This window comes from Plectropomus leopardus, chromosome 2, assembly GCF_026936395.1.
Source record: "Plectropomus leopardus strain MGB_pleo_1.0 chromosome 2, ASM2693639v1, whole genome shotgun sequence".
Classification (NCBI taxonomy): Eukaryota; Metazoa; Chordata; class Actinopteri; order Perciformes; family Serranidae; genus Plectropomus; species Plectropomus leopardus.
In genome coordinates, this window is record NC_142177.1 from 1,940,600 (window position 1) to 2,074,337 (window position 133,738).

The following is a 133,738-nucleotide window of genomic DNA, read 5'->3' on the forward strand; positions in this document are numbered from 1 at the left end:
ATCAAAAGGGCTCCATGGTAAATGGTGCTACATGGTTCAAGGGTAGTGCTAACATCATGAACAGGGTGACACCATAACCCAGTGAAAGTGGTATAATGGTTCATTGTATAACGTTTTTTCTGTCAGGTCTGAAGAACAATCTGTTATCCAACCCATTTGTAGAACAAGAAATCTATGATTAATTTACCGTTTCAGTCAGACTTCAAATTGGGGCACAGAGTAGGCACTTTAAAGCTTCATGCTTTTGTGCAATGCGTGTATTTTGTTTTTTTAGTGTAGAACAAGCTTGAAATCAACAAAAGGGATCAGGAGGAGGTCAAACACAGACTGTAACCTGGAGACAGTCTGATGTGCTGTAGAGGAGATGCACAAAAGATGGTATTGTCTGCATAGAAATGGACTGTAATAACATATGATTTGTTTTGGCTGTAACCGAATCATCAGGACAAATGGAAAGCTTATTGGACAAAACATTTTGATCAACAGCTTTTAAAGCCTTGAACAGATCTGCAGGGGGCAGCACATTGTTACCTTTAATCAAACTAGTTAACAGTGTCATATTCAACAGTTTCTGCAGTATGTTCTTCCTGTAATCTGGTCTAAAACCAGACTGCTGCAGCTGAAAAACATTATTATCCTCTGCAAAAGTAAGGCTGCAGGTTGACCAGTGACTTTACATTTTAACAGGAAAGCTTCAATAACATATCATACTGAGGGAATATTAGACAGAGTCACAGTTTCTTCTTCCACTGTGCCAACATTTAACTAGGAACTGGTAAATATTTTATTGGTACTTGATTCTTACAACAAAATTACACTGTAGATAACAGGCCCTATTATAAAGGTATGCCAAAGTTTTTGCCAATATTTATAATGGATATTGGCATTAAGTATAAACTAGCAATGACTGTTGGTGTTTGCCTTCAAAATCCTCACAGCTCACCATGAGTAGTATCAAAATATCCAACTATCCAGCAGAAATACAAACAAAACTGTGCTGAAAAACAAATCCATATTGAGACTGATGTACTGCCTGCATTTTAACATCCAAAAGAGCACTGAACCCATGTGTTCATTGGAACTCAGAAGGACCCTGTACGGGGAAATGGACCCTCAACGAGGACTTAGTATTGAGAGATTTAGATCCCAGGCCAAGTCGTTTCATATAGGCATCCTTAGAGGAGCAAACAGGGATTCACAGGGACTCAAATCAAAGCTGAACTGTGCGGCCAAACAGCACATGAACTGTGAGCCAAGACAGATTTTGTTGAGATAAAAACAATTTTCTGTGAGGAGATTAGAGAGGACAGTTAGTTGTGAAATGGTGCTTTTATTCAATGACATTAATAATAACAAAAAAGTCTTTTGTTTTTTTATTTAGCATAATAAAGGATGTGTAGAGTGAGCCAAACAATGTGGGCTGGCTTCCCTATAGTAGTCCATTAAAACTCATTAGAGCCGGGAACGAGACACATCAGAGATTTATAAAGCTTGCGTATGATGCTGAAAGAGGAAGAGAGCTGCTCTGACAGTAAACGGTTTGTGATGGTTGTAAAATTCCAGAGTGTACTTTCACCAATACAGCGAGAAGGTTAAAGGTATGGTGGTTTCTGAAATGTTTCGTTTTAGGGAATTGTTGAATTTTGTAGTGTTTTTGTTTTGAGAAATTTTTCTGAGTTTTCTGAAATGTTATTTTTGGGACACTTTTTGTCAGGAGATATCTTATTACATTTTGGGAAATGTGGTGTTTTAGGAAATGCAGTGTTTTGGGAAATGTATTTTTTTGTTTGGGGAAATGTTATTTTGATTTGGGAAATGTTGTAGTGCCTTTCAAAACATTGTAGTGGTGAAATTTTGTTTTATGAAATGTTGTTTTGTATGGGGAAATGTATTTTGTTCTGGGAAGTGTCATAGTGTCTTTGAAACATTGTAGTGTTTTAGGAAATGTTATGTTTGTTTTGTTTTCAAAGAATTCAAATTTACAAAAGTAATGTAGCACAAAGTGCTTTCCATAAAAACAGATAAATAAAAAAAGAATGCATGACCCCACACCAACCCCACAATCCATGCTCGAGGTTAGAAAATGTGTAAAGAAGGACTCAGTAAAAAGCAGGTACTAACAAACTTTTAGAACATATTGTGAAATTTTGTTTTGTTTGAGGAAATGTAAATTTGTTTTGGCAAATGTTATGGTGTTTTTTGAAATGCTGTAGTGTTTTGACCCTCAGAGCCACCGTAAAACGGCCCGCTCTTCTTTAGAGAAAGGCATTGCAGCTGATCCCAGGCGTCGTCATTTATTGTTTTCACCTCAGCTATAAATGGCACAATTTGCATTATGCTTGCTCAAATTGTTTTTGGGAAAAGTTAATGGCACCACCTGTAGACTGATATAAGAGGTCAAGAGGCGAGTGTCAGCCAGAGCTTGTAAAGTTTGACACAGTAAATCTTGTCAGAGGGGATAAACACTATCTCTCTGTGCAATGACAAGCCCTCTTTGTCTCTGAGAACAGGGAAGTCTCATGAAAACTTTATTGTTTATCTTCTTCTTCACCGCTTGTACCTAAAATTGAGAGAGGAAGAGATTGAGCAACACAGGAAAGGGTTAGGGCCAAACCGCTGCAATAAAAGTGATGTATGAGACGTCACTCAGTGATTGGCTCAATACATCACCCTCAAAACACACACGCACACACTCACTCTGCAGTGCCGTGAAGTACGTGGTTGAGTCCTGTCTGCCTGTAGGCTAATAGATGCAAGACAAAATAAGAACTTCGCAAATATAGGATGGAGCAATCCTTTATTGGACTGTATTAGCTCCACTGGAATATACACAGACACACCTGCTCTCATACACACACACACACACGGGCTGTTTTTCTGTTATGGAAGTGCTCTAAAGCTGGAGGCACAGGAGCATTAAGGTTGAGAATAAGCAGGTGGTAACTAACAGAGATGGCACCCTCTCTGATTGATGTGTCTACTGGTGCTCGCTGATGCTTGATGCCTCAGTGACGCTTAGAAACTTCTCAAAGTACCGAGGTCTGAAATCTGTGGCCTCGCTGCTGTGAAATAATATATGAATTACTTCTTTGATTCTGCTCTTTGTTCGGAATGAAATCTCTCATCAGATCAGACTTTGTAAAAATATAAAGATGCTGCCAGTGCAAGTTCTTATAGTTGTTTCAAAGGAGTGAAACACATTAACCCTTACATACTTTTCATTTCATTTTATACCTTCACAGGATGTTTCCAAATTTTGAACCACATTTCTATTTAGAATGTATAAATAGCATATGTGACGGGAGAGTAATTCTTCATTAATGTTCCAGAGAGCAGGGAGAGTGTATTTTTTTTAGGTTTTTCACCACCTGTTTATTCAGCTAATCTTCAACACATACCATCTCCTTTTTACCTTATACATGAAAACGTAAAAGCCACTATGATTAAAATATATTTTATTGAAAATAAAAAAATGTTAAGAAGATTCTGCAGCTGTGGAGTTTATTATACAGCCATTCCATCCATCAAACACTGTTCTCACTCCTACTCTATATCATAAAAAAGATCCCCATAACCACTATGTAATTATAACTATTAACTGAACATTAACCAACATTTAATCAACAATCAAAACAAAAAAGTAATTGGTAATTGCAAACTAGTTTTCTGATTTAAAACAATGGTAGGAAACTTTGTCTGAGTGACACCCCCCAGCCCAGACCCATAACCCACAAACCCACTGTTGAGAAACCACAATTCAGGCATAAACCTTTCTTTCACCTTCCACCTCTGATCAGTACATCTCAAGCTACGACAGCCCAAACCTGCTTGAAAAATTAAAGACAGTTCAATTCAATTCAATTCAAAAACACTTTATTCGTCCATGAGGGGCAATTTGTAAGGCACGCAGAGTAGTAAGGTAAAAAAAAAAAAACTATACATAATGACAATAACCTAAAAGACAAGAAATAAAAGGTAAACAATAATGTGGGGAAAAAAGTCAAAAAAGTCAGTCACGCATTGCACATTTCTCTAACTATAACCACTGACTTAAACTGTGGCTTCTGTTACAGTACGGGGTACTGGAAATGAGAGGAGGACCCAAGAGCAAACACAGACAAGATGAAATCTTACAACAATGATTTATTGTGATTTAAGAATGAATGAAGGGAGTGGGGGTTGGGGGAAGGGATCTGTGACTTGAGATGGCGAAGGAGGCAGGAGTGGCTGGAGGGATGGTGAAGCAAGGTAGGTCTGGAGGGAATGGTGGAGCTGGTGGAGTGGTGCTGGTCCGTGAAGGTGAGTGATGAGGTTCCCAACACAAAGGCAGTGGGGGCTGGATGGCGAGGCACTGGAGCTCAGTGGCGGCAGGTACTGAAAACAGGCAAAAAACACGATAAGCAAAAAAGTATTTTTTCGATTTCGAGAAACGCAGGAATCAATACTCATAAGAGTCGGCCGATATACCACTTGTGAGGTGGAAGACAATCTGGCACCGAACAGGGGAAAAGCCAAGGTATATATGCAGCAGAGCGTTGATTGCCAATGAGGAGCAGGTGAGGAAGCGTGCCGCGAGCTCCAGCACCCGGAAGGCACGCCCAGCCCCTGAAACACAGCAGAAGAGGAAGAGACACACCAAGCACACAGACACACAGTCACAAGCACTCCAAACAGCAAAAAAACCACCACAGCTTCAAGGATTAAGAGTTATAGCTTTTGAAAAACTTTAGATTTCGATTTAAAACCACATTAAATGGTAAGCCAAATGGAAAAGATTCCAGATTCCACTGTCCAATAGCATTTTACAACAAAGAAGCAGTGGACTTACCTGTAGGGAGAAGACACACCACAAAAGAGATTTTTATCTCCTACCAAAGGCCACATGGTTCCTGACACCTGGCCGGTCTTTTTACAAATGCCCCCAGGATCATGGTAGATTGTGGCAGTGAGAGCTACCGGACAGAGGAATTCCTCTCCACCCAACATAACAGCCACCTCAGGGATACCTGCCTCTTCCTTAACAAGGTCAGAGAAATGAGAACACAAGGACGTTGTATACTTTCATAGATGTAGAAAGTCTGTATACCAACATCGACCCTCAAATGGGATTAGAAGCTTTGAAAATGATGTTGGCAAAATACCCCAACCCATCCTGACCACATCAGGACATAGTGAAACTTCTCCAACTCAGTCTCATCACAAACAACTCTGTGTTTAATGGCATATACAGTCTGAGAAGCAAAGGGAAAGAAACGGGCAAAACATTTGCCCCAGCCTACCGATATTTACAGAATGCACCCCAAATCCACCAAACTTTCACTGCACTACTTTAGATAGCTGGATGACCTCTTTGATCTCATCAAATAGTGCCCGTCTGTCAGTGCTTCCAGCATATGGGCATGACGCATAAGCAACCACAAAACCGGAACAGTTTTTAGTTCTTAGACCAGCTAGCTTGCTGCTGTGCTAGCTTGTATCAAAGCTAACTACCTGGCTATGACACGCAAAGGAATTTCATTCTGTTACGTTCTGGTGTTACCCAACACTCAGGCGGACCTGAACTGGCCTAGGTGTTCTGCGCATGCTCCATAGTCCCTGGGCTGGTCTTTGACCCAGAAGTCAAACAGCATAAATTAGTAGAGGAAAGCCAGGGAGAACAAAAGAAGAAGAAGACAAAACATAACAAATGTAAAGCGTCCGAAATGTATAGTGCGGAAAAGTAATCCATGTTGTCACAGTTCAACATGCAACCCATTTGCTGCTTGCTAACTTGTTTGGTATGCGACATAATAGGCCAACCAGAAGAGGGTCCAATAGCATCAAACTGAAAGGGAGCATATCTCCACCTACTGTGGAGGAGTTAGACACGCTTCTGTCAATAAATGGATTCTCCCCCAGTGCTTGTATACTGGGACAAGGACAACAGTTCAATTAAATGACCTAATCAAGCTATAACTGTAGCTCCACTTAACTGTGAATGGAAACATACAGAGTGACAGGATTACGCATTACTTGTACAACTTTATGCACAGCACAGAAAAGGTTTTTGCTGAATATCCCTCGTAGCCGTCCTTTTCCTTAAAAAAAAAAAAACACCAGGACTTAATGAACGAAAATATTGATTATAACAGTAAATCCAGTAACATTTCTAGCATGCTGAGACCCACTGGCTGCTGGGAGGAAGAGGTTCTGAGTGTGGGAGGGGTTTGTGTACAGAGGGGTGGAGTGGTGACTCAGGGAAGAGACTTGAAGTCACCCATCCTGTTGGCCTTGCCCTTGAAGCTGACAGTGCTGTTGCCCCTGCACTTGAAGGTGTCAGATGCTTGTGTGTCAATGTGTGTGTGTACAAGCAGCATCGCTCGGATGGAGACACTTAGATGGCAGTCACCATGACAGGGTCAACAAGGAGGGAGAGCACTGACACTGACATCACTCGACCTCTGATGACCGCTCTATACACACACACACACACACACACACACACACACACACACACACACACACACACACAAAGATGTGTGCTTCTTGTTCAAACACATACAGACAAAGTTACGCAGGACCACAGTTAGCTGGTTTGTGGAAAGCAAATTATTTGAATTGGAGAGTGAATTGTGAGTTTTTATTTAGGACACAATTATTTAAAATTTCTTGACATCATATCATAGGATATAAGAACATTTTCAACAGAAAATATTTTGATTTTAATTGACTTTTTGTAAGTGATAAGTTTTTGACTACTGTATGCTGAAAAAGTTCATTTATCACTGGTGATGTGAATGCTGAGCCACAGTACAGTGTACCATCATTGTCAGGAGATGATTTGCAAGAAGGTGGGCTTGGGTTAAGGGTCCTGCTTAATTTACATAATTTAATTCCAGATATTTAAATTCTATTAAAGACTATTTGTTTCAAGCCTTCTGCTTGGTTGCACCTGAGACTCCTGGAGGCTAAAGAGGTTGTCACGGGTCAGTGGATTGCACCCGGTCGGCATACCTGAAAGGATGAAGCCATTTAGAGACTTACCCACCACACTGGGCTGCTTGTCAAGCTCCCATAGCAAGGAGGATGACCAGACACAATCATTGATAAAAACAAGTGAGGTAAGACATAATGAAGTTTGAAATGATTTATTGATTTGACTGCCTTTATACCATGGTCTGGGCGAATACTTGGTTCTAATCTGCTGCAGGGTGTCTAATATGTGCACATGTACTAACAGGAACCAAGAAAAGGGATCATATTTCTCCCGTTTTAGCTTCCTTGCATCGGCTCCCTGTAAAATCCAGAACTGAATTTAAAATCCTCCTCTTTACCTACAAAGCTCTGAATGTTGCAGGCCATAGTTCCCAATCAACCCTCAAGAGCACTGCACTCTGAAAACACAGGGTTACTTGTCAAGTCAAGTCAAGTCAAGTCAATTTTATTTATAAAGCAGCCCATTATCACAAAACACGGTTTGCCTCAGAGGGCTTTACAGCATACGACATCCCTCTGCCCTTAGACCCTCACATCGCCTAAGGAAAAACTCCTGAAAAAAGAACCCCTGTAACTGGGGGAAAATAATGGAAAACTCAGGAAGAGCGGCAGAGGATGATGAGGGATCCCTTTTCCAGGACGGACAGACGTGCAATAGATATTAATAAATCGTAAATAACAATTGAATTACAATAATGACAAAAAGGAAAGAGAAAGAAAGAGGGGAAGAGAGAGGGGAGAGAGGGGGAGAGATGCACAGCAATAATTTTAACAAACGCATGTGTTACACCACTCAGACGACAACGACGAGGTGTAGGAATAGTTCACTATTTATTCTTCACCAGCAGCACAGAAAACATGCAAGTCACGAGCACCGGGCACACACCTTCGACCAAACGGGGCTCCGTCTAACAACTGAAAACAAACTCTGCTTATTCTACTACTTCACTAGTAGTCATTCACCACTTACTATTTAACTCTGCCCCCTGCTGGCGAAAGTAATTATAACTTCTTACACAAAAGAACTAGAAATAAATGCATATTGCTGAATGAAATGTTACCTCAAATAATAGGGAATGCACTATACAAAAAAAAATATTTTTTTCCCAAGTGCTACAATCCTCCCCTGCTAAATAAATGTTGTCCTCAACATTAGCATTCATTAACAGTACAATTCTGGCCATTGAATATAATACCAGTACTTAACTCGTAACTGTAATATTAATGGTAACTAGGTCCAACATGTCACATAATGGCAATAGCTTTCTTCTGAAAGTTAGAAAGAAGTAAATGGTTGTAAGTGCATCTTAACAGGTTTTACCCTAAAAGTATATTACTATTGAACACTATGTGATCTCATCACACTCTACTCTTAAATAACACTACAGTGTCTAAACTTATGAATAGTCTAGTGCTTAGCAGTTGTAACAATAGTACAGTACTATCTTAATGCTCTGAAACAGAATTTGTCACTTCACTATACAACTCCATGGAGACTTCTGACTTATATCGACAAACATATACCAAATTTCCATTACATAAATTCAATGCCATAACTTAATCCAAACTGTCTGGATTATGACTGGAACCCTTTTTTTTTACCTAACCCACATGAATAACATTCTGAAAAATATAATCAACATTTTTTCTTGTTTAAACCAGATGAGTGTAAACAACAACAATTGAATCATAGTAGGTAATTCACACTTCCTCGTAATTTTTTCTCTTTTTTTCAGTCCTTATTGTCACATGACATCCATAATGGACAGTAACCACTCAGTTCATAGACAGTCCATGTTACTGTGTCCATTCTTCCCAGAATAATCTATAACAGTCCATAGTGACCTTATAACTGTTTTCAGTAGTATCCTGTGGGAACAAGGTAGGGATAAACCAGGTGTGTTCCAAACATCTGTGGAGGTAGCCAAGGCACACTGTATTGTCCATATACTGGCGTCAGTGTATTAACATACAGTGAGTTGGTGTGAAGCCCTACCACACGATGAGTAGGTTGGCCCTAATGAGTCATATGTCAATGTTTCTTTAGGTGTCTTTCTCTCTGTGACCTACGTGGCTGTGTTTCAGAAGACTCTGGCTCTCGAATGCTGGGCAAGTCTGCAGATTGAACAGTTTGTGTAAACTCTGGGCGTCATGTCCAGCTGTGACATTTCGGTAGCATCATCGTCCAAAAGCATTTGAGCCGGTCTCAATCCTGAACTCCTCAACTTCAGCATCATGTTCAGGCTGAGGTGCTGTTTCAGCAGTGACAGGAGGTGCAACATTTTGCTCTCTGGGCTGGTTGTGATGATGCCTCAATCTGTGAGCCCAGTAATGTTCCTCCTCATCTGAACTCTCTGATGTTTCATCTTGTCTATTCTCATTGTGTCTCTTTCTTTGTTGAACATCAGGGTTTGTCCTCTTACAGTGCTTGAGCTGGTTTCCTGAGTGGCAAGGCATTACATGGCATTAACATGTTACGATGAAGGATTCTGCCTCTCCCTGCGCCACGTTCAGGTTTCACCTCGTACACTGGGCTGTCTTTCCCCTTTTGAAATGACAATGTGTATTTGATCCTCCCAATATGAAGCACTTAATTTTTCCTGGTCCCCCACGCTCTGTCATATTTCTTACAAGGACTCTGTCACCTGGGGAAAGGACTGAACTTTGTCTCTTTTTGTCATAATATGTTTTTCCTCTTGCTGTAGTCTTTTTGATGGTTTTGGATGCAATGTCATATGCTTCCTTCATTTGCTGCTACCATTTTGAGCATATTCCTGGTGTGAGTTACATCCTTTCTCCTCATTTATTCCAAAGATCAAATCAATTGGCAAGCAGGGGGTTTCTGCAAAAGCAAGTAAAAGGAGAATATCCTGTTGCCTCACTGGTTGTGCAGTTGTAAGCATGTACAACTTTACTCACATAATCCTCCACTTTTCCTTTTTCTCTTCATCCAAGGTCCATTGGCATGGATAGCAAATGCGATTAAATCTTTCCATGGGTTCCCCTTGTGGATGATAAGGAGTTGTTTTTGAGTTGGTCATGCCAGTGTATCTTTGCAGCCGTCTGAATAACTGATTCTCAAATTCTTTGCCTTGATCATGGTGTATTTTAGCAGGAAAACCAAATTTGAGAGAAAAATCATTAAAGATTTTTTTCTGCTGCTGTTTTGCCTGATTTATTCTTGCGGGTTAGGTAGGCTTGGGTAGAACTTAGTGAAGTTGTCAATAACCACTAAGATATACTCATACCCTCCCCTGCTTTTTTCAAGGTGAAGATAGTCTATAGAAATCATTTCGAATGGTGCTGTTGCAGGTACATGGCACATTGGGGCTCTGCTATGCATGGCAGGTTTCTTTTAGATATTACATTTACAAACTTTGGTTATGAAAAAGTCAATATCTTTCTGCATCCCAGGCCAATAAAATCTCTGCCTAGCAAGGGTATAAACAGCTCTACCCCTAAATGTCCCATTTCACAATGAAGGTACTTGTACACAAGCTCTTTGTACTTTTCTGGGCACAATTTGAGTACATGTTGCTGTTTTGCGCTTCAACAGACCATCTTGAGAAACAAACAGTCTTTTCCATTCACGTAGCAGTTGCTTTGTGTTTTGCAGTGTCCATGTTCATGACTCTCCTGTCTGGTTTTTCCCAGATGTTTTCAGCTGAAGTATGCCCAGGATATGACAGGATCTTGCAGCTGTGCTTGTAGTAACTCTTGTTGTGTTACCTTTATGTCTGGCTGATCATGTGCAGCTAACTCCTGAACATATGGATTGCAGGTAATGGCTGAGAGCCATTCCACTTCATATTTTGTTTTTGTGTTTTCAACAGCGCTGAATATTGCACTCAAAACTTCAGGGGTGTACTGCTCTGTGCACTCACTCATATAAGAGTCCATACTCACAGGTGTACAGAGACAGAAATCTGCATCTGTATTTGTTTTCCTGGGCGGTACTTCAGGGTTATGTTGAAATCGGCAAGCTCAGACACCCAGCGATGTCGATCGCATTCAGTTTAGCTGTGCTCAAGACATAAGTAACAGGGTTGTTATCGCTGTATACTGTTACAGAAGGAGCATAAAACAAATAGTCTCTAAACCTGTCTGTGACAGCCCATTTGGCGCTAAAAACTCAAGCTTCCCTGAATGTAAGCGGTAGTTTTTTTCTGCTAGTGTCAATGTTAAATGAGCCATACCCAATAACTCTAAGTCTGCCTTCCCTGCCTCTGGTACAAAACTGCTCCCAGTCCTTGTTCTGAAGCATCAATATGAAGAATGAAGGATCCTCAAACCTCGGATCACGCCATCACAGGCGGGTTAGTCAGACATCAACTAGATAGTTCAGAGCTTTCAGTGAGTATCATTCCACACTATTTTTCTGGTGTGGGAGGTTATCCCTTAGCTGACCAGGTGGTGGGCTTTGACTCAGTACTTGAGATTACATTTTGTTGAGAGTAGGTCATAGAGACATTTTGCATGACGAGAGAAATCCTGCACATAACCGATAATACCCAGAAAACCCAGAAGTTTCGCAGCTCTTTAATGTTTGTGGGGGGTTTTGTCTTAAATCTTGTACAGCTGCTATTTCTTTGCCGTCCATCTTGCAACCTTCTGCTGAGATCACTTTGCCAACATAAGCATTACCTCATTTTGAACAGGTCACATTTGTCTGGTCTCAGCTTAATTCCCCAATCTTGTTGTCGTTTGAGGACAGCTCTCACATCCTCAACATGCTGTGTGAATGTTTTACTGTAGACTAAAACATCGTCTAAGTATGGAATGCATATTTTGTCTCTTGGGCCCTCAGGCTCTCTTCCATACTACGTTGAAAAGCTGATGGTGCGTTTGTGAGTCCAAATGGAATTCTGTTCCATTCATACAGCCCCATGGGGTAGTGAAGGCTGTGAATTTCCTTGAGTCCTCACTAACCTCCCCTGATGATAAACTTTGCCTTGGTCCAGTACGCTGAACCAAGCATTTCCACCAAGACCATCAAGTATCTCCTGTATGTCGTGGTATGGGGTGCCTATCTGGGACTGTCTTTTGTTGAGCCCCCTGTAGTCAATACAGAGCCTTGGGCTCCGTCTCTCTTTCTCACGCAAACCACTGCAGCTGCATATGGGGGAGGTGGATTGCGGATGAAGTCTTTGTTTAACAAGTCCTGGATGTGGTTTTGACCTCATCATACAATGGACGAGTATAGCATTGTATGTTTTGGCTACTGGGACCTCATCAGTTAGCTTAATGTCCATTTTAAGTTTTTGATGAAGCCTACATCATCTTTGTGTCTGGCAAATGCTCCTGATTCATCCCTGAGCATTTGTTTGACCACCGCCTGTTGTTCGATGGTCAAGTGGTCCAGGTTGACAGGTGGATCAAAATGTTTGTCTTGGGGATCACCTTCAGACGATCCCTTGGTAGAGCATGATGGGGCCTGAGAACTTTCTGCAACCACAGAGTTAACCATGTGTTCCTCTGGGTGCACCAGGTAACAGTCTGTTATTCTCTGAATGCTCCCTATCACAGTTTTACTTGGCATAGTGATGTCATGTTGCAGGTGTTTCTCACATAAATGTATTAACTTTACGCGAGGAGCAAAAGAAACATTTATGAGTTGACAGAGTGATTTTGAGTCCTTCGTCAATGACAAGTTCTCCCTCTGGTTCAAAAGAGCATTTCAGTTTTTCACTTTGAGGTCTGTTTGGACAGGGCAGGTAATACACTTTATTTGTCCCCTGGAACTACAGCGTGCGTCCTGTTGGGACAAGGTAAGTAACATTTTTCATTTGTAGTTCCCTGAATGAGCGTTTAGCAAAGCTTCTGCCTTTCCTGATCCTAGTTTCAGTGAATTTCTGAAGCAAGGCTATGCTTTCACTAGGCTGAACCTGGTTCTCTCTCCGTTTATTAGCATTTCCTCAATGGCATTAAACCCTATTATGGGCCTCTGCAGTATGTCCCTGCTCACTAGTACTGGAACTAGTATTTCATCAGACCTTGCCTGTTTGGATTTTGGATCACACAGACTGAAACTAACTGGGACCCAGCCCTGAAAGAGTTTCTGTGCACCGTTTGCAGCTCTTAAGTCCAGCAGTTCATCATCACTTAACAGGTCACTGATTGGATGGATTCTTGCATCAGGTAAGTTTGGGACTTCCATGTCTCCTCATAATGGACACTTGGGCTCCCGTGTCCCAAGGCTTGAGTCTTAACACTGTTCATTTGCACCAGACAAGACACTTTTTGCCTACTAGCTGTGCCACTCTCTTGTGTTTTGGACCAGGATTGTTTGGGTGAGAGGTTTGTCTCTTTTGAGTTTCACATTTGACTTTGAAGGTGCTGGGGGGTGATGAGTGGGCAGTTTTTCCTTTCCCCTTCACTGTGCACAAGTTTACAGGCTGTGTTTGAGGTTCAGCTTTGAGTCATTTTGGGACTTTAACTCTGAGGTCATGGCACGTCCCTCTGTCACAACCTCTTCAAGTTTCCCAACAACTTTTGACTGCCCTCCACTCTGCACCCTCTTGCCCAATGTGTGTCACTGCCACACTTAAAACAATGGCTACAGTCCTTTTGTCTTGCTGACATGCTACACATTGTCTCTTTGGTCTCTTAAAAGCATTGACTTGAGTTTTGGTTTTGATCGTCATCAACAGTTTTCTCCCACGCTGGACAGTTTGCACAAGGGGCAGCTACTTGACCTGTGAGCTCCCTAATTGCTGTGTTGCTCTCCTCCATTTTTGTAAATAGGGGTTATCTTTAATCGGTTTGTTAGGTTTGTAGAAACTTTGGTTGTTGAAGGGTCATTTTCATCACCACTTCTCTCCTGTGCTCAAACTTGCCCTGTGAGTTGCTTTAGTTGTAGCTTTAATCTTTTGAGCCCTTTCATTTTCCGTTGTATTGGGCGATCTGCATTTTTTGCAGAAACTCATCACTACTATTCTCATCCTGAAGATACATCCTCATCTCTATTCTTATGTTATCATTTGACAAGCCTGTCATTGATGGACTGAGAACATTGGCTATGAACTAGCTCTTTGTTATATTTCAGGCCAGACTGAACGCGTTCAGATGCAAACAGGACCCTTTGGCCTTGAGTCAAGAACTCGCACCAGAAAGTCAAGTGCACTTTCACCAGGCCCCTGTACAGCTTTGTCAGTTGTTGGTACAGTACAGTTGCATCCTTTTTCTGCATAGTGGGCTCTTAAGATTTGTCTGAGAGTGGCTAGGGGTGACTCTATTTCCCCTCTAAATAGCTCCTCAGTTTCAAGCCAGGATTAACAGCACGTATCACAGCCTCCATGATTTCCACTTCTGGATAGCCTTTCCTTATACCACTTCGATCTGGTGTTCAAGGCTGCTAAAGCTCAGAGTGTCTTTTGAGTTGACTCACCAATATGTCGTTTATCCTGAAGTCCTTTCTGAAGCCACTGGAAGGCCAGCAGTTGTTGCTAATGGAGTCTCTGCCTCTGCTTGGAGTTGCCTCATCCCGCGCCGTCTCCCGGACGACCTGTGTCTCAGCGATGGCGGTGTAAGAATCTCCTGCTGTCGTCCCGACACGGTTGAGCTAGGCGCGCCCGTCTCCTCCTCCTCGTCGGCAGCAGGTGAAGAGAAGAATGGCGCCCGCTCCAGCGTCGTCGGGGCCCGCTGGGTTCTCCATGAAGCGTCAGTCGTCGTTCAGTTCCAGAAGCACAGTCATGCCTTCGTCTTCCCTCTCCAAAAGCTCCTCACGTTCTAAAACTTTACTATGTGTAACCAGCGCCGCGGTAGTCTTGTCTTTAATGTCCTCAGAGTCTTTCAGCAATTTTACAATACTCACAGACTTCGGTGCAATTGTTTCACATTTAGTCCAAACAATTTAGTTTCTATTTCAGCAGAAACTCTTCTCGGTGCTCCGACATCTTGCATATCCGCGTTTTCAACCTGCGCCAACACTTGGAAAAACAACAAAAGCGGAACGGTGTCACTCTAGCTATACTTCAACTGTTACCTGTAGCTAGCGTTAGCTCGCAGATTGACTAAGCTGTTGGCGCACATATCCGACTTTACCGTGTTCTTCCAGAGTTGAAAAGTCCTCTGCCGTTAAGTAATATCCATCTTTATCTCGGTGGAACCTCCAAATTGTTACACCACTCAGGCGACAACTTGACGAGAGGTGTAGGAATAGTTCACTATTTATTCTTCACCAGCAGCACAGAAAACATGCAAGTCCACGAGCACCGGGCACACACCTTCGACCAAGCAGGGCTCCGTCAACAACTGAAAACAAACTCTGCTTATTCTACTACTTCACTAGTAGTCATTCACCACTTACTATTTAACTCTGCCCCCTGCTGGCGAAAGTAATTATAACTTCTTACACAAAAGAACTAGAAATAAATGCATATTGCTGAATGAAATGTTACCTCAAATAATAGGGAATGCACTATACAAAAAAAATATTTTTTTCCCAAGTGCTACACATGTCATATTACAATAGTGATAGGTGTAAAATTACTAAATGCACTCTATGACAGCATGTGATGTTATGTGCAAATATTGTGTGTGTTGATAAAAGTCCCATGCTTATATTGATAGTGGAGGTCGTGACTGATAATAACGTGCCAAACAAGATCGAGGCATTGCTGCAACCAGGACCCACAACACAGACAGCTTCAGACAGGACCGCTGCAATGGCTAAACCAAGACCACGATCAAGGCGAGCCGGAGGTGCAGTATCAATGCAGCCACAGCACAAGCACGACCAAAGGCAGGGTCACAGCTATCATCACAATCAGGCACAGCCAAGATTGCAGGCAGGATCTGGGAAAACTAGGAAACAAGTGAGCAGGAATGCAGTAAACAGACATGAGTGTTTGCAGATGGAGGAAGCAAGAGAAGAAAAAAGGAGCTTAGTGTATCCTAGATAGTCCCCCAGCAGATTAAACCTATGTCGGCCTAACTAGGGGCTGGTCCAGGCAACCTGTGCCAGCCCTAATTATAAGCTTTATCAAAGAGAAAAGTCTTAAGTCAACCCTTAAAGTAGGAAACAGTGTCTGCCTCCCTGGCCGAAATTGGAAGATGGTTCCATAAAAGAGCAGCGTGGTAAGTGAAGGCTCTGGCTCTCATCCTACTTTTGGAGACTTTGGGAACCACAAGAAACTCCACATTTTCAGAGCGCAGTGATCTTGAGGGTTGGTAGGGAACTATGAGCCGCAATAGATAGGATGGAGCCTGACCATTTAGAGCTTTGTAAGTAAGGAAGAGGATTTTAAATTCAATTCTGGATCTTACAGGGAGCCAGAGCAAAGAAGCTAAAACAGGAGAAATATGATATCTTTTCTTGGTTCCCGTACAGCAGCATTCGGCACCTTTTGGAGAGACCTAAGAGATTTGTTGGGGCAACCGGATAATAGGGAGTTACAGTAATCCAGCCTCGAAGTAACAAATACATGTACTAATTTTCACTGGTTCAAGTTAAGATAGATACCTGTTTACTACAAATACATGTCATTAAAAATATTAATACATGTCACTAAATTGATCATACCAGTACAGGGGGAGGGAGCCAGGGACCACCACCAGTATTGTGTGGATGCAAACACCACACACATTGTAGCTTACACTCACTGCAAAGCAAACAAAACACATGTGTAGCACTTGGGAAAAAAATCTTTTTTTTTGTATAGTGCATTCCCTATTATTTGAGGTAACATTTCATTCAGCAATATGCATTTATTTCTAGTTCTTTTGTGTAAGAAGCTATAATTACTTTCGCCAGCAGGGGGCAGAGTTAAATAGTAAGTGGTGAATGACTACTAGTGAAGTAGTAGAATAAGCAGAGTTTGTTTTCAGTTGTTAGACGGAGCCTCGTTTGGTCGAAGGTGTGTGCCCGGTGCTCGTGACTTGCATGTTTTCTGTGCTGCTGGTGAAGAATAAATAGTGAACTATTCCTACACCTCGTCGTTGTCGTCTGAGTGGTGTAACACATGCAGGTTTAAGAAACACTACAATCTAACAATACAGCCTATCCACACACACACACACACACACTCACACACACACACACACACACACGTCTAAATCCAAACAACAGACAGGGGTTAGAAAGATATAGCAGAATGGCATGTGATAGAAGGCCCATGAAAAGTGAAACCTCCACCCAGCGACCAACCACCTGTAGATATAAAGCCACCCAGCACCCTGTTACTTGGCAAGCAAAATAACAAAAAATATACACAATGCAGCCAGAAAAGCCTCCCAAAAAAATGTAAAAGAGATACTCTTATACCAGCAAAGACAAAAGTTGGTCTGCAACAAAATAAACAAAAGCCCCCTTTTGTAGTAAATACAATATTACCAATTTGAAATATTTACAAAAAGAAACACCCACAAGGAATATGTAAAGGTATTACCTTCAGTCATTTGAGCAAAACTAGGTCAGGAGGTTAGCATTATTTTCCTCATTCCTATTTTAAGAGGCATGCACTGTTAGCTACAATATACATAAAAAAACAAACAAAGCAATAAAAAACATCAAGGGTGGCATATCTCTAGGTTTACAAGCTGCGGTGCACAACACAATCATATGGTTTGCGGACATACACACATGCATACACGTTGCAATTATGAGAGAGCTAATGCTACCTGCAGCTAGCTGTGGTCTGACTGCAGACGACACCTACAGAGACACCAAGGGAAACACTGTTCAAACGCCATGTAAAAAAAAGTAATAACTACAGAGTGACCAAAAACGGATAACTTTCTTTACCTTGGACGCAAGAATCTCCTTCCACAGCAACACTACAGCAGGAACAGGCGAGGCTAAAGTGCCATCAAGCAAGACAAAACTCTTTACCGGGGCGACTAACCAGGAAGTCAACATGTATCACCTGTCTTCAATCTGAGTGATTATAAAGGTGGAGCAAACATACTACATTAGCTCCACCCATCACATACAGTTGCGTATCATCAGCATAACAATGGAAATTTACAGAGTGATTTCTAATTATGTTGCCTAGGGGAAGCATATATAAAGTGAAAAGGATTGGTCCAAGCACAGAACCTTGTGGCACGCCGAAGCTGATCTTAGTATCCACATAGGATTGATCATTGATGTAAACAAACTGGGAACGATCTAATGAGTATGATTTAAAGTCAATGGGGAAAAACAGTCCAAAAGAATTTCAGGCCATGCTGCCATATCCAAGCTACCTGTGTCTGAGGTCAGGTCGGTTAAGGGCAAGAGGTGATGGAATTTATCTCTAATAGTTATAATTTTGTCATTAAAGAAACTCATAAAGTCATCACTGCTGAGGGTCAAAGGAATACAAGGCTCTAAAGAGCTGTGACTCTGAGTCAGCCTAGCTACAGTGTTGAAAAGAAACCTGTGATTGTTTTTATTTTCCACAATAAGTTTGCTCTTTGTGGTCCCAAAGTCTCCAAATGTAGGATGGGAGCCAGAGCCTTCGGTTACCACGCTGCTCTTTTATAGAAACCATCTTCCAGGTTTGGTCACTACTCTACTTTTAAGGGTAGACTTATTACCTTCCTCTTTGATAAAGCTTATAATTATGGCTGGCTCAGGCTGCCAGCTCCTAGTTAGGCTGACATAGGTTTAATCTGCTGGGGGACTATCTAGGATACACTAAGCTCCTTTTTCCCTCTCTTGCTCCCTCCATCTGCAAATGCTCTTGTCTTTATACTGCATTACGCTAACCTGGATGCCTCTCCGGAGCATTCGTGGTCCCTTGTTTCATTGTTTTCCCGGATCTTGGCTGTGCCTGGATCGTGGTGATGGCTGTGGTGATGCTGTGACCCTGCCTTTGGCTGTGCTCATGCTATGGCTACACCTGCAGTTTGCCTTGATCATGGTCTTGGTTGTGCTGTTGCTGTGGTCCTGTCTGAGGCTGCGCCTGTGTCGTGAGCCCTGGTTGCGCAGATGCCATGATCCTGCCCAACGCAACCTTCTACTTCCATTATTATGCATCTTGCCTCCACTATTAATAAATGCATGGGACTCTTATCAACACCTACGATATTTTTACTTAACATTACGTTATCATAGAGTGCATTTAGTAATTTTAGGTCTAACGCTTTTGTGATATGATATGCTATTGTTACCATTATTGCTGTGCTTCTCTCCCCCTCTCACTTTCTCTCGCTCTTTCTCTTTCCTTTATGTCATTACTGTAATTTAATTGTTATTTATGACATCTATTGCACGTCTGTCCATCCTCCTCAGTCGCTCTTCCTGAGGTTTCTACCATTTTTTTACCCCATTACAGGGATTTTTTGGGGAGTTTTTCCTGAGACAACATGAGGGTCTAAGGGCAGAGGGATGTCATATGCTGTAAAGCCCTCTGAGGCAAACTGTGTTTTGTGATAATGAACTTTACAAATAAGACTGAATTGACATTGAATTAAAAAAGCCAATATAGCACACCTGCTAAGTAGTTCCAGTGACAGTGTCCATTTATCGCTCTAAATTAATACGTTGGCTACCATGTATTAATGTGTGCCTAACATAAGTGACCAGAGCAACAGAAACACAATCATGATGTAATGTTTGTTCATGAAGATCTTGATATTGATTTGGGGACCATGAGATTGCTGGATAGCAAGCTTGTCTTGTTGTTAAGCATACTGCCAAATTATATCTGGGCTACTGTTTGTTACGGACTTTGAGTCTTGCTAGCATAACGTTAGCTTTCGGCCCAGCAGGTTCTCATTCTAAATTCTTTAAATAGCACTGCTCTGTCAGTGCTTACAACATACAAGTGTGGCGCCAAAAGACACCTTCCGCTTCACCTGCAGCACGCACAGAAGGCATCAGATGATAATGTGGTCGGACAGAACCACTGGCGTTGGAATTGTACTCTGTCGGATGGTCAAAGGCAGCAGGCACATCCACATGCAACGCAGATGGACCGCATCGCTTGAGAATACAGCTGGACAGAATCAGCAGCATATGCTGGCAGACAGGCAGGTCCTGACAGAGCTGCATCATGTGACGAGCTTAGAGTGAGAACATGTGGTAGATACTGCCACTCTGACAGTGCTTTTGATGTAAGATTCCAATGCCAAAAGCCAACTTTTGCTTCTGTATGATTACCACTATGAGGTGAGAACACAGCCGGGTCGGCGGACAGATGGACGGCACTTGCTGTGTCTGCATGATATGCCACAGAACAACGTCAGGTTGAAACTCTGCCAGCACATAATATAATGTGTGCGAGGATGCCGGGCAGGAGGGGTGGTACAGACCCCAGACCTTCATGCGTACAATGTGCCTTACAATGTGGCTCCTTCCCCTAATCCTAACCATCCATAACAGCATGTGCATGTGTTGGCATTCTGGTATTGATTGCCATGTGGATGTGTTTTGTAAATAAAACCACATGCAGTGTCATCCCATCATGTGCTTATGTTCATATTATGTAGGCAGCATCCCAGAGCATAAATAACAGACACAGAGAGCGTAATGTGTAGATACGGAAGTCCACTGCAAAGCAGCAACATGTGATGACTTGGGATGAGAATGTGTTAGATGTTGCTGGGAAACCGAGCCATGGCCTTTAAAAAAAAACGAATATTTTGATTGCAAACCACACGGAAATCTAAATATATATACCTTTTTTTTCTTCGGCAAGTGACTTTGGTATGAGAGGGATAATGCCCTTCGAAGTATCCATAATCAGGAATTAATGGCCTCTGCGGTCGAACAGTTCATGCCTCCCAGTCGGCCTTTAATTCCTGATAATGGACACCTCGTCGGGCATTATCCCTTACTTATGAATCCTTTGACATCCAGATTCTTCCTCTGACTAAATGGGCAGTGGGAGCAGGGCAGCAGCAGGTTATCTGCAAAGGATATTTCCAAAGTAGCATGGCCTTGAGCTGAGGTAAAACAAAAATGTTGGTTTGAAAAATAACTTTCCAGAAAGTGCGTAGGTTTCATACAACTTTCAGGGGGAAAGTTGGAATCAGACTCTGGACAGCAAATTGCACCAACATACTGTGGGCCTAAAGCTTATGACACAGACAAGTGATACTTAATTTACGGAATAAAAATAGTTTAGAATTTACAATAACAAAAATCATACTGGGAATTGTTTTTAAGTGCCAGAGTGCAAAAAATAGCATTAAAATAGGCTGTTCATAAAAAATGTGCCAGTGGAGGATCCCCCACAATCCCCCTCTAAAGTCCTTGAAATGTCAATAAATCTTAGAAATTCCTTTAAATCCTAGAAATGTCCCAAAATCCCAGAAATGTCCTAAAATCCTTGAAATGTCTTAAAATCCAAATATGCTAAAATCCAAGAAACACGTCTGAGGCTGCTGCGACTGGCCTCTGACCTGTCATTTTGCAAAAGTGGCCCCCAAGCAAAACAAGTTAAGTATTCCCACCATACATGCATGTTTTGCATAAACAGTAGGAATAAGATAATAAGATATAAACATTTCAGCAACACTGTGAGTACAGTAAAGAGTATAACTTTAACTTAAAGCATTTTCAACTAGAAAATATTATCCCATTAGCAATGCTGAGTTATTTAATCAACTATATCATTATACTTGACTTAGTCAATATTGCCCGGCCTAAATACTTCTCATTATTACACTGTGTGTCCTTGTAGTCGTACTCTGACTGACTGGGCCCATGAAGAGCTTTCGAGTACACCCGCTGTAACATTAAGTTGAGGAATAAGAGTGGGCAGAATGTAAAATGTGATAGATAGCACTCTGTAAGAAGTTTCAGCCAACAGCAGGAACAGACACCATTATGGGTTATAGAGTGGAGTTATTGTCATGGTTATCATTTGAGACGTTAATGGTTTTATGTGGAGAGAGAGATGGCAAAGACATGTTAATGTCCTCTTCATTTTTAACCTTGACCTACCTATCGTGCTCCTTAGGTAACCACCACCACAGCCATGCACACACAAACGAATTCACACACACAGAGAAAAGATGAGATGTGCAGAGGAGGTCATTTATAATTAGTTACACAGCACGACAGAAGTCCTGCGCTGCCACGCACAATCAAAGACAGCTCACAGCATACAGCATCCACCGCATGTATAGCAATCAGTTTTCAAGGCAATCAAGTAATCACAGTTTTAATAATGCATCTCCCACCAGGGGACAGTGTAAAACAGTGTAGGCTGAATATTAGATAATGAGCAAAAACTGACTATAAGCAAGCCGTGATGCTCACATTGTACCTCTTTAACTCTCTGTTTCTTCTCGCAGCAGCAGCAGCAGCAGTGTGTGCGTTTTCAGCAGTGTAGCTGTCAGACAGTGTGACAGCTTTATTGCTGGATGCCAGTGGTGAGCAGGTTGCCACAGGAAGCCTGGAGAGAGCTGCAGGCCAATCCTCAACAGCAGCAGTCCTTACTGGAACTATGTACCTCTTTGTTCCCCCAACCAAGTCTTGGAAAACTTTGGTTTCCCGCTCTGTGGATGAGCCTGAGCTCAGGTGTTTGTGTCAGATAGAGAGCTCACAGCGGTTCACCTCTGGTCTCTATCTGCCATTCTGTCACTGTCGCACACCTGGACACGTGTGGTCAGATTTACTTCATTGGATAAACCTTTTAACTATGTAAATTGTATTAGCTGTGTGTAGACTGGTTGTACTACGCCCCTTACCCAGTGCATGCTGGGATGACCTTCAGCTTCATAAGGAGGGAACTGGATAGGTGGTGTCACAACAGGATCCCACATTACTTATGTGGAACTGAATCTACATGTGTATTTTGTAAAACTGTCTAATGAAAAACAATGATACAAGAAAACCTTAAGATCAGGAATAACATGACACACAGTACACTGACATAAATAAAAAACAATGACAGGATCAAGAAATAACACTAATGGATTAGAGACCTTACACTGGACAGCGATAACATACTGCACATTGTTCCCAGCCATCTTTTTAAAATATGATTATAACAAAAGTAGCAAAAAATAATATGAAATGATTAATTCATTTTGATAGTTGTTTTGTTCTTGTTTTTTTCTTACGTAGAATAAAAATATAATAAGATTCTCACTGAGTATTTTATAGAAAAAAGAAAAAGAAAACGGTTGTATTTTTGAGGTGGCATTCTGCATCACTTGCAAGAGCCAGTTCCCCTTAATATTCTTTATGGGCCCCACTCCCCACTCCACAGGGCCCAGTACAACTGCACTTCCTGCACTTTAATTTTTTACACCCCTGCTAATTGATATCTTACACAAGTAATTTCTGATAATTTACCCAATATATTCCATGGTTCACTCTTTTTATACAATAAAATACTGTACACTGACATCTCAATATAACTTTTCATGGGCTGAAAAGGACTGCAGGCTCAGGTTGATGTGAGGATAACTGACATTTATATCATGTTAATAATACACATATTATGATATTGTGTAAATAATCCAGCACTTCTTAAATAATTTCTGTTTCTTTCTGTTCTTGCTTTGTCTTTTTCCCCCTACACGATCTGGTTGCCTTATCACTATCACAATTTTTGTATGATTTTGTACAGTTATGAGTCTCTTTCCACCTGCCTATACTAACATGTTGATTGTGATTCATTAGCCCAAAGAAGAGACTACAGACTGTTTGATTAACTCTCATCCCTCCTCTTAAGGCCCTGACACTCCAAACTGAGGAGGATAGGATAGGATAGGATAGGGTAACATAGGATTTGCTTTATTAATCCACAAGGGGTCTGCCACAATCAACATAAAACATAAAAACACATGCAGCATGTAAACAAAAACACAGACATTATTGCTGCTCTCTTAATTTTTATCCAATACCCAATCTAGTATCAACACTTTATTGACTTTGTGTTTGCTTATGTATGCATTAAATAGTGAATAAAGGTTTTTAAGAAAAAATCATTGGTTGTTCTGGACCTATTTTCTTGATGAAGTTCCATTTAAATATACAATTCCTTCTGTGTTGAAAAATAGGCAGAGGTCCACCTTACCCAGTGGGTGTGTCCATTTAGAGAAACACTGACATCTATGTACCATAACTGTATTTTTGTCACGAAGTTCAGCATAAGTTCAATCAGGAAAGCTGTTTTAATGCGTCATTCATTCAAAGTTCTCTCTCTCTCTCTTATTTAATTCCTCCCACTTCTTCCAATCAGCTCATTATGGGTGTTTTTCAGTTAAACCAATCACATTTTGCCGTGATCTCTATCAGCCAGTTTTGTTGCTGCTGTCAAACTTCAAATCTGCTCTCTTCTCTGCTGCTGCCCGCTGTCACTTAGACAGAAACTCAGCGCTCTCCTCCACCCTGTTCACCTCCAGTCATTATATCCAGAGCCTGGGTCGAGCTCATCAACTGTCTGCTCCTCATCACAGCCAGATCCTTTGCACCCTCTTCATCATCCACCAGCAGCTGAATCTAGACTCTACAGAGGGGTTCCCTCTTGTGCTACAGCCTTGCCACCCAAGTTAAAATATATGACATCATGATCTAATCGCCAAAGACTGTTCACATTTGTCAGACTTTTGTGCCCATGTTAATAAATATTCTTGGACTCAGAATGTGGGTGGCATGGTGGCATCGTGGTTAGTGCTGTTGCCTCACAGCAAGAGGGTCCCTGGTTGGAAACCTGGTTGGAACAGGGCCTTTCTGTGCGGACTTTGCATGTTCTCCCCGTGTCTGCATGGGTTCTCTCCAGGGTCTCCGGCTTCCTCCCACATTCCAAAGACATGCAGGTCAGGTTGATTGGTTACTCTTAATTGCCCTTAGGTGTGACTGTGAGCGTGAGAGGTTATATGTGTCAGCCCTGCTTTGTCCGCCTGATGATAGCCCCGTAAATTATACCTACTCTACCTATTTGTTAGAAGTAACAACTGTACTTTAAAAAATTCAATAAAGATAAAATATAATAAAAATATACTCCACTGCACCATGTGCCTGTGTGAGCATTCATGCAACAAGGTCAGAGTTAGTGTGATTCATGTGAATGAGGGGTTTTGAGCTGCAATCAAATAATGCACTCTTCTTTCGAGTCCCTGTTTGTCAGAAGACACAAACTCATCAGTTGAGCATGGTCATTTTGTCAGGTTTTTTGGTCAGTTAAAAAAATTAAAACGGCAGCAGGGTGGTGCAGTGGTTAGCACCTCACAGCAAGAGAGGTCTGGGTCCAAACCAGCTTAAGCGACCTGTGTCAGCGTGGGTTTTCTCTGGGCTCTCCGACTTCCTTCCACAGTCCAAAGACATGCAGGTTCATAGGTAACTCAGAATTGACTCTAAACAAGCTAAAATGATCAACACATTCTCATCATAAATTCGTTACATGTTGCAGCTTTGTCAGTGGACTTCCATGTCCATGTTCATATTATATTTTAGCTATCCCATCCCCCACCACGGGTATATAATAACACCATGACCAGTTCTGTCCAGCTGCTCTCTGACGCCATCCCCTGGCATTTCATGTACACATCAAGGTGCTTTTTGGCATTGTGCACTTCATGACTTCACTTCAAAATCATTAAATACCACTGTTTTGTCACTACTTTCAGATACCGACACCAAAAGGCACCTTTTGCTTCAGCATGATACACCACTGGATGGCATCAGCTGAGAACGCAGCTGGACAGAACGAGTCGCAGTATTATGATATACTGGCAGACAGCCAGGCGACACCTGTCGCATGTGCATTATATGCGACAGGACAGCGTCAGGTTGAGATGCAGCCCATAACAGCATAATATATGATTATTTCAACCTGTTTTGAATATAACCTGACTGAACCTGATGGTGAAACAGGAAGGAGTAAAGTGTGTGCTTTGTGTTATCAAATAATGAAAGTGATTTTAGGAAATTCTTGAAACAACTTGATTTGCATTGAAAACAGGTTGGAAAATTTTGAGCTGCAGGAGTCAGCATGGAGACAGGCCTATCATTTCATCTGTGGACGAGTCTGTCAGTGTGAGTTGAGGGTGAAGAAATGGTGGAAATTCTTTCAGTGATGAAGAAGGTGTGCTGTTGTGCAAACTAGTGCACATTCGAAATGTGAAGGACCAATCAGATTGCTTGGTTAGAACTACTTGTTGTATTATATCAGAGCATCACATCCCTCCAAGTACACTCCCATCATCACAAAAAGTAGATGTTGCAAAAAATTATTAGCAGCCTATAAAACAATCACTGGCAAGGGCAAGGGTGTCATAAAAACATAGATTTAGTCAGTCAGTCATTTTCTGTAACCGCTTGTCCTCGTAAGGGTTGCGGGGGCTGAAACCAATCCCAGCTGTCATCGGGCGGAAGGTGGGGTACACCCTGGACAGTTCGCCAGACCATCGCAGGTCTATCACATATAACCTCTCACGCTCACAGTCACACCTCAGGGCAATTTAGAGTCACAAACCTGAGCTGCATGTCTTTGGACTGTGGGAGGAAGCCGGAGACCCTGGAGAGAACCCACGCAGACACAGGGAGAACATGCAAACTCCACACAGAAGGGCCCCGCCCGGACCAAACACCGTTCCAACCAGGATTCGAACCAGAGACCCCCTTGCTGTGAGGCAACAGTGCTAACCACAAAGCCACCGTGCTGCCCAACATAGATTTAAAGAAAGATAAAATTTAAAATAAATAATAAAATAAAATAAAACAAAATACAATGAAATTAAATTAAATACAATGAAATCAGAGTAAATTAAATTAAATAAATCTAACCAGACCGTGTTTTTCCATCTGACTGAGAGGTGATGACTCTATTTTACAAATCTTTGACTGAGTCCAGCAGTGAGTGTGTAGTAATGTAAGGGTCAAAAATAAAATTGTTAAATAACCGGAGTCTAGATATTAGCAAACATAATGGCCCTGACATCTGCAACCCCTTAAACAAAGAGTTAAAGCTGCTTTTATTTCAGCGCCTGGTGCAACCCATTCAAACATTTATTTTTAGTACTTGCAGAAAAATTGCTTAATTTGCTCTCAGTCACCAATTATCACCCTTTGTACATACCAAAAAGACAGTGTGTCTTATTATCAAATTATTTTAACCCATTCTACTTTCCAGTTTTAGCTGTTCTAAGTTCTTACTTAATGTTTCCTATTCTTCTTCTCACTAATTTCTTCCTAAATTGTATTTTCTGTGATATTTGCACTGATCTGATCTGTTGTGTCGTTTTTTCTTGCGCTGAAAGCCAAATGTGATACATTAACCCTTTGAAACCTGGAACATCAGTTTTCTTGTGCTCCATTCAGACACTTTTCAAAAGCTGTTTAACTCCTTGAAACCTTAGCAAATTGGTTTGATTTCTTTGAAAAAATAGCATGGTGGAGAACAGCAATGACCCACCTGGTGAGAAATATTCCACAAATTGCAAGAAAATGGTAAAAGGTCACAAGAATATGACCTGTAAATTGGGAAATGAATCAATAAATAAATATGGAAATTTTGCAGAAAATTATATTTATAATTATTCAAATTTTATATATTTAAAAACATATACATTAATATATATATATTTAATTTTCAGCACATTTCCAGGTCATTTCTGTCTTTCTTTCCTTTTGTTGTTGTTGCTGCTGACTTCAATTTTTTTTTAGCACTGCAGGAGCTGCAGCTGACGGATGACTGCTTCTGTGGACAGAGATGCTGAATGCAGCTCAGAGTCAGTGTGGATTGTAATTTACTATCTCAAGAAAAGAGACAGTCACATTTCCAACACATTCTCATCCCAACTCATTACATATTGCCGCTCTGTTAGTGACCTGTGTCGACTCATGACATTTTTGGTATCCTTCTGCATCAGCTGTTTATGCTCCAGGATGTTGTTACTGTGATGTCAACAAATGCACATGGTGGGATGAAGCAGCACAGTGCTTATTTTTACGCAACAGTGTGGACCATCACAATGGTTGGGATTAGGTAACAAATCACAGACGACTGGGTTTAGGCAAAAGAGGCACATGGTAAGGTGTAGAATCGTTCTCGTTCAGCTCCCTGTGCGCATTGCATGTAGACGCGCCCTGTGCCATCCGGCTGGCCGCCAAAGTATGATAACAATGCCAAAGGTTCTGTCCTAATATGTTTTCATCTGTTGCCGTCCAGCCGCATTCCTGTTTGACACAGAATGTGACTTTTGGCGTCACGCTTGTATGCAGAAAGCACTGACAGAGCAGCGCTGTTTGACGTGTTTGGAGTGCGAATAGGCTTACATTTCACAATAAAATATGATGTAAAGTGTCATCATAAATGCAGAATTTCTGTCAAGCAGCACTCATCAAAAGTGTTGAACACCCAACCATCAATCAGGTCGTAGTCAAGCTCAATATCTTCAGCACCCGGTTTCAGGAGCTTTGCAAATACAATGAATGAGCAGCAACCAGCAGCAGTGAAAAACCTGCCACCCCTCCTCTGCCAACAATAGCGTACACTGTAAAGACAAGTCAGAGGCTCCTCCTGGCTCTGATTGGTTGCTGCTGTTTAGGCACACTGGATTCTTGTATATGTCATTAGGAGCACTATAAGGAGGCAGAGGAGCATGATTTTTTTTTTTTTTACAGATTATCTGTCTCATGTACTTACTGTCATACTGTCTTATTGAACCTTTAACCCTTTGATATGTTCTGGAAATTTGTTTGCAGTTCGCAGGACATTTCTTTTCAAGTTGATCATTATGTTTTTCATAAGTTTTTGAAATAAATCAAATCCATTTCCTCACGTTTTAGAGATTTAATGCTAGTTAACAACATCTAAGCACAAGCACAAGGAGATCCAGGTGTTAAAGTGTTAAATGTAGTGCAGCTGTAACCTAAAATGGAAGCAATGAATGATGCATTTTGCAACATGAGCCACATGAACATGCCACTGCCTGTACCATCATTTATCATGAAATTAACGTGTCTAAAATGGTGTTACGGAGATAGATGATTAACCATTCAGGGTGCAGCATGAGGTGATTTACTGGGTCAAATATATGAGTGCCTGTAATTTAACAGCGTGTGGTCAGATCATCCAACGCTGTCACCTTGTGGCAAAAAGAAAAAACTGCACTAAGTGTGCATGTGGGAACGTAAAAAAGTCATCACTAGTGTGTGTGTGTGTGTGTGTGTGTGTGTGTGTGTGAGAGAGAGAGAGAGAGAGAGAGAGAGAAAGAAAGAGAGAGACTGAAAGAGAGAGAAGGGAGAGAGCAGATCTGTAATGATAATGCCTGGAAGAGCGCCAGCCATGCTGATTTAACCTTTCTCACAGGATCATACCAGGTGACAGAAGCTGTATTTAAAGCCTCAGCTCTGGTTAAATACGCTGTGATGTGGATATTCAGCCTCATATCTGTTCATCAGCAACATGCATTTGTAATTGTTTTGTCATTCATGTCTGCATACGTTCAGCTGAACTGCAGCAGCAGCAGCAGCTCAGCGCTCCTTATAGCAGCATATTTCAGTGGGGGTTTGTATGTGTGTCACAGAGCCTCCCTGTCCTCTCTTTCACCCCGAAAAAACAGAAATACTCCCTCTTCATCCTGCTCTTCCTCTCTCTGTACCCCCCGCCCCCCCATCTCCCTCCGCCTCCATCCGGCTTTGATCCGCCCCTGCAGCCACGCTGGAAAGATGACAGAGCGTAGAAAGAGAAAGTGGAGAGGGAGGGAGAGAAAAAGATGACAGCTCCTCAACAAGTGTGGAGAGAGAGAGAGAGAGAGAGAGAGAGAGAGAGAAAGAGAGTGAAGAAGGATAGAGGCAAAAGAAAGAGGAGAGAGCTATTCCGATGATGAGCTTCTCACCATGGGAGGGGGAGGAGACATATGCAGCATCAAGAGGCACTGGAGCTGCGTTAAGCATGCACACGCTCGCTGCACTCTTTTCACACACACACGCACAAACGCACACGCACACACACACACACACACACACACACACACACAGGTTTAACCGCTTTTGTTTACCCTCAGTCTGGTTTGTAGACAGTCTCCATCTGCCCTGGTTGACACAGATGCTGACTTGTAACACATACAGTGATAATCAGTCATAGAAAGGTAGATGTCCAGAGGCACACACACACACACACACACACACACACACACTTAATCCTTTGAAACCTGGATGGACATCAGTTTTCTTGTGCTGTCAGATGCCTTCCACGAGCGTTTACCCTTTGAAATCTGAGAAAATTGGTTTGATTTATTTTGACAACATGGAAAAATGTTGAAATGAGCAGCCTGATCAGAACATAATCACAGAAAAAAAAGTTGAAGAAAAATGTCCTGAAAACTATGTTTATAATTTATATTTAAAATTATGTTAAGGTCATTTCCTTGTTTGTTTTTCTTTTTTCCCCTTTCTTTTATTGTAGCTATTTTTTTGTGTGTGTGAATTGTTCTTGTAACTTTTACTTTTTTCTTGCTAGTTTTTGAGTCATCTCTTGTGAAGTTGTCCTTTTCATGCTCTTGAAAGGAATCCAGTCAAGTTGCTCTGGTTTTTTAAGGGTTAAAAGCTGACAATTATTTAAAGTTATTGTCAAAAAATCAAATAAAAAGCTCCTTACAATTACAGTATTTATTTAGTAAAGTGTGTGTCAAGCCTTATCTTCTTCCTTTGTACCAAAAAGTGTCATTGTTGTCCAAAAACTATTAAAAAATCACACTGTTGCACTGGGTGCTGTGTTCCTTCATTACTATGAATACACACAACTTAGTATATTATTTATTTTACTCAGACACACACCATCCCGCTGCTGCCGCAAAAACTCACTAGAGAACCAAATGTGGATTCATCCATCACTGAAAATAGTCCCCCAACAAATGTACTGTTTCCTGCTCTCACTAGCTCTAATCTGAGAGTTACCAGCTGTATTAGCAGATTACTTATGTGAAATTATATTTGAAAAGATTTGTATGGAGTTAGATTTGTCGCAATATTATATGTGTAAATAAACCAACAATCTGTATGTAAATGTGTAATCTGAAAATACAAAACACCTTCCACAAACACAGACGATAGAGTTGTAAACTTAAAAAAAATATTTTTCAAATATGGAACAGCACTGCAGATATACAAAAAAACATTAATGAAACTAATATCTGTCTCTAGATTAAATAAATGAAGACCATTTGTAGTAAAATTTTAAATTTCCTCTTTTAACACAGATAATATTGAAACAAATCTATTACGGAGATAGAGAAAAAGAGTAATTATAAATACATAAGTTAAACAAAAAAATGAATAAAAGTAGAGAGAGCAATAAAAACATCAACAAACAAAATAAAAAAATAATGGTAATATTACATTGTTACAGGAGTATTGCAATCAAGAAACAAAACAAATAACTGTTATAATACATCAAATTAATTTAACAATAAATGACAAGCATAGTTTTTCTCGGCAATAAAGAAATGTACTAGATTAAATAAAATAGATTCATTTCTAAAGTAATCAATGAAACAAGTGAATAAATAAAAGCAGGAAGAGTGGTGAAAACAAACGTCAAACAAAACAAATTTGGTAGTATTACAACGTCATAGGACAATTGCAATTGAGACAAATACAAAACAAATATCAGTTAACACATAAAATTAATGTACAAATAAATGCAGAATATAAACAAAAGCAAGAGTATTAAAATACAACAAAAAACATAATACATACACAAACGTATGGGCAATAGTACATGTTGTAGAATCACTGCAATTGAGACAAAACCCTAACAATACCCAAAAATAAATTGACAATTAAAACTTTGCTGCTTAAAAAACTGCTCTGTGTGTCTTTTCATTTTAGCTGTTAGCTCATCTCCACTACTGGTTTCAGGGAACATTCTTCCAGTGTGACTCTCTCCAGCTCCTCAGCCACATGCCGCCCAGCCTCTTACCACCTGTGCTGCAAGCCAAACAGCTTCCCAGCTTCAGTCACACCTCAACTTCTTCAACTCCAGCCTCTCACCACTAGCTTTGGCCTCACCTCAGTCTGCCTGCTTCTTCCACCTTCAAAAACTCTGCAAACAAACATAAACGCATACTATGCTGTGTTTAAAATAACTTAGTTGCCTTTTGGATTCATACAGGATATGAACTGCACTCTCACACATTGCCCACTCTCTTGCTCTTCATACTAGCAGTTGCTCTGAGCATCAAAAAATGATGCCGCCTTGTGTTTCATTCCGAAGCTAAATCTGCCTCAGGAGGCCGGTATCTGATGTCAGAGCATCTGTATTTGCAGTCCAATATTCACTTCCCGTCTGAAAGTGATTTGGATTTTTTTGACACCTTACCACGTGCCTTAATTGAGCTTTTACAAACCTTTCCTTTTTTTAAGAGCCTTTTAAAACTCTTTTTAATATTCATAGTCTTCATGAGCCTGTGCCCCTCATAACAGCACGAATGACAAAGCAGCACCATGTGACGAGTTGGTATGAAAAAAGTTGTCTAAAAGTTGTTGATATTTGATGAGTTGGGAATCAGATGGGTTTGTCCAGCTGCATAGATAACAGATAACAATCATTAAAAACAAAGCAGAGTACAGTGTCTGATGGGTCTCTGCTAGCAGGGGAAGCATTTTCTGGCACACAGTCACTATGAAAGACTATAGAAGGGAGTTTGGAAATTTAAAATCATAAATTCAACCCATGCATTTATTTAAAGGGAGGAAATGATCTGATAACAGCTCTGACATTGCCCCAAACCAAAATGCTATCCATGTGACTTGAATACAGGGTTGCTGCATAATTGCAAATCATGTATCCTCAATAATATTCCGTTATAATCCTGATAATAATCAGAAGCATCTTCTGAACACAGTGGTTCTCATAAGAGAACTCAAATCTTCCTGCTTCTCTTATTAACATGCATCTCATACCAGGACAGTCTCTAATTTAACTAGATTACGCTTAGCTCATTCAAATCATCTCTGCTACCCACATTTAAATTGGATTTCTCTTTACCTCACAACCTCATAATTGCTACTTGACACACTTTCATAATATTTATGTCTTCAGCTATTCGTCGTCAGCTATTTACAACTTACTTTGTTTGTTCCTCATCCATCCATATCCTGCACAACCTGCTGGCTGTCTGATTTGGTTTATAATTCAAATTTTCATTTTGGTCTGTTTGGCCAAAGAAATTTTGTAATATAATTCCATACAGTTGGAGACTTGCAGGAGACATTAAAAAAAATTAAAGTTTAAGTAGCAGCAAATATCCTGACTTAAACTACTTAGTACCTAATAAGTGTTAAGCTCCAAAAATACTAAATCCTAAACTTGACTGACTGTAAATATTGTTTGTTTGTTTCTTTGTTTGTTTGTTTGTTTGTTATGTTTGTTAATTATTGTCTGGTTTGGGTTTTTTTTATGTAGTACACTATGTTTAATGAAAATGCAATAAATCTAAATCTTTTAACACATTTACATATAAATTGGAGACAAGTTAAATTCCAGTGTTAAGGTTGTGATACATTTTTTTTCCTGCTGATGTGATATGAATTCATTTGAAGAGTTTTAAAGGATTTTTAGAGCTGCTACAGATCACATCTAGCCTTGAGTTTGAAAAACTCCCACACCCCTCCTCCTCCTCCTCCTCCTCTTCGCTCTTCCTCACTCTCTGCCAACGGGCATAAAAAGTGCCAGATTAACACACTGGCACACATAGACTACATTGGAAATGTTCATGCGTACAAAGCATCTGCTTGTGTGTGTGTGTGTGTGCGCACGCGCTCGTGCAATCATGATAATTGCCTGGATTTATGGGTGACAGGAACAGTTTACTGTGTCATTTGGACTTTCAGGGACAAGGGTTCACTTACCGGTGAATGTGACAGACAAAGAGCCCAGAAAGACACACACGTGAAAATGCCCACACACACACACGTGCACACACACATAAGCTGACTTGGATGCGTAGGAGTTTTGCAGCTTAGTGTTTGCATGTCGCAGTGATATCTCGTGTATTGAATGTGTGGGATGGAGGAGCGCTACATGCAAGGAGACAGATGCTGGAGTTCGCAATTACACTCACACAAACAAACACTGGCTCTGACACACACATGCACACACACACATATGCATGATGCCCAAAATCTGTCAAACACTGCAATGAAGCTGATATGCTCAGTGCTGCTGACTGTCCCACAGATGAACTCCTGCTACTGAGATTCACACTAAACCAAGGGGAGTCTGATCAAATACTCCAATTCCCTACTGTTACCTCCCCTTGCCTAAACGCACACACACACATGCACAGACACAAAAACAGAGTATGGGATGACGGTTGAATACTAATGTCAGACCTATTTACATTTCAAGCTGCACGACTGTCAGCACATCTCTGTTTGGGGAGAGAGTGGGGAATTGTCAAGAACACACAGTTCTCGCCTCGCTCTTAGTTTTATTCCAACCTTTAAACCCACAACATAATGTTGGGATACTATCGCATCAAGGGCTGGTAATGGAACTTGAGTCAAACTGGGGGAGCCACTGTTTCATCTTTCATTTTGTTTACAAATCCTGTATTTACACCGCTTTTCCTCCGAGAAACCAGCACGAGTCTCTTTTCATTCCATTTCCTTGGCTTGTGCGTCTCTTCAGACTGACCCACTAAAAGTCGTCAAAGGCTGCCGTGTGAATGGTGCAGCTTTTCAAAGTCTAGACCTATTCAGGTATTCTCATTAGCTGTCCTTCACACCACAAGAAAAGCTCAAGCAGTGCTCCGCTGAGTGGTTTCACCAAAGAATGAAATCAAATCAGAAAGCAGATGTGAATAGATGGTTATTTGGCAGGAATCAGTCTGAGCTCACATGGTCCTGTGAGACAACAACATCATGAGCTGCATCAGCTCAAACTGCTGATCCAGGCAGGTGGTCATGTGTTAAATCAGTTAGTTCATCCAAATATTTTTTTCAAAAAATGGTAGCACTCTACAGTATTAAGTCCACATCTATAATGTATTATGAAGGCTTTCATAGTGAATTATTATGCATTCATAATGCTTCATGACTGCACTCATAAACACACATATTGCTTATTGTTGCACTATATCAATAGTCATAAACCATTATAGATTTGACTTATAATTATTTATACTGTAAGTGGCAAGGGTCTTATGGATGTTCTTGACTAGTTATAAACTAGAGGTTGAATGATGAGGCTTATAATGCACTATAAATACTTATACACACATCAATAATCACATGTTGTAAGGACTCATAGTGTGCTGTAACAGTCCATGCAGCATCATGTACTGTATGTGTTAAGTAAAGTGAGGTACATATTTGGTACACATTTATGCAATTATAACAATTTATGCCTCATCATAATGAAGCATAAATTATAGATGTTTTCATAATTGAAAGTGTTACCAAAAAATTATTTGTTTTTGGAGACAAAATTCCAAGGAGAAGAGGAAACGATTAAAGCAACTTCTGACAAATAATAAGTCTGTGTTTTCTGAAGTAAAATGGTAAATAGTAAAGGGACTGCACTTGTATAGCTTTTCTAGTCTTCAGACCACTTTAACACTACATGTCACATTCGCCCATTCACACACACATCACGCACTGGTGGCCGAGGCTACTGTACAAGGTGCCACCTGCTACTCAGTAACCATTCATATGACACTCACACCCCAGTGACGCAGCATCAGGAACAGTTTGGTTGTCAGTGTCTTGCTCAAGGATACTTCCACATGTTGCCTGGAGGAGCCAGAGATCAAACCACTGACCTTTGGATTAGAGGATGACCCGCTTTACCTCTGAGCCCCAGCTACAAATGGTAAGTTGTAACTGTATGTGCAGCCCGTTCTCATTCCGAAGTTATCACATACCTCCACCTGATCAGTGCTTTCAGTGTAAGATCCCAACACAGAAAGCCACTTTTCGTGTCCACATGATACAACAGATGCCCGTCAGGCACCTTCTGTGGCAGCATGATACGCAGATGGGAGGGCGTCACTTGAGTACAAGCGAAAACTGTCACATGCATATGATACACAGCAGGATGTCGTCAGGTTGAAATGCTGCTGGTGAGATTGTAATATAGGAGTATGAGAGCATGTATAAGGTGAGCAGGACGGGTGGTGGATTTGTCCAACAAACCCCGGACTTTGATCTGAAATGTGATGTTTTACTCCTAATCCTCAAAATGTGCCTCCTTCCCCTAATCCTAATCATCCATGCCAGCATGTGCATTTGTTGACGTCCCAGCGTTTGTTGCTATGTGCTATTGTTGCCTAAACATAACCACTTGCAGTGTCATTCCACTACTGGAACATAAAGAGCAAATGCAAAATGATATCTAAAACATAATATGCTGATGTGGAAGTCCACTGCAAAGTGACAACGTGACAATTTGGGATGAGAACATGTTGGTATATCTACCACAGGGTGGACTTTACTATTAGGTAAGGTAGGCCATGCCCTCATCTAACAGGTTCCCCTTACAATTATAGATTTATTACGTTTACATGCAAAACATAAAATAATCACTGTTCTAACTCATATATGATGAAAAAAACCCATAGAAGGCCCTCAGAGCACCTCTTTTATCATTTCTGTGCTCCACAGTTGCTAAAGTCTTCCTGTGGCATCGGCTCACATGTTGTAGAGGATGGTAACACTTCAAATGAGCTTTGAAGAGGCTTGAGCCAATGTAAATACATTCGGTTGATCATACTTCAATACCTCTGCCCAAGTTAAATATTGAATATTTTTGCAGTTTTACATCAATAGTTTTATTGAAGTTAAAGATCTGACTGCCTCTATCACTGCCAATATAAACATCTCAAAGAGAGAAAGTGAAAATAAGACATAATGGAGGCTGTGCTGACCACAGGAAGAATGGCTGATGAAACTGCATCAACTGACGGGGATCCTAATAAATACAAATACATATCCAGCCCAATCTAATATTCTATGTAAGAATATGGCTTGTGTCTCTCTGTATTATGATTCCTTTCTTCATTTACCATGATTACACTGAAGGGTGTATCCTACAGGTCTCACAGCAGAAAGAAATACTGCTTGCTTTCATGAAAAAAAAAACACAGGTTAAAACAGAGCATCCTGCATTTGGTGTGAAATTGGAGAAGAAAATAAACATTTTATGTTTTTAGGTATTTATTAAAAGTATATGTATGTACTTGTACATGTATTTTGATATACTGTCATGATGTCCTAAATTTATATACTTGTGATCTTTGTTTGTGAGTCATGATTCTTATTAATTATATCATTTATTCATTTATTTATTGTGGGGTTTAAGAATAGAAAATATTGTATTTAACTTGTGTTTTCCAACAACCCTGATAATGGGCATGATACTGGCAACAACAAAAAAAACTCATCCTCAAAGACTGGAGGACACCAATCCTACCATGCTTTAGAAACTGGCTGCATGAAATTATTCAAGTTATGCACATGGAGAAGCTGTGATTCAATAATTCATGATTCAATTAATTGGGAAGAATCCTGGGTTCTTTCTTGCAACACCGTGACTCTCTATGTATATATGATCAGGACTTTCTTTCCTGTATTCTGTTTTTATTTTGTTTACACAGACCCTGGCTACAGCAGACAATATTTGCTGTTATGGTCCTGGGTCCTTTAATCACATGCTTATGATTAACTTCCTTTAGTTACCGGTAACTCTGTGTGTGTATGCCTGGGTTAGTGTGTTAAGTATGTGTGACTGTACTTTAAAGTTTTTGTGTCTTGATTTATGTGTGGTTTACGTCCTTACAATTTGCCTGTAAAAATATTATTTAATTAAAAGAAAACTTGTGTTTTCCATACACAAAATATGTGTCATTATGGTTCAATGAAAAACAGGTAAATTGTTTCCTATATGTAAATAACGTTTTTATTTCACATTTGTCACAATTTCGCGTGCAGTCATGTGTGTCCGTCAGACATTTCACATGTGCAAAGTGACGTGTGATTTATCAAAATGAGAAACATGCTTCACATATGATATATTCACAGGCATATGTGGTTTTCAGACATTTCACATATGGATGTGGTCTTTATGTAAAAAACATGTATTTCACATGTGTCTTAATGAAAGGATCAATGCTGGCACTGGGTCCTTGGTTCATGGAACATGAGGGATTGTGAAGTGAAAGTTGAATTGATTTTTTTTAACAGTACTGGTGTACTAATAATATTGATAACTATTTTATATGATATGATAATTTTATTTATTTGATTAACTGATAAATATTTAGTCTTTGAAAGACAAAAGAAAAGGTAAATAATTCCCACCAGAGTTTTTCTTGAGCCTGGGGCAATGTCTTCAGATTGCTAACTTTGTCAGACTAACAGTCCCAAACCCAACTGTCATTAACCCTTTTAACCTGGAGTGATATCACTTTTCTTGTGCTGCTTTCAGACACCTTTCCCAAGTATTTACCTTTGGAACCCTGAGCAAAATGAGGGTGATTTTTTTATTTTTTATTTATTTATTTTTTTTTTTTTTACATTTTTTCTCTTTTTTCTTTTCTTTTCTTTTCTTTTTTAAAGCTGATTTTCAGGTAATTTTCTTGTACTTCCCACTATTATTGTTTGCTGTTTTTTGGGTAATTTCTTTCTTTACTGCTCATTGTCTTTTTTAAAAAGTTTTTTAAAAGAAATCAAGGGTATTTTTTAATAATCCAAAAGGTTAATGACACGAAGGCAAACCCTCTACTGAGAATCTGAAATGTATTCATGTTGGCTTGCAGATTAATTTTCTTTAGGTTTACTACATGATCAGTCAACTTATAGTTTCAGTTCTAAATTAATTGTTAAATCATTCATTGCAATAATTGTTGCAGAAATGCAATCATTAACTTTCCTGTTCTAGCTGCACCTTTCCCACTACAATGAGTCAGAATGTCTGCTGTGAGAAAGGTCTGTGAATCTGCTTCTCTGAGAACAATAAAGAAACAGGAGTTTTCTGTGAGCAGGGTCATTAAGATTCAGGGAGCAAGATTTATTCACAAAGAAAAAGACAGGATGGACAAACTTTTGACAGGGAGGAAAACAAATTCAAGTGCAGCTCATCAAGCAGCCGTGTCAGACATTTGGACACCACTGCTGTGAGTTAACCACAAACTTCACTGCGAGCAGATTTCACTGGAACTGCTTTCTGCCAAAGAAATAGTACCTGTGAACAGTGACGGCGTGTTTGTGGATTCTCCTTCCTCCGCCTTTCTATGAACTGACCCTTTAACCTTTTGAAACCTGGATTGACATAATTTTTCTTATGCTGCATTCAGACGGCTTAAACAAGCTGTTTAACCCTTTGAACCCCAACAAAATTTGATGTGATTTTTTTTATGTGTAAGAAAAGGCTGAAAATAGTAAAAAGTGACAAGAAAAAGACTTTAAAAAATCAATTAGAAAAAAACTCTATGAAAAAAGAAAAATCCATTCATATTTATTCTAATTATATAAAAAATATGTTACAGAAGAATATGTATACATATAGTTTTTTCAATCTTTAGCAATTTTTGGTTCATTTCTTATTTGTCTTTTTATCTTTCCTTTTTTTTAATTGTCATGTATTAAAATTATGTTACAGGAAAAAACATATACATAGTTTGCCATGTTTTGTTTAGTTGCTCATTTCTTTCTCCACATGTTTTTGCAAGAAATCAAATCAATTTGCTGAGGTTTCAAAGGGTTAAATGGTGATGGTTGACAGTTTATTTGACAGAAGCAAACCAACAGGAGACTACAGGCAGGCTTTTGGTTGGTTTGACTGTGTGTAGCACTAATTCTACTCCTGCACGTGTTTACATAAATCAGTGAGTTGAGAGTGAAGTTAAGCAGCACAGCCTCCTCTCCATCTATCTCTCTCTCACTGCCTGTATTTCTTGCTCCACTTATCCACAGTGTTGCCTGCAGCTACTCATCTGAGAACAGAGCCGAGAAAATGAGGAAATCAGCTCCAAAGTGGAGGAGGATGATGTGTAAGAACAATCATTGTGCCAGGAGGCACGATAAGCCTTTGAATATCGGAGGCTCATTTATGGAACTTCTTAACCCTGTTGCTTTTTCTGTTTCTCTCTCAGAGCTTCAGTGGGCTGTTTGCAGACTGTCAAACAATGACTTCACCAACTGAGGGTGTCACAGCCAGGTCAAGAGACATTTTAATCAGACATTCACACACACAGAGACAGAGGTACTGAGTCAAACATTTGGCCAGCAGGCATCCACCACCAGTGGCTGACTAGAATTACTAATGTGCTCTGCTAGAAAGCACTAATCTAATTACAGTGCAGGCCAAACGCAGTCCTGTAGTGCCCTCTTTAGGAGGAGCAGGGCAGTGTGGCGAGGAGTTTTTTGAATTGGCATTCAACCTGTTTTATGTCACATATTTCTTTTATTAGTGTCTTATCTGCCCATACATTTGGCTGTTTTTTTATTTTAATTTTTATCTCTCTTCACCACATTTTATTTACTTGGGTAAATGGGTGTCTGACTTTTATTTTATTCTGTAAACCTTTTTATTTGGGGGGCACTTTGTGCTATATAAATAAAGATTATTTTCAATATTATTAACCCCCCAGCAGCATCTACCAGTCTCTGACATAATTCTTAAGCAGTCACTCAACCATGAATTTTTATGGGAGCAGTAGAACTTCACATTAACTTCATATGTTTATCTCATATTAACCTACTACCCCCACTGTATTATGTTCTGTCTAAAAACCAGTGGTTGATGTAAGATGATGTATGTCAGACTTGAGTAAAAGTACACATTTCTCACCAGAAAAGGACTTTGATAGAAGTTAAAGTCATCCTTAGAGTGTTAGATGAGTAGTATCTGATATTTACTGTACTTTATAATATAACCGTACTAAAGTACTGAAAGTAAATCTACAAGTAAATTCTGGTAATCTAAAAGCAAACGATCAGAAATTTAAGAATATGAAGTTTATTTCTTTGTAACACACACTACCTTAAAAAAGGAGCCAAAATGACACCTGAGGAAAATTAGGTTGTTTTTACAACTTTGAAACGTGCAGCAACATCACATTTCCTGTGCTGCTTTCAGACGCCTTTCACAAGTATTTAAACCTTTGACTTTGAGAAAATTGGTGCCATTTCTTTCAAAAAAACATCGAGGACAGGCAATGAGCAACTTGGTAAGAATTTTTTCATAAATTTCAAGATTTTAATAGAATTACAAAATTGAAAAAAGGAAAGGAAAATGTCAAGGGAAAAAAGAAAAAGAAAACCAGGGGAAACTATATCTAGAGCTAATTCTCTCTCATTTAAAAATACGTTACAGAAATATAATACTTCTACTAGGTTATTTCCTTTTTTAAGGTTGTAAAGGGTTAAGGGATAACATAACAAAATACAGTTTAAATAATAATAAAACATTCTATAGAACAAAAAAAGAAGAGTTCAAACATTCTATGCAGACAAAAAGGTAAAAATGAGAGGAGCGTCAATGTGTGTTTCAGTATTTTGTGTTTTCTTCTTAACTCTCTCATTAACCATCTCATGATGCTCAGATGTTTCTTGTGGCTCTTAGCAAGGGGCCCGATCCCCAGGTTGGAACCAGAACCACCCGACTGAACTACCTCACTCCATATCAAGAAGTTCAAACCTGATCAAACCAGTCAAAATGCTGCTCTAACATGGATGTAACAATGTGATCATGTCAGATATGAATATACTGTATATTTTTCTTTTTCAGCAGACGTTTATTTCTGATATTTTTTCTTCTGTGTGTAGGAATTGTACTTGTTATAGAGTATTTTTACATTGCTGTATTGGTAACATTACTGAAGTGAACGATTTCAAAGCTTTTTTTTTTTTTTAACACATATCACCTTCACCATATTTTGGCCTGGGACCTTGAGGGTTCTGGCCATTATCTTAGCTGTTCCTTGGACTGCACTCTTCTGGACTGAGATCTCAGAGGGTATTCCTGGTATTTGCTGGAGCCACTGTCCCAGTTTGGGGGTTACTGCCCTGAGTGCTCCAATCATCACTGGTACCCCTACTGCCTTCACCTTCCACACCTTGTCTAGCTCCTCTTTCAGCCCTTGGTATTTCTCAAGCTTCTCGTGTTCCCTCTTCCTGATGTTGCATTCGCTTAGGATTGCTACATCTATTACTACTGCCTTATTCTGCTGTTTATCAAACACTACCATGTCTGGTTGGTCAGCTATCGCCAGTTTGTCAGTCTGGATCTGGAAGTCCCACAGGATCTTGGCCCCGTCATTCTCAATCACATTTTGAGGAGTCTTCCATTTGGAGCTTGGGACATGAAGACCATACTCAGCACAGACGTTTCTGTACACGATGCCACCCACTTGGTTATGGCGCTCCATGTACGCTGTGCCTGCCTGCATCTTACACCCTGCTGTTACGTGCTGGACCATCTCAGGGGCCTCTTTGCACAGCCTGCCGGAGTCCTGCCTTTCTTTCTTTCAGGTAACTTTCTTGTAACTTAGCCATTTCTCTTGAAATTGGTCAGTGCCTTCTTTCCTTATTTTGGAAGGAAATCCAGCCAATCTGCTCAAGTTTTCTAATGGTGAAATGAGTTGTATTTGCAGGCCTTTCTCTGTGCTGCATTGCAGCTCAGCATATAACCACAGGGTGGCAGTGCTACACAGGTGAGGCTGGTGTGGCGCTGCCCCAACTGATCACATCTGGCTGCAACTCAACATTTCATCACACTATGTCAAAATTCTCACTCCTCAACAGCTGAATAGAGGTTTGATGGGATTTGAGTGAATAAAAAAAATGATTATCTTTGAATCCGATGAATGGACACTGTGTGATCTGAGTCTTCCGCTGCAGGTCAGTACTGTTTCCTGCTTGCAGGACAGTGAGTTTAATTATCAAACCCAGAGGTGAGATGTAAAGATGTACCTGAGCTTCATGTACATTTCTATTGTTGCAGGCTGAAGAATGCACAACTCGGACTAAAGAATGATCCAGAGGCAACCGTAAAGCCATGAAGACAGAGGCGAGAGTCACTTCCCTGGTTGCCATGACAACATACCTGCTCCTCACTCCAGCATCGTCCCTGAACACAGAGACAGGAGTCTGTCTGATGTGGGAGAGGCAAGAAAGAGAGACCAGCAGACAATCAATCAATCAATCAATCAATCAATCAATCAATCAATCAATCCTTTATTCCAGACTCAAGACAAAACATCAGATACAAAATAAATAAAATAACAGAGAGGACGAGACAATGCACACATTCTAACACTTTCTCATCGAATTACAACCAACTCCCAAAATCCTGACCTGTATCTGCACTTCTGACCAGGATGCAGCGGCGCGCCTTTCCAAATCCAACTTTACATAATTTCTAACAGTTTAGCACACACACACACACACACACACACACACACACACACACACACACACACACACACACATACATCATGATGGGAATAACTCACATTCCAACAAGCCCTCAGCACTACAATTTGACAGAACCTACTCAAACTCACCATGAGTGTGTGGACCTGAAATTCAATGAGCCTAAAACACAAAGGTTACTTCCACCCAGAGCCTCCAAACCCCAACTGGAATTTTCAACAAAATATTGTTTCAGTACGACTCAATATATATTGTAGCTATTTAAATTTTCTATCCACTGAGTATCTTTTCACTAGAATTTATAACTAGACTACTTGTTTGGAGACATTTACAATCTAAACAATTCAACCATATCTGACAATTTACTCCATGGGACTTGTGTGCCAGTGTGTGTGTGTGTGTGTGTGTGTGTGTGTGTGTGTGTGTGTGTGTGTGTGTGTGACCCTTAAAAGAGAGCTGAACACTTTGAACTAAATGGAGTGAAATAAATCACATTAAATCAATCATTTACTTTCAAAACAGGCAGCTTTTATTTTGCAGAAATGGGTCACCATCCAAATATCTCACTGATCTTCTGGGCTTGACGGACTTTGAAAATTTAGCAGCTTGCTCTTTAGAATTGTGGCCACTTTCCATATTGTCAAGTTCTGCAACTGTCAACTTTTGTCTGGTGTCTTTGAGTATTGTAAAAAGTGCTCTACAAATAAAATGTATTATCATTATTATCATTATTAGTAAAAAGGACAAAGGTGTTAGCATCAAAGTATACTTAAAATATCTACATTCTCATGTAGAATCACAACATGTTTCAGAATGGCATCTATTATATAACTGGATTTAAATCATACTGTTGATTGTATGCATTACTTTATCCCTGTGATGCCTGAGAAAAATTGACTTGATATCTTTCAAAAAATGCTGGAGGGCAACCAGCAACTGAAATGGCCTAAAAGTTTTTTATCTGCAAATAAGTCCAAAAAAAGGACAGTTAAAAAAAAAGACCTCAAAAAGGCATTGCTGAAGAAAAAGAAATATATGTTTTCTTTTTTTCTGTAAGATTATTTTAAATTTAAAATGAAGTGAATTATAAATATAGTTTTCTGAACATTTTTTCTTCGATTTTTTGGATAATTATCGAATAATCCCCTTCCCCCACCCCCAGCTAATTTTCAGGTCATTTTTGCAGTTTGCAGGACATTTTCTTGCCGAGTTGCTTTATATGTTTTTTTCCTGTGGTTTTGTAAGAAATCAAACCAGTCTTCTCAGGTTTTGGAGGTTGAAATGCTAGTGAAGACTACTGATGTCAGTCCAGCTATTAAAGGATTAATGATGAATCCGGTAGAGTTAGGATTAATTTTATCTACTTTACAAATCTATAATATTATATTAAATGCTAATAAATAACATGTTTATTGTATTTTGTATGGATTATCTGTAACTGCAAAGTAACAAGTGACCAAAGCTTTAAGATAAATGCAATGAAAAGTAATATATTTGTCTCTTAAGACTGAAGCAAAAAAAAATTAAATGCTTTTTTTAATGAACTGTTAAACATTATTTACCCCTAAAAACTTGTTTTTTAAGTTTTCAAGATGAACTGTGAATTGTGATATTTCAATATTAATATATATTATAATAACATTACAGAAGACTTCACAGTTGCTAGAATTGGAAAAATAGTTAAATATATGTATTTATGTTAACAGTGGTGTGCATTTATTCAAGAACAAGAGTGAATGGAAAGACAGATGATATGGCTTTTTATTAATAGTTGGCTTATTGAAACATATATAGGCCTATGGCCTACATATTTAGTTATGGGGCTATTTATTAAAAATTCAGGGCTAAACCCTCGCATGAGCAGTCTTTATAACTCCTTTGTTGCAGTGAACAGTATGGTACGACTCCATTCAGAGACTAGTAATACAGTTTCATCCATATGAGTACTGTATAGTTACTGCCTTGAGTCTGTTGTCTTCAACTTTTGAGGAAGTTTAGAAACAAGCTGCAGGTTCATCCAGCTTGTTTAATGAGCTAACAGAGTGATTCTGACCAATGGGAGATCAGGAGGCATTTGTGTAAACCAATGCGCACTCGTGTTCCTGCAAGTGACTCATATTTAGCAGGTCATCATATCTACAATAACTTGTTGAATATTTGTCAGATTCTGACAGAAAAAGCATGTTGCATAACAGAAGTCAGAAGCAAAAGTGCATCAAAAGTGGATCAACGGTCTTCTTTCTTAGCCTGTCGCATCTGTAGCTCATTTGACTGTGCAGCATGGTGACTATTCCATGTATCAGGAAAAGTAAACTTTGACACAATAGAGAATTTGCGTTCTCGAACAATTTACAGAATCTTTCACTTTATATCACTTATATCACTTTATAAATATCACCCCCTTTAATACAGTATGCAGAAGAAAAAAAAATAAAAATAATAAAACACAGAGTCAATTATTCACCTCAAACAATATGTCCTGAGACAACTTTTTTACAGGCGCTACTGGCAAAATGGGACACCTTCAATGCTAAAATGGGACAACTTATATTACGATATAAAAGCCAGAGAAACTGAAGATGAGAAGTAATTTAAAAATGTATTGTCTTCAAATAACTAATATAATAACCCTTTACAACACCTTTCACCCTTTTTTGCAATGTATTTTTAAGTAAATTCCATGCTTGAGATAGCAGTTGTAGCTTTGGTACTCACCCTGCCTCTGACTGTTCTCGATACTCCAAAACTGTCCCTGTCATCCTGTCTTCAGTCCACTGGTTGTACTTCTTCTCTTGCCTTATCCTTGCTGATGCTTCTCTTTTCCTGTCTTTACTTGTTCCCTTCCCTTTGTCTGCCATTGCCTCTGAAATGTAAATAAATTTTGGTGTTTTTAAACAATGTATATTGTTATTTGTTTACTTATTTAACTAGTTATTTAAAACATTTCTATGTGTAATATTTATTAACAGTGCTATATATCTCAGTACTGCACTCTAAGAATTATGCCTTTCTCCTTTGTAGGGTAGAATAGCTAGCTAGAGCTTTTTGAAGTAGGCTAGGCTTGCTAAAACATGACAATGCTAGCCTTTCTTCACTTAGTTCCAGCAAGCTAGCTGACATATTTAGAAAAAAATATATCTGATAAAATTTATAAAAAATGATTTATCTGAATATAGCAAGTGTTTTATGATCCTCAAAAAACAGCTTCACAAGTTTTAGGTCAGAATGCTAAGTCATGCCAATTACTATTGTGATTCTTGTATCAGGTGCCACTGCATGCCTTATATATATATATATATATATATATATATATATATATATATATATATATATATGTATATGTATATGTTATCCATGTTGGTTGGTAGGCCAACAGTTTTATCCAACTGAGCTCCTGACATCATAAACAATGCAATCTACTCACTAGTATCAGCTGGTTAAACTCTTCCTTCTCTTGACACAGGTGTGCGTGCTGCATTTTATTTTGTAATTTTTTTTTTTTTCAAGAAAAATACAAATGGTTGCATGTGTAATTCTTTAAAATACTGTATATGAACTGTAGGTTAATCACGTATAAAACAGTGATTAAACATATGGCTGGAAGTATTTTATGTGTGTTCATGGAAAGAGAGAACAGTTTTAATGTGTTATTTACACACAGGATAATTAAGACGTCTCTTTTACTGTCACAGAAAATCAAAGAGTCATCATTTTGAGAAGCATTGTACTGCACAGTACCATTTATTGATTTTTAAGTTAATAGACGTAATCCAGTACGCCTTCTATATACAATCAGCATTGGCACCTGGGTCAAATGACTCAGCAGTGTCATGTATTTATCACCTCCGGCCCTGATCGGCATTGATACAACAACCAGGTGAAAGTGCTTATTTCACCTCTGCAAGATGCAAAGAAGCACTGCCATTAATTACTGCCCGTCTCCATCTGAGCAGTGCTAAAACAATCCAATCCAAATTAGTCTGCACCAAGTTTGAAAGAGCTACTGAATAAGTAACAGACATATAAAGAGAAGTAAGCACTGTAAAATTTTCAGACCTCTGTCCATGCTGCTTTCTACTGTTTAACTGTTAAACGGATACACTAAAATACACACGCACAAAAGGCACACTCTTCTCTTGCAGAGCCATGTACACAGCTCTGCTCTAATGGCAATGGAAGAGCAGTCTATAGGCTATTTTTAGTTTACCTGTGTTTAAAAAACCTATGTGTGTGCACTAATTTGGGTGGGAAAGGGGTATTAAACTATGGGGTGCAGCAGTTTGGGTATTAAATTATTTTGTTTAATCGTGAGAGGAAATTTGGCATTATGAGTAATTCTCATCACAGTCTGAATATATAATATATAATACCTAACTGTATAAACTTACTAAAATAAACTGTGTAATCTTAATCTGAAGGGTTTTCCAGCTGTAATGCTATAGGTGTAACTGTGTTCTACCTGCATCTCCTGCTGCAGCAGTCTGCCAGGTACAGACAGAGGAAGGTTAGGCTCTGTATCAGCAGCACCCCAGTCACCCTGATTCCTAAAATATATCACATTCTATCATTATATTTACATGATGTTTGTGCACGTTGTAACCTATAATTGCAATGTTGCTTTATGGTCTTGTGGGAGCCACACTGAATTCACTGTTTGCATCCAACCTGAGGGCCTCTTTTTGTTTTCTTAACAGATCTAATTCAACCGAGCCTGCTAACGGAGGCGGGGGACTGTACGCTAAAAGTGCTCTGACGTGCAGTTCAAATATCCAATACAAAGGACAATCGTCGTTCAAACCAGCCAATAGGAGGAACAGAGCGCCGAGCTGCTCCTCTCAGGGATCCGTAGGGGCGGGGCTTGTCCTCGAGGACCCACCCCTCAAGGCCGCGGGGTTTGGTTGCACACAGGCTGCAGTTTCAGTTTGTTTTATTCACCATTTTGAGTAGCTGAAGGTAAAAAATTAAGAATATTTGCATTTGGAGGACAAGTCGCTGCCGTACTTTTATTTTCACGCGCTAGCTCGGACGGCGGAGTTGTGCGCCAACCTCGCGCCCCCTCGGTGTTTTGCAGAGCGGGAATCTATATTTCTTTTTTTCCCTGTGCTTTTTCTTCTCCCCCCTTTGTTACATCCTTAACCTCTACAGTATTCCTGCAAAATGTCAAGACCAGTGAGGTAGGTGTGCTAAATGTGTCCTCCGCTCTTCCTAACTTAATAACGACACCGTGCTGCCAGCCGTCGCACATAACATGCACGTCTCCACCATGCTGTGTTTTCTGAGCTGGGAATGTGTTTATTTCATGAAAAAATAATGGCAGCGGGTTGCGTGTGTGCTTCCCTTCTTGTGTGTGCACCCTCTTTTTCTAACATGGATCCCAGCGGTGTGGACTGTTCGCCATGTCTTGTGGAGAGGCTCGCAGGCAGCCCGCCGCTGTGTCGTGTCTGCCAGGCTTTAGACAGACCCATGATGTGCATTTTTGGCTGTATGTAGGCCAGGCGGAAAATTAGACGGTGTGATTTAACCAGCGACGTTTTACGGCTCACTTCAGCCAGGCCTGATAATATTTTCCCTCTCTAACTAAGAATGAGAATATGGCTACCCATTCATATAGGGGAGGCTCTGAAACGCTAACACCCCCCTACCAAAGGAGGAGGTGGTGTTCGGCCTCGGGATTTGATCTTGTTGCCGCGCAGACTAGGCACGTCGATGCTGTAGTCTGCTAATATCGCATTTCAATTTATTTAAAGCATTTATGTCCGTTCTCAACGACACGAAATGTTTTTTTTAGTCATCGAGAATATCTTGGTAGGAGGAATAACGGAGAGCAGACGTACATTTTCAGCGCTGGCAGTAAATTAGCACTGCTGGCTGATGTCACAGGGAGGCGGAGAACTACAACAGTCGCCACACCCCCCAGTGCCAGATCCCCACCGTGATTCCAGCGCACGAGCTCTCTTCAGACCATTTTCATCCAAATCAAAACGTCCTTCAACTCCATTAGAAGTCATTTTATTGCCATCAAATCTAATTTAAAGTAGATTTTTGAAGTCTCGCGGTTTCTGAGATCTAAACAGTATTAGTTATTCAGAGCTGTTTGAGAGGTGAGAGACTTTATTGGCACACATCCATAAACATCCATTTCTTTCAAATATCTAAAACAAACGAACAGAAAAGATCCAAATGAAACAAAATGGCAAAAACTAAAGGAGAAGGAGGAGGTAAACTTATTAACACCTTAGGCCTACATAGAGGTAAAAGATTTCACTGGTTCAGGGGCTAAAAAAAAGAACAATGAAGGAGAATTGAAAATTGATTCATCTGGAATCAGACAAGCCTTTAGGGGCTGTATGAAATTAGATGCGATTCATGCATACATTTAAAAAGCAACCCTAAAACTTCAAGTAATAGCTATTATTTGCTTACATCACTGAGGTCAACAGGCTTATATTTTGGACAGGTATCTGCATGGGATGGGCTTTTAATTCCCTTTTCATAAAACTTATTCAGCAAAGAGGAAAATACAATCAAATAGTTTATTTAACCGTACGAGACCTTGGCAAAATGGCAAAAAAAGAGACAAAAATACTAAGCAATAAAGGACCTAAAAATGCTTAATAATAATTCTGTAAAAACATTTTTTTTTATAATGTACTTTTTATTGGCATTTAGCATGACACACCATCTCTTACATTGGTTTCAAAAGCTTTGTACAACCTTTGTATGTGTCTAAAATGCCACATTTTTAGAAATTATAACAAAAATATAAAAGGAACAGTAAGAAATGTATAACACGTAGGGAGTGATCTGTTCTTTACCATGAAAAACATTTTTTTAAAATAAATACTCATAAATACAGTTTACTTGACATTTTCCTTCGCTTTTTAAAAAAATGGTTTTCGATATCTACTAATCTCCCTTTTGCGTCTTTCTTGTGTACTATGCCACTAATACAGTCTTTGTGCTCATGGTTTCAGTAAAATTAACTGAATGATTGAATTGTAGAGAATCTTACCAAGCTAACTATGTGAGTAGTATGTCCATATTGAAAAAAGCTTTAACATATATACATATTTGATCTGAGCAGCTAAATAACATTCATACATCCAAAGAACTTCGACAGAAATTAACTGCATGGCAACCAGATCCAGAGACAGGCCTTTATTTGTCAAAATGTGTCGCTACTTCGGGCTGGTAAAAGAGACTTGATGTTTAATTGGGACTAGACTTATATTTGAAGTTTTGTGGCAATTTATTTTTTGGGAATTTCACTTGTATAATAAGTGATCTGATATTTTAAACTAATAAAACCACATCAGAAGCAGCATCATTTATTCTTACCAAAACTGAGTGAATCACTTCTGCTCACACACCAGCAGCAGTCTTTGAAGTCTGTTTTTTTCTTCGTTCAACTTTTATTAATATTTGTTACATCTGTGTCACTTTCTTTGGAAGAAAAAATGCTTCCCTAAAGTGTCAAGCCATAAGATTCAACTCATGCCTAGTTAATTTAACTGTGCAGATTAGGGATGTCAGCAGTTAATCGGTTAGCTGCAGAGGACATTTTTGACCATTTACACACATCAGTCTATTGTAGTGGTGGGCGATATGACTGTAAAATCGGATGACAATATTTCAGGGTATTGCAATAATGACATTCTAGACAATATGATTCTAACAGCATTGCAACAAAATAAGTGATATAGTTATATATGTCAACATAAATAATAATAACTTTATTAAGAACAGAGAAAGAGGTCCACAGTGCACTACACAAAATCAAACAAGTCTGTGTACAAAGATACAATAGATACAATAAATACAACAGAGAGAAATGCATAATACCACATTATGCAAGTTCATAGGAAAAGTATTTCATCTATAAAATAGTTTGCCTTTAAATAATCGGTAAAAACTACACAGAAGTGATCTCTCAGTACTTTAGTTTGTAAACATAAAAATAGCTTATACGCTGCTTTTACATAGAGATGGCGCTATAGGGCCACAACAACAAAGTCCCTTCTTTATGCCATTTTTGCATTTTTTTACACAGAACCAAACAACAGCAGCATCATTCTGCTCCAGTGTGTGATGACAGGCTGCTCTCTGCATCCCGCAACCAAAAGAAGCTTGACAGGCGTGACATGCGTCTGCAGTGCTTTCTAAATAATAACCGTGACGTAATATGTCCATAACAATCATGTAGCATCCGTTATGACGGCTGATTTCGTCCTCTAGGGTAAGGAGCTCCTGGACCTCATTGTTTTCCTAGTTACTGGACATTTATGACCGCTGTTCTTCTTCTTTATATTAGCTGAAATTGCTGAAAACTGCTTTATAAATCTTCCACAGTGTGTCACACACATAAGCACGTCATCAAAATGTCACACCCATGCCGCTCATGGTTACGTCTTCTGGCTTTACGCTTACACAGACCTCGTTACCGCGCTGTTCCTACCTCTTGGCCGGGCTCAGAGTCAAGACCACTCTGTCTCCCCATTTCCGTGATCGGACATTATAACCAGAATGGCGAGGCGGTATAACAGGGTGATATTCCTGCTTTGAACAGCCATTGTAAAAGCAGTTTTAGTAAGATTTAGATTCTGTATAAAGTGCAAATAGTACAACAAAATAAAACCGACAAAAAAACGTTAACATCTAAACTGTCTGACAAGGCTGTTCATCAAACATTCAGGATGCCCAGGCCACTGATCCCATGTGATGGAAGCAACTTAACTTTCAGCCATGCTTGTTGTTGCTGTATGTAATGGTATGATGCCACTATTTCAAAGTCAAAATATTTTCATTATCACAATATGAATATTTCTATCATATTAAAAATTATACTGGTATTATATCAGAAGATATGATATGGCACGCCCCTATTCTGTTTGTTAATTGTGCTACTCTTCGGTGTACTGCTCTGCGCACCAGTAAGGTCTGCTGGAAGCTAGATAGCTAGCAGCCATAGCATTATTAGCTTTAGCTTTGCTGACTATGTTATCATTTTTAGCTCTTTTAGTGCAGTTAACAGTGTCAGCACACCTAGTGGTGCTAATATAGTTAATTATGCTAAAGGGTTTGTGCAGCTCGAAATGAAGCAGCTTATCCACTAGGGAGACCGGAGGGTGGGCAAATATTTCTGGAGCAACATGTTTCACCACTGGGATGGCAATACTGGCCGTAATCGCCGAATGTGCAGCGCTGCTAGCTGCCTAATGTTGGCTCCCACCAGAGCAGGGTGATGCACAGTGAATAGTGGTGGAGGAGCCAGTAGAGACCGTAGGCTGAGAAGTGGGCATGATAACGCGACTGTCAGGATAACAGTTAAGCTGACAGAAAAAAAAGTTCAGACATTTACATCACAAAACATTATAATTTCACCACCTCTAAATAGATGCAGCTTACTGAGGCAATGGAGTGCTGGGCTAAAAGGAAAAGCCTCTTGTATCTTGTCGTTTTTTTCCCCTTCAAATTACAAGTTAACCTTAGAGCCTACTTAAAACACACAAATTGCCATGTATACAAATGTCAAAATCAAGCTTTAAAAATATTATGTGTAAATATTATTTTCTGCTTTCATTGAGTTAATTTTTTAACCAACATCAGTCCTAATCATAAAAATCAACTATTCATTAATTTTCAGAATTTTAACCCTTTAAATGCCAGGTTTTTGTCATGATGCCGCTATGTTTTTAGATGGGGGAAAAGTATTACTTTCAATATACTTGCAAAATAGATTTTTTAAATTATCACATCCTGGGATATGTGATTAGCAGCAACATTGATTTTTATACATAATTATGTTTTTGTGCAGTATGAAATACTCATATCGCTGTGCACACAAGATGCACTTTTCAAAATCAGGCTATAAATAATGTTATACACTAATATGATTTTCGATATTTTTTTTAACTAACATCAGTGCTATACATAAATATCAAATATTCAGTCATTATTGTTGTTATTGTTAGCCCTTAAAATGCCTTTTTTGTCATGATGCCACTATGTTTTATCTGGAAAAAAACCTCACAAAAAATTGATTATTTTCAAAATACATCGTGCAAAGTAATTTTTTTTTTTTTGCCAAGGCCAGCCTGGGATATGTCAGTTATTAGAAGCAACATTTATTGTGACAGTGCACCTAATGGTAATAGCATGTATTTTCTCCACATATCAAATATGGTAAAAATGATGCCATCAGTTGTGAAATCGTAAAAAAAATTCCAAGCTAAAAGCCCAGAATGACCCCTAGAAATAACACAGTGCATGTTTTTATGCTTTGATGGCTGTGGGATCAAAAATGTCAGTTTGAATAGATTTCAGTGGTACATTTTTTGCACTTAACATTATGAATCTAACAATTTTGTTTCCGCAGTGTATTTTAGACTTACTGTAGGAGCAAAGCTGGAAATCCACAGATTAAACAAAATACACAGTATTGCCAAAATTTATGCCATATGCACGAACATTGCCAAAATTATTGAAAAGCGTGTAAAAAGCACCAAACAGTCCCCAGGGGTAAATCAGTGCCGGCCTATCGAGGGCAAAATTAACAGAAATTGACACCCCCCATGCAGATTTCATTTTGCTCCAGAGTAAGTTTGTGGTTACTGAGTGAATCATTGTAGTGCACAAGGAAAACAGGATGGCTGGACTTTGATTATCTCCACAAACACTAAAGTAGCTTTAAAAAGACTCATCATCTGCTGCATAAAGGCCTGATTGTTCACACGTGTTTACTGTCTGCCACGACACACATGATTTTAGCTTCAGGCACTTCAGACAACAGCAGAGCGAGAAAAAAACCGTGGCCCAGTCATTCATCTCAATGAGAGCCAATGCTACATGGGCACAGAGGACAGGCCCTGAAAAAGATTAACCCAGCTCACCTTTTGCCAAAATGTAACATGACGCTTACCGACAATGCACTACATTACTACGTCAGTCAAACAAGTGTAGATAACTTTGTAACATGAAAGGTCTCACAAGTCTTCCACTGACCTCGCAATCATTGTGAGTGTGGATTTTGCAAACTCTTAACACATTGCGTGAGAAACCAATGTGTATTGTTGAGCGTCCAATTTTTCCTCAAATTGGTGGATGTGTCGCTAAAAGTGACCTTTCTGGATCAAAATTAATCATCTCACCTGTACCTGAACCTGTGCGGTCCCTTGCCTTTTTTATGCATTGCAGTTTTTGATCCGAATGACAGACGACTTTTGAACTTAAAATAGTAATTCAATTCAACTCAATTTTGGTCGGCCATTTTTTAAATTTTCTATAGTGCTTGGAACAGCTGTTTAAATGTTTTCAGAGAGGTCACGAGAATGGCTGAGTGATCACTGCCATGTTTGCTTAATTACACTCCACTCAAAATAACTGTTTCCTGCCCATCACACTGCCTGTATATAAGTTGACAGTTGACAAGTTCTTGCATACTCTGACTAGTAAAAGCACCAAGACTGTGCATCTTCACTGGTCTCACGATTTGATTCAATAACGACTGTCAGGTGAATGATTTGATTCCATGATGCATCACAATGCATTGCAACCTAAATATTCTATATTAATGGACATGGCTACTTTTTTACCAATAATACAGGCAGTGAGATAAATGTGAGCTTCCCTCTATATTTCTTTATAGATTTCTTTATAAATCAAATTGAAATGTTACAATTCCAAAAACAAAACTAATGCTTGTGCAGACTAACCACCGCTTCTAACAGCTGTCTTCTGCTCTAAGAAGGGAAACTGAATGTCCTGAATGTGGCAAACATCACAAACATCAGTTGAGTCTAAACACCGCAGACAACAGGAGTATTTACAACAATAAATAGTTAAATGGCATCAGAATTTTAATTAGTTTATAGAGTGTGGTGTACTTCTTAAAAGAAAATATTTTAATGTTAACATAAATGTCTAAATATTAAATTCATGGTTGCTACCAGGATGTAATTCATCTTAGAAACGATGTATTTCAACACCCCTAAAAAGCACAAGGCAACCAAACTGGCAAACTAGCAATAACTTTTAAGGGCAAACTATGCACTGTGGCAACAACGTGCATATTTTTTCCCCCCGTCAACAAGTTGATTGACCAGTGGAAGAGTAGGTATAATTTCAGTAGACGAAGATTTTTTTTGGTAAACTACAGCCCTAACTGTGACAACATGCAGTCTATATTGGTAAGAAGTTATGTAAACAAATAGTCAGTGCTTGCCATTAACAGCGGTCATGATTAAAAATGAGAAAATATAGTGATAACCGAAAAAAAGACACATATACCCATCACAAGTTAAAATAGCTTGCAGTCATTTACTCATTCAAGCCCAAATATTAACTCCTTTGACCAGATGTTGTACTTATCAGGGCATGGTGACAGTATTTTCAATTTTGGCATTTCTTACCTTTTTCAAACGTTTTTACAACGCAGAGACAGTTTATCAATCAAATAACTGACAGATGAAATTATGATGGTAATAATAAATTTTAGCCCTGTGAGTTATGATGAAGTGATATGTTACAATGCCACTGAGTAGAATGACAAATATCTATTTATTTATTTATTTTAACCCAACCTCCTACAACTCTGCCTGGTATCCTTAAATATTCTGCCCCAGGATTGTGCAACCACAGCTGCTACTATGAGGTCAAACCTTTTTCCAGAGTTTGGATTGTGTGGGGCATGAAACAATCTATTTAAAAGTTAAGATAGCCAATCTGTAGAATATCTGTGTTTCTGTCAGCACTGCCTCCCCTAGCAAGTGTGAGTGGAACAGTGATACATGAAATCAAATATGATATCAAAAAATGTTAAAACAAATAACTATCAGGCCTTATAAATACTTTTTTTCTGTGTTTATGAGCTGATGCATTTAACTTTAAATAGGGATGCATGATGTATTCTAGCACGTCATCGGTATTGGCAGATATTGACTTTATATTTTTATATTTGTAATCAAGTAACTATTGTATTGTTCTTTCGCTACTTATACCTCTTGTACCTCATAGCTGCCGTAACATTGTGAATTTTCCCACTGTGGGATTAATAAAGGATTATTTTATCTTATCTTATCTTAAAATGAAATATTGGAGCATGCTTACTTTATGCCAATATGGCAAACCAATATGTGTGTTTGGTTTTTTGACAAACTAAACACCTAAAGAACATCAACCCGGTGTTTAAGTATTTTTCTTATTTTGCACAATGAATGCAGTGTTTCCCATACATATATTCTCCCTGGACAACCCGCCCAGGTAAATTGAGACCCACCCAGGAAGATAAAATCTGAATTCCACTGTTTTTTCCAATCAACGATGTAATTTTACAGCGCATACAGACCATCCGCCCTCCAGCCCCACCAGTGTTTCTGATTGAATACAAAGACTATGGCGGGACAAATTAGACTATGGCGGGCCGCCATAGTCTAATTTGTCCCGCCATAGTCTTTGTGGAGCTGTGCTGTTAATTAAGAGCCGTATTAAAAAACACCGTTGAGTTATTTGTAGCGCAGTAGCAGCAGAGACGCGCAGCCGAATGTCAGGCGCATTAAAAGTGAAACTGAACCGTTCATTCTGCTCGTCCTAAAACTGTCTTTCACTCACAAAAATCTGCAAATACCTCCTCGCATCTATCGATCTAGCTCATCAACAGATCAATTATCCGCCAGAGGAGTGACATTCAGCTGCGAAGGGCATAAAAAAAACACCGCCTGCTGCGCTGCATTCATGGACCCGCAAAACCGTCGGATATTAGAGAGACACCACAGACACAAAATATTTTAGCTAATTTATTTGCACTTGTTTCATTTCAGCTCAGAGCGGCCCAATGTAAATGATCATTTCTGCAGGTTTACGTGTTAGTTACACAACAGAGAATAAAAGAAAAAGAACAGATTACTACTAAATTACAGCAAATAACAGCAACAAAATTTAATAATGTACTACTAATTAATAAGTTCAAAAGAGAGAATGAAGTATTGAAGAATTGTGGAAAAGGTTTTGTAAATAATGTTTTTTTTAAATCATGAAATAAGCACGTGACCTGTTTTGACCCTTTCCCTTAAACAATCAATATTGAGAATCTTTAAGAACCAGAATTTATTCAGCAGAATCTGAGTTGTTGAAATCCAAATGATACCTAACCCAATTCCAAAACTGAGAATGATTCATAACCCAAAAGGTAAACTATGAAAGGACTGATGACTATGAAGACTGATTCACACATCATCCCATCCACAGTTTGGTGACTCACTCTGAGGGAGCTGGTTGGAAGAAGTAGTATGTTGCTCCCTCCGATAGTCCTGCGATGTGAATGGGGATGTGTGGAAGGCTTGGTGGGTGTGTCACTGGCTGCTGTTGCACATGTCTGAGGCTTTTATTGTGGTGAGTGTGGGTGTGTGTCCTCACTGTAATCTAAGAACAGTGGAAACTGTTTGTATGGATCAAAAGCTTTGGACTGAATCATTCCTATACAAATGCTGTTTAAACATTTTGCTCACAGTATTAAAGTAGTCCGTTTACAGTGTTCATTTTTTGTCTTTGCACACATCATAACATATGGGGAAAAAGGAAACATTACACTTAAAAAAAACCCACTAACCTTTAGGGCCTGTTCTGAGCATTTAACGTGTTTTTCATTCTTCATTTTTTGATAATTTTGGCTGTGTTTATGCATGAACTTTGGCAAGATAGTATATTTTGTTTGATCTTGGAATTTCCAGCTCAACTCCAACAATAAGTCTAAAATATACTATGTAAACAAATTTGTTACATTCATACTGTTTCTTTTATTGTTATCTTATTAATATATTTTTTTAAAACTATTTTTCAGGTAGTTTTCTTGTACATTTTTTAAAAAAAATTTTGCTGTTTTTTTTTCCTGTCATTTCTTCTTTTGTTGCTCATTGCCCTCTTCCCATATTTTTTAAAAAGAAATCAAGCTAATTTGCTCAGGTTTCATAGGGTCAAAGTTTGTACGTGTGTGTGCTGTATGGAAAGCACTCTAAGTTGTGTTTGAAAGATATTCACGAGTAGGATGAGGGATGATTTCTGTGTGGTTTTAACCTTCCCCAGCACTGCTTCTGAAAGGTGTGTTACCTGAACTATAGTTGGCTGCTGTCACCTGAGGCTTCCCTCACACACTCAGCCAAATGAGCTTGGAAACTGTAGAAGCAGACCAGTGTCCTGTTCAGTGCCCCAGCTGGAGGCTGTGTGTGACCTCTCAAACCAAATGAGAGAGTTCAGACATCCATATGCAGCTGTTTGTTGCTGCCCCCCTCCTCTCCAGCAACCAGCATCTAATATCAGGCGAGGACAGTGAAGAAACTCTGTCCTGTGTAAACGTAATGTAACCAAGCCCCCAGGAAGTGCACAAGGCTCTGATACAAAGTTTACATAGTAGCCACAAGTGGAGTTACACCCACCTGGTCCATCATGTGATGCTCATGGACCCAAAAAGACTTTTCCCATTGACTTACATCGAGAAAAGAGGCGTCTATAACGCACTGGATAGTTTTTTGTCAGTGTTGAAACCCCCGTTGAACAATTTGTTTCACCATCTAGATTGATAGCATCCAGTTCAATCACATTTGGAAAGTCTAAAGGAGTAGAAAGATTACAATTTTTAGACTGTCATTCAAGCTAGCGAAGCGCTAAACTGGAAGTCTGTCGCTCTGCTGGTGAAAGTTGCCCGCTCAGACCTATGCGGCCACTGTAAGTCTCTAGTGTGCATGCGTCATGGGCCCGTAGATCTGGATATTGAATGGAGCTTTTTTTGCTTCATGCGCCAATGAGTAGCTCCCTTAGGAATGAACGAGGCCCTGCCTCCATGCTGTATCCAGACTTTTTTAATATCCATGAATATAACACAGTGTGTTTACTTCTTCACAGGAACAGGAAGGTGGTGAACTACTCACAATTCAACGAGTCTGATGATGCAGGTAAGCTGTTTCAATAGCCTATGTGTGGTAGTAAAAGTTTGCAATTTGGATAAAATCCATACTTTTCTATGATATTTAACATCATATTGTTGTATATTGTAATACAATACATCTACTGGAAAATCTATTCTGAATGCATTTGACAAAGAGACAATAATTTCTGCTTTTGACTCATTCGAGCCTGAATCACAGTGCAGGAGTGTTGCCATTGCACATAATTTTAACAATTCCCCACAAATCTAGCCATTATAATAGGAGACATTCATGCACATATATATAGCGAGTGACATCTGATAAAATTCAGCCTGTGAGCAATACAGCCAATATGCTGCATCAGACGGACCGATTCCGCCCCCTGGACAAAACACCTGGCGCTGTCTCTCTATGAGGCTATGAGCCCCCTCTGCTGTTGCAGCATCTCACGGTTACATATACAGACAAGTTTTAACGATGTCACCGGAACCCAAATAGACAAGTTCAAACAGCAGTGCCGTGATGTCAGCATTAACGACATTAATCTTAAGGCTCCTCAAGGAAAGATTTCAGGCTAACTGGCTCATAAAATATTTGTGGCCTGAAATTAACTACAGTGAAGTGAGCGGCTCAGTTTGTAAAATGTTTTGTGCTGAGCCCTTTACCAGCCGATGTCATAAAAAGTCAGATGGTGTTTGTCATACAGCAGGGAGATGAGAGACTGAGGGAGTCACCAAAAGAAAAACTAAATCTCTTTCCACCACTGATAGAGTTTTCCCATATTTAAGTAAAAGCAGCAATATTACAGTATAAAAACACTTTGGTATAACTGAAGTCCTGCTTTTAGAATCTTACTTTGGTAAAAGTACAAAGATAATAGCACCAAAATCTACTCATAGAACAAAAGTAAAAGTACTTGCGCCGAAAGGTCCATTTCAGAGTATTACAGAGGCTATTGTATTTCTGAATTACATAGATTAAATTTAAATTTCTGAATTAATATTATTGATACATTAAACTAACATCACTCTAATTTTTCAGCTGGTAAAGGTGGAGTTTAATATATATATACTGGATAGCTTGTGGACTTCACCAAGGGATCAATAAAAGTTTATCTTAATCTGAAACTCACAAGTAGTAAAAGAAGTATTTGCTGTGTTACTGAAAGCTAGCGATGCATGCGATGAAATATTAAAATCTTGTCTTTTCTCTGTAGATGAGGAGTATGGTGAGAACAAGCCTAAGAAGGTGCGCGCACCCCCTCGTGAGCCCAAGCACAAGCGCTCAAAGAACTCACAGGATGACAGGTGAGCCCTCAGTGTACATGTATAAGTGCTGTGACCTTGTTGAAAAATGTGTTAATAATATGGCTTTCTTCTTGAAGGCATGACACATTTATTTATGTTTCACTAATGTGCTGTCTATCAATCTGGTGCCATGTACGCTTTAAACACTTCAACACTCAGTGTGTTTGCATGCACAGTTTGGTGGAGCTGCGGTTATAGCTGTCAGTGTCCCAGTATGCATGCACTGGTGGAGAATCCATTTTTTGATGAAGTATATCCGACTTTGCCACGGCAGGTGAAAATATGCCCCCTCTCAGCTAGTTGCAATAAATGTATATTATTCATACAGTCAAAGATATAGACCGCATCACAATAATAACTGTTTATCTGCATAACTGTGGGGAAGAAAACCACTGCGTCACGTACATATAATCAAACAGTGCTGAGCAAACTCTGCCTTCAATGATTAGCTAAAAGCTGACTAAAACAGTATCAGGTTCATCAGTATCAGGTTAAGTGTAGCCTACACTTTATTAAGAATATTTTCACCACTTAACCTTGCTGTAAGACAGCCCTTTATGACAGGGATTTGATTTCTTATATCACCGTTATGATCAATCTACTGCTGCCTTCATCAGCTGTTGTGGAAGGTTAAAAGGAGCAAATATTAAAATATAGTGTACACTAAACTGCTAATGGTTTCTTTAAGTGGTTAAAATATGTTTTGCTGCGGCCCTGTCCACAGCAGGACATCGCTTAGCTTTTGTGTCAGTGTCAAGGGACTGTACTTTATTTATCAGAGGAGGGGGGGTAGCTGGGGTGTGACTTTATTTAAAACAAATATTACCATTTTAATTTGTATGTCCCTTACCTAAGCCAAAATCAAAAACACAAGTCCATCCTCAGTGCTTACATTTAAAAAATGGATGTGTAGTCCTATTTTAGTTGTACTTACATGTTAACTTGTATTTAAAAATCCAGTTTTAGTTGCACTGACACAGTAATTCCACTCCACATGCTGTATGATGCAGAGAGCAGCAGAACCTGGCGTTCAGGATAACACTAGCTTGTGTATGAGCAAGGAGGATGTAATCAACCAGAGGCAGTAAGTCACAGTCAGCACCAAGACAGCAGGATATAGCGGGGCAGGTGCAACAAGGCTGAGGGGGTGTAGGTCTGGGCAGAGGGCAGCTTTTATGAGGCAGAAAGAAGAGAAAATGGGAAGTTGATCAAATACATGTTTAGTCAGGGAGACAGCCAGGTGTGCTACAGCAGTGTTTGAGGCAGAGCAGGACTGGTGGTAGAGCCGGAGGAGTGTAGAGCGACAGAAACTCAGCTGGAGGAAACTGTGGGGGAGGGGGAGAGCTGCAATCATTGTGCATGTGGCCAGTTGAGTTACCTCTGTAAAATCTTTTTTTTTTTTTTTTTTTTTATCCTGGGCCTGGGTCGTTGTGTTTTCGTCTTTCAACACAATTTTATAACGTTTATAGTGCACTCATAGGAATGAACAGGGCCCTGCCTCCATGGCTTTATTCAGACATCACTATAATACATCGGTGGGATATACTGAATAGTCTATGGAGGAGCCACACTGCTGTGGTCGTGCTTGGCCATGGCCAACCGGTGATGGTCTCCTTCGCTTATGCTTGCTTCACTCTACACAACTGGTCCTGGGAGTCTGCTTGCTGACAGTTTTTGGGTTTGTGTTCAGCTAAAGGCTGAAGTCACTATAAGTAAGCACTATATATAGTGCCTAAAATAATGTGATAAACAATATTTTTGTAATTTTTAGATCATTTTATGCAACAGATAATGATAATAGCATAATAACGCACGTAAGGAGAAATGAATTTTTTTTTTAAGAATATTAAGACATTGGAGTTGAAATATATATTTTTAAAAACATCAAAGCCTGTTAATATATTTAATGTATATAAGAAAATACATATAAAAGTATAGTGTCCTTATAGGAGTAGCGCAAAGTTATTCTGTTTGAGACCGCATTAGACAAAACAAAACCAAGTAATGCCTCCCCGTGAACAAGGTACAAGGTAGATTTATTAGCCTTTTTTTTAAACCAAAGTTTAAAAAATGAAATTAAAATTTGTCCTTGATCCTGCTACATCTTTGGAGTTGAAGGATGAGTTGATTAAAATCACCAGCTGCTATGAAAATTCTGTCTGGTTGCTTGGGCATGTTGCTGCTGGTGGAGGCATACAATTCCTGCAGTGCAATATTTGATTTTGCTTCGGAATCTTGTGTCCTGTTGGCTCTAAACAAGGTCCACCAATCCGGTGCAGCAGTTTGATCTGGGATGTTAGGGGCTCTGTGAAGATGTGAGCAGAGCAGTCTCTGGTTTCCTGTATGTCAGTGAGCATCAACCACATCTCATCCACTTTATTCTCCTGCAACTGGACATTAGCCAGAAGAAGGCTTGGTAGAGGAATAGCTCTCAGTCCAAGTCGGGTCAGCCTCGCCCTGATGCCGGCTCTCATCCCTCTTTTTGTACAGCACTTTCAGTGTCATTTCTCTCCCTTGGTTGACTGGCCGCTCGGCGTATGCTGTCAGTGGGGATCCTCTGCTGCATGCAGTCCAAAGCTTAAACAACTTTTCCCAATGTTGATAAGTGCTTGTCTATCTTAGAAAAGTTGTGCCTCAGTAGAGGGGGGCATGGAGTCGAAAAAATAGAAAAATATACCAAAAAAGTAGCAAGGATTTGAGGAGCTACTGGTGGCTACCGGGGGATGGACGGCCAGTGAGTTGGGCGGTGTGCTGGTGGATTTACAGATTTAAAGTGCCAGGGTTTGGCAAGCTAATAACTACTGGGACTGTGACTTTTCCACTCCAAAAGTTCAGTTGTAGACTACCACTAATCTAATGTTAGGCTGAGTCTTCTTAAAATTGTGTTTTATTTTTCTTTGAACTCACACAAGTAGGCAAGTAGTAGATATTATCTGGATCAAGACACTTGAATTGACAAGTGTAAATGTGTACCAACTCTGAGAGGATTGAGCTTGTAGATGTCCTCGTCAAAATTAGAGATTAGTGACTTTAGAAAGATCAGAACAAAAACAAAAGTGTTACTTTGAGCTTTTTGCGATGGAGCTTTTTGGTGGGAAGTTCTAATCAATTCTTGGTATCCATTCTCTATTGCTTGTTTGAGTTTTTATTTTACAAAGGAGATGCAGATAAAAATCTGTGCCATTCTCATGATCTCCCTGGGTACCCTTCCTCCTGTTGATAACACTTTGTTTTTCCTAATCTTTGTTGCAGTGAGGAGTCTGATGACAAGCTCTCTAAACCCAAAAATGATTCAGCAGGTAAGTCTATTGTATGATTTACATGAGAAGCTTCCCTCAAGCACCACAGCTGGAATTTGATTAATGGAACATTGGAGAGGCAGCTCACTGACTTCTCTTTGCATTGCTGCTGCAGATGACTTTGGCAGCGATGAGGAAGACAATGACTTCGGAGAGGAGGAGGATGAAGACGGAGGAAGCGACTATGAAGAAAAAAAAGGCAAAAAGGGAAAGAAAGCCAAGGTGGAGAAGCCCAGTAAGAGGGGGCCCAAGAGAAAACGGGCTGCAGGTAAACACCCAGTTTGTTTTCTACATATTGACGTGATCTTTCAAACAAAGGAGGTGAAAAGCTATTTTTGAATTTATAGAGCGTATGCTGCTTTCTATCTCTGTCTTGCTTTTAAACATGGCACGTGAGATGTCGTGTGCTGTATGTCATGTTCATAAACATGTTTATAGGAATTCATCAAATCCAACACTTGATTAAAATATGACACAACGGCAACACAATGTAAGTCAAATATTTTACTATATATATTATATTTTAATTAAAACTGTTTTTTAAAGCAGAATAACAAGCAAATACATTTAATACTGTTAATACAACACAGTATATATCTTTGTATATGTGATAATTTTTTTGTCAAATAAACACATTAACAAAGTTCTGTTTGCCCTAACTAATGAGAAAAAGATCAAATGTAAAGGTGACATCCCAATTAAGAATGTAAAAAAAAAAACCTGGCTCTATGGGCTGGGCTAATTCATCAACATCATTTCCATGTTTCAGCTAACGTTATTAATTGGCAGGTTTATATTTTCTGTGTACTTTAATGGCCATGAAAAAAACGGCTTCAACTCATGTTACTGACCGCTGTTATAGTGCGTGATGGCTGATAGAGTCTGTGAACAGTTTCAGTTACTTTCCTTGCCCCTAACTGATGCAAAAATACATTTGCCAGGATCATCTAAACTGCATATTACTCGAGTGATGAAATAATGCCATGTCAGAACCATTTTAAGTTTAAAGTCAAGTACTTAAGAATAGATACTGCTTATCAAGCTCAGGGGCAGTTCTGCTTTGGTATATAAAGTGATCAAACTAATCTCTGTGATGCAGGAATGCTTTTGAGTTTGAGGTCCAATATTTTCTGATCAAATAACTGACAAATAGGGTCTATGATAATAATAATAATTATTGTTATTATAATAACACAGCAGTGTGGAGATTGGACTGATTTTAAAATATTGCTTTTATCATTGTTTTTAAGAGAAGATGAACTAAAAAAATTTTTGATACTTTTTTCGGGTTAAATTAATTGTTTTATTAAACAAGCAATATATGATCAATATGATATATATCATATTGATATATATATATATATATCAATATGATCTTTAGAATAATCAATAAATTAGTTGTTATATTAGTTGACTAATTGAAAGAATAATCGCGAAATGTTTTGGAATAAGTATCGATAGGTGCAGCCCTACCTGGCCAATGGTTAACAACCCGTTGCCAATACAAAAAAAGAATCAAAAAATGTTCTGCCATGTCAGTGCTTATCATTACAGAAAACTATGAAGGGTTTGGACAAACTTTATATATATTAGATATGACTGAATCTAATAAAAGATGTCAAATTCAGTTGTTTTAACTTTGGCTTTATTTGCAGCTGGATGAGTTATTGTAGCTGTGAGATCCACTGATCCAGGAGGTCTCTGAAGGCCAGACAGAAAAGCAGCTGTAGTATTGATGCCGTATTGATCTTTAGACATGTGAAGATCTAAAATAACTAGTGCTGGGTGGTAGACAGGCAGCGCTGCATGGTGCCTCTTAGATGTGCTCTGAGTGTATTCATCCCACATTCCAGCTGATAGTTCATGGTTTACCTGTTTGCCTCCAGCATATCTCAATACTGTGACGTTCTGCTCTGATTTATTATGGAGTCAAATGTATAATTGATGCGCCTGATAATGCCTGTTAATATCATCTCATCTTTTGTGATCAATTGATCAACTTGTCATCAGTGTTTTGCAGGCTAGATGTTGTGTTGATTTTTTGTGGCCGTTGTCAGCATTCAGCTCTGTGTTTCACATCTTGCATAAGAAGAGAATATACCCAGCTGAAACAAGACAGAGATGCATATCTTTAGTAGTTGCAGTGTGTATAGGTAGCTGTCTGGGGAAATTGAATGTTGTGCAGTTTCCTGATCAGATGAGTGAAAAATAAATGTGATGTTAACTGTATCACTGAAGCTAAGCTTCTCCAGTTGTCTGCCCCTTCCCCATTAACTGTTGAACAGGGCTGGTGAGACAAATTTTACATACTTGAAGCAATAGAAGTTAACTCTTGAGTCTGTAATGTCATACACAACCCAGTGTTACTAACGTAAAATATCTCTGGAATGCTGCATGTAAAACAAATACTTTGCTTATTGTTTTTTGGCTAAAAGCTACCCACTGAGGTGTGATTGTATCCCTTTCAGAAGCTTTTAAATCCAGCCTTTAAGTGCTCTGTCTTTTTTCAAAATTTGAAACTGAATGTCTGCTGCATTCATCCATTTTTTGTGTTGAGAATAGAGTTGTTGTTGTGAGTCTTCCATTAGCCATCAATGATGACTTGATCTGGATTTGTTGACAAATCAGACGCTGTGCTCATGACTTATCGAACAATCAGAAACTGTGTTCCTAATTTAATGAACAATCAGAGGCTGTGTTCCTGACTTATCAACCAATCAGAGGCTGTGTTCCTGACCTATAAACTAATCAGAGGCTGTGTTCCTGACCTATAAACTAATCAGAGGCTGTGTTTCTGACCCATAAACTAATCAGAGGCTGTGTTCCTGACCTATAAACTAATCAGAGGCTGTGTTTCTGACCTATAAACTAATCAGAGGCTGTGTTCCTGACCTATAAACTAATCAGAGGCTGTGTTTCTGACCTATAAACTAATCAGAGGCTGTGTTCCTGACCTATAAACTAATCAGAGGCTGTGTTTCTGACCTATAAACTAATCAGAGGCTGTGTTCCTGACCTATAAACTAATCAGAGGCTGTGTTCCTGACCTATAAACTAATCAGAGGCTGTGTTTCTGACCCATAAACTAATCAGAGGCTGTGTTCCTGACCTATAAACTAATCAGAGGCTGTGTTCCTGACTTATCAACTAATCAGAGGCTGTGTTCCTGACTTATCAACCAATCAGAGGCTGTGTTCCTGACTTATCAACTAATCAGAGGCTGTGTTCCTAATTTAATGACCAATCAGAGGCTGTGTTCCTGACTTATCAACCAATCAGAGGCTGTGTTCCTGACTTATCAACTTATCAGAGGCTGTGTTCCTGACCTATAAACTAATCAGAGGCTGTGTTCCTGACTTATCAACCAATCAGAGGCTGTGTTCCTGACTTATCAATTAATCAGAGGCTGTGTTCCTGACCTATAAACTAATCAGAGGCTGTGTTTCTGACCTATAAACTAATCAGCGGCTGTGTTCCTGACCTATAAACTAATCAGAGGCTGTGTTTCTGACCTATAAACTAATCAGAGGCTGTGTTCCTGACCTATAAACTAATCAGAGGCTGTGTTCCTGACCTATAAACTAATCAGAGGCTGTGTTTCTGACCCATAAACTAATCAGAGGCTGTGTTCCTGACCTATAAACTAATCAGAGGCTGTGTTCCTGACTTATCAACCAATCAGAGGCTGTGTTCCTGACTTATCAACTAATCAGAGGCTGTGTTCCTAATTTAATGAACAGTCAGAGGCTGTGTTCCTGACTTATCAACCAATCAGAGGCTGTGTTCCTGACCTATAAACTAATCAGAGGCTGTGTTTCTGACCTATAAACTAATCAGAGGCTGTGTTCCTGACCTATAAACTAATCAGAGGCTGTGTTTCTGACCCATAAACTAATCAGAGGCTGTGTTCCTGACCTATAAACTAATCAGAGGCTGTGTTCCTGACTTATCAACCAATCAGAGGCTGTGTTTCTGACCTATAAACTAATCAGAGGCTGTGTTCCTGACCTATAAACTAATCAGAGGCTGTGTTTCTGACCTATAAACTAATCAGAGGCTGTGTTTCTGACCCATAAACTAATCAGAGGCTGTGTTCCTGACCTATAAACTAATCAGAGGCTGTGTTCCTGACTTATCAACCAATCAGAGGCTGTGTTCCTGACCTATAAACTAATCAGAGGCTGTGTTCCTGAATCACTGACTAATCAGAGGCTGTGTTCCCGACTTAATGATTGTTACTTTGTGTGTTGTTTGCGTAGATGACAGCGATGATGACAGGGAAGTGAGTAGAAAGCGTACAGTGCGCCAGGCGGCCTCTAAGGCTGTGTCCAAACAGAGGGAGATCCTGCTGGGTGATGGAGGCAGCGAGGATGAGGAGCACGAAGACCAGGAGGAACCCTATATGGACCGTATGTACAACCCTACTGTACACTAATAGAGCAACATGTCTTTACCTGGAGGCCATACATGTACCATCAGCAGACTGTAACACATCAGAGCGGTGAAGGTCTGTGTTGTGTCTGTATGAAGCAGGACGACACTGTGAGCTACGTGGAGCTAATGTTTGCAGGTTCCTAAAGAAGATTAACTGAAGCCCTGAAATGTCTGTCACATTAATTTGATATGCTTTAGAGCAGTGGTCCCAACCTGTGGGTCAGGACCCCCAAAGAGGTCCCTTAAAAAATCTGAAGGGTCCCCAGATTATTTTAGGCATATGAAAGACAAACATATTTAGTAACACAATACACAACATTTCTTTTTTCACTTTTCTTTTGAAAAACTGCATACTGCTGTACAGCAACAACTATATGATCTCAGGTCTACATAATAAGCCTGCTGGTGAGCAGCTAAAAGCTGACAAAGCTGTACGAAAGCTCATAAAGCACAGCTCCATGACGACACTATTAACGCTCTATAGGAAATCCAGCCAGACACATAACAAACTCGCTTGATTTTATTTGAAATTACTCTTAACCCTTTAAAACCAGAGCAAATTGTTTGATTTCTTTTAAAAACATGAGAAGGCAGTTAGCCAGTAGAAGAAATTACCCCAAAATTAGCAAGAAATCAGTAAAAAGTACAAGAAAACTACCTGAAAACTTGTAAAAACAAGACAGACAAACAGACAAAACAACAAAAAAAACATAAGGAAAGGACCTGGAGAAAGTGTTTGAAAAAATTATAAAAATTCTAATGTTATAAAATTATAATTTTAAACTTGTAATTATGATGACTATAAATAAAGTTTTTTCCCTAGCTTTTTTCTTTTTTCCCTGGAATTTTTCCCTAGCTTTTTTAAAATAATTGTCTAAATCTACAAATTTCTTGCAAATTGTGGAACATTTATCACCAATTTGCTTGCTGCCTTTTTCCCATGTCTTTGAAAGAAATCGCACAAATGTGCTCAGAGTTCAAAGTTTAAATGCTTGTGAAAGGTGTCTGAAAGCAGTGCAAGAAAAGTGATGATGCTCCAGGTGACAAAGGGTTAATTCTACCTGGCGCTTAAATTTCTGTAAACCTCTAGGCATTATGTATGTCAGGGGTGTCCAAACTATGCACTTTATATATATATATATATGTATGAGATATAAGATATAAGATAAATTAAGTAGCTACTGTCATATAATTAAGTTGAATACGGTTAAAATATTATTTTTATAATTAAATGAATCAAAGGGGGACCCATGATACTCTTATTTTGAAGGACATGGCTCATCTCATGCCTAAGTGTTGATGTATTTGCTGTGGACTTGAAGCTTCCGGTCAACAGTTGGATGTTAGCAGACAGTTCAACAGATACCGCGGCGCCTTTAACTGTGAGGATTTATTCACTGTGAGCAAACAGCTCTTCAGTAAATATTACTAATATTTGCAAAGCACAGTAGTGCTCCATGGTTGCAAAATGTGACATAATACTAAAGCCAAAAGCCCTGCTTTGTGTGTGTCTGTGAGAGGCAGAGCCGCAGGAGAAAGCGGGAGAATTAAAATGCCAGTGGCTTATAAAAATGACATGACAATTTATACTCCATGTTTGTAGTAAAGTCATTTTATATATGATGTGATGTATATGATGTTGCTTCCCTCGATGACCAAAACAAGATAATCAAGATAAAACAATTTTGAGCGGCATGAGTTTAACGAGGTTGCTCCCGTTATGGCTTTTATTTTGTAAATCAAGTGCACCCTTTCCTAGTGCTTGGCCCGTCCCCCAAAGTCCAAACAGAAGTGAGGAGAGCTGAGTGACAGTGAGGCTGCAGAGAGAGGAGCAGACAGTATTACATGAAACACGACTGTGTGATGTGTCAACAGTTAAGGCTGGGTTTTTTTTTAAAGATTTTTGGGGGCGCTTTTATTGCCTTTAATGGACAGGACAGTTTAGGCGTGAAAGGGGGAGAGAGAGGGGGCGACATGCAGCAAAGGGTCGAGGCCGGAATGGAACCGGCGGCCGCTGCAGCGAGGATACAACCTCTGTATATGGGGCGCCGCTCTATCCACTGAGCCACCACTCGCCCCAGTTGAAGCTGTTTGTCAGAGAATAAATGCTACGACTCCTCAAGACTTGAGGCACGTTCCCATGGCTAGCTCGCCAGCTGGTGATTAAAGTGACAGAGGTTAGCCCCGAACTTAGCAAGCTAAGTTAGCCTCCCACTGGAAACAGACCAGGCTACCTTAAGGTGGACTGTGAAGGTGGACCAGCTTTTCTCCCAGCTGCTTCTGAACAGATAATGGAGAAATGTCTGTTTGCCGAGTCTCTCCTGAGTGAGTTAAACAATCAATGATCCCAACTTAAAACTTATTTTGCTGCTATTGATACAGTAGCTGTTATGTATTGTTAAATTATATTAGCTGGGTTAGGTTTCATTATTATGTGAATGTGAACAAACCACAATAATGTGCAAGATGTGTTACAGTTGTGGCTGCACCACTAAGCTTTCATTGTTTTTCAGTTCACTTGTATTTAAAGTTAAAGGACATCCAGGGTTAAAAATGAACACCAGAGTTAATGTTCAATAACTGCATGATGTTCTGGAGGCCAGTGAGTGATTACGTTAAATAATCGTGATTTCACTATCAATCGAAATAGTGGGGATTATTATTTTTGCCATAATCGAGCAGCCCTGCCTCTGCTGTCAATCGTATGATTACAGCTGTTACAGGAAGTTGTAGTTAGTTCCTCAGCAGTGTCACAGTGCTTCAAACAGCTGGACAGCAGAACATCTGGGTTCTAAAGATCCCTGTGTGTCCCATTTGTGTGCAGCCGACGAGTCCGGCAGCGATGAGGACTTCATGGTGGAGGATGATGATGACAGTGACTATGGTCGCTCCAAGAAGAGAGGCAAGAAGGTGATTCGACGGGGACGGACGGACAAGAAGGAGAAGAAGAGCCCCAAGCCCCGACTAAAGGCCACAGGTGAGGCGTCAAATCAGACTTCACAGATAAAAACCCTGCAGCTGTCAGTCTGCTGCTATATTTTAGATGACCTTTGATTCTGTCAGAATCTCAGTTGTTTTCTTTATTCATATCATGTCAATCATTGAAGCCTAATAGCTTAGTTGTTCTGAATCATGACCTCCAGCAACGGATGAGGTCGCCTGTGAAAAATAAGTGGTGCAAGCTAAGCAGTTACTCTGATGTGTCAGAGACATATTTAATCAACACGTCATTTATTCTGCGGCTCATCTCATTTTCATGTTTTCTCTCTGGGTTATGAACAATAATTAGGCTGCCACCAGACTGTTTCATCCCTCTCAGCACACAGACAGTACAGATCTCACTGAAATGTTTCCCTTATTATAAAATGAAGTTGACTGTTGAAAGTTGACTCAAATGAATACTAAAGAGATATGAACCAGATTCAAATGAGGAAAACACTATGCAGCTCCAAACTCAGTCACAGGAATAACAAACCAACACACACCTGATCAGTTTGCTTTAACTCACTTAAATCATTGAACATACATTTTTAAAAGCATACATTATTTCTGTGCAGTTTCTCCTGATAGTGGTACTCTTTAAAATGAAAAATGTCAGATTTTGTGAAGAAAGCAACATTACTTGTTTATGACTAGAAACACAGTTAAGGACTTGCAACCTGACTGTGAACTTTAAAACAAAGACTTGAGACATTTGACTTGCAAAACAATCACTTGTTCCCTCCTCCAATATTCAGTAATGCGATATGAGATAATGCGACAGCAGGCATAAAGGGTATCCTGCTCAAGATCTGATGCTTACATTAATGTTTTGACGAGATGTTGATTGATATGAAGCTGCAGCCAGGATACAGTTCACTTTTTTAACATTAACAGTAAATTGAAAACTCTTTCCCTCAGTGGAAACAAAGCTTTGATTTACTTTCATGTCACAGATAAGACACAATTAATAGTGAAGACAAAGAAGTCAATGGCATTTAAAGTCTTCTGTGTAATCTCTGCTAGCTTGCTTGGGTAATTTACACAGTAATAAATTACAAAGGCATGTGCTAATGATGTTAGCATGTTGTATTTGTTGAGAGAATGAGTCTAGTATAAGGCAAGTACTCTGTGAACCATGTGAGTTGTAATGAGGCCATCTGTGTAATTATGGCTGAAATTGTCGCTATTAATCCATGTTTAGTGTGTGTTTTAGCTTTATTTTGAGTCAGTCAGACTTTACAGCACTTCACAGAAACCCACCAGTAGAGAGAGAGAGTTTTCACTACAGATTTGATCAAAGCTTGAGCAATATTTTTAAAATGTTGGTAAAACACAATTGTGCGAAGACTGTGTTTCCACTGAGTGATTTTCTGCCACTTCTGCTCTGGCAATAACATTCCAAGTAGCATCGTGATGGATGTTCAAAACATTAGCAGCTTTATTTCTATTGCAGCCACCACACTAGCCGTCATTATTTCCAATCCAAGGCCACGTAGGGGTGTGAAATATGGTAAGGCAAGCTCCTTATATGTGGGAGCGGCCACATATGAGGGACTTCTTATAGTCCACGATTTCACAGACGAATTGTGGATTCAAAACTTCCAGGTGATCCGCTCAACTTTTAAAGAGCTATGCAGTTTTCATTGCAGTTTTTTGTTATGGCTTAATTGAATTGCCTGAAATACCACCTCATGCGAGTATAAAAACTTTTTAGCGATTAATTATTTTTTTCGAAATTGACATCTTTCCATCAGGCCTATTTTATATTCGCAATTTGAGGGTTAATGGAAACCCACCTGCTGACTAGTGTTTTGGAGGTGTAACTGCAGAGTGACACATACACAACACTGCACAGTAGAAATGCTGAAGCACACATAACCTGAAACACCCGAGTATGTGTGTCTTTCACAGCACAGGCTCCATGCTGAGCTGCTGCAGGACTGTAAATCCCCTTCAAAGCTCACTAATTAATACATAATATCTTGTTTCTTCTGTGCACAGACATTGGCAATGTTAGTTTTAGAGAGTGTTTCATAGTGAAAATACTTTTTGACATGCAACAGCTTATCTGCCCAGCACTTGCGTGCAGCTTCTCCACTTGTTGCCTGGCAAAACAATTACGACACGACTCAGTGAATTCTACAGAAGCCCGAAGCGGCCATACATTCATACTTTTTTCCCTCTGTTTTCCCTGAGATAGCAGGATAATTTCTCAAGATCTCGAGATACCGAAAGTGTGTTTTCCTGAGATAATGACATTCATTTTAGATCTCAACTCAAAAATAATGTGATGACTAACAGACCTGCCCCCCCTTCACAGTGACCCCCAGTCCAATGAAAGGAAAGGGGAAGGGGCGCCCGAGCGCCAAGGCCCTGGAGAAGAGCTCACCCAAAGAGGAGGAAGAGGAGGAGCCCGAGAGCCCCCTGGAGGAAGAAGAGGAGGAGGTAGAGAAGAAAGAGACCTCCCCCGCCCCCAAGACGACAAAGGAGGCTGCAGGAGGAGAGGAGGAGGAAGAAGATGAAGAGGAGGAGGATGGCTCGGAAGAGGAGGCGCCCTCTGGAGAAGACTAGAAGATGGTACCCGCTGAAGCCCATCCTCCATGTCTCTTTCTCTGTCTCTTCTCAAACTTTTGTTTTCTTTTGTTGCTCTGCGTTAGAGGTTTTTTTTTTTTGTTTGTTTTTTTGTTTCTTTTTTGTTTTTTGTTTCTTCTCCTGGCGGCCTGGCTCAATGGTTTGGACTTGGTGTGCATTTTCTTGTTTTGCTTCTCCCCTCTCTCAAACTAAGACATTGTGCTCATGTGATCATGTGGTGTATGTGAGGAGTCCCAGCATTCAGCCTTACCCACCCTCCAGTCTGCATCATCCACGCTCTGCATTTTAGTGTGAAAATCCACTTTCTGCCTTTTAAAGAGCTCCGTCCTGAGTGAGAACAAACTGATTGACTTTGTTTTTGTGTGTTTCTTCCCCCTGGGGCTATCACGGACCTGACGTGACTGGCCACATACTTTTTCTACTTAACTGATATGTGCTGTTACTGGGAGCGTTGTTTAGTATCAGTTGGTAAAGCGCTGTATTTACAAAGCGACGCTGAGTCAACATGCGCAGGGCTGAGGCCCTCACCCTCTCTTTGGTACTTAGTGCTTTTAAACAGCGTGTTTTAACAGGGCAGCGATAGTTAGTGAGTTGTTTTAAAATTCTTCAGACTGTCCTTTGAGTTAAAGCTGCAGTCAGTGATTCTCATACCTACACACTTTATGTTAAACCGGGAATATATCCTCAAGTTCCACGAGCTGTCTGTTGGTGTGAGAGCTGAAAGAAGTCCAGTATTCACACACAGCCCTGCTATAACACTACTCCAGCCAATCAGCAGCAGAGGACGGAGGACACGCCTCCCTCTGGGTGTAAACAGAGTGGGAGGAGAGGAACCATTAATGTGGCACATGACAGGAGCAGTGTATTTGTTTGGATGTTGAATTCAGATATTCAGTCTTTCTTCAGAATTGCTGACTCCACCTTTGAAGCAGTTTATTTTAATTTAAAGCTCCAGTGTGTGAGATTTAGGGGCATTTATTGTCAGAAATGGAAAATCATTTGATAAGTCTGTTTTCTTTCATGTATAATCAGCTGAAAATAGCAATGAATGTGTTCTCTTTACCTTAGAGTGGGCCGTTTGTATCTACATAGGGAGCAGGTCCTCCTTTATGGAGATTGCCATGTTTCTACAGTAGCCCAGAACAGACAAACCAAACCCTGGTGACAAATAGGGACATTTGTGTTTTTGCATCGGCCACTGTAGTAAGAAGCCCGACTACAATGACCAGCCCTGGAGTTCCACTGTTTGTAACGTGAAAGTGCTTCAGTGTTTTTACTGGTTTAAATCACTTGGTCTGTTTGTTTTAGAGAAGAGGAGACCTCTGTGGATAATTCAGCTTCCAGTGAAAACCTCCTGAGCGTCTGGATCTTACGTTGTCGGAGAAAAAAGGTGACTTCACATGTTAAACTACGTCAGAAAAACATGGATCTTAGAGTTAAAACTGCATTATTTGGTGTTAGATCGGTTTAAATCACCAGGTGCGTTTGTTTTTGAGAGAAAGAGACCTCTGCAGACAATTCGTCTCACTGTAAAAACCTCCTGAATGTCTGGATCAGAGAAAGGTGAGCACACATTAAGTTGTGAGAGAAAAGGGCTGAGCATGTTTTGGGCAGCAGCCCGTCACCGATATGCCAAACCAAGGCAGATGTTGACTGATTTTGTGTCATGAAAGTGCTTTATTCGTTGTTTCTAGCTGTTTGAATGGTCTGGTTTGTTTGTTTTGGAGAGGAGGAGACCTCTGTGGATAATTCAGCTCCCGATAAAAAACACCTGAATAATGAAAATGAAGCAGTTCTAGCTGGGACAAGTTTTAGATGCTTGTAATCTGCAAATCACCGTGAGACTCCACAAAATCCCCCTTAATTTTACACACAACACCTTCAATGTTTTAACACACACACACTGTGCTTGTGCCGGTGCCCTGATTTTTTGCCGTGTGGCTGCTGCTTCGTACATCAGTTTGAACTGTTAGCGGTGTGTTCTGCAGAATGCCAGACTGCCACGGTCACACCTCAGCCAGCATGTGTGTGTTTTTATGTATTTGTTCTGTTGTATGCTTGTTGGGGTACTTCCTGTACGAGGGTCTGGCTTCTCTCTCTGCAGCCCGTCTGCTGCCTCTGTTAAACGGTTTCTATTGTGTGTTGGGCTTTCTAACACACACCACGCTACGTGAAGCAACCCCGCCCCGTTCAGTACACATGACCCCGCCCTCCGCATGGCTGCAACCGCTTCTCAGCTTTCAACCCCTTGTGCCAGGCACCCCTAAATCTTTTTGTTTTGTTTTTGTTTTTAAGAAATGCAAGAAGAGATGTTTCCTTTTTTCTTTTGGAAGTTAAAAGAAAATGAATGTTGTTTTTTCTCCTGTTGGTTCATTGTTCTAATTCTCTATTCAGATTTTTTTTGTAATGTTTGTTTTTTAAGAAAAGAAATAAAATGTATCTTGATTTTAAAGAAAAAAAGTTGACCCTATCCAATCTGTTCTGCCCGATGGTTACACCAGCCATCTTCCCTTCTATTTACTCCTGTCCTCCCACCCCCCACCCCCCCCCAGTCCCATCAGCTTAATGGTTACTGTTGGTATCCATTTCTTCTCAGAGCGTTTTGTCCACCCATTAGTATTTCACTGGCAGACACATTTTTGGATTCAGAATTCTACAGCACTGAGGCTCTGAAAAAAGATTGCGATGAAGCGGGCAGCTCAGTGTATATCCGGCATTTGTTTGTCTATTAATGCCTTAATTTCCATTGAGTTGAGTTTCAGAAGTGGCTCTAATAATGTTGTTGGAGGCCTGAGAATGTAATATGTCCTCATGTTTTAGGTCAAATTAGGCTTAGAACAAGTCAACAATCTGTATGATCAGCAGACCATCCAAAGCCATAAACGATCTCAAAACTAGTGACTCAGAGATCAGGTGCAGCACTTGTGAGATTGTCCTTTTTTCAATAAGTAGTGTTTTGATGTCAAAGCAAAAAAAAGCAAAAAAAAAAGAGAAAAAGCTGCTATTGTGATCTTGGGAACGTAAATGTATTATTAGGCAGGAGAAATTAGGATCGGTCCCAAGGCTGCAATAGAATCAGTCCTGGACGTGTACAGGACACACTGGAACCTGGTCCTGGTTCAGAAGCACATTCAATAGTTTTACAACTGTCCTTAGCAGGTTAGTGTGTTTTTCTACGTACAGGTCCTGAATTGGCACCCAATCCTTCCAGTCATTTTAAGGCGATTGGACATGACGAAGGAAGTCAAAGCGATCTGAAGCTCAGAGCTGTCAGCAGTAGGAGCAGATTCTGTCCTGTAGTTCACAGCGCTGAGGGCTCATCATCCCACAGGAGGCACATGGCAGAAGGCTGTGAATTTCTCCTCTTTCATCCATTCTGAGATTTCTTCTGTTGTAATGTTTTTGATGTTTTTTTTCTATCTTCCTTCAGTTGTACTGGCAATGTTAATGTAAGCCAAGTTGTGATTCCTACAGGAGACCAAGTGGAGAAGCTTTTGTCAGTGGGGGGGGCTGAACTGTTGAATCTTTTGCATGTTGTGGAAAAAGTGCGAAGCGATGATGATGACGATGACGATGCTGGCTATGGCAATATTGTGGTCTTACAAAAAAAGTATTAACAACGACGATGTTGATAATGTTTTGGTTTCCCAGCTTCTAATAAAGGCAACCTACTTTTTATAAGGATTTAACTACTTGTTTTGTGACGTTGAGCTCTGTGTAATATGGCTTTGGTTTTCTTTTGATCTGCAATATTCTGTGTGTGCCACTCAGTGGCGTTGTGTGCATCTACAGCATGCTGTGTTCACATGCAGAATTCTGATCTGCACACACTGCTGACATTTTACAGCCGTTTAGTACCAATGCAGCTCTGTGATCCGTTAGAGGAATGTTTTAGGTAACAAAAACAGCAAAACAATCACCTCATATATATATATATATATATATATATATATATATATATATATATGTATATATATATATATATATATATATATATATATATATCATTTTGGCGATTTGTTATTTAGAACTAATGGACCTGCAAATCTGCTGGCTTCAGCAGGAGATCCAAATAAATAATGGAAATGATAAGATATCCTGTAAAAAGCATAGACTGTATATAAAGATGGACAACACCCCTGTTTACCCCAACTATGCTGAAGAGAAGTTAAATATCTGAGATATGGATGCTGCATCTTGTGAGGGTGATGTCATTGAGAGCCGGAGCTTGCACGGTAGCAATATCCATGGTGGGAGAGTTCCTGCCAAAACACCCGTCCGACTAATCGTGAGCCGCTCCATTGAATGCAAGCGCACGCGTTGGCTATCACAGCTGTGAAAAGCGGAAAAGCCCCCTTTTGTATAATTGAACAACTAACAAACACTTGAACAAACATCAGGGTGATGAGAGCTGCCTTCAGTGACAGAAACCATCTTTGGGAAAAATGTATTTGGCGTGTGCTTTGGGTTTTTAGTTCGGTCCATTCACTAACATGGAGGGGTGGGCTTTAAGTCCTATACTGCAGTCAGACACTGAAGATTGAAAACTATTGGGGAGCTGTCATTTTGTCTATCTTTATATACAGTCTGTGGCAAAAAGAAATTGTTTTATCTTAAGAACGTTTGTGTCGAAAAATGGAAATTTTGAAACCATTCAACTTGTCTTTTTAAATTCAGTCTCCTTGAACATTTAAAGCCTAACTGACGCTAACTTTTGAAACTGAAAACAAATAGTTTCTTATAACAGTGAAGAAAGAAAGACAAATATAAAAGTAAAGTTAGGTGAAAAGCTTTGTATAAAGCCTTTTGTTGATGTCACTTGAGTCAGCGTCACTTGAGTTAGGATCCGAAGAGTCAACCAAATCGGCAGCATTACATTTCTGTAAATCATTTCTTCATTACATTTGTATGTTATTATGTAGCAACCATGTAGTTAATGTGGTAAGGCCCAAAAATCACTTGGCTGTGGTTAGAAGAAGTTTAGGTTTTGGCCCAAAATACTTGGTTTTGGGGGCACAAGAAGTTGCAAATAACCCCATGTTTGTTCCCTAAAAACCAGCTGGAGACATAGCGGTGACTTGCTAAAAAACAACCAGTTTCGAGGCATCTTTCCAAAAATGTTGATATGATTTGTATAACATGCAAATGTAACATAATCACATTTTGCAGAAATGTACAGTGCAAACATTTTCTCCTGGCACTTGACCGGGCTGAAAATCACAAGTTTGATAAGTAAAAAAATCTGGAGGGTGAGTCAGAGAGGAGTGGGTTAACAGACCTCTGTAGTCCTAACCTCTAACAGAACTGTCAGCGGCCAAGTTGCATTGTGGGTAATGTAGGTACCAGATCAAGGAATAAGATTGCGTTCAATAAGAAACACAGTTTCTCTGGTTCTCTATTGACTTGGATCCTTTTTTTACTGTCCACCATGAGTCCAGCAATGTGACAGCAGTGCAGTGTTAAAGGATCATTTGTGCTTGAGGACTGTGGTTAAGTAAGTAAGAGTACCAATATCACACTCTGAAAGTACTCTGTTACAAGTAAAAGTCCTGCACTGAAAATGTTTCTCAAGTAAAAGTAAGTAAGTATGATCAGAAAAATGTACTCTAAGTATTAAGAGTAAAAATGGCAGAGGGGCAAAATAAAACACCGCCCAAAAAATCTCAAATTGTTTGAAAAAACAAAGAAAAGAAAAAGATTTAAATGTTCGTCAAAATAGTTGGCAATTCATTTTCTATCAGCTGGCTTATTGATTAATCAGCTAATTGTTTTATCTGTACCTGTATAAATGGTTTAATCATTTAATTTGTAAATAAAACAAAACTAAACACATTTAATAAACTCTTCTCATGTTTATGGTTCTTATGGCGCGCTTTAATATAAAAAAAATCTTAATTTAATGTGATTTTCTAATTTCATTTAGTTAAGTTTTTAACCAACATTAGTCCTAATCAGAAATATTACTTTGAATGCCAGGTTTTTGTCATAATGCCATCATGTTTTTAGATTAAAAAAAAAACACTCAAAAATTGAATTATTTTCTATATACTGCAATTTATTTATTTACTTTTTTAATGATCACAGCCTGGGATATGTAAGCAGCAACATTGATTGTGACAGTGCACTTTCACAAACCCCTATATTGACAAATGATGTCTTCAAGGTCCATTGGAAATTTGAAAACCAAACAATTTTTTTTTTTTTTTTTTTTTTTTTACAGTTTCTGGCTGTAATAAATGTTTTCCTTTTTGATGATTTTCTTTAAGAATCACACACATATAATTTAAAAAAAAAAAAATGCAAATATATATATATATATATATATATATATATATATATATATATATATATATATATATATAAAGAAAACAAGCTTGCTGTCTTTGAAAATAATCAGTAAAATCCTATCATTTACACTTGCATGCCCCTTACCTAAAACCCCCCAAAAAAACCACAAGTCCCTTCCCAATGCTTAAAAAATTATTTGACATGCCCTCTTTTTGCACCACCCCCTCCCCGCTGACAAATGATGACAGTCCCTAACTATTATTTAAATATTCTGTCCAAATCTTGCTCTTAATTCATTATTTTTTAAATATTATATATTTTCAAAAGCAATTTTATACTCTGGAGACCTCAGCAAGCTTAAAATCTCCAAACATACCTGGAAACATAATTATACTCTTATTAACAGTAACAGCTAAAATTATGTTGTTCAACTGGACTCATAGAATATGTCTGTCACACTAGACATCACTAGTTTATGATAAAAAATAAAATATTGGCACTATTTAAATTCAAAGAGTGATCTTTTTGGAGACTGCGAGCCATCTCTGCCATATTTCAGCCTTCCTGTAGGAGGAGCTGATGATTCGCTGTGACTTCAGTCCTCTTCCTCCAAGAGATCAGATTAAAATAAATAAATGTATAAATGCAAACATGTAGTTCCCATTCACACATTCCCACATCCTCACACACATTCAAACACTTCTTTATCTCTCTTTCATTCTCAGAGAAAGAGCCTTTTGTCTTTTTCAGTTTGAGGTAGAAGCAGCTAACTGCCCGGCTGTCTTCTTGTTTTCCTTATGAAAATTAATTTGCTGTTGTCACATAACAGGAATTTTTTTTTGCAGCAAGGCATCTGACAACAATAAAACACATCAAGACAGTGGAACACAGTTAAAAGTGTGAATATTATACAGACAATACAACAAGCAATGATTAAAAAACTACAACAAGTTAGAAAGAAATCAGTTTAAGTGCTGGGCTCTGTAGGAAAGCAGTAGGTGGTGTGTGTTGTATTTGTACAAAGTGTGTGCATAATTGTCAAATGGGATATCAAATTAAAGCTGCACTGAAAAATCAAACCTTGAGGATCAAACAACTTGATTGTCTTATTGTATCTTGTGATTCAACATCTGATTTCAGAAATTTGATTTCAACCTTATTTTAAACATTTTGAGTTTTTTTCCCCAACATTTCGACTTTATTCTCATAATTTTGATGAGAATAATGTTTTCTTGATGTGCATAGTGAAAATAAATCTTCCTCCTCTCAAAAATATTTCTCATGTCTGGCCTTAATCCTCCTCTGTTGATCTCAGATCTTCTTTTCACTGCTGTCCAAATTGACAAAACATCAAATTATGCAAATTATCTTAACTGTCAACAAATCAACCTTTGATTGATGAGATGAAAAGTATCAAGAACTTATTTTTACTGTGTTGTAACAGCATGAACAATTAACACGCCCTTCACAGTATGCAGGTTTCCATCACATATTTACAGTATGTAAAACTTAAGCGATATTTTCGAAATTTCGATAAAGCACAGTTGTGAGTTTCCACTCAGTGATGTTCTGCGACTTCTCCTCTGTTGATAACAAGAAGCATGGTGATGGATGTTCAAAACATTAGCAGCTTTATTTCTATTGCAGCCACCACACTAGCTGTCATTATTACCAATCCAAGGCCACGTAGGCGTGTTATGGAGCCCCTTATACGTGGGAGCGGCCACATATGAGGGATTTCTGGGAGCTGATGGTACACGATTTTACAGAGGAATTGTGGATTCAAAACTTCCAGATGATCCACTCAACTTTTGAAGAGTTACGTGATGCAATAACAGCTCTTGTAGCTCTTGTGCAATCGAGGCCCACGCCTGTGTTGTGGGCATGTCAGTGTCTAAGGGCAGAGGGATGTCGTAAGCCCTCTGAGGCAAACTGTGTTTTGTGATAATGGGCTTTATAAATAAAATTGACCTGAATTGCTGTATCATGCCCGAGGGAGCCAGTTCCTACTGAAAACCTCATAGCCACAGCATCATGTGACCTAGAAAAGCCCCAAAAAAGGTTTTCCATTGCAGTTTTGCGAAATTTAGCTTTTTGGAATCACATGAAATACCACCTCAAGTAAGTGTGAAAACTTTTTTGCAATAATTTTGCGTTATGTGAGGGTTAATGGAAATCCGCCTACTGACATGTCTGTGTGTGGCAGTAATAATCTGATATTCTTCACCCTGCAGTGGTGGTGTCACTGTGTGAAGCCCTCTGTGCTTCCTTTTCTACAACTTGTTTATTTTGGCTCCTCAGCACATTTTATCACTGGTGCATTCACACCTCACTTTGAATGTTGGACACACACGCGGAGCTAAGTGATATTTTCGGCCACCCCAGGACAGAAAAATGTCCTGAAACCAGCCAGCAACATGTTCATCATGCTCAAAACAACAAAGAAAGTAAATCTGATTTTAGTCATCACCATCTGCTGTTGAGTCCAACACAGTCAGGGCTGTTTACAACACTGCACTCTCACTTTATTCAGACATTCTGGTACAAAAACATCTTTTCTTCAGTCTGGTTATAATGCTCTCTGCACACAAAAGATTTTAGTAACGAAAAAGGGCAAAACTGTACTGGTATGGATTTTATTTGTTTTTTCATCTATCTTCCCTGTATTTTTTGCTGTGTTTTTTTCTGCTGCTGCTGTGTGTGTGTGTGTGTGTGTGTGTATCAGAAGCTGGGCATGGCTTCCTGCTGCTGGAGCTCTGCATGCACACCTGTTGCTCATTCCATCATCAACTGCAGCTTTAAAACCTGCTCTCTCTCTTCATGCTGCTGTTAGCTAACTTCCAGAGTAGTTTTCAGCGAACATTCTTCTAGTCCTATTCTCCAGTGTTTTTGGTTCATGACAATTCTTCTCTGTTTCCTGTGCCTCTCTCCTCTGAGCTCCAGCTCCTCAGCCATACGCCGCCCAGCTTCTCACCACCAGAGCCGTAAGCTACACAGCTTCCCAACCTCAGCCTCACTTCAACTACGTCACCTCCAGCCTCTCTCCACCAGCCTCGGCCTCACTTCAGTCCGCCTGATTCATCCACCTTCAAAAACTCTGAAATAAACTCCTTTTTACCCCTCCTCCCCTTGTCTTGTGGTCTTGCTCTTGGGTCCCATCACAAAAAGGTTCTCTAGGGTTTATGACAGCTTTATGGGTGGAGTGTGCCTTTGCATTGTAGGATTTTTAGAAACTCTTATAGTTGTGAATAGTTGTGGAGCTGTTGTGTATAATACACCTGCCCAGTAAAAGAATGTTGTGTGGTGAAATAAGGAATCTACAGTACAAGATCTGAATGAAGAAGGAACAACTGTTCTATAGGCTGCACTTGTGTGCAGGAACATTATCCAATGGGGGATTCATGTAAATAAAATGTTAAGTCTCCTGTGTTTATTTTTTTTATTTATCTAACCAGGTTGGTCCCATTGAGATTAAAAATCTATTTTTCAAGGGAGACCAAGCCAAGACAGTCAGCAGCAAAAACACAAAGTGGCAGACAGAAGGTGGGTTTCCATTAACCCTCATATTGTGTAAATTGTCATTGTGAATATAAAATACACCTGATGTAAACACGTTCAAATTGAAAAAAAAAACACTTGCATGAGGTATTTCATGCAATAGAAAAAAGCCACATTTTGCAAAAACTGCAATCAAAACACTTCATTGGTTTTTATGGCTCATATGATGCTATGGCTATGTGCCTTTCAGTAGGAACTGGCTCCCTCATGATGCAGCAGGTGCTACAAGAGCTAGAATTGCATCACATAACTCTTCAAAAGTTTAGCAGATCATCCAGAAGTTTTAAATCCACAATTCCTCTGTGAAATCGTGGACTATCACCTCCCAGAAATACCTCATACGTGGCTGCTCACACGTATAAGGGGCTTGCCTTTCCATTATCACGCCATAACACGCCTATGGTTGCTATGATGATGGCAGCGCATGTAGATGCAGCAATCTGAAACTGCTCAAATTCTTGCTACTTTTTTTGCTAGATTTTTCTATTTTTCTACACCATATTCCCTTCTAATGAAGCACAACTTTTCTTCGATAGAGAAGCACTCATCAACATTGTGAAAAGATGTGTGGAGCTTGGACTGAATGCAACAGACCGTGAGAGGATCCCCACCAATGGCATATGCCAAGCAGCCAGTCAGACCAGAGGGCCGAGACAAAAAGAGGGAGGAGAGCCGGCATCAGTGCAAGGCTGACCCGTCTTGGACTGAGAACTGTTCCTCTACCAAGCCTTCTTCTGGCTAATGTCTGGTCACAGGAGAATAAAGTGGATGAGATGTGATTGAAGCTCACTGTTAGTATGTATTTTTAGGATTATGCATCCTCCAAAGTTAGTTTAAGAGTCTATGTCTACCTCAAGTAAAGAGCTACCCATATATAGTGAAGTCTTAGTGCCTGCAAGTTGACCATAGATACCTGAGATGGACCAGTGCCAACAAATTTAGTAACAAACACATTCCTCACTTCTCAGAAGAACCTTAGTTCCTGAGATGTTAGAATTTGATCCCAACCATCTACGTCATAACAACTGCATAAATACCACTTATGTCACACAGTCTTTTCTCTGTTTGTTGTCGAATGGCCACTTGCATGTTTCCCTCATTCCTGTGTCGACCCGAGTGCTCATATTAAATGATTCCTGATTAAAGCTTTACCTGGTGTCTCTGCTCCTCAGTTCCAGCACAGAATGTCATCCTATCTTTTTGGCGTTGTCGGCACGACAGTGTCTGCTTTTTGAGGTGAGTATATTTTATTATCCGTTTTTGGTTATTCACTCACCTGACAAACACACCGTAACGAACCCGTTTTGACATGATATCTGTGGCTAATATTCCACTTTGTGTTGTGGTACGGAGTACCATAAATGAGAGGAGGACCCAAGAGCAAACACAGACAAGGGGTTAAATCATACAAAAATAATTTTAATGTGCATAGGGAATGAATGAAGGGAATGGTTTTGAGGGAATGAGTCCAGTGGCTGAGATGGCGGAGGAGACTGGAGTGGCGAAGTAGGTGGTGAGGGCTGGAGAAGCTGGAGGGTATGGTGGGGCTGGTGAAGCGGTGCAGATCTGTGCAGGTGTGAGGTTCCAAACACAAAGGCGGTGGGGGATGGGTGGCTAGGTGCTGGAGCTCTGAGGCGGCAGGTACTGAAACAAGCATAGAAACTGAAACAAGCATAGAAACAAGAAATAAAATTTCTTGTTCCTAAACACAGAACAAGGAGACGACACACCAAGAACACAGACACACAGTAACAAGCACTCCCAGACAGCACAAAACCACCACACTTTGATTATATGGACTGATCTAAATTGCTTTGATTTGAAGAATTGTTATACACTAAAATTTAAGCCATTTTCCTTTACTAAAGAGTTACTATTTACCAAAGTTGCTAACCATCAAATAAGTAGGCCTACTTGAACTTTTAATAATCATGAATTTATATTGTGTGGAAAGGGGGACGCCCCAAGAGGCGGTGTTAGAAAGGCAAACGCTAAAACGGTGTTATAGGAAGGAAGGTAGACCGCAGGGTGGCCCCTGTCCTGTAAGCACGCGTCAAATAAAAAACGGTGAGTTTCTAGGAAGGAAGGTTGACCGCGGGACGGCCCCTGTCCTGTTACCACGCGTTAATTGTTGTTGATTTTGTTGTATTGTTATTATTATATAAGCTATAGATGGAGTGCCTGTTGTGGACTGATTGGGCAATAATTGAATCATTAACTTCAGGCAACCAAGCTTACGTCCTGATCAGACTGTGTTGATAGGAGCTCCGGAGAGTCGCGCCGACCTCTGTGTACTTGCCCTGCGAGGGGCTGCTCGTGGCTGGGCTGCTACTACCAGGGCTCCCCAGGATGAATTTCCAACGTTTTTCCCTCCTCCTCACCACCACCAGCCACCATCCACCACAAAGTGGTGCGAGGTGATACCCCCAGGTTGTGGTGGGATCGAGGCGGGGGTACCTCCCCGCTGCCATCACCCCGGCCACCAGCAGCCATCGCCAGGCAAGTACACAGAGGTCTGTGTGGCTCTCCGCTGTCCTTTCGACTTTGTTTTCGAAATTTCGACTTTAATCTCGAAATTGTATTTCAACTTTATTCTCAAAATTTTGACATTTTTTCTCAAATTTTTGACTTTATTCTTGAAATTTCAACTTTATTCTTGTCATTTCAACTTTAATCTCGATTTGCCCAAAATTATTTTCTCCATCATAAATGGCCCTAATCAGCTTCCGTAAAATTAGAGATCACTGAGAGGGAAGATCCCTTTTTTGTATCAATGTTTTAAATGGCTTAGATCAAGAAGCAGCTTATACCTTTAAATTATCCGCATTTAAGCCCTAATGCCTTATTGAAAAAAGTAAGAGAGTTAGATGCTGTAGAACTTTTTACACAAAGCGATCCTAAAAAGCAGGCGCTCCAAGTGACTGAAGAACGATTTGTAGCCTTCCAGCAAATCCCAGCCTGGGAAGACCCCCTGCATATGGACAAATTCCTAACCAATTTCCTAATAGTGGAAGAAGCTTTATTCGTGGAAGGAGGGGTAACAGACTGCGAGGCAAGACAGACATATGCCATTATTGTCTCAGACCTGGCCATTGGGCTAGAGACTGTAATTTCAGAAAGCAAGAGGAATTCCAAACACAGGGGGAAGCAATGCAACCTCATATTTACGGTTCCCCTTAACCTGGGAATAGGATAACCTCACAAACAAATGCTTTTCCCTATGGACAGCGGCAGACAGTAACTGAGTCAAACCAATGACAATTTCCTTCTGAGAACAGACCAATAAACTCAATGTGGGGAAAATAGGACAACCGACAGTGGGGACTGGATGGTTATTGTAAAGTTATAGTCACTGCTCCACAATTTCATATTTCTAATAAACCTTCAGAAATACCACAACTAAGTCTACAAGTATCAGGGAAATGTTCATGTTTAAGAGAAAAAGATTTTAAATGTCCCTTGAGTAAACAATCCATCCAGTCTGTCGGTATCAGTGGTGTCCCACAAACTGAGCCATTGTCTGCTCCATTACAGGTTGACTTAGATGAAATAATACTTCAACATCCATTTGTAGTGAGTTCCACTGTTCCTATATCTTTATTAGGACATGATTTATTGAGTAATCTCAATGCAACCATTTCATGTTCACCTGAAGGCATTGAAGTTCATATTCCTTATAATGCAGTGCAACTATTATTTTCTCATAGTATGAAATTATCCTATCAGTCTATGTCTATTGTACTTGACATTGATTTTGTTTCTAGTTTATTTACCATGGAGGGAATTAAGAAAATAGCATCTTGTCAAGCGGCTGTCACTGCTAAAATTTTGAATATGAAACCTGTAGATCCACCCTTTTCAGATCATCAAATTGATCATGAAAAAATGCAAGAAATCCCGCAGTGTTTATTTGTGTCACCACATGGGCTTTTACTCTTGTGGAAAGATACAACTGACAAAGTTGAATTTTTCATAATGTACGTACAGATTTCATGGATGTTAACCATTTGTTGAAATCTTGCCTTGAAAACCTTGAGAAAGTCCCAGATAATGAGGATCAAAACAAAAATTATATTGTCTGGTCACATGGATTTGAGCCGACACATTTTTTTATTAAAACTTTGTCAAATTTTTGTAAACCTCAGATTTGCATAGAAGCTAAGGATGTGGTGTTAAAACCTCCTTCTATATTAGCCTTAGTCCTTTCAGAGTTATGCGTATTGCACGCGAATCATGTTGGGCTATTGAATATTCCTCCATATTAAGCCAAAATAAATCCTAACAAATATCCTGTATATGATAAACAATATCCGTAGTCAAAAGAAAAAGAAGAAAGAATAGAGCCAGTAATTAAAAGCCAAGGTGTGATCGCTAAAAGGAGATCACAAAATAATACACCTATAAATCCAATTTTGAAACCAGGAACTATAAATTTCGCTTAACGCAAGACTTACGAAAAGTTAATGAAGCTGTTATTCCTATGGCTCCAGTAGTGCCGGATACAAATTCAATTCTCACTGCTCTTCCGGCAGACTCCAAGTTTTATACAGTAGTAGATATATATTTAGCGTATTTTTCCATCCCAGTACATGCAAATACACAAGGTTTATTTGCATTCACATATAAAAACGAACAATATGTTTGGCTCCGCCTCCCACAAGGTTTTGTTGATTCATCTGGCTCAATTGATCTTACCTGATGTATCAACACTATTGCAGTATGTGGATGGCATTCTGGTGGCATCCCCAATTGAGTCGAACTGCATCAAAGACTCGCTTGCTCTCCTGACACACTTAGCCCTGGGTGGACACAGAGCCTCTCTTGCCAAATTCCAGTTCTGCCAGCCGTCTGTCTACTACTTGGGATATGTATTGAAATATGGGTGCTGATATTTGTCACCTGAACGTGTGGAAGTCATCAGAAAGATGGAAAGACCACAGACAAAAACTGAACTGTTACCCTTTCTGGGTCTTGTGAACTGCTGTCGAGCATGGTTGGCTGACTATGAGACATACAACTCTGTTTTGTGAAAGGCCACTCTTAAGGATGCCCCTGATGATGGCCGATGGGACGAGGAGATGAGACAAGCCTTCCGTCACATCAAATACCTCCTCTGTACCGCTCCAGCTCTGGGCTTGCCTGATTATAAGCTGCCTTTTCATCTCTATGTTGCTGAAAATGGACTTTTTGCCTCTTCTGTTTTGGCACAGATGCACGGTGATAGATCTAGACCAGTTGCATATTACTCTAAAACTTTACTATTGATGGTTCAAGGCATGGTTCCAAGAGCAGTAGCTGCTGCTGCCATTATGGTCGAGAAATCACAAACCATTGTGCTGGTTCACCCACTGACACTTATATGTCACACATATGTCACATGCAGTAAACATTATTTTGCGAAATATTACTACTCAACATATGACATCACAGCGACCACTACTGACCTTATTACATCCAGTATAAGGACAGATTTACAACAAATTCATCAAGAGGATAACAATCTTGTTTTGTATTGTGACGGATCCTCCATGCATCCAGATGATAAGACTACCTTATCGGGATATGCTATTGTTAATGACCAAAATTGCTGCACAGAAGCTTAGAAATTACTAGTGTCATCAGCACAAGCAGCTGAATTAATAGCATTGACAAGACCCTGTATACTTGCAAAGGATAAAACAGTGACAATACAGATTAAAAATATGCTTTCTGGGGGCGCTAGCGAGCCAAGTATGGAGTAGGACGCTCTTCTCAGAGCTCCTGCAGGATTGACAATATTTCTTAATAAAACAGCTATCTTTCCCAGAGAACCAGCCTTAAAGTTTACATAGATTTCAACCATCAGGTAAACTGCCGAATTATGTAAGTCTTGCCGACCCAAATGGCGGAAAAGCTTCGACAATACAGGTTTGGTGGTAATGATTCAAGGTCTGCAAGAACCACGTGACAGAGTACAAAGACCCCAGCGAGGCCGAACCTGCCCTCTGCCCTCCCAGACCAGAAGTTCAGGTTTGACTGCTGAAGAAATTAAATCGGATATCTTATCATCTCTAAGAGGAGAGATGTCTAAAATAATAAGAGAGGAACTTAAAAGTGCACTGGCAGAGAATTTCAACATACTGAAGTCGGAGCTATAGGCTGTGCAGGCCGAAATAGCTAAAAATGCTACCACAACACGGTCAGAAATAGACCACATGATCACGGACATTCAGGACATGAATGGCAGATTATCTACATGGTCTGACGAAGTGGTGTCACCACAGTCCTTGGTAGCTGACCTCCAGAGCCATGTGGTAACTTTGAAAGACCGCTGTGAAAATATGGAGGGTAGAATGACTCGGGGAATATCCGTATTACAGGCATTGATGAGAGCCCTGGCTCCAGCTCACCTGACACGGTCTCTAAAGTTAAAAAGAGAAGCCTGCAGATGGACCGAAACATAAAGATTGACCGCTCACACCGCACCCTCGGTCCCAGGAAGCCTAGAGAACGAGAAAAACCATGAGTGATCATTGCCAAGTTACATTATGATGACGACGCGGCAGAGATCCTGAGGAGGGGATGGTAGGGAGTTTGCTACAGTTTGCTCTTCCCAGCAAGGCTCAGGATTTCACACATTGATGAGGAAAAAGAATTTTTGGATGCCAGGAAAGCTATGGATTATGTCCAGAAATACGTCATCCCATCCATGGAGCCTGAAATCTTTGTGTATTCTTATACCTGAATAACAACAGAGAATTATGGCAGGTACCAAATGGCGTTAAAGCACTGATAGGCTGTTACTTATCCTGATAGGCTGTTACCTATCCATTTACCTTCAAATGTTATGGGATGTATGAATATGATCAGAGGAGTATCTATATTTCATCCTAAACCTACTTAATTCAAAATTGACCCTTTTCAGGGCATAAGTTACGTTCTATGGCATTTTCCTTTTCAGCACTCCCTTTTATTTTATATCAGTGCATTTGTGTATTTTATTATTATTTTTTATTAATATCCCTAATCTGATTCTGTGTGTTCTATAGTGGACTATCTCACCATGAATGGCTGCTATATTTTTGATACTTATAGAAGACCCTGCAGGGGTCTGACCTACTATCTTCTCTATTTGACCCCGAGCATAGTCTAACAAGCAGATTGTGCACAGTGCTGCTTGTTCTTTTGAGGCTAGTGGCTAAGGACCAGGTCCCACCATTTTGTTTATTAATGCAAACAAAATATTGTATTACAAGTTTCTGTGTTCTTTATGTTCTGATCCCTGTGTTCCTTTGGGATCCTGCGTTAAACATAAAAACAACAAGGCAGATAGCTCTCTTTTCAACTCAGATTATTGTTTTAGCAAAAACATTGGCATGCAGCTGTGTTAAGCACTATGTCTTCAGCCTCCCCTCAGGGTCTCATAACCACCTTCTCTACCTTGGATCTCCTTTAAAAAAAAAAAAATCACAGCAGAACCAGGTCTTCAATTCTGCTATCCATTCTGCCTCCCCTCTCTCAGCCTTAAGCATTGAAGGATCAAGGTCTACATTGTTTATTTTGAGTAATGGACACACTAAATATTATAAGTTATAATGTGAAGAGTCTTCACAGTCTTGTAAAAAGAAAGAAAATCCTACAGTACTTAAACAAGCAAATTTTAAACAGCATTTCTACAAGAGACCCATTTATCTGATGTAGAACATGAAAAAATTGAAAAAGTCATGGGCAGATGAAGTTTATTATTCATCTCAAAGATTGGGGAGAAAGAGTGGGGTATCTATACCTATACACAGACAAATTAACTCAAATAGACATACTTCCTACTAAAGGACTGATTTTTCTCACCCCCAGAAAAGAGCTACATAGGATAACAGATGTTGAGATACAGCCAATCACTATATCTGACCATGCACCTGTCAAATTAAAGTGGGATATAGGTCATAGACCAACTTCCAAACTATGGAGACTTAACGCATCACTCATGAATGACAAAGAATGTATCTCTTTTGTTAATGCAGAGCTCAAGGAATATCTAGATATTAACTCATTGCCTGAAACATCACCACACATTATAAAGGACTGCGCTAAAGCATACGTCAGGGGCCAGATTATTTCATTTACATGTGCTAGGAGAAGAAAGAGGGGGGCTAAACAGTGAGAATTGGAAGCAAGAATGAAGGAGCTAGAACATGAACACAAAAGATGTGCATCAACCAACCTCCTAAAAGATTCAAATGCAACTCAAAGAGACCTCAATAGTTTATTGTTAGACAAGACTGAGGGAACTTTAAGATTTACAAATCAAAGGTATTATGAATATGGAAACCGTTCAAGCAGACTACTAGCATTTAGACTAAGAAAACAGCAGTCATCAAATATGGTACAGAAAATTAAATCACAGAGCACCATGGCCACAAAACCAGACAAAATAGCAGAAGTGTTTACAGACTTCTACAAGGGCTTATGTAGGAATACAGACACCTGCTCTGACAATGACAAACTTGAACAATTTCTTAATCACATAAAACTTAGTGAATTGTCAAGATCAGCAACTGAGAAGCTGGATGAGCCAATTAAGGAATGGGAGATAAAGCAGGTAATTTCAACACTGAGAAGCAACAAAAGCCCAGGACCAGATGGCTATATTAATGAGTTATATAAAACATTTAAAGATATGGTATCCCCCCTCTTACTAAAAGCATATCACCATGCATTACAGTTGAAAACTCTGGCACCATCCCGGACAGAGGCAACAATTGTTGTAATTCACAAAGACGGCAAAGATCCCACGGATTGCCAGTCCTACAGACCGATACAGTTGCTAAATAGTGATCTGCACATATTAACTGCAATATTAGCTAAACGAGTAAATCAGATAATTACTGAAATTGTCCACCCTGACCAAACTGGGCTCATATCCGGAAGATATTATGGAGATAATTTACGACAACTACTAAATATAATATCTCATCAAAAAAATGTAAAATTAGAATCATTGTTTATTTCCTTAGATGCCCAAAAGGCCTTTGACCACGTGTCATAGCAATACCTAATTCAAACATTAAGACGATTTCGATTCGGCCCTAACTTTATTAACTGGATACAAACCCTCTATTCATCTCCACAGGCTGCTGTGAAAGTGAACAGCTATAGATCAGAGAGGTTTGCATTGGAACACGGTTGCCAACAAGGATGTTCCTTATTGCCCTTGCTGTTTGCCCTGTGTATAGAGCCATTGAGCCATCTTATCAGAGATGATGACTTCATAAAAGGAATTGTAATTGCGGATGATGTATTGCTATATTTGACAGAGCCTACATTAACAATGCCACATTTAAAGGAGCTTATTACTAAATTTGGAAATTATTCTGGATATAAGGTTAATGTAGACAAAATAGAGGCTATGGACATAAATAATAGAATACATGAACATGATTCAAAATCCGGTTAGAAACATCAACATATACCCCCCACCTGAGCCGGTTCATTCTGAGTCCACATCCCTGTCTTCTGGCGCCTCTTACAATTGTGTTCATGATGTGGACTAAACAACATTCATCATTTACATACATACATATATGACATGATGATGTCTGATTTATCGCTAATCTTATGTTTTGACTATCCTAGGAGGTTGCTGCTCCATATACAAAGAATCTGAAGGAACAATTCCCATCCCCTTATCTTTAGTTTGGGAAGGTATAGGTGCAAGAGGGAGGTCTGGGTTTTTCAAATTAAAATGGGTCTCTGTTCCTCGGAATTTAGCAGAGGAAGAGAAATCCAACCGCGCCTTAAGAGAGGATGGGACAAACCTGATGATTCCGTGTGATGGAGCCAGCACCCACACATTATTGTCAACAATGATCATTTACTCATATCTGTGATACTCAGGGATGATGTTATTGATGGTTGACAGTTACAATATACTATTTGGAGTCTCTCTTGTTGTTGTTTATTGCAAGGTCAAGATACCATGTGTCAAATATGGCATAATTTTAAGATAGGATATTCCAACACGTTCCTAACTACGCCGCCGGTTCTGTCCAACCGCATTCTCTTCGGATGCCATCCAACCGTGTTTCAGCTGGTGGCTTTTGGTGTCATGCTCATACACCAAAAGCACTGACAGAGTGGCGCTATTTGACAAGTTCGGGGTGACAAGGGGCTGCACATTCCCAAGGTCAGTAATAAATGTATGAACTTCTTTTAGTGTAGTTGGAAAAATTCATTGATGGTAAAATCTCACAGTGTACAGGAACTATGTTCATATATAAAATGAGTTTGTTTTTCTGGTAACAGCAATGAGAGGGAGAGATGTCCTGCTGTGTACTGTTGCTAAGAAACCACATCAGAGTCTTTCCCTGCCTGTGTGCTGCAGCAGTCTGCAGCTTCCTCCATATGCTCTGTTGGGCTTCTGTGGAGGATTGTTTACAGACAGCATGTCACAACTGACTGACACTAATTACCCAATACAAGACAACCTTTAAAACTAAGCCTTTGCAGTCAGGTGTCCCACATGTTTGGTGCTATAATGTTATTTTTTGTTCTTCATCTTTATTGAATGACTTACAATAAAGATACAATTTTAAAATGAATTTTTTTTCACCCCGTCCAACAATTATTCCCCTTCTGACGCCAGATTATCTCCCCATCTTAAAAATGACCTGTCAAAGTTTACAATGTATATCTGTCAGATTTGTCTGTAGACAAGACACCAATATGACCAAGGACACCCGAATAGTGTGCTGATGTAAGTCTGTCTCAGTTAAGTTACCTGGCAACAAGGACGGGAAGCAGCCCAGGAATTCACTTTCAAATAGGCCCAATTCAATCAATCATTTACGTTACATTACATTGTATTGTTTGTATTTGGCTAATATGTAACCTGATGAAAGTTATAATCCTAGGTTTTCTTCCCCATGTTTGTGTGTATTAAAGCAAACCATCAAAGTTGAGTGATACGTGAAGACTTAAGAGTCCAAATATTATCAATCTGCAGGCTGGCAGGCAGCAGTTTCAAGACTGAAGATCCTTCATTTTTTGCAACAGCGCCACCCAGTGAATTGGATGAACGCAAAATACAGCAGGATACTTTAAAGGTTTATTCCACCAAAATATTACATTATAAATATACTAAACAATTACCTGCAAGGTTTATTTCAACCAAATACCAAATACTTTGAATAGCATAGCTTGCTCTAATAGGTTCCTACTTTCTGCATTGCAGTTCAACTTGGTTGCTAAGAGTTGCATGCAAGACAATCTGTAAACAGCTTAAGTTGATCATTATCAGGTAAATCATAGTCCTGTTTGGCCAGATATTTGAAAGGTTGGAGAGACAAGACACTGGGGGCAGATTTAAGATTTTTATATACATATATACAAATACATACACACATATATAAAGCTTAAAGCTCCAGTGCAGAACATTTACATATGTTGTCCCAGGTAGCCAACATCATCACAGTTTTATTTAAACCTGCAGTGCAGACCTTTTAAATATAAATGCATGTATCTTTCATTTAGACCCTTGCCAATCAAGTTTACACAATGCTGATTAAGCCCATCACAGACAAGGGACTCTCGATTTCTCAGTATACCGGAGTAGTGTGTGTAGACATTGTCCTGCTGGTGCACCAGTGAGGCATTGTCCACATCAAATCTGTCATATAAAGCATAATGCTCTGCTGGTACTCACTGTCTAGGACCAGTATCTTAAAATTCAGCCAAGATAGTGACACCTTCAGCTTTCCCTCTTTGGCTTGTGTAATGTTGTCTGGAGTTGGTGCACGTAACCATCCTTCAAAAGATTTGAAAGGCAACATCTGTGGTTCTCTCAGATTCATGTGTGTGCCAGTCCACGTGCAAAGTCATATAGAGAGAGAAGGAGGTCTGAGAAGTCACAAGGGCTTTCTGCTGAACGGTTAAATTTAACCGTCTACGATACCACACAGACACATAATCACAACCCAACCACATGACAGCAATGAAACAGATTGTAAAAAGACAACTTCTGACATGCCACTAAAAAGGTTTCTACCCTGAGTTCATATTAAATCACAGCAAAACCTTACCAATAACAGTATCTCCCACATCTACTATGTAAAATTGAGTTTACCTGACGCAGCCTCATTCTTTTGGAAAATCTTGTTGTACGCCTCTTGTTGCAGTCTCTGGAGGAGGTCAGTGCATTATGCAGATGAATGAAAGTTGGTGGAACTGCAAATGGGTTGTTTTGTTGACCTTTATCAAAAGGCAAGAAATATGTCAATACATCCAAGAGTAGAAAGGGAAGTGACATCTTGATAAATGGAAACATGTTATGGTTCTATTTCTGTGTTAGTTTGTCACAATTCTGCAGTCATTGGAAAAGGTGCAACATGTTTACTAAATGCTTGTTAATCTTGTCTTGCATTACTTGTTACAAATCCTCAGCCAATCATTTCCATTGAAAGTGCCTCCAGAAAACATTCAAGTCCTCTGGAGGTTGTGGAAGGTCACTTACTAAACATATAATGTTGAAACATTACACAAGAAGTCAATTCCGAAAGTAATCCAATCTGCAATTAACTCATTGAGTGCCATTGACGTATATATACGTCATTGAAAAGCCAACGCTTGATTGCCATTGATGTATATACAGTATACGTCAAAGTGTGTTTTCAGCAGCTGGCACAAGGGGGCGCTCTCACGCTCCCTGTGTGTAATTCTGGGGCTGCTGGGATTCATAGTTGTAGTACAAGACGGTAAATCAATGCATGAAGTGGAGTAACTGGGATCAGAGAGCAGAATGATCTGTACGGAGGTGATTCAAAACTACAGCAACGAAGCTACATCTATTCAATATTGGCATAAAATGCCCCCCAAAAAACGGAGAGGGTCAAGTGGAGAGGGTCAAGTGGGGTCAGTGGAAAGCATTTACTTTGAAAAAATTACAGTGTTCAAAGCAGGCCCAGTCGCCCGAATACTGCAGGTAGGAATAATGGAATAGGATTCCGGTTCTATTTTGTGGGTTTTCTCTCTCTGAACTGGGGCCATGATTTGTTGCATTGTGCTGTACTTTATATATTTATTTTACAATAAAAACAATAAAATAACATTTGTAATACCATTTTAAGATGTCTTTTATGTCATTGAATGCAAAATTATAACATTCAAATCACTGTTTTGTCTGACAGACTCCCTTTCACAAAAATGTGAAATGTTTCTACAGCCTTCTAGAAACAAAGTGGAAATTTTTGATGAAACTAGCCTCCATTCAACTTCAGATAAATCAAGAATGGAACAAGGTGCAAATATACGTTTTTTCCATGACGAAAAAGAGAGAGTTTCGTTTTTCATTTGAGCTATTCTGTATTTTGAGAGTCTTTGTACAAAATATTCTGTGGGTCTTGGAAACCTCCCTTCATAAGGAGGTCCATGATTACCACAGGTGGATGATCGTCAGAGGTTATACAAAAATAGTGGTAATCGTGTGCTGTTAGAGCCTCAAAGTGGAGATAACCATGGAGAACTGTATCACCTGAAGGGAACTGTACACCTGTGGTCAACTCCAAATACTCAACCACTCTGCTCACTGCAGTATGGACCTAAGGGAGGAAAGTAACAATGTAAAACCAAATGTTACTGTAGCAATTCAGTTGTACATTTAACCAGTAAAAAGTTTTAGAAAAAGTTATACTTCAATTACAGTCATATCAAACATTACCTGACTGTCTCTGTCCTGTTACTATGCTCTGGAATTCCACCTACTCAGTGCTACGGACTTTTTTGAATAGTTCATGTTCTGTCTGAAATAAGTGCCATTTAGCAATGTACTTGTGTGGGCATGATCTCTCTGTCTTCTCGCAAGAACAGTGCCATGTAATCTTTTTGGTGTCATACAACACCATGACTTTACCCAATTTACTATAAAAGGACACTGTGGGTTCATAAATGGTTATGCACTTCTTAGACTGAGGGGTTCCGATTTTTGTGTACACAGAGAGAGGTATATTAGTGCCTTTGGCAAGGTTTTGTCTTTTTTTTATTTTTGTCTTTGCCAAACCACTTGCTGGTAAGCATCTCTGTAAGCTTTTCCTCATGAGTTACAGGAGATGAGGAATAGGATGTACAGTATGGTATTGATCTCAGGTGTATCAATCAATCAATCAAATCTTTATTTGTATGGCACTTTTCATACAAAGAGTAACACAAAGTGCCTCACAGAGATTAAAAACAATAACAGAAATGAAAAACATCAATGAAAATCAAGAAAAATACAGACAGCCTGACCCTCCCACCCCCACATATACGTACGCAACAACACACACACAATCATGTAGATATTCCCACACATATTCGCAAAGGCACCCGAACATCCACCCTTACCACCCACACACACGCACACATACACCAACACACACCAATTGTTACTAAAGATGAATTAATACGATAGTATGAATTAAAAGTATGAATTAATACGATTTGATTCCACTCCTCGATGTCAACTCCATGTTTACCTGGCACTCAGTAGATTCAAAGGCAACAGGTTGAATCTACTGAGTGCTGCACCTGTTGCAATGGCGATGGTGGTGCTTGCTGCAGCTGCGATGGTGGTGGTGCTCACTTCAGCTGCGATGGTAATGGTGCTCATTGCAGCTGCAATGGTGGTGCTCACTTGCTGTGATGGTGGTGGTACGTGCTGCACCTGCTGCAATGGCAATTGCAATGCTCGCTGCAGCTGCGATGGCAGTGGTACTCACTGCAGCTGTGATGGTGGTGGTGCTTGCTGCAGCTGCGATGGGGGTGCTGCTCACTACAGCTGCGATGGTGGTGGTGCTGGCTGCAGCTGCGATGGAGCTGCTTGAGGAAGATGGGATCGTGAGCGTTATGGGAGGGTGGTTCTCCTTGTACAGAGAAAGGTGTTTATTAATGTCTGTTCTATGTGACAGTATTAACCAAAAGTGGATGCAGTGGAAAGGCAATTCTGGTCAACACTGTAACCCACATCTGTGAATGTTACACCCTAAAATAAAGCATAAAACTGTCGTATTATTATTTTACAATATCATTTGAAAGTATGAATACACAACATCTGAACTGTATATTTGGTCATCTCCATTGTAACTCCATTTGCATTTCCCAGAGAATGTTGGCCAACTTTCCTTCATGGAGAACTGCCTGGTTGAAATAGCTCTCCAAGTGGGTTCTGACCCCCTGCTCAACTTTGTTGGGTGAAACAAAGTTAAGACATAGAGAGGTCAGTGGAACTCCTGGCAGCATGTGCTGCATCTTTTTCATTCAGGCGAGGATTTCCCTTCTTGGATTGTAATATGCATCTACAAAAAGACACTACAAATAGACTAATTGGTCAAATTGAACACTTTGAGATAATTCCACAGACATTAGTAAGGCAATCTAAGTCCAACACAATGAGTAATTTTGAACATGAAAAGATAGAATAACTCAAGCACATTGGTAGTCTTGCTTTTTCACTTTTATGTGGAAATATACAAATGTTGAAGTCCACAGGGCACATAAACTGTTTGACATCTACAGGGTGGATTCCATTTCTCTAATTTCACTCATGCCAGGTTTTAGTAAAGACAGGAGCAAGGAAGAAAGGAGTGAAATTAGAGAAAAGGAGTCCACCCATAGTCTATGAGGATTTCACACAGGGGAAAACCATTGCCTAATAGGGATGCACCTCCCCCTTCACTTTTAATCATTTTTTGTATATATTCCAATTGTGGTTACACATTTACAAATTGAATCAATGTGTTTTATTAATAAGAATAAACTGAGTTTAAAAATGTCTTTCTAAAATTAAAGGACACTGTACAATATAAAATACTAGTTAGGAAAAAACAAAGAGAACCATAAAAATTAGAGAAAATGGCTAATGTTAAGAATAACTGTTTGAATAACATCAAGCATTTACACAGTGACATTAAGACAGTTTAGGCTGCAAGCTGATAACTTAAGACAGATCATGACATGCTTTTATCTTTGGAAATTGATGTACTGGATAGAATTAACCTAATTAAGATTATAGTTACTAAATGAACAATAAATATGGTTGGGCTTGGCAAAATGAAGCTATGTTTTCATTTAACAACTTTAAACTAATGTTGGGCTAACAGTTGGCTTTGCAGGGCAGCAAGCTAGGGTTAACAAATAGGCTAATGTAAGTTAAAGTTTATGCTGATGTTAGTGCCTTTAATACTGGCATTGTCATAATTAGCTTAACAGTAACGTTTCACAGTGCCATGCGCCTAGATATTGTTCATTTAGCTGTTTAATTCCCCAATATTTGTGTCTCATTTTAAACAAATTAAACTTCACTCATATTCAGTACTTACGCTCTGTTCACTGTCCATCTTCAATATCTTCAACATGTCACGAGTGAATACAGAGCCCATATCCTAAAGCCAAACAATGCGCATGTATGGAAAAACGAGGGTCCTAGATCTGCAGTCCTGAAACAACGGTACTGAAAGTGTTGCCCAAATGCCTGCAGATAGACCCATCTCCAAAGCCCCAGTGCTGCTGTACTGTATATCAGCACTCATGAATACCTCTCGACCAATCAAATTGCTTGGTTGACACAAACTATTAAAAAATGTTGTTGAAAATTTCACACTTATCTTAGAATTTGTTTTTTTTTTTTAAATTTATGTCAAATCTAACATATTTTTTTTTCTAGAAGACCTGATAGACCTGATAAAACAAAAACAAAGTGATTATTGAAATCACACGTGTACACATTTTATTACAGAATCAAATGTTAGGTAAGTATCAATAAAATTGGCATAAATGTTTTGTAGTTACGCGCACATGTGTGTGTGTGTGTGTGTGTGTGTGAGAGAGAGAGAGAGAGAGAGTGTGTGTGATTTTTGAATTTTTTCTATCATATTCCCATTGGAAATAAACACAGTTACACACACTGGGGTGTGGTTGTGTGTCTCTGCTGAGCCAGCAGAGGGCTCCTTTGTACTACAGATTAGTACCAACATCAGACTGGAGATATTTCTCAAAGCACCCTCCTGCTTAAAAAGTCAACTGTGGTATTTGTCACATAAATAATAGAAGTTCTCCAAAGAACAAGATGTGAGGATATTGTTTGCTTTGGGCAGTTACAGTAATAATGGTGTAATTTTTTTTTTTTTACTGCTACTTTCTCTACAACCTTAGAATGCAGTTATTCTGGTGTCTATTCTATATTTCAAGGAGAGTTAAGGATATAATTATTTTTATTAGACACATTTAGATCTTTTATAGTCTTCCATGTGTTCCATACAGGACTTAACTGTCAGCACCTGGAATACACTTACGTCAACCTTTCAAAGTGTCAAAATTCAATGCTTTTAAGTATATGAGCTCACCTCATGAATGTTCACCTGGTAGTTCCCTCATTGGACCATTTTGACTGAGTAGATTTTGTAAAAAGCTGCTACTCCTCAAGAAACACGAGGAGGTTATTTCATGTAATGCGCTATCGCTGGTTGCTGAAAAAGCATTTGATGGGTTGAATGGCCATATTTATTTTAAGCATTAGAAAGATATGGCTTTGGTCCTATATGTATGCAGTGGATTAGAGTACTTTATTTTAAAGCACGCACACAAGCACTCAGCAAGGCAAGGATTTGTGCTGATCATTTTTGTTTTGGCATTAGAACCCTTGCACTTACATTATTGGAGCTATAGCTAGCAAGTGGTTTTAATATGTATGGGTATGATTTTAAAATGCATTTATTGCAAATATATATTATTACCGTACATCTATCATATCCCGTAAACTCGACTTAACTTATTTAAGTCAAGTCAAGTCAGTTTTATTTATAGAGCCCATTATCACAAAACATGGTTTGCCTCAGTGGGCTGTACAGTTTACAACATCCCTCTGCCCTTAGACCCTCACATCACCCAAGGAAAAACTCCCGAAAAAGAACCTCATAAAGGAGTTCAGCAACTTTTCAGGATATGAAGGAAACTGCAAGAAGCGTGGAGCAACTCTCCTCAACTGTAACTTTTTCAGCATGTCCTGATACAAACCAGATAGTTTGGAAGAAGTAGGGACCAGAATTTCTTAGTATTAATACAATTTTGCCTATTAAAAAAATGTTGAGATATTGGCACTAAATTGATTAAAACCTTTAGATAAGCATTAGTCAAAATAAACTCACAAAACATAGAAATTAACAGGGGTTAGAAAAATCTGAAATACACATTTTGTTTAGCGTTTAATGACAAATGCTTGTTTGAAACTGCACAAATTTGCTTAAGGCTGAAAGGTTTAAGTGATGTCGCAGCAGCTTTTAAAGGATTAATAAGGAGTAGGGAAGTCATAACATTAAGAAAAAACTGCAGGAGAGAATAATAGGTTAAATCAAAGCAAAATTTAACCTTAGTGGATTAAGTTTCTCACAGAATTTACATTAAAATCTATACTGCAGAAGCTCATGTCATAGGTATGACACTGGTCTCAGATAAAGACAAATAAATAATGAAAAAGATTGTAGCAAAAGAGGCACTGTATCCTAACTGTATAGACTGTCCTCCTGTAATAAGAACGTGATCTGGGTAAACACACTAGATAATAACATACAAACTACTTCTACAGATCTGGTGACTAAAATGAATCATATGTCAGATCTTTGCTGGCAGTGCTGTGGACAGTAAGGATCCTGTTGTATCTTTAGTTCATTCACACAGTAATTCATACGTTAATTCATACAATTAAACACATACAGTTAATAAGAGTTAAAATATTAGAAATGAATAATCATTTGTTTTTTATAGTTAAATATTGTGCTCAGTAACTTAAACAGACCACAAGGTGGTAGTAACATAACATCCAGATTGATGTGTGAGATGCATACCAACAAAGAAGAAATAACCAAAGGAAATGTACTTATGTCACTGTGAATTGAGCAGTTGTTCAGTAAAGGTTTGAATGTGATGTTGCGGTTGTTTTGTTCTATAGAAGTTGCAGCAAAGTCCCCACAGAGCCTCTATACATCTGTTATAGCACTGCCAGAGATAAAGATATTTTGGGATTTAATGTCTTGTGACACTGGCTTTCCTTTCTGTGAAAAGAATCATCTCTATGAAATGGAAAGTATGGAAGTTAAGCAGTTTTTGTTTAAATAACTGGCTCAGAGATATGATAGAAATATTAATGATGAGCATGCAGCCTCAGGCCAGCAAAAAGGATTTAGATCAGAGCTGTCCACGTTTTTTGAATGGGGGGCAGATTAGATCATTTAAAAAACAACAACTTGGGGGCCAGATGCATCTTGCATTATAGAGGTCATATATAAATCACATACAGATTACACAAAGGCAAAAAGTTTGAAAAGGTTTTCAATTTTCCATCACTCCTGAGAGTGGTGTCACCTGGGTGATGTTTCCTGTATCATCCATATGTTCTCTTGTATACTTAATCCAAATTTGGATGCCTAAAACATTTTTCTCCATCACTGACTTCATTCCTGGACACCGCGTGAATGACTCGGCCAAGAAGAAAGTCAACAGGCTGTCCTTGAGGTGTTTCCTTTCAAGGACAACAAGTAAAAGGACAGCTGACAATAACATGAACTGAGCAAAGCATGAGTCATCATTGCAGAGAATACAATAGAAAAGAATAAAATAGAAATACTTTTTTTATATTAACAGTTTTATTAGTTTTTCAAATATTAGGAAGACAATTACCACACGTAACCCACAACAATACGAAAATAGCTGTAGACCATCCATCCAGACATTAACAAAAATGAATGAGTAAGTACATTAAGTACAAAAATACAGTAGACAGAAAGCAGAAAGACAATTTAAAGAAAATAATAACAATAAATTGAAAAAAAAAAAGGGAGGGGGGGGGGGCATTCCACTTCCTTTGCTTAAACAAGACAGTTCTCAGGACCCTCTATCACTGGCCGTGTCATTTTTTGCATGCCTCAGCCCAGGTGAGAATTTCCAGCAACATTGTTTCATTAGGAGAATTCCAAGGATGACAAAGGGAATCCTTTTGATATTAAATCACCAGTCTCTACAGGAAGCTAGTTCATGAGTGGCTTCCAAATCTTTAGAAACAACTGATTGCTGTTATTGGGCTTTTTCTCATTCCAGATATTTAGTAAACCTCCTTTCAATGTCTGATGCCACTTTCTTAGACAACCAAAGGGGCAACATCTGCAAGGGATACAGGAGCCGAGGGAGAATATTCATTTTGATCAGACTTATACGTTCCATAAAGGACAGGGGAAGGGCCGACCAGCATTGTAGATCCTTCCTGATAGCAGCTATAATTGGGGATATGTTTAAATTCCAGAGTTCAGTCAGGTTAGGGGACACGTTAACCCTAAAAAAGTAAATCCAAAGAAATACTTTATTAATCCTGTGAGGGAAACTGTTTCGTTACAGCAGCAAATAAGAGAGCAGCAACTGAATAAAATATTCATTAAAAAGGAAAAATAATGCAAATATATACGAAGGAAGGCACTGAACAGAATAAAATAGAACAGAATAGAATGAATAAAAAATAACAATGATAATAATAAAGATATGTAGTACAGTATGTACAGAGAACAAACAAACAACAACAAAAAGATTAAAAAGAGCAATAAAAAAGAAAAGAACTGCAGCGTGCAAAAAGTGGAGATGAATGTGCAAACATAGTAATGCGCGGAACTGAGAGCAGATGTGCAGCAGAGACAATGATCAGTGAGTCCAGTGCAGATGGTGAGTTCACCTGCCACACAGAGGGGAGCTGTTAAAGAGTGTTATGGGAGGAATGATTGTTTGAAGCGCTCTTTGTGACAGCAGAGCAGAAGGAGTCTGTTGGAGAATGAGCTCCGCTGTCTCTGAATAGTGTCATGAAGGGGATGGGATGGATTGTTGATAGACAGCAGTTTGTTCAGGGACCGCCTGTTTGTCACTGACTGGAGTGAGTGGAGGTTGTGGCCAATGACAGATCCAGCCTTGCGGATCAGTTTGTTCAAACTGCTGGCGTCCCTGGCACTGATGCTGCTCCTCCAGCAGACTACAGCACAATAAATGGCACTCGCCACCACAGACTGGTAGCATCTTGCTGCATACATTGAAGGATTTGAGCTTCCTCAGGAAATAGAACTGGCTCATTCCCTTCTTGTACACAGCGCTGGTGTGGGTACTCCAGTCCAGTCTGTGGTTCGAGTGGACTCCTAAGTACATGTTGTTCTCTACAAGTCCAACCTCCTCTTCCAGGATCTCGATGAGCCGAAGCTCTCAGACACAAAGTGGGAATCAGTAAGTCTGATCATTTCATGACATAGCTGAGAATAAGAAACATCAGGCACCAGGATCCAATGTCCCCTTGTTATAGCTGAAACTGGATAATGCCTCCACAGACTAATACACCAGTAAAGTATATTAAAGAGTGATTTGCTGAGCAGCAGAATGTTGTCAGCTGCAGGTTTACAGATGCCCATTACAAAATTTACAATATTTTAAACATGAGCAAAATGGTTTGATTTCCTTCGAAAACATGAGGAAAAAGGCATTGAGCAACTTGGAAAGGAGTGTCCTGCAAACTGCAAGAAATTAGCAAAAGATGACAAGAAAATGGCCTGAAAATTTTCAAAAAATTCATAAATAAAACAAGATTATCCAAAGAAAGACAAGGAAAATGTCCAGAAAAGTTTATTTATAATTATTATAACTTTATAGCCAATTTATTAATTAATTTTTTTACATATATTTTTCTTTTTTGACCTTAGCCATTCCTTACTTCCCTTGTTACACATATATATATATATATATATATATATATATATATATATATATATAGTCACGCTTGGGTCCTCTCCCAGTGGTCTGGGAGCTTGAGGGTTCTGCCCAGTATCTTAACTATTCCTAGGACGGCTCGGGGCTGTAACACCCAAATATGGACATATGGACTTCAAAACTGTTTTGAAATGCAAAATAATGGAATTGTAAACATGTGATAATATATTTAAAAATAGTGATTTCTAAAGGAATCATTTGACAGCCCTAAAATCTATCTTTACACACACACACACATACACACACATATATGTATGTATGTATGTTTGTATGTATGTAGATATATATATATATATATATATATATATATATATATATATATATATATATATATATATATATATATATATATATATATATATTTGGCTGTATTCTCCTTTAAATTTGCGAAACATGAAAACATTAACGATTTTAAAAGTTGTGAGCTGCAGGTTTGTCGGCTGCAGGACAAAGAGGACAGAGGTTGTTGTGATGAAGAAAGGCCACACTGACACATTAACAGGTATTCCATCATGTCCAGCCCTGCGTGCTCCATCAATAGGCCACATTGTGTCATGTTTAGTCGTTGTACAGTGATCCTCCATCAACACATGGCAGGCAGAATTTATCGTGCAGCAGCCAATCGGAGAGCTTCTTTTAGGGCGAGCCTCCACTGCGCTCAGCCAATCAGAGACGAGGAAGGGGACCCGTGCCTCCGAGTTGTGCAGCAATGCTGTCACGTGACGCTGGGAAAAGGAATGCCAACATGGACCCGTGGCAAGGACGGGATGTGAGCGTGCTACGACAATAACACGACGGAGGAGAAGAGAAACCCAAAGAAGAGAAGTACCGTCGACGGCGCTGCCTTCCTCCACCGAGCTGCCTCCCGACTACACACGGTAGGTCGAGCCGAATGTCCGGGATGCTCTCGCTCGGTCCATCCGGAGACACGGAGGAGTATAAATAGAACAGTTTTGACCCAGCCGAACTTGAGACTCGTGGATTCCTGTGCGGCCGCAGCAGCAGTCAGCCGGGTTGCCGTGTTGCGGAGTGTTTGTGCTTTACGAACAGCCCGCGCGCACTTTGTTCCCCCTCGGAGCGAGCTCCGAGCTAACGCGGCTGCTCTGCTCCTCACGGCAATGGGCGCGTCAGTGCGGGCCGTGTTTACCCAGCAGCGCCCTGTTCGTGCACTGAGTGAAGTATGAGGCCCTGCTGCAACATGTGCCCGAGTGTCTGACAGCAGCTCCACACTCAGCACGCAAAACCGATCACAACGGACACTTTGTCAGCCCGGGAGCTACCGGCTGCTCAGTCTGCGGACCTGAAAGGGTTAGCATACACTGAGACTAAAGATTTATATCTAAATATATTTGGAAATTGCACAATCGAATAATGTTCCATTTAGTTTTTATATAGTTTTAATAAATAGTACCACTGCCTCGTTGCATATGTATATGGTTGACCCTTTGAAAGCTGGATGACATCACTTTGTTGTCCTAAAATTGGACTCCTTGCACAAGTATTTAAACCTTTAATGAGCAATGAGCAACTTGTAGGAAATGTTACACAAATTGCACGAAATAAGTAATTTAGACATTTTAAAACAGAAAAAAACTAGATGGAAATTTCTGGAGAAAAAAATAGGACGAACTATATATGTTGCTTATTATCATAAGTAGTATTTTTTAAAGCACTTTTTCCTTAGCCTCTCAGGTCTAGTTTTTTTTTAATTATATGTATTCATTAAAATTTCAGTTTATTGTTTTGTACTTTTTTAAAAAAAAAAAACTTATTTCTTGCTAATTTTTGGATTCTTAGGTTTCAAAAGGTTAGATAATAGACCACCCACAAATTGTTAAGAAAAGTAATATGCTTTCACCTGTGTTTGTTATCAAACAGAGAAATACAACTGTACATCTTTTGGTACAACTTTCTCTCAGTCATGAAGACTGATGAGGCCTAATTGCCTCATTAACTCATTATAAAACACACTTTATTCAAATTCAACAGAAACAAAAAAAAAACTCACCTAAATCCTCTTGGTTACTTTTGCTTGTAATCTAGTCAGTAAGTAAACTGTTCCAACAATTTCCTGCTCCGGTTTTGGTTGAAATTAGTCCTTAATTAACTTAATTATTCTCCGTGCTCTCTCTCTGCCTGCTGACCACCAGCTGTTTACAGTCCTGTAACTTCTCCTTCCACCTCTAGGTGTTGCTGGGTCTTTCAGCTCAGCTGCCTGTTCTACCAGTAGAGACCAGAGACTGAGCTCTGGTGGTGTGTGCTGTTTGCTACATACAATGAGTTTAATAAAAAGTGGAGTGCCTGTATTTATGATTGTATCGAAAAACATTCCTTCAGCATTTCTAAATACCCTGGTATACCATAATACTGTGAAACTGCATGGGACTATTGTTGCACTGGACTCATGTTACTTAAGGCGCGTTTCCACTACATGGTACCGGCTTTACTCTACTCGGCTTTTTTGGTTTTCCTTAGGAAAAAGTACCTGGTACCACCTTTTTTGGTAAATGCTCTCCTAGGGTTCCAAGAAAGCCGACTGGGTACTATGAGGTAGTAAAAGGTGACGTGAAACACTGCAGACCACTGATTGGTCAGAGAGAATTGTCACTGCGTTAAAATGGCAACCAGAAAGATCACGCCATAGTCCTCCACTGTTCCTCTCTGTGTCGCTCTGTGTGTATGTGTGTGTCACATTGAAGATGACGGCACTGGGGTTTCGCGCTGTGTAGAGTAGAGTAGTGCAGGGCCGGTACCATGTAGTGGAAATGCGCCCTTTAGATTCTTTTTTCTACATATGTGAACAGTTAATGTAACAAAAAACAGAGCAACAGCGTTCATTGCATTGACCATCAACATGATCATTTTGTATTTAGTTGCCATCTCTTGCTATATAATAAATTGTACTGTATCTATGTTGTCAAAGGTGTGATTTCAATTATATTATCCAGGCTAAATTGTGGCTGAAATTATAATATAACATATAACAAAGAAAACAATAAAATGCAATACACAAAAATTTGGTGGAAAAAAGGAGATTAGTATTGGGTCTCTAAGAATTTAGAAAAAATGTTGCCCAAGGAGTAAATTACTTTGGAAATTTGTTCTTAGTTGCCAACACATAACTCTAATGTTCAAAAGTCATGTGTTTAGGTTGATATCTCTTTATGCACTTTTTAACTTCCTGCTGGGTAATAGAATCCCATCTCAATGTTGCCTTTTCAGGTTTTTGTGATCCCACTCCTGGATAGTGTTTCCTCCACGTCCTCTCGTGTGCGTTTGGCCAGGATCAATGGTGTCTCTCAGCAGCAGAACGCTGAGCTTGGAGAATGACCTGTTCAGGGACAGCAGCAGCCTGTTCTCTCTCGGCCTGGGAGACGGTGCCCGCAGCGAGGGGGGCAGTTCTGCCTCCTGCAAGAGTCCTGATGCTGGGGAGCTGGCGGCCATGCACTGCTCCAGTCCTGGAGAGGAGGAAGATGACGAGGAGGACGAAGATGAAGATGAGAGGACGAGTCTGCATATTTTTCTAGGAACAGAGGGAGAAGAGGAAGCTGCAAGTCAGGAACCTAAACTGCCAGACTTTCCTTTCCATCCCTCTTCCCCGTTCTCCCCGACCCTGGAGGACATAGAGGAGTTCCTGAGGGAAAAGATGGAACTGGTCAAAGAGGAGCTCCTGACCCCAAAAGAGGAGGCCTCCCCTCTACCGTGCAGTGACTCTCCATCCTCCAGTGCGCCCCCAGCTGCCTCCTTAGAGACTAACAGTGACCTCGGGACTAGTGCCTCTCACTGCACCTTAAGCTCAAACACTCCTAAGAACGAGCAAAACAGCCCCAGCCCAGTTGATCGTTCTCCTGCCCAAATCAACCCCTCACCTTCCACCTTAACCCCGCCAGTGCTCCTGGGCGGCCCTCTGGTTCTCCAACTCCAGCCCCTACCTGTGGCCCAGCCTTCGGCCCCAGCAGGCTCTCCTCCTGGGGCCCAAAGTGGCATTTGGCTCACACATGTGGTCATGGGGCTTCAGGGTGCAACAGGACAAAATGTCACTTTGCTGGCCCCGCAGGTGCCCTCCACTCCCACCACCCTGCTGTCACTGAACAGTGGAGACACCAAGTCAGCTGACCAGAAGTACGTCAAGATCGCCCCTCTGCCCATCACCATGAGGACTCTAGAGATCACAGGTGTTACTGGGGTTGGGGGCCAGGGCAACGGTCTGCTGAAGGCCGTGGCCCCCCGGGTGACCAGACTGCCGCCCACAGAGAGGGTCCATAAGTGCTCCCATCCCGGCTGTGGGAAGATGTACACCAAAAGCAGCCATCTGAAAGCGCACTTCCGTCGGCACACAGGAGAGAAGCCCTACACATGTAGCTGGCCCGAGTGTGGTTGGAGGTACGTGGCATGATGTGTTCTGTTCATGATTTAACAGGAAATACTAAATTTAAGATCAAAATTAAAGCTATCCACCATGTCTGGATGAAATTCTCCTAGTTGATGTGAGCAGCTGCATAGGAGGCACTGGTTGCTTCAGGTACTGGTGAGGTGATGAAACACAGATACATGAACATGACGGCTTACGAGATGCCAAAACACTGCAAAACTGTTTAGAATGTCATAATACTGTGCCTTCCTGGACAAAGTTTCAAAGGGTCAAACCTCTCGTCAAACCACCCTGTGCTGATTCAACCCAGTTAGTAATAAGAAAAAAGAAACCAAAAGTTATCCATCATCAGCTCTTGTGCCTCATGCTGACATTAGAGTGTGTTAGTAAACCAGTAACCTCACCCAAAGACACTGACTAGTCATGAAATCTATTTTTGAAAATAGGGCTGCAACTATTGAATGTTTTTCATCGTGTTCACAGACACACTTTATTAATCCCTGAGGGGATGTTAAATTTTTCACTCTTGTCATTTATATATTACATACACAGGCCTGAAAACACACACATGCACAAAGAGGACCTTTACACATGCATTAATTGAGAGATGTCAGAGTGAGGGGCTGCACATGGACAGATGCCCACAAACAGTTGGGGGTTCGTTGCCTCGCTCAAGGGCAACTCTTAGTGCCCAGGACATGAACTGGCACCTCTCCAGCCACACTCCATACCGGACTTGATCCGGCCACCCTCTAGTTCCCAAGAAAAGTCCCTGTGGACTGAGGCATGGCCATTCCTAATTTCTCAGTTATCTTTTTCAATTGATTATTTATTCAAATATCAGTAAATTTCAACGCCCATGTCTTCAAAATCTTTGTTTCTTTGTAAACAACAGCCCGAAACCATTTCACAATTTCATGAAACTTACGTTTGTGTTGATAAAATATTGACATGTGGACATCTTTGCCTGATGTTGACTAAATTCATCTGACTACTCAGATATATGAATTTTCTGTCAGTCAACAAACTCTTTGAGTAATTGTTTCGCCAGAAAAATAATGTAAGATTACTCAAGTATACAGTGTCAACAGCGTATTCTAGCATGCAAAGAGAACATCCACCACCAGGTACAGATTTTTTTTATATTTGGAGCTGGACTGTTTATTAGCAGCTCTGTTGGTCAGTTATTCACTGCACCACACTTTTGGAGTAAAGAGTGTAGTCTGGGCACAAACAGAGCAGAGGAACATCAGGTGGAGTGAAAATTCAAATTAATTTGTCATTGTGCTAGTTCTAAAAATTTCTATTCACTCACTTCTGCAGCAGCCACTACTCTCATCCATCGATCTGATCTGATCAGCTCAGACGGCATCGACTGATCAATTGTCCATCCCACAACTCAAACTCCATAAACGGATGCTAAGGAATAAAAGAACTTTTGATAAGTTCCATCTGCACTGCGTTCACAGACCAGTTAAGACCTCCAAATTTAGAGAGGGGACACAGAGTAATAAAACAGACAGACTTTTATCCCCTCCCCCTTCGTCAGCTACCTGCACACATCAGTTGTAATTCATTTGGACTCACTGCTCTAGCTGTACCAACAAAACCACTATCTTGACTAGTGAGCATCTAGCAAGTGTGGGTGTGAAAGTGTGTGCTGGGCCCTTTGACATTCTACCCTAAGTGATGTAGGCAGTACTGGTCAGACGGAGACATGATAAACACAGGTGTGAACTGTGATATGTCTCAGCTGTCCACTTGTGTTTAGATCAACGAAACACACACACACACCTGGCACAAACAGGCTGAAAAAGTCCACTTAGATGTGTGTATCATTTATTCGCTTTATGGGTCAAGAACTCTCAGCTTATCTCCTTGAACATCAGATAAGTGCATGCAGGGGGCAAGGATAAATTAGCCAGTGAGCTAATAGGGACAATCTCGGTGTATCTGTCTTTACTCGGTGTTACTGTTCCTTACACCACCCGTCTGCTCTTGTTTCGCCAGATTCTCCCGATCTGATGAACTGTCTCGTCACCGACGCTCTCACTCCGGCATCAAGCCATACGAGTGCTCACTGTGTGAGAAGAAGTTTGCCCGCAGTGACCACTTATCCAAACACACGAAGGTCCACCGCAGCTCCAGGCCCAGCAGGATTATCAGAGCCACTGTGTGACACCCTCAGCTGGCCTAAACCCTCACCTGCACCCACCCAGCCTGTCCTGGACCTGAGTGTCCCTCAGGACTTTTGGTGCTTCACAAGCAGAACTTTCAGAAGAATTGTGAGAGCTGGCTGCTGTTTCCCCCCTCATATGTCCTTTTCTTTCCTCCCCTCCTGCTGTTTATCTTTCAGTGTTCCCTCTGAGCAGCTCATCTTATACTGAGCGGACACCTCAGGAAAAACTCTGCTGAGAATGGATTTCCTGGCCTTCACACACAAAACACAGAACACACAGGAGGAGACAGTCTTTTAGAAGAATCGTGTGAGCTGGCTGCTTTGTCCCCCTAATATTTCCCTTCCTTTTTTTCCCTTTTGCTGTTTATCTTTTACTGTTCCCTTCTGAGCAGCTTGTCTTATACTAAGCGGACACCTCAGGAAAAACTCAGCTGAGAATAACTTTCCTGCCCTTCACACTCACAAACAAAACAAACACACAACAGTAGGCAGTCTTACAGAGGCCCCTCTTGCAGCCACTTTGTACTCTACTATTGCCAAGCACCCAGGTGCTGTTGGGAGTAAGTTAGGATGGTAACTAGTAACAGGAGTGTCTATAGTTCTGTAATCCCCTTTTTACTTTTGTGATTGCACCTCTTCTACCCAGCCAAACTTCAGGGTCCACAAGGATAAAGTGACCTGGTGTTTTTGTACGTTGTGAAATGAAAATTTAGCGTCACATTATTTTATGTGTTCTGATCATGAGGTCATGGTCATGTGGCAGCCATCACTGTAGTGTGAAATGACAACTAAAGCAGCAGAATCTCCTCTAAATAGTTTTCAGATTTTCACAGTTTCAGTCACAGTTCACTCTAAATCAAAAGTATGACTCTTGATATTAGGAGTAAATGCTGTGACATTGTCTATGCTAGATTAAACTTGTTGCTCGCAGTTTGGCCAAACTGAGAAAACCTTTTGATGTTTAATGCATCCGACTCTGTCCTTTTGTTGCATTCGTCCAATCCTAATCCTGTTTTGACCCCTGATGCCTTTTCTCAGCCCCACTAATCTCTATTGATGCCTTTGTCCATATCACAAAACCAACCTCACTTGATCCTACTGTTATCATATGACTGCTCTTATTAAACTGTGATCGTGAACTGGGGGTTGCCAAACCAGAAAACCCTGTTGTGGCCCTGTGAGAGCATGGAAACGACACCCTCGCTGCGTGACAGTTTATAAGCTCTTTGTTCTCTGAAATTCTCTTGAAATCATTGTGCAGCCGACTTCCGTGGCCTAGAAAACTACTCCGTCTCTGTAATATATTTTCACTCAATGGTGCAAAAGTGATGTGAAACACTGCTCTTTCTTATTTACAGTAGCTTTTACTGTAAGACATGTCTCTGTTGCAGCAAGAAAGGCTAATAGTTTAAAGAGCTGGAGAGGCAGCTAACATCTACTCAATCATCTGTATTAGCATTCTCTATATAATGTGTACTGAACATAAAGGACAAAGATAACATGTACAGCTTGTAGCCTTTATATATAGATGTTTTTTTTTTATTGATGAGGATTTTCAATCAGTGCATTAAGCTATTCAGTCGTGTTTCTGGAGAGGTTTTTGGTCTATTATGTGATTGTAGCGTGATCAATCTGTGGAATGTCAGACTGATTATGGTCTGGGATTTGGAGTCCCACTCAACTCATTCACCAACCATTAAGCTGAGTCTGCTGGTCTCAAGTGCACTTGTGTTAGTGGAAAGTGAGAAAGTCATTGTGCTCTTATGGCAGTTCCATAATATTGGAACCAAAAAATGCCAAAAAAAAAGGTGTTTTTAAGAAAGGTTAAGCTGCACTGTGTAGTGCAGTCACTATTACCATTTTTTTATCTTAACACATTGGTGCTTGTTAACCTGCCAGTGCTTCACATGAAGAGGCTGTATAATTGAAAGCATAAAGCTTCACATAACTGGACTCTGTCTGTTTAACTGGCAGACACTTACTACTACAAACTGTAGGCTACTGGCAATCTGAACTTGGCTCGGGCAACATCGGTGCTTTTGGATAAAGTCAAAGTAGAGCACTTCTGCATGTAGCAGTGCACCTTCATTTACAGCAATCCTCCTCATATCTCTGTCTCGTAGCATTATGGATACATTAGGTTTCACTCTTTTCAAACCATGCTTGGTAATGTAAAAAACCCATTCAGAGCAGACAGACGGGCAGACGTGTTTATCTGTCTGAACCAGTGCTGTCTTTGTGTCTGAGCCTCCCCAGGCTGCTTCTACTGACCTACATCCAGACCTGTATTCCCTAATCATCATCCAATACTCCCCCTCTCTCTTCTGTTTCTCTCTCACTCCTGTCTGTGGATCTAGTTGAACACAGGCTGTATTTTTTTTTTTTTTAATACCAGATATGCTATTTTCCTATTTGCAAAAATAAAAAGCAAAAGATGAAAATGCACATTTTTTGTTCTGTTTTTATTTTAGGGGTTCTTACTGAAAAGAACTGTTGGAGCCCCTATGTGAACAGAATGGGAGTGAAAGTAAAAGCTGGCTTCATATGCAAATGTGAGAAAGTGTTGCTTTTCACACATGCTACCATATACAGGATTCATACAAGGTATGATATATAACACCCGAAAATCTGCTAACACCCGCTAACATCTGGCTTTTTAAAGCAATGGGAATGTGTGCGATCAGCATTCACACCCGGGTCAAATTACTCTGCCGGATTTTATCGCTGCTCTGATGGGTATTGATAGGAGCACAAGGGGGCGACTGTGGCTCAGAGGTAGAGCAGGTCATCCGCTAACTGGAAGGTCAGCAGTTAGATCCCCGGCTCCCCCAGGCAACATGTTGAAGTATCTTTGGGCATGAACCCCAATTTGCTCCTGATGCTGCGTCATCGGAGTGTAAGTGCGTATGAATGGTTACTGAGTAGCAGGTGGCACCTTGTATAGTAGCCTTGGCCACCAGTGTGTAAATGTGTGAGTGAATGGGTGAATGTGACATGTAGTGTGAAAGGGCTTTGAGTGGTCAAAATGACTAGAAAAGCGCTATATAGTACAGTCCATTTACTATTAATCATTTTAACACCCGGGTGAACATGGTAATTTCAGTTCCTTAACCGGTGAAATGCAATGTCTTAAACTTCTTAAACGTAGTTAAGAAGAAATGAAATTTAAGGTGATCCTAAATCCTGCTATATCTTTTGGCGTTGACCCAGAGAGGGGCTAGCATTTCAGCGCCTGTGGTTCCCTTGTCTCAAAGTCAGTGGGTTTTTTTATTTGTTTTTGATTAGAAGCCTTAAATAAGGTCTGTAATTAACACAAGCTGACTTTTGACATAAAATATAAATGCCCCACTGTGAACTGAAGCTCTCATGTGTCTTCAAAAAGGCGGTTGCTACCAAGTGGCTAAATGAGACTATAGAATGTTGACATGCTGGAGACGGCTTTACAGCCTCAAAGTGGTGGTGATGCAACTGCAGTGTAGTTCATTTATAGCCAAATCTTAGTTTTTTACTTCTGGCTACTGCATTGATTAAAAAATCGTGAAAGTGGTGTTCACTTGTGAAGATTATCTTGTTGAACAAAACGTGTAAGTATCATAAAGGTTTGTTTGCCACAGTTTATTTTCTGCAGTGATCTAAAATCCCATAGGCTTTTTGACAAGGGAATCGTGGAGAATCTAACTTCTACGATGGCCTACAGAAAAACGTCATCCTTAAGGCACTTATTTTCTGCAAAACTAAGGACATCTCTATCTGTACTTCCTGTTCCCAACTACTTTTTTTAAATTAGCAAGTTAGCATGACATGAGCCAGGTTGGCTTACAGAAAAACATTATCACTGGGGCATTCTATTACAAAAACTAGGAAGAATGGCCACACTTGTAGTTGTTTTGTTACTGCTGTGTGATGAGTGATGTAATGATGTTAAATAGATACCTAACTTATCCCAAATGTTGGTCATCCGGAACGTACACCAAAACAGTTTCCTAGCTTCTGGGTGTACTTCCATGGTATGTGGTTCACTCAATATGCACAGTAGTGTTCCTCCTGCTGTTCCTGGCTATCTATCTAGGCAACTATAGCCAGCTCCTACAATAAGTTAAAAATACTCTGTGTAAACAAAATTGTTATATTCATACTGTTAAGTGCAAAAAGTGCGCCATTGAAACCTATTTTTAATCCGATAGCCATCAAAGCATAAAAACATGCATCGTGTTATGTCTGGGTATCATTCTGGGCTTTTGCGTTGAAATTTGTCATGTTTACTATTTTCCACCTGATGATGTCACTTTTACTATATTTGGCATATGGAGAAAACACATGCTAAGCTTGATTTTGAAAAGCACATTTTGTACACAGAGCAATGGGAGCACGTGTAATATTAAAGCGGGCCCTAGGTTAAATGAAACTGAATTTCCTCCCGCAGCAGTCACTTAACCAGCCAACCTGCTTTTATAAAGTAGAAATGAACCTCTAAACACTGGTTAGCTTTGCTGTCATGTCAGACAAAGTTAGCACCTTCTCCCTTCTCGTTCTTTCAGTGAGTGTCTGTTGAAATGACAGCAATGTGACTCTCCTGCAGCGCTAAGCTACAGCAGGGATTACAGTGCAGAGTGGGTGGCAGGAGAAGCACATCAAGGCCATGTTGTGAATCACTAAATTCTGCAGGCAGGTTTCAATCCTGTAACCACTAAATAGTGATCTGACTGCAGCTGACTGCAGCTGCATGATGCAATATCTTTTAGTTAAATACTGAGGAAAGCATAGAGGAAGCGGCTGCTGTGCACGCTTATCAGACTGGAATTTGTGGCTGTTGGTACTTTCCAGTTGTGTTTGGCTAAGAGGGGGAGGAAGCTGGGACTGGCTTCAAAGACCAAATTCCGTGTTGCCTCCTTTCCCGCTGCTGTCGCTACGCTGAGATGATGCAGCCTGAGAGAGCTGTTGAGCTGATTCCTCCCGTGTTGTTTTGATTCATGAAGAGCAGCTGAGGCAGGAGTCTGAGGAGAAGAGGCCTGAGCGAGAGGACAGCGGGAGGAAGGGGGTTTCCTTTTTGGAATTAATCTCGGCCACAGGCTGTAATGCAATAGCAGCTCACAACAGTTGTGACGAGAGGTTACTGTTGGACAGAGTAGCCGACTGTACTGTGACTGTCTGAGGAGCAGTGCCAGCTTTAACAAGCTATACATCTCATCTGATCAATACCATCTTTCTCTTGAAGCTTAAGAACAGAGAGGAACATTGTTATTACTATTTCAATATGTATAGTTTGATGCTATCATTCTTTGTTTAACCCTCTGAGACCTGAGCAAATTGGCTTGATAACTCTTAAAACATGGGATGAAAGCAATAAGCCGGGAAAGATGAAATGATCAAAAAAGTAGCAAGAAAATAGTAAAAAAGGATAAGAAAATCACCTGGAAAATTAGCACCAAAAAAAGATCTGGAAAATTATAATAACTCTGTATCATAATCTTAAATATGTAATTATGATAATAAGGAATATGCTCTTCCCCAGGCTTTTTAAAAATTCTAAATCTACTTATTTCTTGCAAATTGGGGAACTTTTCTTACCTTGCTTGCTGTTTTTCCCCTCATGGTTATAAAAGAAATCAAATCATTTTGCTCAGGGTTTAGGGGGTTAAATACTTGTGAAAGACATCTGAGGCAGGAAAAGAAAAGTGATGTCCATCCAGTTTTCATGAAAATCTTGTTTCTCCCTCCAGGCAAGGAATCACTTGATTTTGGAAACTTTTTTTTAACCTTTTCTGGGCTATGGTGATGTGCTCTATATGAATGCACCTGATCTGTGCCTTCAAGAGGACTCTGTGTACTGTGTGCTGTGTACGATTGTATGCTACATTTTATCACCGGCTGTGGTAACCACACACACCACTGTACACTGTATACTGCTGATAAATGCTTCTCTGTCCGTACGCAGATTTTTGCACAGGTTGGTTTTTATATTTAATCTCCGCTTGGGCTGGTTTCTTCTTATTTGTATACATTCATGCATAAAAAGTAGATAATCACTGAAATAACTTTAGACAACTGTACATGTTTATGTTGCAGCCCTAATAAGCAACAATAATCACTGATGATCAACATGTTTGTGTGTGGTATTTGGTGGGAGGAGGATACTGATGAAGGGAGAGTGTGTGTGTGTGTGTGTGTGTGTGTGTGTGTGCACTCGCGCATATATATAACAGGGAACATACTCATCGTTACACAGTCACCAACAGGAACCGGAAAACCAACAGGGGACAATTTTTAAGTCCCCACTTGGACATGCTCTAAATCATCATAAAATCATGTGTTATGGCCTCTGGTGAAATTTTTCAGATTTTGCCAAGAGGGGACCAAAGTGTGTGTGAGTGTTTATATCCATATTCAGAGCTCTCCCTCCTGGTTGGAGCTGGTATTTGAACGACCCATTCACACACGCCGCTTTTAACACTCCTTCCCAGCAGCCTTTCAGACTGCAGATGGGCCGTTAAACAGGCTTTAGTAATGTTAATGTGGGTGACATGAAGGCCACAGAATGTAATGTATCAAATATGATACAAATAGCATGATAGGGTTAATAAAGACACCAGTCTCCTGAAACGTGATTTGTTATTAGTCTTTGCATTAAAATTCAAGGCTTGGCTTTAGGTGATTTCATAAGTTTTAAGCTCTATACTGTATTAAAATAAAGGGCTACCCAGAAGGCAGGAGAGAAATCAGTATTTTTGAGCCTTAAAAAAGCAAGAAAACTATAATCCAAGCAGAATAAACCTTTACATAAAATGATCAGCAGTAAGATTTTTTCTTTTTAGGTTTAATTATGTAAAATGATGTAACATCAGACCTTGACTAGACCTTTAAAGTTGTTCAGTCCCTGATTTATACCAGCCTGACCAGTTTTCACGAGCACTGAATGTCAATCAGTTTTCAATATACTTCAATATACACTCTCAGTCTGTACTATAGAAATGTAATTTGTTTGTGGGCACATTATAGAAAACATGTCCAAACATAGGATAATGCAACATGAGTCCACTGTTGGCTGGTACATAATGACAATTAGGTTCCCTCTTGGATAGCATGGAGTGACGCTCACACTCCACCATGTAAGAATAAATAAAATGAGATAGATAAGACTTACACAAAAAGAATCTCACCTAAATAATTCAAAAATTATTCCTCAACTATGATTACAATGACTGTGATTATTATAATTATAACTAATATTTTATAACAAACTATAAAGGCTCAGTTTTAGTGGATGGCTTAACCATCTAGCTTGACACTGTTTTATTAACACGGCTTCCCCAGAGGGCAAGGAAATATTTTAAAAACTAAAGAAAGGAGAAATAACAATAACAACAATAATAATAATAATAATAATAATAATAATAATAATAATAATAATAATAATAATAATAATAATAATGGTAGGAAGAAAATGTGGAGAGAAATACCAGCAAGATCTTTACTAATTTTAATGAATTGCTTAAATTAGTTTATTATCAGAATTTAACTTAACCTTGAGATTAGCTCAATCCTCCAAAACTCCCTTTGAGTTTTTAGATGCACTAGAAGCACTAGATTTCTGTCAATCTTACAATGTACGTATGTTTTGTTTCTCTATAATCACAGGAATGCATTTTATTTGCTGATCTACTCTACAGGCAAAAGAGGTCCACACTTGTGTAGTATAAAGCAACAGGGGTCCACAGTTGGCTGGTACATAATGACACAAGTTACTTGTAAATATATCTAAACTAAATCATGTAATTTTTTTTTGCTTCTAAAAGGATCTGTAAGTATGTATTTTTGTAACTGAATATAAAGGCTCAGCCGTTGTGGATGTCTTTTACCATTTTATAGCTTGACACTGTGTTTAAAAGGGGCTACCCCAGTCCATTCTCATTGTTAACTTTTCAAATACATTCCCTCTGTCAGTGCTTTTGGCATACCTGCATCAATCTGGATCATGGCAGGATGATGTGAGATGAGAACATAGCGGACAGAGCCAGCGGCATTGTTATTATCGTCAGTAGACAGCCAGACAACACGAGGCACATCTGCATACATCTTGCGGGCTAGCATCACTTGAGAATATGGATGGACGTACCAAAACTTCCATTTAACAGTTTTTATAAGCAAAAAAAATGCCATGCAAGTTTTAGGTTTTATTTTTGAGGATTTAAAGTTTTTTTTTCTATTGGGAAAAGAATATTAAAACAAAAATGTTATTTTTTTTTTAAAAAAAAAGGAATAAAGTTTCATCATCATTGAATGATGCCTTTTCAGAGCCAATATTTGCATAAAATGAAGCAAATAATTTGAAATAACTTTGCTTTGGTCCAAAAGTCTTCTTTGTAAAACATCAGAGCCACTCAGAAATACTTAGAGGGCAACTGAGGAACTGAGTGGATTAGTAGTGGGCAGACATACAGTGAAAGTCAGATTTTTACCGGTTTAAATAGTTAAGAATTCTGTATAGTTGCAGTGATTTGACAAAATTGCAGGGTCTCCAGAATTCACAGGAATCAACTGAATTTGGCATTTATTGTTATGGTTGAAATCCAATGTATGTGTGCCCATCTATAGGAATCCATTTTATTTGTCGCTCCACATTACAGAAAAGAGGTCCACACTTGAGTTGTATAAAGTGACATGAGTCCACTGTTGGCTGGTATATAATGACACAAGTTCCATCTTAGATATATAGTATAGAGTGACATTCCCATTTCAACATGGATAAATGACAAAGAATAGGAAAAAAAGAAGTTAGATGCATTATTGTTCAAAGAAAATAATCTTACAAAAATGTAATAATAAAATTATTTATTTTTTTAGGAAATTGGAGATAGAAATATCATTTTAGTTTTTTCGTACATTGCTTTTTGAATCGTGCACCTGAATAAGTTTTTGAGTTGCTGTTTAAGAGTGTGCTCCTTTTTACCTTGTGTTGAAAACACATTGACAACCCATCATGATATAAATGACTAGAGCAATCTTTAATGGTATTTATAATATGGGAGGTTTTGTGGAGCAATCAGTTTGTCTCAGTTTACAGGGATAAGTCAGTTAGAGGAATGATTAACCTCTGAAACCCTCTGTTCAACTGCTGAGATGAACTATTTCAAATTCTATGGTTTTTGGCTGTACTTTTTGGCTGTACTTTAACTTTAAATTCTAAAAAAAGGAAAGTCAGTCCACACTTTTGTCCCCTCTTGGCCTGTACAAAATGACACGGCTTGTTTTGTTGGGTTTTGTTTGGTTTTTATATTTTCTCCAATGTTTTTAAATTAATCTTAAATCTGCATTAGACAGACAAAATTGTATATACACATTACTAGATCTCAAGAAAACCAAAACAACTACAACTACTAAAACAACTAAAGAAATATAAAACAGCCAACAATACAAAAACTGCAGAACTAGGATCAAAATAGGATTCACTTTCAAGTAAATTAAAAAATAGCAGCTTGAGAGATTTGGATTGGATTGTCTGCTGTGTACGACCTTTAAAAGTCTTCTGTTGTAGGGAGAGGGAACTGAGAGTTTTAAATGGGTGTACTGGCATGCAAAATTACCAGCACATTTATGGATTGTGTCTTTAACAGAGGCTGACTACTCATTTTGTATTGGATTAAATGATTTGCCATCTCTCTGTGTGCATGCTGCAGTGACCAGAGGGACTTATTATTATTCAACACAGTTTTGGTTTATATGAAGAATTTCAAATTCCTTAAAAGGGTTTTAGTTTATGATGTAAGCATTAAACAATCCCTCCACATTGACTGAGTGGAGTGTCCAGCACCCATGTGCCTTTAAGGTTGCCTCTGAGAAATGAGTGACTTGGAGAGGGTGAGGGGGTCAGCGTGTGCAGCTCTGTGCCAGGCCTTGATTCTCTGCAGTGTGGGGTTGGTTTCTTTGTTGTTGACGATGGTCAATAGGCCATTCCACATTAAGCTTCAGAGATGCTAATTTATATTAGCTAGAATGTTACATCCAACTCTGACTGCCTGAGACATGGGTCTGTCCCCTGTCCTGGTTAAGCAAGTGGCACACAGTGCTTATTTTAGCTGGTACAACATCTCTGGATTATTGGGAAGAACATCCTAAAAGTTTACAGATTGGGCATATAATTCTCCACTCAAATTCCCACTAGCTTGACTACTGATACAAAAGTTGTACTTTTTTTACTGGATAGTTAAATATTTGAACATATTTAATCACCTAATAATTACATGAATTTCATGGCAAACCATTGTGATGTTACATAGTTTATTGTGCCAAGTTAACATTTAATTGTTCTAATCATAATAAAAGGTTTGGTTTCAACTAGGAGTAAAACAAAACTAAAGAGTAAGAGTGATCGTCTGATCATCATGTTAACATATTCAGGAAACAGAAATAAAATGTCAGAATGCAACATTGAGCCAAAGAAAAAACATGGTGGATTATTGTAGTTTTTGTAACATAGGTTTTGTTATTGATCTGTAATGTTGAATTTATGTAGTCCATTTTTCACCTCCTGAACCCTTTTCATTTGAGCTGCAGTGATATAAATTTAAAAGGTTTGGTCATAAATCAGTTTGAACTTATATATGAAAATAAATAGTTTTCTAACCTATAAAACATTTAATGGGGGCAAACGTGTATGCATGCTTAACACAGCTGAGAAACAAAAGCATTTTAAGTGACTGTAAGATTTAAAACAGCAAATGCAACTTTAAAATGGCCTCCCAAATAATATGTCAAGATCCACTACATGGTATTTTTTTAACAGTTTAACAATATACCATCAGTAGTGTATCAGTGTATCAGCGTACCATCAGTAGTTGCAATTTATTTATTAGTTATCAAGTAGTATTGACAAAGTGAAATTAACAGTCTGTTAACAGCCAGCTTAGGAAAGATGACACTGACATGTAAAATTACCAGCACATTTATGGAGCAAATGCATCCCTAAAGGAGGTTAAATATTCATTTGTTTGTGAAAAAATTGTTGTTCATCTCTCTAAGATGTTAAACATTTGATTCAGTGGTGCTCTGCATTATTCAGTAAGCAATCACATGGTGTTATAGATATATTGTTAGATTTATGAGCCTTCAGTTGATGAAGCTGACAAAATATGTAATTTCTCTACACTGAAGAGGTGGAGTGACCAGCACCCATATGATTCTCAGATCTAACTTTGAATGTTGAACAGTGGAGACTGCTGCCACTGAGAAGTGAGTGACCTGCAGTGAGTGAGGGGTTTGACTCTGTGCAAGTGAGTCTGTGAAAATCTGTCAGGCCTTGATTCCCTGCAGTGCGGGGGATGGTTTCTTCTAGCTGACGATGGTCGCTAGCACATGACACGATTGAGCCTAAGGGTTGCTAACTTCCTCATATCCAAGATGCTGTATCTGATTTAGACTGACTGAAACGTGGCTTATTCCCCATCCTGGGTTTAACAAGTAGCACACACTGCTTATCTTTGGTTAGTACAACATCCCTGGATTATTGGGAAGAACAATTCTGAAATTGTATGGAGCAGGCATACAATTCTCCACTTTAATTCCCATTTTAAATACTGTTTTTTCAAAACTTGTACTATTATGGATATTTATGTAGTTGAACATATTCAGTTACCTAATGATTACATCTGTTATTTCATGACATACCATTTTGATGTTGCACAGGTTATTGCCTCAAGTTTACATTTCATTATTCTAATTATAATAAAAGGTTCTGTTTTAACTAAAGAGGTAAAACAATACTACAGAATTAGATACTCTGTAAAGCATCTACAAACATTATTTAGATAGTTAAAATGTTGTCAATGGTTATTGATTGTATGGAGTAAACTAATTTGGCCCTTTTAAATGTTTTATATGTGAGCTACATAAAGAGTACATGTTTGTGTCCTGATTGTGTGATTATCATTTTAAACACATATATGAACAGAAAGTCAATGTTGACATGCAACTTTTGAGCCAAAAGATAAATGTAGTGGGTTATTGTTGTTTTGCAACTTTTGTAAATCCTATTAAAAATTTAATGAAGGGCAAGCGTGTATGTATACTTTACAAAAGTGCTTAGAAAGACATTATTTATTAAGTGACTCAAAAGATTTAAATAGCAACTGCAACTTTATAATGGTTCTTCCAAATAGTATTTCAAGATCTGCTACATGGTATTTGTTAACAGTTTAACAGTTTATTACCATTAGCAGTTGCAACTTTATAGAAACCATCCAAACAATGTTTATAAACAGTTTTCAAACCAACTATTAATAGTTAACAAAGTGTTATAAATATTTGGTCTATCTATCCAAGAGATATTTATATTGTATAATTTACTTTTTTTGTTTTTACAAAGGTTTACAAATTAGTTGGAAACCATTAATACTTAGTTTATGTATTTATACAAGACTGTATAAGTCTTGGTATTTGACTAATAAAATAACAATCTATAACATTACTTATAATGGGTAAAGTTAATTAGTTATCATTTCTTCATTGGTTATCAAGGAGTATTGACAAAAGTATAATTAACAGTCAGTTAACAAGTTATTAATGATGCCTATACAGTATTGCCAGCTTCAGAAAGATGATACCGACATGTAAAATTACCACATTTATGGAGTAAGATGCATCCCTAAAAGAGGCCGAGTATTCATATGTGTGAAAAAAAATGTTATTCATCTCTGTATGATCTATGTACATTTGATTCAGTGGCTTTGTGCATTCTTTAGAAAGCAATCTGTCTTTATTACATTCACACACAGTTTTATAGATATATTTTTATATTTACTTGGCCTTCAGTTGATGAAGTGGACAAAAATATGTAATTTCTTCTACACTGAAGAGGTGGAGTGACCAGCACCCATATGATTCTCAGATCCTAACTTTGAGTGTTGAACAGTGGAGACTGCTGCCACTGAGAAGTGAGTGACCTGCAGTGGGTGAGGGGTTTGATTCTCTGCAAGTCAGCCTGTGAAAATCTGTCAGGCCTTGATTCCCTGCAGTGCGGGGGATGGTTTCTTCTAGCTGACGATGGTCGTTATGGTCGTGAGGACATTACACATTGGGCTTCAGGGTTGCTTACTTCTCATATCCTAGATGTTGTATCTGACTGAAACATGGCTTTTTCCTCTTTCCTGTGTTAAACAAGTGGATGTTGGGTAAGATAATGTTAAACTGTAAAGAGTAGAAATACAAGCAGAATTCCACATTTGTAAATCAATTGCACAATTGACTACAAGCTATTCAAAAAAGGAGTTAAACATGTTTTCACATGAAGAAACATCTGCTGGGAAGTGACATAATAACCACATGTATGTAATATCACTGAAATAATTGAAAGGTAATTATTTATTAAGTGGCCCTCTAAAGCAGTAGGGCATCTTGGCTCTCAGTGGCTCTGTTTGTCTGAATTTTTAACGAATGGCCATCAGAAACACATTAACATTAGTTAAACTTTAAGTGCTAAAGAGTTGTTTCAGTTGACAACACTGGAATGTAAAAGACCTGTAAAGCTGAGTGTCAATGTAAACTTATTTTAGCAATCTCACATGCCTTCATGCACACTCTCTGTGCAAGAGTGACAATGCTGTATACCAGCCCTGTATTTGCCAACTAATTTACAACTCTATGTGTTACCAGCTATAGTTATCAAAAACAACCAAAAAATAGATATAACAATAATAAAAACTTAGTTCTGGGTTGCACAAACCTCTTTGAATGGGGTCAACAGAAGATAACTAGTGAAGGCCTATTCATAGATGTGTATCCTGCTGTGATGGTTTTGAGATGAGGTGTTGGTGGCTCATCACCATTTCAATGCCCATCAAAAACACTAACATACCAGTTAAACTTTATGTTAAAAAGGTTTTAGTTCACAATACTGGAATTTAAAGTCCTGTAAAGCTGAGTGTCATTGTGAACTTATCGATTATTATATTATTTATTATGTGCCTTTCACTTCATGCACACTTTGTGCACTGTGACAATGCTGCATGCCAGTGTGTGTAGTATATGTTATAGACTGTAGTCATTAAAAACAAACATCTTTGAATGGGGTCTAGATTAGATAATGCTAAAATACACTTACAAACACAGGTGTTTCATCCATCACTAAAAACTATTCATTTTGAACACAATGGAACACATTACAAAACAAGATATTTGGTGTTCAAATCCATTACCTATCATAATAGCATGAAAAGATTCAGAGAACCTTGAGAAATACATAAAAAGACAAGGCTAAAACCAAATATGAATGGCCATGACCTTTGACCCATAAAGCTGCACTGCATTAAATACCAACATGACTGAAGGATATCACAAAATGAGCTGGGGACACTAAAACCACTGACAGTGGACACAGTTTATCACTGTATCTATAAATGCAAATTAAGACTTAACTATGCAAAGTGAAAGCCAGATATCAACAAAATCCAGAAACACTGCCAACTTCCCGGACCTGAGCTCATCTGTCACGCCACAGTGAATACTAAGACAAGTTATAATTGTGTTCACATTATAGCCTTTATTTTAATAGCTACAATGGCAACATTTCTGGTGCCAATTTACTAAACAATGAGAAGCTTTACTGAATAGATACATTTTTTGTATTAGATATTTTTCTCTTTACAAAATGCACCTTTCTATTTCTTTTCATTAATCTATGGTGGAGTGTGAATATCACTCTGTCCCATCAAAAGGGAACTTGTGTCATTATGTACCAGCCAACTTGGGACCACCGTCCGCTTTTATTCTATATGTGGCCCTTTTTCTGTAATGTTGATCAACAAAGAAAATGCATTCTTATGCATATACATTGAAAGCCTTTTATACATTGTAAAAGAGATCCTGTGCTTGTAATAACTCTTAATGGGAATTTCCAGTAAAAGTCTGATAATAAATCTATTTTATGATTAATCAGCAAATACTGTTGCTGACCTTTATATCGTTTGGTCCTTTCTGGGAAACCCTTCATTGTAAAAGGTGAACATCTAAAGTAGGAATTCCAGTATGTTTTTCCATGGCCAAGGGATCAGCCAGTATGTGTGATATCTCTGATCTAGACACTAGAGAAAGAAGTCTCAGACTTGTAATGTCATGAAGTATAAAGTCTGAGCTGCTCCTTCTGCTCATCGAGAGCCTAATTTTGGGGACCAACAGAATGTTTGTTATCCCTTAAACCCAAAATGAACTTTATTATATTGGTGTTGTCAGTTCTGTAACAGAAAATGTTCCCATATACTTATAACATTGTTCTGGCTGTTCTCAGTGTCATCTAGAAAATCTTTCACAATTTCATATCAATGGAGCAACTCTACACTTTATATCACATGACATCACAAGCACTCCAGTTTTTGGATATGGGGCGAGTTGCCCATGTTTACTAATGTTTTTAGACTGCCTTAGATCATAGAAATAATATGTATGTATTTTAGAAATGGGCATAATTTCCCATTAATACAGTATCAAGCCATAAAAAGGTTAAGCCAGCCACTAAAGTTGAGCCTTTATATTCTGTTACACAAACATACTAACAAATCATATTTGAAGAAGAAATGTAACATTATTCAGATGAGATTTTTTTCACAAGTATTATTAAATATGTTTGTATGCTTTACATGGTTGAGTGTGAACGTCACTCCGTGCTATCTAGAAGGAACTTGTGACATTATGTACCAGCCAACAGTGGACTCATGTCATTATATCCTACTCAAGGGTGGACCTTCTTCTGTAATGTGCACCAACAAACAAGTTGCATTTCTTTAAGTACAGACTGAGAACACAAGTATATTGAAAACTTGATTGACATTCACTACTTGTGAAAACTGGTCAGGTAAGTATTTTGAAATTGAACAATTTTAAAGGTCAAGTCAAAGTTTGATGTTACATAATTTTAATTTAAAACTCCTTTTTTAGTTTTCTTACAAAAGGAAATGGAGTGTGGACATTTTTTTTTTTTTTTTAGAGTGCAAAGTTCAAAGAGTACAAACAGAAGTCGACTTATGAAGGCCCATTCATAGATGTGTATCCTGTTGTGATGGTTTTGAGATGAGTTGTTGGTGGCTCATCACCATTTCAATGCCCATCAAAACACTAACATACCAGTTAAACTTTTAAGTGCTAAAGAAAGAAGTTTCAGTTTACAATACTGGAATGTAAAAGTCCTGTAAAGCTGAGTGTCATTGTGAACTTATCGTAACATTTATTATGTGCCTTTCACTTCACGCACACTCTCTGTGCACTGTGACAATGCTGCATGCCAGTGTGTGTGTGTAGTATGTGTTACAGACTGTAGTCATTAAAAAAACAAACATCTTTGAATGGGGTCTAGATTAGATAATGCTAAAATACACTAACAAACACAGGTGTTTCATCCATCACTGAAAAACTATTGTGAACACAAAGGAATACATTACAAAACAAGATATTTGCTGTTCAAATCCATTAACTATCTGCCATAATAGCATGAAAAGATTTAGAGAACCTTGAGAAATCTCTCTGCATAAAAGGGACAAGGCTAAAAACCAAAAATGAATGGCCATGACCTTTGACCCATAAAGCTGCACTGCATTAAATACCAACATGATATCACAAAATGAGCTTGGGGACACTGAAAACCACTGACAGTGAACACAGTTCATCACTGCATCTATAAATGCAATTTACGACTCTACTATGCTAAGTGAAAGCCAGATTCAACAAAATCCAGAAACGCCACTGACTTCTCTGGACCTGAGCTCAACTGTCATGTCACAGTTTGATTTCTTTCTTTTGGAAGCAAACAGCTTTTAAGGTCTAGTCACAGACTTGTGTTAAATCATTTTATAGTGATTAATTAATTAAAATAAATATATTATTTATTAAAATAAGTAATTATATTGCTGATCATTTTATGTATAATGTTACTCGTTTATAGATTTATTTTTCTGAATTTTTGGTGATACATTGGTAGTTACAATTGGTCTGGTCTAAATATACATATATATATATATATATACATATATAAAACAAAGACAACAATAAAGTTATTAACAGTAAATAGTAAGATAAAACTGAATTCACAGGATTATGGGAGCCTTCTTTAAAAGATATACTTTGCTTTGGCAAGTATTATTTCTGTAATATTTATTATCACAAAAATGTTGATATATTGCAAGCAATAAAGTTTACATACCCATTTTTAAAGATACAAATGAAGTTTTAGTAGTGAAAAGAAGCACTCTATAGGTGAGAGAACCAGGATAAACCAGTTTGACTGCAGTATATGGATGTCCCCCCTTTGATAGGCAGACGTCGCTCAAGGCTTCAGGTCCCCTCTTGGCAATTTCTTTAAAAAATTGTAAAAACCACATTTGCAGTAATATTGTGAAAGAAGACCTCAAAAGTAAATTTTCAATTCTAGTTTTGTATTTTTAAAATGACTGCTAATAAAGGTTCCCTCTTGGATAGTACACTTAGATAGTCCCCTATTATTCATGTTCGCATGTATGTGTGTGTGTGAACCCACACACAGTAGATGTTTCCCTCAGCTGTGATAACTCACTCAGGTAGCAAGTCGATCCATTTCCTCCTCTTGCCCTCTGGTCTTTGAGTGAAGGGCTGAATAGACCTCAAGTTTTTGGCTTGCTTTCAGAATCCTGTCAGGAATTATGGAATGCTCTGATTAGCTGCCATGAAGTGCAGACAAAGTCTTTGCAGAAACTCAGGTTTGTTGTAGCTCATAGTGAGCTGCTGCTGATGTTTCTTTATTCAGTAATAATGTAATATAACACAGGGACACATTAGGGAGTTTTCAGCAACTGCTGCAGAAGCTGATGTCCCTGGGGCGACCTCCAGATCAGCTGGCAGAGTGTGGGTCCCACATTGGCTGAGTCCTTGGCAGCAGCCCAGATTTCTAATCTGACCTGTGCCTTTTTGCTGTCATTCGCATTTTTTTTTTCTTTTACAAAATATGGGGGGGAAAATGCAATAAGCAACGTGGCAAGAAATGTTCTACGAATTGAAAGAAAGTGAATTTTGGAAATTATTTTTAAAATGTCCAGGGAAAAAAATAAAAAGCTTGAAAAAAAGCACATCTTGCATTATTTCGTCCTCTGGTTTTAATTTGATCTTAAAGCTATTTTAGTTTCTTCTCCCTTTTTGTTTAATTGGGCTGTTTGGTTTTCTGTTGTTGTATCACCATCTATGTATCCCATCTAGCTTTGCTTTGTTTATCAAAGCACTTTGTAAACTGTTTTTAAAGGTGCTATATGAATAAAGTATTATCATTATTATTATTAGTAGTAGTAGTAGTAGTAGTATTATATTTGAAATTAGGTCACAGGATGATTATAATTTTTTGGAGCTTTCCCCAGGGCATTTCCCTGTTTTTTTGTTTTGTTTTTTACTTTAAAGTTATTGTTATTTTGTTTCGTTTTGTCTTGTGATGTCTTTTTGTTTTGTTTTGTTTTGTCTTATGATGTCTTTTTTATGTTTTGTTTTAATTTATATGACTAATTATCAGGTAATATTCTTGTACTTTTTGCTATTTTCTTGCAAACTTTTGGGTCCTTTCTTCTTTTGTTGTTCACTGCCATCTTTCATGTTTTTAAAAAGAAATCAAGCGTTCAGTTCTATTCAGGTTTCAAAGGGCTAAACTGCTCTGTCAATAAGAGCAATAAAAAGCTCTAAAAATAATGTTTTTAAAAACAAAGAATCAGCTAATGTCCCTTAAGTGCCCCATAGTGTCAGCCATAACTGCAACACCTGCTAAACGAGTTATTTGAAGGTGTGATTATATTTATGTCTCACTGATTTTGGTCTTTTATATTTTGTATGTCAACAAACACGCGGTTCAAAACTATGCAAAACTATAATCTGAACTGTAAGAAATCAGTCTTTCATTAATCTCTGCAATCAAATCACAGCTGACATGAGTTTAGCTGCACTGTGTTTCCAGTAAATGAGACAACCATTTGCTGAGAGTGTGACACTGCTGTGATGTGCTGCCACTCGGTGGTTAATCTGAAAACATACTAGCGGTCTCTGCAGTCTCTGCTCTGCATGTCTGTAGAGGCTGTAGATTTTTTTTTATGATGCTAATGACAATCTGCATCAGAGGAGCAGTGAGTTGTGCTGCATTCAGATGCCTTTCACATGCATTTAAACCTTTGAAAGATGAGCAAATTGGTTTGATTTATTTTGAAAACCTTCCTATAAAAGCAATGAGCAACTTGACAAGAGATCTCCCAAAAATTGCAAGAAATTACAAAAAGCTAACAAGAAAACGACCTGAAAATTTACTTTAACAGAGTGACAGAGAGAGAGAGAGATTGAACAATTATTATTAGTTCATAATAATAAAATTATGGACAATGTCTCAAAACTCCTAAACCTAAACCTCCTAAAACTACATTTATAATTTTAATATTGTAGTTATTATTAACTATTTCATCGAGATTTTTTTACCCCCCTCTTGTAACTTCTTCCTGTGTTTTTGAAAGAAATCAAGCTAATTTAGTTTCAAAGCATTAATAACTGTACTTTCACGATTGTTTAACCCTTTGAAACCTGGATTGATATCAGTTTTCTTGTGCTGCATGTAGATGCCTTTCACATCAAGACTGTTGACACCGAAGTAAACTGGTTTGATCTGATTTAAACTTGGAGCAATTTAGCAAGAAATGTTCCAAGGATTGCAAAAGAATAAGTAAAAGGTGGCAAGATTCATTTACTAGAAAATTAACAAAAAAGAAATCTAATTATTCTAATCATATATGTATTTAATCATTTATTTAAATTTTTTTCCTGTTTCTTATTTTTATTTTTGTGCTTATTTTAAGGAAATTTTCATTTTCATTTTTAAACAAATCTGATGTTTTTTTTCCTTGTATATAAAGTTGCTCAGTGCCTTTTCTCTTTGTTGTTGAAAGAAAAATTGATGTAGGGCATGTAAACAGTAAGCTATAGACTGTTTAAATATTCTGAATTAGGCTGTTTTCTGAATTTACCACTTTCTGATTAACACGTGGAATATGCTGGGATTGTTTAGGTTTCCGGGGCATTATATGGACATGTATATGCCCAATTTGGAAAATATGTCTGAACTGGGGGTTTTATTGCACTTTGGGAAACATGGCTTCTCTTCTGTTTACGGTTGGCTCTGTGCATTGCCATAGATACGTTGTACAAAAAACAACTCGCCAACAGTTTGCAAGGCTGGTGTAGACACACATGCAGACAAACCCTCATTTATGGTCTGAAGAAGAAACACATCTGCTTTTGAAGATTATTAAAGACTTGAATATCAACAGGTTTTTGGATATGCACAAATATCACCATGCTAATTTTTTCAAGATAAAGGAAGGAATGAAAGAGCAAGGCTGAACTTGCACAGTTCTACTTTTTTTCTACTTTTTCATATTTTAACATTCCAAAAAAACATGTTAGAGCACATTAAACAGAGTATGAACAGCAGGAAAACGGTAGTGTTAGTGGAATATTTATTGTTAACTATGTAGGTAATGTAGTAGGAAATATTATCCTTTTCAGAATAACAGCAAAAATCGACTATTTTGTGTACAGACACCTACTTAATGGTTGTGTGCAAAGTCTGAAAAGTCAAGGTGATGCATGCAGAAATGCCTTCAAGCTGCATTTTTTCTGATGACCAGCAGGGGTTAGGCGACTCACTGGTTGCAAAAAGTCCCATTGTTTACAAGTCTATGTGAAAATGACGCTATTTTTTTACTTTAACTACCTCGGTGAACAGGGTTCACAGAAAACCCGAAAGAAAAGACATGGAATTTCTCATCTGTGTTTTCCAGGCCCTTGAAAAGTCATGCAATTTATCCCAACCTCTCCCAGTTCAAAGCACTTATCAAAACCTAGCCTAGCTGTTCAAACCTGCTTTTAATGTGTAATTAATGTCATATGAACTTTAATCTTGTGTATTTTAATGTTTTCTATTTTATTATCCTCTTTTTGATGTAAAATTTGTTAAGAAAAAAAAGTAACAAGAAAATGATCTGAAAATAAGCACAAAAAAGAAAAAAGAACTAATTTACAGGTAATTTTCTTGTCACCTCTTACCGATTTCTTGCAATTTGTGGGACATTTCTTGCCAAGTTGCTCATTGCCTTTTCCCTGTCAAACCAATGTGCTCCAGTTTCTAATATTGTGACAAGCAAATGAATGCAGCACAAGAAACTGATTTCAAAAAGTTAATACAATTTATCGTTATTTTTACAATAAAATAATTTCTGCACTGAGATTCTTCATCTATTGGAATGAAAAAACAAAACAAAACATAACCTACAAGTAAAAAGAGTAGTAAAGACTAGTAAAAGAGCATTGTAGGTTAATAAGCACTCTTTTGATTTATAGGTGCCTTTAAAGTAGAAACCCACCAATGCAGTAGGCTATTTTTGAATGTTTGGAACATAATTGGGTTCTGACTGGGTTATAAAGGGGTAGGATTCAAATAAATGTAGGCTTTACTTCTTCCTACTCCCTTTCACCAAGTAAATTGATGCAATCTATGGATCAAATTTATCATGTCCTTTTTGTCTTTCTCTTTTGTTGATATGTATTTAACTGCTGTTTTTGTTGTATTTTAGGATACATGTTCGAAATAAAGACGCCAATCAATCAATCAAAGGTTTGCTAAAGTGTACAATGCGCGCTAAATCGTTGTTTTGAATTCTTAAAAAAGAAAAGAAAAAGAAATAAAGTTGTTGGTGACAAAGATTGTAGTAACACGTTGTAAACCACAATCCTGAAATGTGCAGACAAAAAG

General features: G+C 39.1%; 3 protein-coding genes across 3 annotated transcripts; 2 read left to right on the forward strand and 1 right to left on the reverse strand.

Annotated features, from left to right (window-relative positions):
- Positions 1 to 16,901: 16,901 nt before the first annotated feature.
- On the reverse strand, positions 16,902 to 46,101 carry LOC148190117 (uncharacterized). The gene is made up of 5 exons (XM_088072218.1): positions 45,959 to 46,101; positions 42,782 to 42,938; positions 41,734 to 42,333; positions 17,596 to 17,629; positions 16,902 to 16,921 (listed from the first exon to the last, which is right to left on the reverse strand). Exons 1-5 carry the CDS (start codon positions 46,099 to 46,101, stop codon positions 16,902 to 16,904), a joined length of 954 nt encoding a protein of 317 aa, XP_087928344.1.
- Positions 46,102 to 48,118: 2,017 nt separating this feature from the next.
- Positions 48,119 to 76,231, forward strand: nucks1a (nuclear casein kinase and cyclin-dependent kinase substrate 1a). Its single transcript, XM_042498281.2, has 8 exons — positions 48,119 to 48,417; positions 59,135 to 59,184; positions 60,374 to 60,464; positions 63,717 to 63,763; positions 63,879 to 64,031; positions 68,023 to 68,172; positions 71,022 to 71,174; positions 73,500 to 76,231. Exons 1-8 carry the CDS (start codon positions 48,401 to 48,403, stop codon positions 73,748 to 73,750), a joined length of 912 nt encoding a protein of 303 aa, XP_042354215.1. The 5' UTR covers positions 48,119 to 48,400; the 3' UTR covers positions 73,751 to 76,231.
- A 29,549-nt stretch (positions 76,232 to 105,780) lies between these two features.
- On the forward strand, positions 105,781 to 114,405 carry LOC121951364 (Krueppel-like factor 15). Its single transcript, XM_042497658.2, has 3 exons — positions 105,781 to 106,284; positions 108,629 to 109,789; positions 111,789 to 114,405. The coding sequence occupies exons 2-3, from the start codon at positions 108,696 to 108,698 to the stop codon at positions 111,955 to 111,957; spliced, it is 1,263 nt and encodes a 420-aa protein (XP_042353592.1). The 5' UTR covers positions 105,781 to 106,284; positions 108,629 to 108,695; the 3' UTR covers positions 111,958 to 114,405.
- Positions 114,406 to 133,738: the final 19,333 nt, after the last annotated feature.

What these genes read in the sequence shown, in the direction of transcription:
- LOC148190117 (XM_088072218.1), bottom strand. Translation starts at nt 46,101, where the DNA reads ATGGCAGACAAAGGGAAGGGAACAAGTAAAGACAGGAAAAGAGAAGCA. An exon ending in CGAGAACAGTCAGAGGCAGG is followed by an intron (nt 42,939 to 45,958) that starts GTGAGTACCAAA and finishes CTCTGTGTTCAG; the next exon opens with GGACGATGCTGGAGTGAGGA. An exon ending in GAAATGTACATGAAGCTCAG is followed by an intron (nt 42,334 to 42,781) that starts GTACATCTTTAC and finishes GTTACCTGAAAG; the next exon opens with AAAGAAAGGCAGGACTCCGG.
- nucks1a (XM_042498281.2), top strand. An exon ending in CAACGAGTCTGATGATGCAG is followed by an intron (nt 59,185 to 60,373) that starts GTAAGCTGTTTC and finishes TTTTCTCTGTAG; the next exon opens with ATGAGGAGTATGGTGAGAAC. An exon ending in ACCCAAAAATGATTCAGCAG is followed by an intron (nt 63,764 to 63,878) that starts GTAAGTCTATTG and finishes TTGCTGCTGCAG; the next exon opens with ATGACTTTGGCAGCGATGAG.
- LOC121951364 (XM_042497658.2), top strand. Translation starts at nt 108,696, where the DNA reads ATGGTGTCTCTCAGCAGCAGAACGCTGAGCTTGGAGAATGACCTGTTC. An exon ending in TGGCCCGAGTGTGGTTGGAG is followed by an intron (nt 109,790 to 111,788) that starts GTACGTGGCATG and finishes TTGTTTCGCCAG; the next exon opens with ATTCTCCCGATCTGATGAAC.